Source organism: Pinus tabuliformis, chromosome 3_1, assembly GCF_031772625.1.
Source record: "Pinus tabuliformis cultivar Carrire ecotype Pingquan chromosome 3_1, CPIR1, whole genome shotgun sequence".
Classification (NCBI taxonomy): Eukaryota; Viridiplantae; Streptophyta; class Pinopsida; order Pinales; family Pinaceae; genus Pinus; species Pinus tabuliformis.
Window position 1 is genome coordinate 246,443,240 of NC_142301.1, and position 144,179 is coordinate 246,587,418.

A 144,179-nucleotide genomic window follows, 5' to 3' on the forward strand; every position below is an offset into this window, starting at 1 on the left:
CAGGGGAAGCTCCTAGAGCATTCCAACCATTCCTTTTCCTCACTACAAAACAAAGTTGGATTAATTTTTTAATCACAAGTATGATGCAAGTTAGGTTTTTGTTTTTCAAGCAAGTGTGAACTAGGTAGATGACATATGCAATTAGGTTGGTAGTTTGATGAATTATGCAAGATCAAGTAGCTTCAATTCTGCAAGTATGTTAGTCCTTGTCTTTTCATGACTTGATTAATTAGCATCTGCAAGTTGAGCAAATGGAATTTCCACTTTCATAGCTAGAATTAAATTTCAATTGTACTTTCATCATCAAGCTTTAATTATAGTTTAGTAGGAGGAATGGTCTCTAAGCACTTTTATCTAATGTCATGACTGAGGGTGGCATGATTAGAATCCAATCTATTGTGCATATATCAATGTCACCTCTAAGTTTGTACAATCCTCGAGTTGATAATTTGAGTCGAGGAGCCCTTGGGAGTTGCAAAATTCTTGGTGCAATACTAGGGCTCATGAGTTCAACCCCATTCTCTTGACCCTAAATCATAGGGGGTTCCATCGCTAATACAGGGACCTCCTGTATGATATGTTATGACCAACTGAGTCTAGAGAATGGGATGATTCCTCATTCCCAAGACCTAGGTCATTTCCCCCTGAATTTCTAATTTAGGAGTTGTCTAAATCAGAAACCCTTTGCAACTTTTTAACCCAAATTTTTTGCAAATGACCAAAATTGAAATATTTACCTTGTTTGCCAATAGAATGGCACCTCACACACTTAAACAAGATCCCTTCATAATTTAGATCTTGTTTGTGGATTTTTGTTCCAAGTTGAATGGAAATTTAGTTGGGAAGCCCAATTTCCAAGTACACCGCAAAAAGAATCCTGACCATAGCCATATAAATAATCTACAAGTAAAACTTATTTATTTCATAAAAACACCCTATTATATTTTCAATTTCCTAGAAAACCTCATCAGACTAGAATTGCAGCAAGAGCATCAAAAGACATACCCATACTAGAAACACCAACAACTTTTCGGAACAAGCATTAAATTCAACCAACCATCATTTTAGAAAGAGGGTATGTGAACCCCACTGTTGGCATTGCTTGACATGATTTCATGTGTCCTCCTTTAATCTTGTTAGCCACCCCATCCAACCCTTGGCTGACATCAGGCACTAGGGTCAGTAAACCATAATTGGTGAGTAATTTTTGCAATCCAATTTCTCATCACAATCATGAACATATGCTTGCTTGCGAACCTTCCTACAACAATTGTCTCCTCCATCAATGAAATTCCATTTCTATTTACCCATTCACCTAAAACAAGATTAGGCTCTCATGCCTTCCTCTTTACACACCTTTTGTTTTTTTTTCATTTCCTCCCCTGCCAACTATAGAGGCAATTGATAGGTAGGATATGGGCCCCTGCTAAGCATTTCCCACATCAAAATATCACATAAAAAAACTAGTGGAGGAGCAAGACGAGGAAGTGAGGAACCAACTTGATAACATGGTTAGTGAAGCAGTGAACGTGGTTTATTTAAATAGGCATGTATGATGGAGAAGGGAGTGATAACAACAAGTTTATGGGAGCGATGGGAAGAGATACTGTAAGAGTATGAGGGGAGTAAGAAAACTCTGACAGAATGAAGTCGGGAAGTTTCCTCGAAGGAGAGGACAACTGAAGGGAGAGCCCCGACATGCATGTAGAAGTCGTGTTAGTTCAAGAAGGGGGTAAGTCTAATAACAATAACGTTGAAGTCAAAGAGTCTTGCCAATATAGCGAGGCAGTACTCCAAACAATCTCATGTTGGAAAGTCCAATTTTGATGTCCTTCCAACAAATCTTCATAAAAGTCAATGAACTTGTCTTCTATGACAAAAGCTCTACCTAAACTTGTGAGGGTTTCTACAAGGAAACCCTCCACACACACACACACAAAACTTTTTAAAAAGTATTTATAACAAAAATAAATATATATATAAAGAGGGTCATGTGGATATGTGTTTTCTACTTCCAAATATGATTAGGGCATGTATTAACATTTTAATATGTAGAATGTGAATCACAAATAAAATATATCAATGTCGAATATGTATATATTATATAAAATAAACGGATGAATAAATATCATTTTATTAGTTAAATAAGTTTAATACTAAATTTTTATATATAAAGAGAGAAATAGTTCTTGTCTCATTAATAGTTTTTAGAGTTATAATTCATTATTTTTTTAATATGGAGTTAACATTTAAAATTTGAATATATATATATATATATATATATATATATATAAGAGATAGAGTTCTATAGATATGTGTTTTCTACTTCCAAAGATGATTGACACATGTATTAAAAAATTTATGTGTAGAATGTGAATTATAAATAAAATATTTCAATATCAACTATGTATGTACTATATAAAACAATATATATATATATGTTCTATTAATAGATTTTTTCAGAAGATTTGTAATTCATTAATTTTTTAATATGGAGTTGGCATACATAATATTTTTAGTATTAATAACAAAAATAATATATATAGAGTCCTATGGATACATGTTTTCTGCTTCCAAATATGATTGGGGCATGTATTAACATCTTAATATATAAAATGTGAATCATAAATAAAATATTTCAATGTCAACTATGTATATTTTTTTAATGCAAAAAATAAGGATAGATTTGCACATAAAAATATTTGATTCCTCTTGCCATTTGGTAGATTTGAAGTGAAGATGGATCTATGTGGTTTTGAGCAACACAATAATAAAATATTTTAATATATATAGTTAAAACATTTTATTAGTGGGTTGCTCAAAATAAATATAGGTCCACCTTTACTTCCAATCTACCAAATGCAAGAGTAATCAAATCTTTCAATGTGCAAACAATTCCTTAATTTTTGCATTCAAAAAATGTTTGCATCATATCTTTATTTAGGAAGATTCCTAATTCATTCATTTTTTAATATGCAATTGACATGCAATGTTTTAAATATTAATAATGAAAATAATTTTATATATATATATATAGTCCTATTAATATATGTTTTCTACTTCCAAGTATGATTGGTACATGTATTAGCATCTTAATGTGTAGAATGTGAATCATAAATAAATTTTCAATGTCATATATATATATAGATATATATATATAACATTTTATTTGTGTGTTACTCAAAATCAACATAGATTCATCTTAACTTTGAATCTATCAAAAAGCCAAGAGGAATCAAATATTTCAACTTGCAAATCTTTCCTTAAGTTTTGCATTCAAAAAAATATTTGATCATAGAATTTTTAGAAAAAAATTGTGATTAATTCATTTTTTAATATGAATTTGACATATAACTATATATATATATATATATATATATATATATATATATATAACATTGTTAGACAAGAGAACTAACAACCTCCCTGGATATATGCAACAAACCACAAGCCACAATAACCCACAAGCCACACATATTAGACACTCATTGTTTGGCCTAGGACCGAAATGTTTGGAGACCACAGAAAACTAGAGTTGGGATCCTAAACTTCGACGGGACACCTATCCTTCCAACCTTACTATAAGAGGCTATGTCATTAGAGACTTGAACCTAGGTGGATGGGACGAAAAACCACCATCCCAACCACTCAAGCTAAGACCCATTGACTAACATTTTAAATATTAATAACAAAAGTAATATTTATAGAGAGATAGAGAGTCCCATGGATATATGTTTCTACTTCAAAATATGATTGAAGCACGTATTAACAACTTAATGTGTCAAATTTGAATCATAGATAAAATATTTCAATGTCATATATATATATATATATATATATATATATATATATAACATTTTATTAGTGTGTTGCTCAAAATCAACATATATCCATCTTAACACCAAATCTACCAAAAACCAAGAGGAATCAAATATTTCAGTGTGCAAACATTTCTTTAAGCTTTGCATTCAAAAAAATGTTTGCATCATAGATTTTTTAAGAAGTTTTTGTAAATCATTTTTTAATATGGGGTTGACATGTAAATTTTTAAATATATATATATATATATATATAGAGAGAGAGAGAGAGAGAGAGAGAGAGAGAGAGAGAGAGAGTCCTATGGATATAGGCTCTCTACTTCCAAATATGATTGGGGCATGTATTAACATATTAATGTGTAGAATGTGAACATAAATAAATATCTAATAAACAAAATATTTATAGTGTTGGGAACAGAGAGTCTGCAAGATTTCTAGGGAAGATGGAATGCCTTACCCCAACATCTATAAGTAAGAGAATATCACTCTCTTGAAAGGTTAAGGAATGCCTTGGAAAGAACACCATTGTATAAGAGAATCATGTAGAGGATGAAAATCAGGTGGATAGGACTCAATTTTAGTCCACCGTTGCTATTAGGCTTACAAGAAGGAAGAGATGAAACAAAAGAGTAGAAGGAGTGGACTGAGATAGAAAGAAATGTAGGTTTTTACCCACAAGAGGGCACACCATCTAAGGAGCCTTGGGATGTCAGAGAGGCCACCAAGGCCATGAAAGAGCTTCACATGGATGAATAAGTTGCTTAGAGGATGAGCAACACCTTCAACAGGGGGGTGATGATGAGTCCCATCAATAATTATATTTTGAAGATCATCATGCCATCCTCCAACCTTAAAACTATCCTTCTCTCACATTAATTCACATTTTTTGTTATATTATGCTTAGTAAGAGGAGTAAAAGGTGTTTTTCATAGTATGTGGCCTAATGTGGTTTAATTGCAGGAAAAAGAAGCATTTTTTAGGCAATTACTATGCAGGGGCTTGATGGAGACAACTAGGAGAGAATCTAGGGGGTTTGTCCACCTCCTTAACTCCCTAAATTGGCTTGGGATCATAACATCCTCTCTCACCAGTTCGAATTCATTGACAGTTGAATAACTCCTAGTCCAAGTGAAGCTCAAGAGGGACAAGATCCACCATTTCTAAAATCAAGGAGAGAATCACTCCTATTTTCAAGGAAGATGCTATCAGAAACCCTTTTATATAAATAAACAAGAAGAAAATATCATTAGGATTCAAAGCTTTTATTCAGGTAGGTGTAGCTATTGAGCTTAGAGTTTGACATTGTCATTTTTTAACTTTCATGTGATGTATGAGACCTTTACTTTCTGATAATGAGAAGTTAGCTATAAATTTTCATCTAAGTTATTTTCAGAGGACTGAGACCCTTAGGTTTGGGCCCAACCCAGAGGCTTTGGTCCCTCTTTTTGTACTTGTGTTTTGTTCTTGATTACAATAAGTTCATAGTTTCTTTCATTTCAATAGAGATTAAGCTATAAAACCATTTGGTTGCAAGATTCTACATCACCTCTCTTGTGGGAGAATGAGTGGAAGGATTCACAACCTCAGTCCAAAAATATTGTGTTTATGATTTCTTGGAAATAGATGAATGTTATTTGTTTTGCTTTACATTTTATTTCTGTAGCTTAGAAGTCATTTTAGTGATTAGAGTAGTGTTATGGCATAAAATAGATGTGATTTAAATTCAACTCATATTTTCCATCATAGGTTATATCACTTTTTTAATGATCAATGGATGTATGCATGTGTTTGGTTTCATAGTTGTGTTGATCCGCAGGGAATGACACCTTTTCCACTTCCATCTTGGACTCCTCCATCTTCTCTTTCCACCCCTCAATTATGTCCCAAAACTTTGTTTCCATAAGTCACTTTGCCTAGTAAACTTAGGACACCGTGAGCATTTATCCTAGTGCAAGACAGACCTCTAAGAGGTCCTAGGCTTGGATAGGGGGCTCAAACCAACCTTCCTTCATTCTCTCTAGTCTCCATCCACCTATCCATACCTTGAAGACATCATTTTCACCCTGAGAAGCCTCTTGGAACCCCTCCTGTAGAATTACATGCCCTCCTATAGCAACCACCTGTAGCAAGCCTATAGCACTACTTTTTCTCACCAGTTTTGATCCCCACTTCAAATTTAGCTCAGTTAAGATGAATAATGACCCCCAACTATGATTTGATGATCAGGGGAAGCTCCTAGGCCACTCCAACCATTCCTTTTCCTCACTACAAAAAAAAGTTGGATTAGTTTTTAAATCACAAGTATGATGCAAGTGAGGTTTTTGTTTTTCAAGAAAGTGTGAACTAGGTAGATTATATATGCAATTAGGTTGGTATTTTGATGAATTATGCAAGATAAAGTAGCTTCCATCCTGCAAGTATGTTATCCCTTACCTTTTAATGAATTGATTAATTAGCATCTGCAAGTTGAGCAAATGGCATTTCCACCTTCATAGCTAGAATTTATTTTCAATTGTACTTTCATCAGCAAGCTTTAATTATAGTTTAGTAGGAGGAATGGTCTCTAAGCACTTTGATCTAATGTCATGAGTGAGGGTGGCGTGAGTAGAATCCAATCTATTGTGCATATATCAATGTCACCTCTAAGTTTGTACAAACCTTGAGGAGCCCTTGGGAGTTGCAACATTCTTGTTGCAATACCAGGGCTCAAGAGTTCAACCCCATTCTCTTGACCCTAAATCATAGGGGGTTCCATCGCTAATACAGGGACCTCCTGTGTGATATGTTCCGACCAACTAAGTCTAGAGAATGGGATGATTCCTCATTCCCAAGACCTAGGTCATTTCCCCCTAAGTTTCTAATTTGGGGGTTGTCTAAATCAGAAACCCTTTGCAACTTTTTAACCAAAATTTTTTGCAAATGACCAAAATTGAAATCTTTACCTTGTTTGCCAATAGAATGGCACCTCACACACTTAAACAGGATTCCTTCATAAATTAGATCTTGTTTGTGTATTTTTGTTCCAAGTTGAATGGAAATTGAGTTGGGAAGCCCAATTGCCAAGTACACCACAAAAAGAATCTTGACCATGGCCATATAACTAGTCTACAAGTAAGACTTATTTATTTCATAAAAACACCCTATTATATTTTCAATTTCCTAGAAAACCTCATCATACTAGAATTGCAGCAGGAGCATCAAAAGACATACCCATACTAGAAACACCAACAACTTTTCGGAACAAGCATTAAATTCAGCCAACCATCATTTTAGAAAGAGGGTATGTGAACCCCACTGTTGGCATTGTTTGAGATTACTTCATGTGTCCTCCTTTAATCTTGTAAGCCACCCCATCCAACCCTTTACTAATATCAGGCACTAGGGTCAATAAACCATAATTGGTGAGTAATTTTTTGCAATACAATTTCTCATCACAATCATGAACGTATGCTTTCTTGTGAACCTTCCCACAACGACCGTCTCCTCCATAAATGAAATTCCATTGCTATTTACCCCTTCACCTAAAACAAGATTGGGCTCTCATGCCTTCTTCTTTACACACTTTTTGTTTTTTTTTTCACCTCCTCCCCTGACAACTAGAGGGGCGACCGATAGGTAGGATATGGGCCCCCGCTAAGCATTTCCCACATCAAAATATCACATAAAAAAGCTAGTGGAGGAGCGAGTCGGGGAATTGAGAGGAACCAACTTGATAACATGGTTAGCGAAGCAGTGAACGTGGTTTATTTAAATAGGCATGTGTGATGGAGAAGGGAGTGATAACAACGAGTTTATGGGAGAGATGGGAAGGGAATCTGTAAGAGTATGAGGGGAGTAAGAAAAATCTGACAGAATGAAGTCAGGAAGTTTCCTCGAAGGAGAGGACAACTCGGGGGAGAGCCCAACATGCATGTAGAAGACATGTCAGTTTGAGAAGAGGGTATGTCTAATGACAATGACGTTGAAGTCAAAGAGTCTTTCCAATATAGCGAGGCAGTACTCCAAACCACCTCATGTTGGAAAGTCCAAATTTGATGTCCTTCCAAAAAATCTTCAGAAAAGTCAATGAACTTGTCTTCTATGACAAAAGCTCTGCCTAAACTTGTGAGGGTTTCTACAAGAAAACCCTCCACACACACACACACAAAACTTTTTAAAAAGTATTTATAACAAAAATAATTATATATTTAAAGAGGGTCATGTGGATATGTGTTTTCTACTTCCAAATATGATTAGGGCATGTATTAACATTTTAATATGTAGAATGTGAATCGTAAATAAAATATATCAATGTCGAATATATATATATATATATATATATATAAAATAAACAAATAAATAAATATCATTTTATTAGTTAAATAAGTTTAATACTAAATTTTTATATATAAAGAGAGAAATAGTTCTTGTCTCATTAATAGTTTTTAGAGTTATAATTCATTATTTTTTTAATATGGAGTTACCATTTAACATTTTGCGTATATATATATAAGAGATAAAGTTCTATAGATATGTGTTTTCTACTTCTAAAGATGATTGACACATGTATTAATTTTTTATGTGTAAAATGTGAATTATAAATTAAATATTTCAATATCAACTATGTATGTACTATATAAAACAAGATATATATATATATATATATAATGTATTCTATTAATAGATTTTTCCAGAAGATTTGTAATTCATTAATTTTTTAATATGGAGTTGGCATACATAATATTTTAAATATTATTAACAAAAATAATATATAGAGAGTCCTATGGATACATTTTTTATGTTTCCAAATATGATTGGGGCATGTATTAACATCTTAATGTGTAGAATGTGAATCATAAATAAAATATTTCGATGTCAACTATGTATATTTTTTGAATGCAAAAAATAAGGATAGATTTTCACATACTTCGAATCTACCAAATGCAAGAGGAATCAAATCTTTCAATGTGCAAACATTTCCTTAATTTTTGCATTCAAATTATTTTTTTGCGTCATATCTTTTTTAGGAAGATTCCTAATTCATTCATTTTTTAATATGGAATTGTCATGCAAGGTTTTAAATATTAATTACGAAAATAAAATATATATATATATATATATTCATATTCATATTTGTTTTCTACTTCCAAATATGATTGGTACATGTATTAACATCTTAATGTGTAGAATGTGAATCATAAATAAAATTTCAATGTCATATATATATATATATATAACATTTTATTTGTGTGTTACTCAAAATCAACATAGATTCATCTTAACTTTGAATCTATCAAAAAGCCAAGAGGAATCAAATATTTCAACGTGCAAATCTTTCCTTAAGTTTTGCATTCAAAAAATGTTTGATCATAGAATTTTTAGAAAAAATTGTGATTAATTTATTTTTTAATATGAATTTGACATATAACATTATTATATATATAAGATGAGGGAACTAGCAATGTCACGCCCCAGGCCGCCGATAGTCTTTCAACCGCTCTTGGCGAGGTGCGGCACCACTGAACACTTTCTTTTCACCAATACTTATGTTCGTGGACTACGCCTAACCACTTATCCTACTTAGTTTGTGTTTCGCAACCAAGTGATTATTATGTTTCCTTTATACCAATGAACACCCATACGCATTCATTATCAACAGCAATTATACAAGAGAACACAATTGCGCAGTATAAAGGGAGGGGCAACTCCTTGAACAATGAGTCTGCTCGAATAATATATTATACAGTCTTTCAATATTACAAAGCTTTACAAGTATACTTGGAAACACCAAGTTTCATACTTAGCCAATTTTACAAATTCATCACACCTTCGTGTGATAACCAAGATCCTTTGCCCAAGTCGGGCGGGCGTGCCCTCACACGAGCTGCCTTCTGCACTTCACAACTGAACCTTGTTCTTCTTGCACGACGGGCGAGTGACCTCACCCGAGTCACCATGCATGCCTTCGCACAACCAGTGGGCGACCTCACCCAAGAATGCCTTTGAACGATGGGCAGGTGTGCCCTCACACGAGTCGCCACCCGCGCCCAACAACCGGCACCTTCACCTGAGTTCTATAGAACTGTTTACTCCTGCATGAAGGACAGACACCTTCACCCGCGCCCTCAACCGACAACCGAATGACAAGCACTCCTTGCCCACGCCTTCCACCCGATACAACTTTCTGCAACATCTCACGCGGCCTCGCCCAAGGTTGGGCGCATAGAGTTGCGCCACTCTTTGCTGCGGCTACACTTCCAACTTCACACTTATTCCTTGTATCTCTTGTGAATGCATTTCTTGATCGAAGTTCGATGCCTCAAATTCCATCATCAACGCGCTAATATATACGCTCTTTGTGTGGTCATGCCACCTCTCTGTCGACCCTTGCTTAACATCAACCAACGCCCTTCCTTTGCCTTTCTATTTGGTCGTCCTATCGGCCAATGCCTGAAAAGCAACCTTTCTAATGTTGGCTCGCCAAGGGTGAACGCCCTCATCCATTCTTATAAACATATGACTCACTCCTCACTTTCACGCATGCTCCAATTGTTCGCTCGGTCATCTTTCGTTAGCTTGTGCGCTCAACCTTCGCACTTCGCACCGGCGGATGAGTCAAGAACCGTAGATCCTGACATCCTCCTCCACTTGAAGTCATTGTCGCCCTCGACAACATGCCATCCTGGTAGCCATCCACCAAGATCAAGAATTCCATATCCGAACAGTCTTATCCATGATATCAACTCCTCCACATACTACAAACATCCCTGCAACATATGTAGAACTACCATCTCCATCATGTCTCGTCCCTCCGTAGGCTGCCTATCAAGATACTCCACCTGATACGAACATCAGTCTACACAAACATCAACTCATGTAGATCCAACTCATGCCAACACACCTTTGCACATTGGTACCCCTCATGACTCGAACTAGTTGGGTAGCTAATCCAACCATACGCCCAAACCACAAGAATGCACATCCTTATGCCACCATAAGTCTTTCCCTGACTTCTGCTACATCTCAGACTCACCAAGAATCTGTCCAATTCCCATGCTCAGGTCCATGGAATCTCCATCCCATCTGCAACATGTTCAGCCCATGGCCTTGTTGCACAAGAGTGTACAACCTCTCCACTGGCTCATACATCTCCATGTCACAACAGCATTTGCACAACATCCTTTGCTTTGGCATTCCCCATAAAATGTCTATGAATGACACCTTCTACACATGCTCTTGCATAATGTCCCTGCATCACTGTCATGCTCCATGTTTCCAACCTAATGTCCATGACTCTAGTTGTCCACGATGTCCAACTCAAGCAGACTCCATTCCAACATCTGGTCATCTGCATCCAAGTCTGCAATCTGTCATAAAGAAGCCTCCTCCCAAGCCCCCTTGCTAAGGTGGTGCAGCCCCTTCCAATCAAGGTCCCTGCACCAACCCATCTCCAAGGTTGTCTATAGAGAAAGAAGGGCCATTAAGTTTCCTCCCTAACTCTCATCTACCCATGTATCAGATTGATGTTGTGTCCTCAAGTATCTGTGCACAGCCTCAATCTCCTCACATGTACACCCAAGCTCCCCAAGCTTGTCCTTCGTCAACTGAAAGTCATATATTCCCATAGCATACCTGCAAAAATCCACTATACCAGCTGGATCTCTACCTTCATAATCCTCTCCAACCACTGCTTCTAAAGTAGTACTCGAACTCCCTTCTTTCGCAACTCCATTGTGAAGATCATCAGTAGAAGATGTCTCTGTCAAGTGCTCCAAGGTTCGTGAGATTGATCTCCCACTTACTTCATTCTTTCTCACTCTTGCGACGAAGTCTATCAACTTCCCTTCCTTTGTTCTTTAAGTCATACTCCCAAGTCCTCTTTGCTCCACATCCTCATGCTTCACATTCGGATCTTTGGGATACAAATTCATCGAATTCATCCTCAGTCTATACTCCAAGCAACTCCTTCTATTCATCGGAACCAACATAGTTCTTCCTTCAACTATGATCAAGAGAATGTCCCGGGCCACCATTGGTATGGCTTGTGCAAGCCTCATGAAATCTTGCCCCAACACCATAGAATGATCATCCATGTCCACAATCCTCAAGTCCAACTTTCCAAACCACGATCCCACTCTCACCTGAGTGTTTTCCATCACACTAGTAACAACTTTCATGGTAGAGTTGATTGCTTTGAAAGCACTCCATTCCCTCTCCATATTTGCTTTCTTCCCAAAAGACTTTGTTGCCTTCCTACTTAAGAAGCTATGAGTAGCTCCCGCATCCACCAAATCTGCAAATCTCTTTCCTTTCACGGTCACCTGCACAAAACTCAGCTTCAAGGCAACACCTCCTTCTGTCTGCTTTATCTTGTGTCTCACATCAACAACCTTCTTCAAGAATTTGGCCTCAGAAGTGTCAATTGGCTTGTGCTCCAACTTGACATTCCTCCTAAGGTACTTCACTTCCTTGCTTGGCTCTTCTAAGCAACTCGATCCTGGTCTAGCTTGATTCCCTTCAAGCTTGTCCTCCATCGCATTCTACTCAAGTGCACCAACCAAGTGTCCATTGACTACTTCCATAGAACTAAGCTTCCGAACATCCTCTGGATTGTCTCGGTAGTGAGTTCCCAACCTGTCAATGTAGTCGAGCTCTTCCTGCTCAATTACAATGATCTTCTTACCAAGAAGCTTCTTCTTTATCTCCTCCTCAATTTGCTTGACTTCGACTTCCACCATGGCACTTTTCTTCCTTAACCGGGCTCTTTCATCCAAGAGCTCTTGAAGACCAAGACCACTTTGTCGGATCTCCTCATCAAGTTCCTTGAGTTCACCATCTATCGTACTTCCGCATTGGCTCTTGAGTTCTTCAAGTTCCCTCCTTAGTTTCGAACAGCCTTCTCGAATCTTCATGTTCTCAGCCTTCATCGAAACCCAGTTAGAACTCCATCGACCCATCTGTTCCAACACTTTATACCGGAAGACTTCACCTGCACCATGGCTAGATTCACCTGTCATAGGTTCATCCACCATCTTTGCCTTTCAACCTTCTCCAAGTTCCCTGCAAAACATGAACCAGCCTTTGTTCCACTTGTATCTGAAATCAGCTTCCTTCACCTGCAAGTACCTGTCACCAACTTCCAAGTTTCCGAGTGTGTATACACTTTCAGCTTCCTGCAAGACTTCTCCAAGTCTTCAGACTAGCTTCGTACCACCTATCACGCCCCCAGGACGGCGGTAGTCTTTCAACCGCTCTTGGCGAGGTGCGACACCACCTAACACTTTCTTTTCACCAATACTTATGTTCGTGGACTATGCCTAACCACTTACCCTACTTAGTTTGTGTTTCGCAACCAAGTAATTATTATGTTTCCTTTATACCAATGAACACCCATACACATTCATTATCAACAACAATTATACAAGAGAACACAATTGCACAGTATAAAGGGAGGGGCAACTCCCTGAACAATGAGTCTACCCGAATAATATATTATACAGTGCTTCAATATTAAAAAGCTTTACAAGTATACTTGGAAACACCAAGTTTCATACTTAGCCAATTTTACAACTTCATCACACCTCCGTGTGATAACCAAGATCCTTTGCCCAAGTCGGGCAGGCGCGCCCTCACACGAGCTGCCTTCCGCACTTCACAACCGAACCTTGTTCTTCTTGCATGACGGGCGGGTGACCTCACCCGAGTCACCCGTGCATGCCTTCGCACAACCGGCAGGTGACCTCACCCAAGAATGCCTTTGAACGATGGGCGGGCACACCCTCACACGAGTCGCCACCCGCGCCCAACAACCGACGCCTTCACCCGAGTTCTACCGCACCGTTTACTCCTGCACGAAGGATGGACGCCTTCACCCGCGCCCTCAACTGACAATCAAACGACGAGCGCTCCTCGCCCATGCCTTCCACCCGATACAACTTTCTATGATATCTCGTGTGGCCTCGCCCAAGGTTGGGCGCATAGAGTTGCGCCACTCTTTGTTGCGGCTACACTTCCAACTTCGCACTTATTCCTTGTATCTCTTGTGAATGTGTTTCTTGATCGAAGTTCGATGCCTCAAATGCCATCATCAATGCACTAATATATATGCTCTTCGTGTGGTCGTGCCACCTCTCGGCCAATCCTTACTTAACATCAACCAACGCCCTTCCTTTGCCTTTCTATTTGGTCGGCCTATCGGCCAACGCCCGAACAGCAACCTTTCTAACGTCGGCTCGCCAAGGGTGAACGCCCTCGTCCATCCTTATAAAAATATGACTCGCTCCTCACTTGCACACGTGCTCCAATTGTTCGCTCGGTCATCTTTCGTTAGCTCGTGCGCTCAACCTTTGCACTTCGCACCGGCGGATGAGTCAAGAACCATAGGTCCTTACAGGCAACCTCCCTGGATATATGCAACAACCCACAAGCCACACATATCAACAACCCACAAGCCACACATATCAGGCACTCATTATTTGGCCTAGGACCGAAATGTCTGGAGACCAGCGGAAACTAGAGTTGGGATTCCGAACTTCGACGGGACACCTATCCTTCCAACCTTACTATAAGAGGCTATGTCGTTAGAGACTTGAACCTAGGTGGATGGGACGAAAAACCAACATCCCAACCACTTGAGCTAAGACCCATTGGCTAACATTTTAAATATTAATAACAAAAGTAATATTTATAGAGAGATAGAGAGTCCCATGGATATATGTTTCTACTTCAAAATATGATTGAAGCACATATTAACAACTTAATGTGTCAAATTTGAATCATAGATAAAATATTTCAATGTCAAATATATATATATATATATATATATAACACATTTTATCAGTGGAGGGAATCTATAGAAGGAAGAGGAAAAAAGCTCCGAAGGAACCGGGCGACTCGAACCCAAAACCTGCTAACCCATGGCTCCCGCGGTGGTTTCAATCTCCAGTCTGAGTGAGGGTTGCAGGAAAATTTATGTGACGGATTCGACCTCGGCCCCCTCTTTTTCTTTTTCCGCAGCGGTAGAAAATGTGGCCATTTCTTCTAGGCAGTTCTGGAACAGAAAAACGGCGGTGAAGCAGAGAGAGCACGAATCCATGGTGGAGCTATTCAACGGCTTCCGTCGTATGGTAGATCTCAGACGGGTCTTGGAATTTCTGGGGAGTTTGAAGAGAAATACGGATCTATTAGGGTTAGAACCCATAACGGATTCAGAGCCAAGGGCGACAGGGAGCGAAAGGAATGTAGATGGAGACGAGGCCCGGAATGAACACGTTTTCTGGGTTACAACGAGCATTCTCCGCCCTACATTCACAGCTGAAACAGAGTTTGGGCTCAGAACACAAATTGGGGGCCGATTTTTGTCAGAAATCGGCATGATATACACAGGATCTGTCAGCTTAGTGTTAGGCGAAGGGCTGCAGGGGGCAGAAACGCTTCTGTACTCATTGGCATGGACGGATCCCTGTAGATCCAGACCGGATCTCCCAAAATCGAGCACGATGCAAGTCCACCAGGAGCTCTGGCAGCTGATCGACGGCTATATGCAGCGATCCAACAGAGGTTTGGCCAATCGCGTCAAGCAAAAGGAAGAAGGCATCAATAGAAGCTCAGATCTGGAAGACCGCCGACAGTCAGATCACAAGGCAACCACCAACGCCACCGTTTCTGGCAGAGCAGGAACTCTGCGAAATTGCAGACATCAGGTAACAAAAACTTGTTTTCAGATTTTAAAGAAAACCCCAGAGTTGAAATTTTCTTTAGTACCCCTTCTTGCGCTGGAGAATCAACCAGCAGAAGGAGCCAGGCAAAAAACAAAGGGAGCAATAAAAGAATCCGATCATGAAACGTTTCAAATCTTCATCAGAACCCTGTCTGGGAACACAATCTGCAAGCAAATAAGAACAGGGATGCTGATAAAAAATTTAAAGGATGAAATCCAAGAATTAGCAGGAATACCAGCAAGACTGCTGAGCTTGGTATATGCAGGACACATTTTACAGGAAAAATTATCAGTGCAGCATTATGGAATAAAAAGGGATACAACAATATATCTGAGCATGAGGCTGAGAGGAGGAAGCTCTGGAGCTAGCTCAAAGGGCACAACCTTTCGTGATGCAGTCAAGGGGAAAGGAAAAATGCAGAACAAAACTGAGTCACTACCAGAGCAACCAGGTCCACACATAGTAGAACAAAAACTGGAATACACAGTGCTCAATGTCACTATACCAACGGTAAATGCACTTTACTCTGACTTCTCTAAACATTCTGTCATATGTAGATTTAATGGCTTTTGGCCAAAATCCGATGCTTTACATCAATGGATTTATTCCAGCTGGACACCAGAATGTAACATATACCTATGTTCAAAAGGTTTTTTCATTGTAACTTTCCACACAGAGGAAGAAAGGGATAGCATCATCAAAGAGGGACCTTGGTTCTGGGGTAATGCAGGCCTCTTTGTTACCCCTTGGTTCGCTGATTTCGACGCAAACACGATGAAAATCTCATCAACGCCTGTTTGGGTAAGGCTTCACAACCTCCCATTACACTTCTGGAACAATCCAGTATTATCCGCCATAGGGAAATCCTTGGGGAAATTCCTAAAAATTGACGAAGATAGAGATAGCAGAGGAATTTACACTTTTGCTAGAATTTGCGTCGAAGTGGATTTGAGTCAGGGGTTGCCTGATCGAATCTCCTTAATCTACAACAATTCGGAGTGGATTCAACCACTGGACTATGAAAACACGGCATTCAGATGCCGCAGTTGCAGACAAACAGGACACCTCCAAAATACATGCCCACTGGCCAGAAAGAATTCAAAAGGAAACAAGAAACAGCAAAAAAAGCCAAATGGGTGGCAGCATACAGAACCGTTGGAAGAAGAGGACACTCAGCCAGAAAACACAGTGCACCAAGAGGAACCGGACATAAATATGGAACAGAAGGGCACACAGGAAGACAAAGTACCAGACCCTCAAGGGGAGGACCATTTTCAGCGGCAGCAAACTCCACAGTTGGAAGTTAGCGGCAATAAAAGAACTCATGGATCTGAAGGATCAGAATCTGACAAAGAACCTCCACAGAACACCCAAGAGAATCAGCAGGCCATCATTGTTCCTCCACCTAACTCACAGGGTTGGAGAAGGGTGGAGAAGAAGAAGGGCAGAAAAGTATAGGCTTGATGTTTTTAATTTATTCTTTATTTTTATAGTGTACTTTGTCCAATACATGGACAGCTATCTGCATATGCTCTAAGCATCTACAAAATGTAATTTATCTCACATATGAATATAAATTACGACTTTTTTCTACGTGAAAAAAAAACACATTTTATCAGTGTGTTGCCCAAAATCAACATATATCCATCTTAACACGAAATCTACCAAAAACCAAGAGGAATCAAATATTTCAGTGTGCAAACATTTCCTTAAGCTTTGCATTCAAAAAAATGTTTGCCTTATAGATTTTTTAAGAAGATTTTGTAAATCATTCATTTTTTAATATGGGGTTGACATGTAACTTTTTAAATATTAATATCCAGAGAGAGAGAGTCCTATGGACACAAGTTCTCTACTCCCAAATATGATTGGGGCTTGTATTAACATATTAATGTGTAGAATGTGAACATAAATAAATATTTAATAAATAAAATATATATATATATATATATATATATATATATATATAATTTTATTAGTGTGTTGCTCAAAGTCAACATAGCTCCATCTCAACTTCAAAGTTATTAAAAGCCTAGAGGAATCAAATCTTTTAGGGTTCAATTTTTTTTTTCAGTTTTGTATTCAAAAAATGTTGCATCTTGAGAAATTTGATCCATCTTGATACTTGGTAGATTTAGAGTTAAAATAGATCTATGTTGATTTTTATCAACACACTAATAAAATATTATATATACATATTTCAAGAAAATTTTTATATATTATTGATATTAAAATATTTTATTTATAATTCACATTCTAAATATTAATAAATATTTCAATATAGAAACCAATCATATTTAAAAATAAAAAATATATATCTATAAAATTATTTATATATATAATCTCCGGTTTGCGTTACTGGAAAATGCCACAAAATCATACCGTTTCCACACAAATGAAGCAAATCCGTCAGCCAAACGAAAGGGAACCTGAAGGAAGAGCACGTAGGTACCGCAATGAGAAGTCAATGTGTACACATTGGATTGCATATTACATATCACACTTTCAGTGCACCCAAGTCCATTGACACACCAATTAGCCAGCAAATTGGTGGAATTCCACAGCGTTCACTGGTTTTATGTGAGGGAATTAGAATCAAATCAAGCTGAAGGTAACCATTCCCTCTACATGTAGTTCATGTACTTCTATTGTTCAGAAAATGTTAATTGTTTATACTATTAGCTTGCATTTTTTTTTTACAGACCGATGTATGATTTTTCTTTTCATGCACTGCAAATGATTTTAGGTGTCCAGCTGTCCTTTGTTTCTTTATTACCAGTCCTCTGTACTGCGTACTTCCATCCTTCTCTTTCCACGGCTGAGTAGTCTACGGTTTCTGTGAAATTTGTTTTGGGTGTCAAATTCGGCGCTTGTGGGTTATGGAATTACAGATTTCCAGTTTAAATTTGATTAAGTTAAACCTTATAGTGTATTGATTTATATGGTCTCTGGTTCCTCCGAGTTTTTGCAATGGGGAAGAAATTCAAGTATTAAAATTGATAATAGGTATTGACAATCGGGCTCGGATTTATGACATCAATAGGAATTTTCAGTTTTTATTGTTGGGTAGTTGACCCATTCTAGTCTCTGACACTGTTCCATATTTTTGTCCATCTGTACTTTTGAAAGTTTGTCCATACTACGCATAACCATTTGAAAGTTCAAAATTACTATTAGCAGTGGGGTAGTACTCGTGTATTATAAATCAGTTTCATTTTGCCTATCTTCCTGAAATATATACACGCTTTCTTGTCATCAGGTCTATTTCAACTGAAATTTATGCATTGAGATGGCCTGAACCATTACTGAAATTAAAAACTTCGTGTTTGCATTTTTTCACCTCTATTCCAAACTCTCAAAACCTCATGAATTTCACAATCTGTTTAATCAGCGCTTTGGTCAGGCCTGCTTTTTCTGCTCTTTCTACATTGAACAAGCATTGTTTTACCCACATCTATAAAGGGAAACCATTTTCAATTTTTTGTATGAATCTCAGAGCCATTACCAATTCTGTTGTTTGGGCATTTTCAGTAGTACTGGATACCGGATTTGGCCTTCCTTGCCGTTCGGATTTTTCTTATGGCTTTGGGAAATAAATTGGGTTTTATTAACATATTATTAATTATTAACTGCATATCTCTGTACACAATGCAGGTTCGTTTGGAAGAAGGGCACCAGTCTCATTTATTAACCGTTCGGTTAGGTTGTGCCAAGTTGCTGAATTTGATATGGGTTCGTTGCGCTTGGATTATCCAGAAGTGAGGAGAGATGAGACTGTAGTAGACAACTATCACGGGGTGCTTGTGCACGATCCTTACAGATGGTAAGCTTCTTTTGAGTTTAATTTTGGAAAATTCTTAGCTGTTTACTGTTTGACAGAAACCAAAGTCACCCAATATTTGCACCAGTCTCATCACTCGAACTCACACCATTCTGAAGGGGCAGACCATGGTGAGAATGGAACCTGGGGAAAGGCTTATCACTTCATTTTAGATATTGTGTCGTTTTGTTTTAACGGTGGCCCGTGAATCTATGCTTCTTTTTGCTTTATAGAATCTTCTGGTTAGTTTGTTGGGTGGTAAACTACTTTGATGGGAGAGGGGACAGAGCTCCTTTCAATGAGAGCTTTACAACTAAAAGAACTTTGTCCCAATCATCCGGGACTTGCTAGACCGCATTAGGATGGGACCAATATTAACAGCACCTCTATATTTGAAATTTTGAATGATAGAGGTGACCCTGGAGTTTGACCCTGACTCATCATCATGATAAGTGTTTCAACAGTTTAACTCACCACTAGAACGCAGCCTAACAGACTGTAAACCAATGCCCTGTTGGTAAACCGCTGCAGTTTTTCCAAATGACAGATTAGAAATTGCCAGGAATTCATGTTTTCCCATTTGAAGAAAGGAATATGATTCGAAATCGTGTTGTCTTATTTTAGGTGTTAATACATATCGATTATTCTTCTGCAGGTTGGAAAACCCTGATGCAGAGGAGGTCAAGGATTTTGTTAAGAAACAAGTTTCCTTAACTGAATCCCTACTACAAACTTGTGAGACAAGAGGGAAACTGAGAGAGCGTATCACAACTCTTTTTGACCATCCTAGATATGGCTGTCCACGCAAACGTGGTGATAAGTACTTCTATGTCTTCAACACTGGGCTCCAAGCTCAGAGTATCCTGTATGTCCAGGTATACTTCACAATTCTGAGAAGATATTGATAGGGATATTTTGTAAAGCTATAGTTTAAAGGAACATAGACAACTTCTTTCTGAATATGAATAAGTTGTTAATGAAATTTTTAATTGTTAGCTGAGCATATTTTCATTCGTTTGTTAATACTTTGGTAAGGGTCGTTTTTTCCTTTGTTTCTTTCTTCTTCTTCTTCTGCGTGTTGGGGAGGAGGTTAAATCGGATTTACTTTCCGTTTTCTTCAATTATTATATTCAGGAAAATCTGGAAGCTGAAGCAGAGATCTTGCTTGACCCCAACAATCTGAGTGAAGATGGAACAGTGGCATTAAAATTTTGGGTCGTTAGTGAAAATGCAGAATTCTTGGCAGTAGGCTTAAGTACCAGTGGTAGTGACTGGGTGAACATCAAGGTTATCCAGGTGGCAGATAAAAGTACAGAACCTGATTCTCTTTCATGGGTAAGTTTTCTGACCTCTTGTTAAACATCATATCAACAAAGTAGGCATTGGTAAAGACTCAACCAACAAAGTATTTTTGAATAAGATATCCAAAGGTATACAAATGAAAGTTCTAGTAGACACAGAACATCTGATAGGTTACAATACGAGTCTCAGGCACACATTTCTCTACTTCAATATTGTACTTAACAACCGACACATTTATCTTCTAGTAGAGAGAAATTGGGATGTAAGGACTACCTTTTGATTATGTGTTTCTTTTACCCAGCTTCTGTATATCATGTGGTTATAATTTTCTTGAACCATTAATTATTGAGTATATAGAATTGTTTTCAAATTATATTCCTCAGATTAGGATTTTTCAATTGTCAACAGGTGAAATCATTTTCCGTTACTTGGACTCATGACAACAAAGGTTTCTTTTACAGCCGTTATCCAGCTCCCAAGTCTGTACTATTCTTCAGATGATAGTGTTACCTATGTACACTATCTCTGTTTCTTCTTTACTTTATTCTATTTACTTGTACTTATCACAGCTGCTTAGTTACTTATGTACTCTATTACAGTCGGTTATTTATTTTCCAAACATTCACTTGTTTTTCCATGACAGAGAAGGAGAAGGGATAGATGCAGGGACGGAAACGAGTATCAATCTTGATCAGCAACTGTTTTACCATTTCTTGGGCGCTGATCAATCTGAAGATATTCTCTGCTGGAAAGATTCGGAACATCCCAGGTGGAAAATTAGCTCTGAAATAACTAAAGATGGAAAGGTTGGTAGCATATTATGTGCAGTCTTTCAGCTAAAATATGACATCTTAGATACTTTTTTAGATGACTATTTCAATTTTATAGATGTACAATATCGTGTCTTGTTTTTTGCTTACATTCTTGCACACTTTTTTTATAATTTGTATTCTTGCATGCTTTTGTGGACCGGTCACAACCTATAATATTGTCTTCAGATCCGACTAGTTACTAAAAAGGTTTGTTTATCGATGAGATTTTGCAAATTGGGTTATGTTTGTTGGTAAGATTTCATTTTGGCTTTGATGTTTTTTAAGGATAAAAATAAAAAATAAAAGGTCGCTTATTAATTTTTTTTAATTCCCAAAATATTCTATTTTCTACCATCAATGATCATATGTTTATGAAATTTCAACTAATGCAAATTTCTTACAATCCCTCAATCTACGTTGTCTTTTTGTTGTTGTTGGTCCATCCACATTTTTGCTCTTTTGTATTTGATATCTTTCCTTTGGATTGCAAATTTTTAGCATCTTATTTGCTTGAAATTTTTGAACAATCTCTTTAATTTTCCTTTGTTCTCCAACACCTATACATGTTTTGTAACACTCCCTCTCACCCCCTTGTACTATCTCAAGCTGCGAGGGGTGTTACTTATTGAATTAACTCGACCTCCAAAGTCTATTAGGAAGATGGGGTTACAAAAGTATTCTTACCTCGAGGTTTTCAAATCTCAAAACTGATGCCACATTGTGATAAGCTCATCGAGAGCATTCCAGTGATAAATTTTATCTCAATTTGAATCCCGGATTGAGAGTTATGCCCTTCTAAAGTTTGACCAATCAGATAAAGCCCATCAACAATGAATTGCCATTTGACATCCACGTAGCACCTATGTGCGGCTCTTATTGCACTACCACGCCAACTTGACATGGGTCCATGTTATTATGTGTTAAGTTTTGGTATGTTCTATGCTAGAGCAATTTATTTAAATTTTCACAGTTAGCAATCACATCAGCATTACGATAAACTGCAGATAGAACATAAATATAATATGCAGAAGACAAGCCAAGACAAGAGGACACAAGATATGGCGCAAGCCAGGGACAAACCCAACAATGTGTGGGGAAACCCTTTGATCAATTCTTCTTTTATCTTCAAAGTTCAGCAGAGAAAGAGAGAGAGAGTACAATTACAATAGAAGTCAACACTTTGACTTTTGATATCTATAGAGATCAGTTGAAGACATATTGCTTCAACTGATTCTCCAAGGTGACTGCTTCACCTATTGTAGAGTTGCATTTCGTCCATTTGCTGCAACTTGCTGTGTAGCACCATGCTGTACCATCACAGTACTGGACCTAGATGACGGAGCTGCTCCCATCACTATGCTGCTCCTTACTAACATGCCCATCATGCTGTACCATACATCATCATGCAGTCTCATTACTGATCATGCTGCCTTTCATCTCAGTGCTGTACCAAAATGTCACTGAGCTGTTCTCATTGATCCAAGAGAGGTTCCAGCACTGTTAGTGTAACCCTCTTGCTCCTTGAACAGCTTATCCTTGAAGCTGCACCACTTGTCAACTCCATGCTGTCTAAGGTTCTTCTATGACAGCACTTAGTCACCATGAATCTATACTCAAGTCAGTAATATGTAACAACGTTTATACTCACGTTGTCACCTACAACAAAACAGGTCTCCTTGCTGCTCTTAGATGTCTTCATTTACTGCGTATTAGGTGTCTCTATTGACCGCGTTTAGGGCTGCTTGGACAGCGTATAAGTGCCTCCATTAATGACTGCGTTTAGGGCTGTTTGGACAGCGTATAAGTGCCTTCCTTAACTGTGTTCAGGGCTGCTCTATTAACTGCGTATTAGGGCTTCTGGGACAGCGTATAAGTGCCTTCCTTAACTGTGTTCAGGGTTGTTCCATTAACTGCGTATTAGGGCTTCTGGGACAGCGTATAAGTGCCTTCCTTAACTCCAGCCAGATCTCTGCAGCTAGGGTAACGTACAGCAGCTAGGGCATCACATGAAGACCAGCGTATCACTCATGGTGTCTCTCTCCTTCACCAAAAACCCAGACGTGGAGAGGAGGAGACTACTCATGAAGGTGTGTGTAAATGACATAAAATCCTCATCTATTTATACTAAAACGTGGATGATGAATAGACACGACTATTGGGCTTCTAGAGCCTACATAAGTGCTGGTCGGCTTGATAATAATTACATAAACAAAATAAATTCATATCTCCATAAATACTTATCGGAATTGGATGATCTTTGGATCAATCCTACACCTCTCGACGAGAGGGATCCAATAAAAATATCAGCTGTCAGAAATAAGCTAACCCACATGGAGTTTGGCCCTAGTTGCCAATTTAACACTCCCTCTCAACTAGGGAGAACTCCATCCGCTGATCCATATGTACGACTGTACTATCTCTGCCATTAGTGCCTTGCACTACTCTGCCTAGCTCTGCTGTCTCTACTCAGCTCTGCTGGCTTTGCTCTGCTCTGCTCAGCTCTGCTGGCTCGGCTCTGCTCGGCTCTGCTCTGCTCAGCACTACTAGCTCTGCTAGCTCTGCTCTGCTCAGCGCTGCTGGCTCTGCTCTGCTCAGCGCTGCTGGCTCTGCTCTGCTCAGCTCAGCTCTGCTAGCTTTGCTCTGTTGGCTCTGCTCTACTCTGCTCATCTCCGCTGAACTATGAAGAAGAAGAATTGATCGAGAATGAGTCATATCATTCTCCACTGACCTGAAGTCAGTCTTAGAGTGCATACCACTAGTCCCAGACTAGTCTCAACTGACCCGAAGTCAGCTTCATAGTAAGTACCACTCCTACCACTAGTCCCAGACTAGTATCGCAGTCTCAGAGAGTGTACCACTGGTCCCAGACCAGTATCGCAGTCTCAGAGAGTGTACCACTGGTCCCAGACCAGTCTCAACCGACCCGAAGTCAGCGTCATAGTATGTACCACTCTCACTGGTCCCAGACCAGTACTGCACTGACACGAAGTCAGTCTCGGAGTATGTACCACTGGTCCCAGACTAGTCTCAGCCAACCCGAAGTCAGCGTCATAGCATGTACAACTCCTACCACTGGTCCCAAACCAGTATCATTGATCCCAGATCAATGGAGGACATCCTAGCATAGGGAGTACGGTAGATACAACGATGCGTCCATCGGTATTACTATGGTCCCTAACTTCATTTCCCTGCTCATTGATCAGATGAGAGGTACTTCCCATGAGTCCCAGACTGCATGGGTAGGAAGCCTCGACAGGAGAACTTAATCAATCCTGTCCTCACAGGAGAACACATCAATCCTGCTACAATCGCCATGGAGAACACATCAATCCAGGCTGCCATGGAGAACACATCAATCCAGGCCTCACAGGAGAACACATCAATCCTGCTACAATCGCCATGGAGAACAAATCAATCCAGGCCTCACAGGAGAACTAATCATCCTGCTACACAAGAGAGCGAATCATCTTGTCCCACAAGAGAGCGAATCATCTTGTCTCAGTGCGCACCACCAGGGGAGGGTGAGTCACCCTGTGGTCGTATGTTGCTCCAATAGAACTGCAAGCCCCCCAAAGCTCCTAGAGCTCAATGTATGCAGCATGCAGGACCCTTTTACAAAGGTCTCTCGACGACTCCAAGTTGTTCGGGAAAATCACAAATTTGATCTTTCCTCAGGGCTCTGTCCTGTACATCATCTCAGTGTGATGGAGCCTCCTTGATCATCAACTTACCATATCCCAGATAAGGCAGTAATTGATGTCTATCTGTTGGAGCAATTATCAAATACGAGATTCCTCAATAATTGAATCCCATCTCTGGTTGTCACAGAGATTCACAGTGGTATTCATCATGTGTACAAACAGCTCATTGAAGAGCTTCAGCAACCAGACTGCCTCACAGAAGGCCATACTATCATCAATGTATTCTTCCTTGGTGGTGCTCAGAGTCACCAACTTCTGCTTCCTGCTCATCCAGGATATCGAGGCAGATTCCAAAGAGAACCAACACTGAAAAGTGCTCTAGTGATCCTCCACACTGCCTGCCCATTCAGCGTTCGAATAATAATGCAATTTCATCTTTCCGGCAGTGTATCTCAATCCATGAGAGATTGTGCCCTGAAGATATCTCAGAAGATTCTTGGCACCAATCTAGTGAGGCTCAACCAAATATGAGCTCACCATGCTAACTGCAACATAGATGTCCGGACGGAGGTTCTCCAAGAACATCAACGCGAATGAGTTTATGAAACTCAGAGGCATTTCCCAAATCTGGTCCGACATCATTACCATATAACTTCTGAAAGTTAAGATCCTCGAGGCAGTCACAAGCTTGCATCTTATCTTCCCACATTTAGAATCCAACTCCCTCTGTCTCCTATAAATGAGAGGGTCTGCACCTGTCAGACATAGGTGCCGGTACGAGAGGTTTATCATCCACAACCTTCGAGTAATGGTATGGATCGGTTTCACTCCTAGTGAATCTCAGCTACATTAGACAGCTATCAATCCTCTCATATTATGCCTGAGGTGTTTTTCTTCAAGCCATAGAGGGCTTTCTTCCACCTGTATACATGAGATTCCTTGATCATGATTCTCAAACTCCTCGGGTTGTTCCAAACCTGTGAACCGGCTGCATGAGGGGAATGGTACCCTTATAATATTTTCCTTTGGTACATTTCAAACATGTACCTTCATGCTTCCTTTTGAATTCAGGCATCCTAGACACCATTTGACTCACAGACCTCTAGATCTGAGTCAATGGACATGGTCCCCAGTGGACTTCCTGCAACTTGATACAACCCTGAACTCAAAAACATCTTTAAAAAGATCCATTTTCAAACATGTACCTTTCCATCGATAAGTGCCACCCTGCAACCTTTGACTTCCATTTCTGAGATGGGCATCAGGTTCGATCAGGTACATAAAAGAGATTTTGGGGTTCCTTGCTTTCGTGGAAGAGTCGACCATTTCCTTGATGACCTGCATTACCAGTCATTCTTTTGATCATGGAAGATGTCCCAGGAATGATTGTTATCTTCATCAAAAGATGTGTCTCTGCCATTCGGAGACTCCTTCGCATAACGGCCGAACTTATTTCAACAAGGCATCCGCCTTTCCTTCCACCCTTAGATCCGAACTTCCCAATGAAGTGATCTTAAGATGGACCATCAAAATCTTCCACTGCGCCATTCAGATAACATTCTTTGCTTTGAATTCACCCTCGGTGAATTATGAGGAACCCATTGATCCTTCTGTCTTGTCCCAACTGTCTTTGGTGATTTCTATTTCACTCTTGCTTGGACATTGTCTTCACCTCAGCTCTGATACCATGTTGAGTTTTGGTATGTTCTATGCTAGAGCAATTTATTTAAATTTTCACAGTTAGCAATCACATCAGCATTACGATAAACTGCAGATAGAACATAAATATAATATGCAGAAGACAAGCCAAGACAAGAGGACACAAGATATGGCGCAAGCCAGGGACAAACCCCACAATGTGTGGGGAAACCCTTTGATCAAATCTTCTTTTATCTTCAAAGTTCAGCAGAGAGAGAGAGAGAGTACAATTACAATAGAAGTCAACACTTTGACTTTTGATATCTATAGAGATCAGTTGAAGACATATTGCTTCAACTGATTCTCCAAGGTGACTGCTTCACCTATTGTAGAGTTGCATTTCGTCCATTTGCTGCAACTTGCTGTGTAGCACCATGCTGTACCATCACAGTACTGGACCTAGATGACTATGCTGCTCCCATCACTATGCTGCTCCTTACTAACATGCCCATCATGCTGTACCATACATCATCATGCAGTCTCATTACTGATCATGCTGCCTTTCATCTCAGTGCTGTACCAAAATGTCACTGAGCTGTTCTCATTGATCCAAGAGAGGTTCCAGCACTGTTAGTGTAACCCTCTTGCTCCTTGAACAGCTTATCCTTGAAGCTGCACCACTTGTCAACTCCATGCTGTCTAAGGTTCTTCTATGACAGCACTTAGTCACCATGAATCTATACTCAAGTCAGTAATATGTAACAACGTTTATACTCACGCTGTCACCTACAACAAAACAGGTCTCCTTGCTGCTCTTAGATGTCTTCATTTACTGCGTATTAGGTGTCTCTATTGACTGCGTTTAGGGCTGCTTGGACAGCGTATAAGTGCCTCCATTAATGACTGCGTTTAGGGCTGTTTGGACAGCGTATAAGTGCCTTCCTTAACTGTGTTCAGGGCTGCTCTATTAACTGCGTATTAGGGCTTCTGGGACAGCGTATAAGTGCCTTCCTTAACTGTGTTCAGGGCTGTTCCATTAACTGCGTATTAGGGCTTCTGGGACAGCGTATAAGTGCCTTCCTTAACTCCAGCCAGATCTCTGCAGCTAGGGTAACGTACAGCAGCTAGGGCATCACATGAAGACCAGCGTATCACTCATGGTGTCTCTCTCCTTCACCAAAAACCCAGACGTGGAGAGGAGGAGACTACTCATGAAGGTGTGTGTAAATGACATAAAATCCTCATCTATTTATACTAAAACGTGGATGATGAATAGACACGACTATTGGGCTTCTAGAGCCTACATAGGTGCTGGTCGGCTTGATAATAATTACATAAACAAAATAAATTCATATCTCCATAAATACTTATCGGAATTGGATGATCTTTGGATCAATCCTACACCTCTCGACGAGAGGGATCCAATAAAAATATCAGCTATCAGAAATAAGCTAACCCACATGGAGTTTGGCCCTAGTTGCCAATTTAACATTATGCTACTACCACATCACATTAGAGAAATTTTGAGGTCTAAAACAGGACTCCTAATGAATATTATAAAATAATAAAATGAGTACATCATCAAATTTTAGAGGGAAAAAAGAATAAACTAATTTTTCAACTCGTATTTTCAACTTATCCCCCTACGGTTTTACTCAAATTTCAAGTAGGAGCACTCGTTGGATGCAAAATTTAATTCCTCATCCATAAAGTATCCATGTTGCAAACTTTCGATGGACCCTGCTACATGAAAAATGTGATTGATCACATTTTTTCATGTATTTCTCATTTTTTGTGTAGCGGGGTTCATCAAAAGTATGCAACATGGATAATCCTTGGATGAGGGATTAAATTCTGCGTCCGAGTGCTCCCGCTCAAAATTTGAGTGAAACCGTAGGGAGATAAGTTGAAAATACAAGTTGAAAAAGTAGTTTTTTAATCTTTTACTTTTTTATTCCAAAAATGGTGAATCATCCCCCATGGTTGGCGTCATCATCTTGAATCTTATTAGTTCTTATAATGTTGATTTTGGTTGTACTTTTTTGTTTGGAGTCCCATTTTAGATCTCAAAATTTCTCTAATGTCTCGAGGGCGAGGCCCACAAGATCTTTCTCCTTATGTTTTGCGGGGTATTCATTGTTATATGCACTTTGGGCCAATTCCCAATTTTGGTGGGGTCCACATACCCATGTCATACCTATCCGACATGACGCTCCATTGATGCTAAGTCTTCACAACCGAGCTTGGGTTCCATGCTAGAATCAGGTCCACGTCACAACACCTAAGTACACACTACCGCCCTGAGCATTAAATGTGAAACAAGAGAGGAGAGCAGTGACGACAAACGATGGTAGGGATTCCGTGCTGGAATTGTTGCCAAATCAGTCGCTCTTCATTGACACACTCGTATAACATGCCCGAACTTTCCAACAAAAGGTGGTAATAAGATCACATGGTGCCCTTAAGTCCTCCACGTCACCCCGACAAGTCATCATAAAGGGGTTTGTCGAGTCATGCCCACATCATGCTACCTAGGGTTGTCATCACCGCTCGTGGCATTCGTGTACAACAAAAAGTGAGGGCGATAGGTGATGGGCAGTGTAGCCTAGTTTCATTGGGGCTTAGTTCCACTAACACCCACTCATTGTCAATTCTTCCCCTATACAAAGAGGTCTTAACCTCACCTCCTATTAGTCATGTCCACATATATGCATATGAAGCAAGAGACCAAGGTTGGGTCATGATACATGGAGGTGGCTGCCTCGCCTGCCCCTGGCCATTTTACGTTTTAAAATTATTTATCGCCCAAGAGCCTAAGCCCGAGCCCTCCACTCTATGTTAATGTTGTAACAAGGAGGTGACCACAGATCACCGACTTGTGGGAGTTGTGGCCTCAAGGGTCTGATACCCAAATCTTCAGTTTAAGTATGAAACTCAGTACAAAGAACCAACTAAGTTATATGTATATTTATCCACAAACTTTTGAAGTCAATCTGAGTGAATGTAAACACATGAACATAGTAATGAACAACATATTCCATGCATACATTAAAATTCACGAGCATATAGGATATCATTCCAGCGATGCACATAACATTGAGCCTCGCAACTTAGGCATTCATTTCATTTATAAACACACAAGATATTGCACCATTCATGACATAATAAGAATCAGTACAATCCATAAAGCAATATACATAAGCAAGTTGCACTTATTTGTGTATGCTTAAATGAATGGAACTAAAGGAGGGACTTCAACTCTCCTCCCAACTATAGGCCAACCACATTGCAATCTTTATTGTAGTTGACCACCCTCGAGCTGGATCCAAAGTTTGAGGGGTTGTTTGTTCAAGGAAATCACACCAAAAGTTGTGTCACACACTCAGGAGGTATATTCCATTGTCCAAGTGTCTTATCTATTTCCCTTTGGTGGTAAGCACCACAATGAATCCGTCACTCCTTTGTGCTCAATCACAGGGACTCAACCTAAGGTCCAATCCGGTTCAGTTTCTTAGTTTGGCTCCAGGAGCCCTTGCTCTTTCTCTATGCAACTTTTGTTTTTTACCAGCTCCCTCTACTCTTCGGTGATCACTCTGATTCTCCACATACTACTCGAGAGAGTGGCTACGAACCCCTTCGACAGAAAGCTCGTCTTCTCCTTTTCTTTTTCTTTTTTTTCCAATGGCTCGACACACATTTTCTTCTTATGCTCACGCATTTCAACTTTCATGTTGTCTATTTTTGTGTGTTGCATATTATCTTTCGTCCAATCACCTCCTTTCATTTGTCAGGAGGTGGTTTGGTCTATTACGCCACCTCCTCCCTCTTTGGGTGAGGGCATCGTCTACACTTCTCCACTCTGTCTTCTCGGGCTTTTGTTCCCTTTGTCTAGATTCACAAGCAGGAGACAGGGATGGCTTCTTCTTCCACCCATGTTTCCCACTCCAAAACCTTTAATGCTTATCAGCATAAGTTGGTGATTGGTTAGGGAAATGCTAAATAGGTTAAATGTTGTTGGTATCGGTCTACCCAACAACCATGCAACATGCACATCACAGGAAACCAACATGCATTCCACAAGCAGCAAATAGAAAAACAGTAGGCAACCCCTTTAGAACATTGGATCAGTGTGTCCCTCTGTTCAGGCCAGCCAATTAAAAATCACATTTAATTTATTTGATGTTTACACATTATGTCACATCCAACCATGGCCTCCTAGCTAGCAGTACATAGTCACAATTTTAACATTACAAAAACAGGGGTAACGCAAGGGATGTTACATACTTTTTCTTTTTGTCATGGAAAAAAATGAAGTTTTATTGTCGAGCTCGAAAGAAAAGTGCATTCTTCATGTGCAACAACACTAGAGTAAACATATTTTTCCTTTTTTCAGCCAAATGTACCCCAATCCTCATACTAATTTTCAACTTACCATACTTGCAAAAATATTTTAACTATTCCACCCCATATAAGGAAAATTGACTCAAATAATAATAATTGATTGTTCATATTTATACATCTTCTCTACAAACTAATTGACCTATACATATGAAAATATAATAACAAATAAATCATATGGATGACCAAGTTTCAGTTGTAGTGTCCTAATCTTTCTCCAAGGAATGCAGATTGCTAGGCACTAAGAGGAGAACCTCCTTAGAGAATTTATTGGCCTTCTCATTCAACTTTCAAAAAATATGAATTATAGTGAACCTAGTGAAAACAAATGCTATTTGCTGCAAGTGATTTGTAGTTGCCAATAAGTCAATATTGCACATGTTCTGATAACCTTGCATCCATTTCACTACCAAGGAAGAATCTCCAAAGACCTTAAATTCTCGTATTCCTCTATCAAATGCATTTATCATTAGAGCTTTTAATTCCAACAACTCTACAAAGAAATTATATGCATGACAAAGTTTTAGTTGAAGTGTCCTAATCTATCTCCAAGGAATGTAGCTTACCAAGCACTAAGAGGAGACCCTCCTTAAGAGAGCTTATTGGCCTTCTCATTCAACTCTCAGAAAATATGAGTTATAGTGAACCTAGTGAAAACAAAGGTTGTCTCCTTCAAGTGATTTAAGTTGTCATTAAGTTGATATTGTACATGTCTTGATAACCTTGCATCCATTTCACTACCAAGGAAGGATTTCCAAAGACCTAAATTTCTCTTATTCCTCTATCAAATGCTTTTCCCATTAAAGCTTTTAATGCCAACAACTCTACAAAGAAATCATATGGATGACCAAGTTTCAGTTGAAGTGTCCTAATTTGTCTCCAAGGAATGCAACTTACCATGCACTAAGAGGAGACCCTCTTTAGAGAGTTTATTGGCCTTCTCATTCAACTCTCAAAAAACATGGGTTATAGTGAACCTAGTTAAAAGAAAGGTTATCTCCTTCAAGTGATTTGTAGTTTCCAATAAGTTGATATTGTACATGTCCTGATAACCTTGCATCCATTTCACACCCAAGGAAGAATCTCCAAAGACTTGAAGTTCTCTCATTCCTCTATCAATTACTTTTCTCATTAGATTTTTTAATGCCAACTGTTAGTTTCAGTCTTTCCAGCCTTCCTCCAGTGATCAAATATGCTCTTACAAAGTGGTCTCAGAGTGTCAAGGTCAAATTTTGTCATTTCAAAGAGTTTTCAAGCAAAATTTGGTCACTAGGCATTAGGTCTAGGGTTTGCTTTCACTCCTTCTAAAGTTGTCCAAATGTCGGTCCATGTCACCATTCAGCTGAGTCTATCATCATTCATAGGGTTTTCATTATCATCTCAGTGTCTAATGAGTCATTTTACACCTTGTCCATGCTTCAGTTGCGCCTAGGCAGGGTCATTTCCCTCTCCTAGGGTTTTGAAAGCTAATTTCTCTTGGGTGGTCAAATCACTAGCAAAACTTGTATCCAGATGTTCATACACCTTCCCCTATCTTTCATGTACCTTATCCAACACTTCCCATCACTGAGATCCCCCAAATTCCTCATTTTTGCACAAACCCTAGTTTCTAGCTACAACCTGGCAATTTTCTAGGTTTGGCCTGTGTTTTGCCCTTTTGGACCCCTTCCCCTCGCTCAATCTCTGAGATTCCACTTTTCCCTGCTTTCTAACATCCCTCCCCACTCCCAAAAATTTCCCCAAGAATTTAGAAGCCCCCTATCCCCTTCATTTCGCTCCATTTCGACAAAATTCCTTGTTTCACACATCGGGACAAGTCGCACTCAAATGATGTTCCAGAGCAATAAAAGATGAATTTTGGAAAACTGAGAGAGGTTTTTGTCCATAACATGCCAAATAAGAAAAACCTCCTTCACTTTTTGCACAGGTGTCATGGTTTTAGAGAAATGTCAAAATTGCAATCGCCAGATCCAAGGAGGTTGGCCAAGGCACTAAAACGACGGAAAAGGCCCGATCCACTCCAAATTTTGGCCAAAGCCTCTTTGACTGAGCATGGCACTAAATAACCTAGCCACAGCACAAATCCCAAGAAATTTTGAGCATTTTTGGTAAATTTTGGATTTTTCAGGCAATTTACAGGTTTTTGTCCATTAACGGGTCTCACCCCCCGCGCGACCCTTCATCCTGGCAACTCCATTTTGCAAAAACTCAGCATTTCCAGATTTTTCATGAGAATTTACATATTCTCATTAATGGACTTGAGATTTTATGAAGTTTTGGGCCTCCAGAAAGTCAAAAAAGGAGCAAAAAATGACTTTCTGCCACATTTTTGAGACATAGAAAGCAGTCTTGCGAGATTGCACTTTTGGAGGGGCAAATGACCACCAAATTCAGAAATTCCAGTTGGGTTGGAAAGTAGACTCACAGACCTTTCCAAAAAGCCTACTCTTGCTCAATTTGGACACCTGGAAGTGCCCCAAAAGTGGTCCCAAAGGCGCGCGACCCGTCAGGCAGAGGCGCGCGACCCGTCAACCAAACTTTTCCAAATTTCACTGTACAGCTCAGAAAAACGCAGTTTGACCCTGTTTGAATTTTTGGGGTGGATTATTATGTTCTTTGATGTAATTAATGTACTTTTATGACACTTTTACACTTATGTACCTCTTCTAGAATATTCATTCATGAAAAAGGTGAAAATTAAATGAATGAATTGGTTTCCTAGCTTATAGAGGCAAGTTGTTTTGACTGCCTAGTTTTCAGTGCTTAGTTTAGAAGTGGTTGAAACAGCTCCTAGGATAGTGAGCTCGACCCATGGAGGCAGGGAAAGAGGTTAGATGATCTATATTATGTACTTTTTTGCTCATTTTCATGGTTGGACTCTTGAGGGATAAGCTATCATTGTATTATTCACTGTATCTCTGCAATTTTTGGCTAAGGAAGACCAGGGTTTTGCAGTCCTCTTTGGGATTCTTGTGGACTCATGTGTTGATGGTGTGTTTCTCAATGTACTTGTAAGTTTGTTATGTGATTCATTTCCTTTCTTTTATTTCTGCACATTAAACAAATGAAGTGTTAAAGTAAGAATTCATGCCTGCCATGCTCTGCTTTTAAGTTTGTTTAATTTCAATGTTTTCTTCTGTCTAAAGAGAATTCAAAGTTATTGTTTGCTCTCTTTAGCTCTTCATCTTTCATTCCTGATCATCCACCTCAGTTAAAGGCATCAACGCTGTCTCCTACCTCGCCCCAAGGAACCCCCTGCAGAAACTGTGTCCAATCCCCGCACCCAAAATTGCCCTCTCCTCAATTTGCCACCAAAAACCCAAAAAACCCCAAATCAAACTCTTTGATCAGTTTACTAGCCTAATATCAGTGTTACCTTATTGGTCATCTCATCTATTGAAGATTTTACGAGATAGACCGGAGAGAGCCTTCTCCTGCCCCGTAGGGCTAGCTACGAGGCTAAATGGTTTGATGTTGCCTTGAGGTTTACCTTTCTCAGCCTGAGGTGAAATTTCAAGCGCTAACATACTGGCGACCATACTGGGGAGAGCAAATTAATCGTTTGCTCATTGACGTGTTATTTCATAAGTCTTAGACGGAGCCTGAAGTTACGCCAGGTAGCCTTCGAAAACGCTCCTATTTTACATCAGCGTTAGTAGATAAACGCTGCTTCAGTCAGTCTCCGTGAGCTTGTGAATACAGCACTTCGATTGCATTTTACCCCAGTACATGTATCAAGTTCAGATCTGATTGTTGATAGTGGACAACGATCAGACACTGACAAGGCTGAAATCATTCACTGGCGACTCCTTCACTGAAAACTCCAGAGATCAATGCTTCATGGTGACTTCACTGCAGGAAGATCAGTGGCTTTGAGATTTTCAAGATGGATCAGATTGCAAGAAGATATGCTCCCTTGAGCCGAGATCACATTCCAGGTTTTCTGAATAAAATTCCGAAGGTAGATTGGTCAAGGAATTTGCCTACATTTAATGATGATGGTAAGAAGGATGCTGCTTTACATCTAGTTAGATTTCATATGCATATTCGCAAGTTGAAGGTGGATTTTCCTGAAGATTGCTTGATGAAGATATTCTTGGCTACCCTGGAAGGTAAAGCCCAATCATGGTATGAAAGTTTGCCGCCTGCTTGTATTTACTGTTTAAAGGATTTTCATGCTATGTTCATTGAACGATATAAGGACTCTTATCCATCATTAAATTTAGTTCAAGACTGTTGCAAGCATGCTTATAGTTTTATTGAAAGCCTTGAGAAGTTTTATGAAGATGATAATTTTATGGACGTTGAGATTATGGAGGCACTGTATGAGAATCCATTTCAGCAGCACACAGAAATCTTAGAGGATATTTGTCAAGATCAGCAGGCTGAAGATTTCCATATGGTTGAAAATGAGGAAAGAGCAAATGTTGTTTCAGATCTGCCCACAGAAGAAGACAGCGTGCAGGGTAGTCAAGATTCAATTTCAGAATGTGATGCAGTCAAGTCAACTATTTCAGATCAACATTCAGATCATGATGACCAAGCATATCTTGTGCTGAAGCCCATCAAAGAGAGCTCTGCTGTTGAGATCATAGACAGAGTTTTGGATTCAGATGTTCATGAACAGCAAGGTGAGATCTTTGTGCAAGTAAGTGATGAATCTCCTTTCAATAGCTCAGTAATAAATGATAGTTTGAATGCCTTGTCATATGAAGATAATTATTGTTTAAGCAGAAGAAAACAAAAGACATTGTCTCCTTTGTCTGAAGAGGAGATAGATCAGCTTTTGAAAGGTCTTGTTACAGCCCAAGCTACAGCAGATTTGCAATGCACACATAGTCAGGAAAGTGTTGGGGAAACTTCTTCCTCTGTTGAAGAAGATGATTGTCTTGTAGATCAGCAAACAGATAATGTTTTCCTTCACAAAGATGATAATCTGGCTGTGATATCATATGAAGATGACCTACCATATTGTCAGACTACAGAAGATCATAGCAAACAGGATTACATTTCAGATTCTTCCTCATATGTTTCATGTGCTGAAATGTTTTTCCAGGAAGAGATCTGCTCATCCATTTGTTCGGAGTTTTTTGAAGCTCATGAGCATACTTTCACCGAAGCACATGATGAAGGCAGATCAGAATTGGAAACAAAGGACACCTTGATCTTTCAGCAGGAGGTGGCAATGGTAAATCTTCATGTTTTTCACGATCCTCTAGCAAGTTTGTTGCAGCCAGCAGTGAAAGTGTTTATTGTTGTGTTCAGTGATGAAGGAGATCATGGTCAGCTATGTTTTTGGATGCCCAGTTGCCAGTATCTATTGTTGATCATGAGATCTGATTGGGAGAATCAGTCAAGAAGGCATCTGCTTGATTGGTTACATTGGCATTATGATATAGTTTGATGTATATTGTCTTGTAAGAAACACAGGTGGTTGTCATCATGATTTCAAATCTTGATGGACTGTTGCCCTTCAATAAGATTTGAAAAGTCTTGTTTTAAGTCAGCCATGAGTCATTTGTGTTTGGTCTGTTGAGTGAGTTTTTCAAGTTATTTCAGTTTGCCATCGAGTCGGTTTGAGTCAAGTTTCAATTAAGTTTCAGTCAGTTTTCAGTCAAGTTTTCATTCAATAAATGAGTCAAAGTCTTGTGTCGTTTGCCTAAATAATGACTCCATTGCCCAATGATTGAAAGGCACTGGTCTGCTCTCCCAGAGGTCTAAGGTTCTTGGCACCTCCAAGGAGCTACCATCCCCATTGGAGCCAATGTTAGTGTCAGTCTTTCCAGCCTTCCTCCAATGATCAAATATGCTCTTACAAAGTGGTCTCAGAGTGTCAAGGTCAAATTTTGTCATTTCAAAGAGTTTTCAAGCAAAATTTGGTCACTAGGCATTAGGTCTAGGGTTTGCTTTCACTCCTTCTAAAGTTGTCCAAATGTCGGTCCATGTCACCATTTAGCTGAGTCTATCATCATTCATAGGGTTGTCATTATCATCTCAGTGTCTATTGAGTCATTTTACACCTTGTCCATGCTTCAGTTGCGCCTAGGCAGGGTCATTTCCCTCTCCTAGGGTTTTGAAAGCTAATTTCTCTTGGGTGGTCAAATCACTAGCAAAACTTGTATCCAGATGTTCATACACCTTCCCCTATCTTTCATGTACCTTATCCAACACTTCCCATCACTGAGATCCCCCAAATTCCTCATTTTTGCACAAACCCTAGTTTCTAGCTACAACCTGGCAATTTTCTAGGTTTGGCCTGTGTTTTGCCCTTTTGGACCCCTTCCCCTCACTCAATCTCTGAGATTCCACTTTCCCCTGCTTCCTAACATCCCTCCCCACTCCCAAAAATTTCCCCAAGAATTTAGAAGCTCCCTATCCCTTTCATTTCGCTCCATTTCGACAAAATTCCTTGTTTCACACATCGGGACAAGTCGCACTCAAATGATGTTCCAGAGCAATAAAAGATGAATTTTGGAAAACTGAGAGAGGTTTTTGTCCATAACATGCCAAAGAAGAAAAACCTCCTTCACTTTTTGCACAAGTGTCATGGTTTTAGAGAAATGTCAAAATTTCAATCGCCAGATCCAAGGAGGTTGGCCAAGGCACTAAAACGACGGAAAAGGCCCGATCCACTCCAAATTTTGTCCAAAGCCTCTTTGACTGAGCATGGCACTAAATAGCCTAGCCACAGCACAAATCCCAAGAAATTTTGAGCATTTTTGGTAAATTTTGGATTTTTCAGGCAATTTACAGGTTTTTGTCCATTAACGGGTCTCACCCCCCGCGCGACCCTTCATCCTGGCAACTCCATTTTGCAAAAACTCAGCATTTCCAGATTTTTCATGAGAATTTACATATGCTCATTAATGGACTTGAGATTTTATGAAGTTTTGGGCCTCCAGAAAGTCAAAAAAGGAGCAAAAAATGACTTTCTGCCACATTTTTGAGACACGGAAAGCAGTCTTGGGAGATTGCACTTTTGGAGGGGCAAATGACCACCAAATTCAGAAATTCTAGTTGGGTTGGAAAGTAGACTCACAGACCTTTCCAACAAGCCTACTCTTGTGCAATTTGGACACCTGGAAGTGCCCCAAAAGTGGTCCCAAAGGCGCGCAACCCGTCAGGCAGAGGCGCGCGACCCGTCAGGCAAACTTTTCCAAATTTCACTGTACAGCTCAGAAAAACGCAGTTTGACCCTGTTTGACTTTTTGGGGTGGATTATTATGTTCTTTGATGTAATTAATGTACTTTTATGACACTTTTACACTTATGTACCTCTTCTAGAAGATTCATTCATGAAAAAGGTGAAAATTAAATGAATGAATTGGTTTCCTAGCTTATAGAGGCAAGTTGTTTTGACTGCCTAGTTTTCAGTGCTTAGTTTAGAAGTGGTTGAAACAGCTCCTAGGATAGTGAGCTCGACCCATGGATGCAGGGAAAGAGGTTAGATGATCTATATTATGTACTTTTTTGCTCATTTTCATGGTTGGACTCTTGAGGGATAAGCTATCATTGTATTATTCACTGTATCTCTGCAATTTTTGGCTAAGGAAGACCAGGGTTTTGCAGTCCTCTTTGGGATTCTTGTGGACTCATGTGTTGATGGTGTGTTTCTCAATGTACTTGTAAGTTTTTTATGTGATTCATTTCCTTTCTTTTATTTCTGCACATTAAACAAATGAAGTGTTAAAGTAAGAATTCATGCCTGCCATGCTCTGCTTTTAAGTTTGTTTAATTTCAATGTTTTCTTCTGTCTAAAGAGAATTCAAAGTTATTGTTTGCTCTCTTTAGCTCTTCATCTTTCATTCCTGACCATCCACCTCAGTTAAAGGCATCAACGTTGTCTCCTACCTCGCCCCAAGGAACCCCCTGCAGAAACTGTGTCCAATCCCCGCACCCAAAATTGCCCTCTCCTCAATTTGCCACCAAAAACCCAAAAAACCCCAAATCAAACTCTTTGATCAGTTTACTAGCCTAATATCAGTGTTACCTTATTGGTCATCTCATCTATTGAAGATTTTACGAGATAGACCGGAGAGAGCCTTCTCCTGCCCCGTAGGGCTAGCTACGAGGCTAAATGGTTTGATGTTGCCTTGAGGTTTACCTTTCTCAGCCTGAGGTGAAATTTCAAGCGCTAACACCAACAACTATGCAAGATTGTGAGTCCCCCTTTCTAAGTTCCCTTTGAAAGAAATATAGTGAGTTTCAAAACTCGCACATGATTTTTATGTCATTATTCATCTTATTCTTGTAAGTTTAAAACATTTACAGTAAAACAATGCACATAGATTCTATATAAAATTAGAAAGCAAAACAACAACATACACACAATATTTAGAGATTTACCCTGGAAACCTTTAATCGGGAAACCAACAAGCCTTCTCATTGCACCTCTATTTCTCATTTTATTAACTTCAACATTTACAATACAATATATAGGATTCTGCAACATCCAAAATTCTAATATGTTTAATTGAATTAGACTACAACCCTCATTTATTTATTGGAGTTAGATTACAATACAAATACATGCATGGCATGGATGTAACCATGCACCATGCAAAGAATATAACCATGCATCATCCTAAGACCCACAACCCATTCCCAAAATTTTCCCACTTGATTTCTTTACAAACAATAGGCCTGAGATTGATAAGATCAAAAATTCAGGGAGGCAATGCACATTGCTTCTCTACACCAAGAGAACTTCTCCATAAAGTTCATCATGGAATGTGAAATCAATGGGAGCTTGCCTTTCCTCAACGTCCTTATTTCAAAGAAATATGATGGTTCTTTCTCTAACCAAGTCTTTCATAAGAAAACCCACACGGAGCAATCTCTTCATGCTAAATCCCATCATTTCCCTACTTAAATTTTGGGTGTTCTCAACACCTTAGTTACTCGAGCATTAAGAGTTTCTGATGAAAACCACCTAAATGATGAGAAAAACCACTTCCTCATTGTTTTTAATAATAATGGGTATAGTAGGCACCAATGTCTGAAAGATTTCCTTAATGCTGAAAATGGTCCAAAGATTATAAAAGAACCCAAAGACCGGTTGTCTTGTGTGCATCTTCCATTTATCCAAGGGGTTGCTAACAAGATTGCGAGGATCCTTAAGAAGCATAAGGTCCCCTCAACCTTTAGGCCCCTAAACACCATTCAGAGCACCCTGAGATCAGTAAAAGACCCGACGGATCCGAAGGATATGAAATTTGTTTATGTCATCCCATGTTCTTGTGTGACTCCCTACATTGGCGAGACTGGTCACTCACTAAATCAAATGAAACTTGAGCACGTAGCTGACATCAAACATGGGAGAACCCGATCCTCAACTCTAGCAGAGCATGCGGGAAAAACTAAACATCACATCTACATTGAAGAGGCCCATGTCATTGCTAATATTAGTCATTTCCATCGCCGCAAGTTCTGGGAAGCCATATATATTGAAAGAAGGTCTAATAATTTTAATAGAGATGATAACTGGAAAATTAGAAATTGTTGGGTCCCAGCCCTGTCTTCTTAGTTTTATTTTATTTTTATTTATTTGATGTTTTTATGTGTTTTTAAAAATCATTTTAATTTTCCCAATGGTGAATGGCAGACCAACTGAATTTTTTCAAGCCACCAGGGGATTGAGGCAGGGCTGCCCTCTTTCGCCCTTTCTCTACATTTTGATGGCTGATGTTCTAAGCCGGAAGCTAACTCATGAGAAACAACTTGGAACCATTCCTGGGATAAGGATCGTTCAAGGCATAGCTCTGGTGAATCATGCGCTATTCGCTGATGATTCAATTCTTTTGCGGGGCGCATCCATGAGAATCGCAAATGCTTTCAAAACCATCCTTAATCAGTACTGTAGCATCACCGGTGCGCTAGTCAGCGAAAGGAAAAGCGCAGTTTATAGTTGGAACATTGACCAGCACGCTACAGACAGAATCGCCAACGTATTGGGATTCAAAGGATATGCTCTGTGGGGAAAAATTAAATATCTCGGCTTACCATTGACGAGGGGCTCCAATCGAAATCAATTGTGGGAAGAGGTGATATCCAAATATAAAAAAAAGATAACAGCGTGGGGCGGAGTTTGGCTCACTACAGGTGGCAAACTCACCCTCATCCGCTCCGTGCTCTCCGCCCTGCCAACATACCAAGCTTCATTGCTGTTGGCACCAAAACAAATCACCGATCAAATATCCAGCATTATTCGAAACTTTCTTTGGAACGGAGGGAAAGGAAACAGAGATCGTTTCCATCTCATCAAATGGGAAACAGTGAAGCGGCCCATAGCAGAAGGCGGTCTTCAAATCCGCGACCCCCAGCATGCAAATTTGGCTTTGGGCTGTAAACTCCTGTGGCAAATAATCAAAGAGCCAACGCACCCAACCAGTCAGCTACTAAATCTTAAATATTTGCAAAAGCAACCAATTTCAACATTCAATCCTGCGCATTCCCCCAGAGGAACGCAGGCCTGGAGGCTTTGTTGTAGAGGGGTCAAATTCTTCAGAAATCATTTATACAAAATCCCAGGAAACGGTAAAAATACGCTGCTATGGAAAGATCGAATTATGGATCATCCCCCTCTCTCAGCCATCAACGAAATCGCAGAGTTAAGAGCCTGGCTAATTTCTAAAGGAATAAGGAAAATTGAGGATATAGCAGAGTGGGACTACAAAGGCAACTGGCAGCGCTGGACATTGCCAAACATCCCAACCTACTTAAAAGAACAGACAAAAATTCTCATAGAGGCAATAACAGATTTTACAGCAGTGCATAAGGAAGAGGAAGATTTATGGGGATGGGAAAAACAGGAGAGTACACGGTCAAACAAGGCTATCTTCAAATGCAAGGTAAAAACGAGTCACAGCATCCGGAATCAGTTTGGAAACAGATTTGGGAAAACTTCAGCATCCCCAAGATCAATTTCTTCAGCTGGACTTTATTCCACAATAAAATCTTGACCGGAGACAACCTGTGTAAAGGAAACATTGCAGGTCCGCATCGTTGTGCCCTCTGCAAGAACGCTCCAGAAACCTCAGTCCATTTGTTTATTGACTGTGAGTATGCACAGAAAGTTTGGAACAGCTTCTTGACAGGGTTGAATGTGAGACCCCCAACACACTGCTCGATCACAGAAATGTTTCTGTCTTGGAAAACTCGGTACCCCCACAGCATCAACGAAAAATCTCTTTGGCACAAGCTGTGGAATGCTGCTCCGAAATATGTATGTTGGAAGTTGTGGCTATCTAGGAATGAATCTGTCTTCAATCAAAAAGAAATCACTGCAGAAGCTGTAGCAAAGCAGGCCAAGGATCTTCTTTTAGAAACTCTGAGACAAACCAACGTCAAAGAAAGCACTCTCAGAAATGAAGAAAAGGTTTGGCTGGAAGGCTTTTCACCTATGCCAATTCCACCAGCCATCAGTCGCCCAATCCACAAGGAAAACTGGCAGTTCAGAGACAACTTGGACAACTTTCAAAAGTGGTGGAAGTCACAAGGTAAATGCACAATATTCTTCGATGGAGCCTCGAAAGGAAATCCAGGCAGGTCAGGAGCAGGGGGAGTCATCTATTTTCAGAATGGGAGGAAAGAGGAATTCAGTTGGGGACTTGGGCTAAAAACCAACAATCAAGCAGAAGCACTCAGTCTATTAAAAGCTTGTCAACTGGCCAGAAAAGGAAACGCAAATGAAATTATAGTTTTTGGAGATTCAGAACTGCTGATAAGATCTCTAACAAACAAGAAAGGCCTCAAAGACCCAGTCCTAAACAAGCAGCTAACAAGAGTAAATAGAATTATGAAGGAATTTCCATCAGCACAGCTCTTCCATATTCTCAGAGATTTAAACACTGAAGCAGACAGGTTAGCAAATGCAGGATGCACTCTTGAAAAAAGTATGATCAGCATAAATGCAGGGGCACTGAAAATGGAAATCATTCCCTAAAAGGGCTAGGAGGACTAGAAAAAGCTGAGGAAGGCAATGAGAGAAACAATGAACTGTAATTCTTGCTCTGGCTTTGGCCATCCATAAATAAAAATACTCGTTTTAGTTAAAAAAAAAAAAAATCATTTTAATTTTAAAATATTGTTTTACTTTTACTTTTATTTATTATTAAAAATCATTTTTACATGTAAAAGAACAACCATTTTACTTATTTTTTAAAATCATTATTTATTTTTTAAATCATTTTATTTTACCTTTATTTGTTTACTTTTATCTCATTTAATTTAATAATCATTTTTACTTTTGAAAATCAATTTATATGAAAATAAAATTTTGTTATTATTATTCTTTTTAAATCATTATGTTTGAAATTAAAAATCTTTTTAATTTTACTTTTATTTGATTTTAATTATCATCTTGACTGTTAAATTTATTTAATTGTTATGATTTCTAATTTATTTGACATTTATTATAATTTAGTAATTAATTTTACTTTTGAAAATGAGTTTATATGAAAATAAAATTTATTATTATTATTATTATAATTTTTAAATCATCTTACTTGATTTTATTTTTTTACTTTATTTGATTTTAATTATCATTTTGACTTTTAGCCATTATGATTTTTATTTTATTAAATTTAATTTAACTTAATTTAATTTACTTTCAAGTTTGACCCATATATACAAAAATCCCCTTTTATTTTATTTTTATTTTTATTGTTAGTTGTTGACTTAATATCATAGTAAAATATTTTAGAAATTAATCTAACAGTCATATTTTTAATATTTTTAAAATCTAGCTATTAGATTCTAACTATTATAATTATTGGTCTCTACATTCCGCTCTCTCTATTTAAATGTATGCCAGAATTGCTTCTCCATCTTTATCTTGATGATGAACCACACTGGATGGTTCGAAACACGTCAACTAAAAAAGTCTCATGTGTTTTTCTTAAGTTTCCAATATACACAATATGGATCATAGAGATCTCAATTCAAAACTTATAGACTTTGTCAATGAGTTTGCAACATTCTTCAAAGTGTCAACCTTCACTAGCAAACCTTCTTGTCTTCAACCATGTCTCTCATAAAATGAGACTGAACATTGATATGCTTCGTTTTAGAATTATAAGCAAGGTTGTTTGCTAGAAAGATTGCACTCTATCACAATGTGACTTTATAATTTTTTGTACAAGCCCAATACCTTAACACAATCTTTGTAACCATATTGCTTCCTTACTTGCATGGGTGGTTGCCATGTATTCAACTTTTGTAGTTGAGAGTGCAACTACAACCTATCCCTTGTTCATCCAATTGATCCTTAAATAAGTTAAACACAATCACTTGTAGATCGTGATCCATATCTCTATTCCAATTTGTGTCAACGAAGACATATACATTTAACACTTTGTTTGGTCTAGGTCATTTTTGGTAGCAAATTGCATAATTTGTCGTATCATGCAAATAATTGAAAACCCACTTTACAACTACCCAATTCTTCTTTCCTAGTTTTGACATATACTTGCTCAAAACTCCCATTGCATGGGAAATGTTTAGTTTAGTATAAATCATTGCATACATGAAACTACCAACAACACTAACATAGGGGACACAAGACATGTCTTCTTCCTATTCTTCTTCCCGTGTCGGGACAATGATCTGAAAATATCTTTGCGCCTATTGAAATAGGAACCTTGAGCAATTTACATTCCTACATATTAAGCTTTAATAATATTGTCTCAACATATTTCCTTTGATTCAACCATAGTTTCTTGTTTACTCGATCTCTTTTTATTTCCATGCCCAAAATAAAATTTGTAGTGCCAGAATATTTCATCTCAAATTCAAAAGATAATTGAGTTTTAACATCCTTGATGATTTTCTTGTTGTTTCTAATTTGCAACATATCATCAACATACAAGATCACATAACAAAATGATTATCAATTAGCTTAAAATACACACAATGACCATCTTTGCTTTTTAATAAATAATACAAAGAACCTTTTTGGTTGTTTCATGTATATTTCTTCTTCAATATTCCTAGTAGAAATGTCATCTTCACATCCATCTTCTCTATTTCAAGATTAAAAAACTAACAACAATAAACAAAAGAAATATAATATTAGTTAATTTAGCAATAGGAGATAACTTTTACCAAAATCAATTCCCTCTATATACGAATATCCCTTTGCTACTCAACCAACTTTGTGCTTATCCGCTTTACCTTCTACATTCAACTTCTTCTTGATCACCCATTTATTTCCTATGGATTTTTATCTAGTTGGCAACTCAACTAAATCCCAAGCCTCATTTTTATTCAAAGCAACAATTTCTTCAACTATAGCCTTCTTCCAAAGTTTACCATCCTCTACATACACTACCTCCTTAGAAATATTGAGATCATAATCAATAATAAATCAAGAAAATCTAGAATGAAAATCAAGTGGAGAGTACCTTCTTTCATGAACCAATCTCCTCAATACAAGGATCTAAGGTTCTTCTTTTTATTCATGTCCTCATGTCAAGTTAGCTTCTTCATTCTTCAATTCAAACTCTATTATTTCTAGTTTTGTTCCCTTGGGTAGGAATTCTTGTTTGGGAACATCGTTAACTTATCTAAAGATGACATATGACTGCAAACAATCTTCCTAGTTATTGGGTTCTAAAGCTTACAACCTTTTATACCATCTTCATAACCAATAAAGATACATTTTTTAGTTTTATTATCTACTTTTATTTTCCTTTAGAATGTGTGTATAAGCATCACAACTAAAACCTTGGAAATGTTTAAGATATGGTTTCTTACCAGTCAATGCCTCATTTGGAGATTTGTCAACCAAATTTGACCTCATTTGGAGATTTGTCAACCAAATTTGATGAGGGTGGCCGATTTACCAAATAACATATAGTATCCAATACCTCTATCTAGAATTCTTGTTCTAATTTTTTAAATAATTTTATTTTACCTTTATTTCTTTACTTTTATCTGATTTAATTTAATAATCATTTTTACTTTTGAAAATTAATTTATATGAAAATAAAATTTATTATTATTATTATAATTTTTAAATCATCTTATTGAAATTAAAAATCTTTTTTAATTTTATTTTTATTTGATTTTAATTATGATCTTGACTTTTAAATTTATTTAACCATTATGATTTCTAATTTATTTTACACTTATTATAATTTAATAATCAATTTTACATTGTTTGCTTGGGGTAACTCAATTGGCAATGGCCATGGAAATGAAGTCTCACCGAACTAGAAGTTTTGGGTTCAAATCTTGTGCTATCCCCCCGATTAGGGTGAGAAGTTGGACATAATGAAGATGAAGCTTACAAAAAAATATCAAATTTTATTTTGAAAATCAATTTATATGAAAATAAAATTTATTATTATTATTATTAAATCATCTTATTTGAAATTATTATTTTTTTTAATTTTACTTTTATTTGATTTTAATTATCATTTTGACTTTTGACCGTTATGATCTTTATTTTATTTAATTTAATTTAACTTATTTTTATTTATTTTTAAGTTTGACCCATAGATTAAAAAAATAATAATAATAATAAATAAAATAAAAATAAAAATAAAAATCCCTTTTATTTTATTTTTATTATTATTGTTAGTTGATGACTTAATATCATATTAAAATATTTTAGAAATTAATCTAACAATCATATTTTTAATATTCTTAAAATCTAGTTGTTAGATTATAACCGTTATAATTATTGGTCTTTACATTGTGCTCTCTCTATTTAAACATATACCAGATCTGCTTCTCCATCTTATCATCGCGATGAACCACACTGGATGGTTCGAAACAGGTCGACTAAAATAGTCTCGTGATTTTTTCTGAAAAGTTTCCAATATACATAATATGGATCATAGAAGCCTCAGTTTAGAACTTATAGACTTTGTCAATGAGTTTGCAACATTCTTCAAAGTGTCAACCTTCACTAGAAAACCTTCTTGTCTTCAACCATGTCTCTCATAAAATGGGATTGAACATTGATATGCTTCGTTTTAGAATTATAAGTAGGGTTGTTTGCGAGAAATATTTCACTCTATCACATGTAACTTTACAATTTTCTGTACAAACCCAATATCTTAACACAATCTTTGTAACCATATTGCATCCTTACTTGCATGAGTGATTGCCATGTATTCAACTTTTGTAGTTGAGAGTGCAACTACAACCTATCTCTTGTTCATCCAATTGATCCTTAAATAGGTTAAACACAATCACTTGTAGATCCTTTGTGATCCATATCTCTATTCCAATTTGTGCCAACAAAGCCATATACATTTAACACTTTGTTTGGTCCGGGTCATCCTTGGTAGCAGATTTCATAATTTGTAGTATCATGAAAATAATTGAAAACCCACTTTACAATTACCCAATTCTTCTTTCTTAGTTTTGACATATACTTGCTCAAAACTCTCATTGCATGGGAAATGTTTAGTTTAGTATAAACTATTGCATACATCAAACTACCAACAACATTGTTGTAACTAATTTTTACCTGAGTTTGTTTTTTACTTTTTCCTTTATGTTGAAAATAAAAAATTAGAAAAGAGAAAAAAAAGGAAATAAAGAAATGAAAAGAAAAATGAGAAAAAAGAAATAAATAAAAAATATCAAAAGAAAAGAAAGAAAAGGGATAAAAAAATATATATATGCAAAAACAAAATAAATGAAAAAATTCCAAAGTTGGCGTGCTAGTTAAAATGCCGCTTTCATTTATTTTTATTGCTATTTTAATCCTTTGTATTTTTCGAGGGTTCTTTTATTTTTAAATAAAGTTGATATGATAGTTTGTCACATTGCAATAAAACGTGATTAGAAATCAAAGGATGAGATCATCCCCGCCCAGATCAACGACGAAGGATGAATTCGGGACCCCCCACACTTTCGAAAGTTAACAAGGGGTAGGGGTGGGGGCGGAGGGTGGGGGTCTCAAAAGTCGATTTACCGAAACCAAGAACCATATGTGGTGGCTCCACAATGAATTTGAGACCCCCGTTCTAAAACCATAAACCACCTACACAACACCCTCCCCCCCCGTGAAAACCACTTTGTGTTTCCACCTCGCTCCCACTTCCACTTATACTTCACCACTTGTCCTTCTGCTATTTGCTCCCGCCAAACGACTAAATAGCCACTATATAATTAAATTTCTCCAGTTAAACAACTATATGACCGTTAATCATTAATCCTTCCTCCCAATGTTTAGTTTATTAATTAGACGCGCCCAAAACGGTTATAATATTTTAATTCATTCAAACCTCCTCTTTTAAAAACGCATTACCCTGCATTCTTCTGTTTCACCATTTCTTGTTTCAGTAACATAAGTGCGGCCCCAAATTCACAAGTACTCAACTATCTTCCTATGCTAGTGGTCGTCATAGCCTAGAAATTCGCCACCCTAGCTAGTAATTTGTTGTTTACAATGTCTTCTCACAAAGGCAAGTATAAATTAGTTATAGAAATCCCTACATTGCCCTCTATCATTAACCTATACGAGCTCCCTCTGGTCGATCCCCAATATAAAATCTCAGAAACGCAATGCTTGTTTGATTTGCATGAACTTCACAATTGGGCAAACCATAAATTCCAAGATGTTAGTGATGAATTGAGTATCTGGGAGTCTTTCTTACCTTAGTTTGTCTTTCCCCAAACTCGTACCTTCCCAGAATTTGTCACCTAGTGCCATCTCAAGTATCTTCCCAGTTAGAGGGTTGTAATTGCCCAAAACAATGAAGTGTTATTCGCCATTACACCTGAATCCATATGCCAAACACTCCAAATCGATTTCCAAGATCCTATACACCCTTTTTATACTGATTCCCTCATGGAGATCTATCAGGTACTTACATTTCCCCAGTGAGCTCGTATCTTTGAGTCATTCCTACCTGAAAATTTTGAGTTGCCTAGAACTAATCCACCCTATTCCACTACAATTTTTCCAAAAATGTCAAGGTAGGTTATTTCCATGGTCACATGTTTGTTAGGTTATCCTACTGATCAGTGGGTAGATGAAGTGATACTGGGATTTCTAACAATTTTCTTTGTGGGTAATAATACTTCATTGATTTTAATTACAGTTAGTTTCTGTCAGATAATATCCGTGATCAATTTCTTGTATATTTGCTTTTATTTCATCAAGCAGAAAGGTTTAAATTCCCATTGTAGAAGTTAGATGCACAAGGAAAACCTCAATCTATTATTCATTGGACTTCCTTAGTAAGGAAGAATACAAAAGAGTACTCCTTCAGTGACTTTGTAAACCAGTTTTTGCATATGTCCTTATGTCTTCTCAACAGTGATGTAATACCAAGGATTTCACCTGAAATCAGAATTTTGCACCTTACTGAGAAAGCTAAAGTTGGAGACTGGTACCTTTACCAGAATTATATAGAGATCAGAATATATGGTTGTGAACTCCCTCCCTATAGGTTACCAGTGTTTGTGCCAATAAGGATCTTTGCCTTAGAATACATCAGGCAAATGATGAATATGGATGATTTTCATTTTGTATCCAGGAAGCAGAAAGCACAATTCAATCTGAAGGCATAGATTGGCCCTTTCATTGTTAATACCAAAGCAACAGGGAAGGAGGCAGATAATGTTATGAAACCAGCTCACAAAAAGATAGAAAAGAGAGATCAACGTCTTAGAATTCAGCCTCTTCGAGGGGGCAACCTCCTTTACATCACACAAATGAACAATTCTTGGATGATACAAATGAAAAGACCTCCTTTCTATATATAGGAGTCTAAGGGGTCATAACATAATCAGAGCCGACATAACAATAATAATGTAAGGGCACAATAATAACAATAGTGGGCTTCTATGTGGCACAATAGTAACAATATGGGCACTACATGGGTACATCAATATAATAAGTGGGTTGTACTAATAACAATAAGGAGTTACACTAGTCGTATAGGGGCCTAACATGCCCCTCTCCTTCAAAAAGTGTTGTCCTCAACACTTGAGTAGTTCTTGATGCTTCTGTATAAAATTCTTGTCCTCCCATGTGGAATCTTCAGCAGGTAAGTTCTTCCACTTGATGAGATACTCTAAAATTGATCGATTTCGTAGCTGTCGGGTTCTTGTTTCTGTGACTGCTCCAGGTTCCAATATGATTTTTCCTTCCTCTTCAATTTCTGGCAATATTCTTTGAATTGGGATCTTTTGTAACTTTTGAATAAGTGGCCATACTTCTTCGTCCTTCTTCCATTCATCCCTTCCTTCGTTTATCCAATCTGGTTGGATAATAGAAATAGCACAAAACAATGCTTCCACATCCTCATCCTTGAAGAGTTTTCCCATTCGGTAAGGTCGCCATTTTTAAGTGCATATAGTATTGTCAACATTTCCTTCTCATAAATAGCTTGCTTGAGATGTAGCAGTAAAAATACCCAATCACCTACATCAAAAAAAATTTCACTACGATGTTGATCTACCTGTTGTTTCGTTTGATTTTGCACCAAAGTGGCGTTATCCTTTAAAAGTTGGAGAACTTGTTGTTGATGCTCGATGTGATCTTTCTCTGCTTGAACCTTTTTCTTCTTGACATGTCCTTCTATCTCTAGAGTTTGAGGAGTGGTAATTTTTTCCAATCCTTTACAAGATATGGTCGGATTCATTTTTTGATGCTCGATGTGATCTTTCACTTCTTGAACATTTTTCTTCTTGATATGTCCTTCTATCTTGATAGTTTGAGGAGTGGTAATTTCGACCAATGAATTACAAGATATGGTTGGATTCATTCCTTCTTTCTCGATGTGATCTTTCACTTCTTGCACCTTTTTCTTCTTGATATGTCCTTCTATCTTGAGAGTTTAAGGAGTGGAAATTCTTGCCAATGCTTTACAAGATATGGTCTGATTCATTTCTTCTTTCTCTGGGGTGGGGTCCTGGCATATATCCTCTTCTTTTGATGTTTCTTGATCCTTTTCTTCCTCCTCTTCATATTCTATGTAAAATAATTTCTTCTCAGCACACTTATGACCTTTAGTGCATTTGCTATCACAATTGTAACAAAGCCCTTTGTCTCTTTTTTCTTCCAATTGTTGTGGTGTAACCCTTGTAGGTTGTGGAAGGCTGGGAGAAACAACACTTCCATCTTTATAGTTGTGATAGGTATGCTTCCTGGTTTCCATAATTTTTCTTTCCACTATGTCACAAAGCCCTTTTACACTTTCCAATTGTTGTGGTGTTGCTTTAAAGAAGGTGTTGCTCTTTGTATCCTCATAATGTGCTATCATTTCCTCCGTGAAAATTGACCACGTAACAAGTTGTTTACGAGAACAAAGCCCTTCATACCATAAAAATTGATCTGGTTCTAAATATGAAGATGCAATACATACCTTTTGTAACAATGGTACACCATGTAGATCAAAATATTGCTCCATCTGAAGTATCCAATTTACCGGATCCTTGCGATCAAACTTCCTCATCTTGCTTTTTCTTGATTTTAGGAGCTCGATCTTGAAACGACTGTAACTCTGTACTTTCGGCTCTTTAAGTTCGGAAATTACGACCTATAGTATCCCTCTGCGTCCTCTTTCCAATGCCACCAGTCTGATCCAAATTGGATTCTCCAAGGAAGAGTTGTGCGAAATCTCCCACAGTGACCTGATTATAGACTAGTTCAGTAGAGTGAACTTGTACGACGTGCCACGAGTCACTGTTTCGACCTTTGGATCTGAAAAAGATATACAAGAAACTACAGTCTGTCCTCTTTCTATACCTTCTTACGAAATTTCAATCCGATGCTCAGAGAGAAAGTTATGACGATTTTCCCCAGGTCACCTGTTTGGAATGTAATTCAGGAGTCTGCAAAAATACCAACTTCCTTAGATCATATCTCCGCAAATATAGTGCGAAAAGCTCTGAAATTTGGACCCAAGATTCAGCGCAATGTCTTCTCAAATGGGTTTTTTTTTTAGCTTCTTAAACATCGCAAAAAAAAAAGTTATAGCGAACATGCCACGATGACCTATTTGGAGCAGCGAAACCTTAGAATCCAAAGCTCTGATACCAAATGTTATGAAACCAACTCACAAAAAGATAGAAAAGAGAGATCAACGCCTTAGAATTCAGCCTCTTCGAGGGGGCAACCTCCTTTACATTACACAAATGAACAATTCTTGGATGATACAAATGAAAAGACCTCCTTTCTATATATAGGAGTCTAAGGGGTCATAACATAATCAGAGCCGACATAACAATAATAATGTAAGGGCACAATAATAACAATAGTGGGCTTCTATGTGGCACAATAGTAACAATATGGGCACTACATGGGTACATCAATATAATAAGTGGGTTGTACTAATAACAATAAGGGGTTACACTAGTAGTATAGGGGCCTAACATGCCCCTCTCCTTCAAAAAGTGTTGTCCTCAACACTTGAGTAGTTCTTGATGCTTCTGTACAAAATTCTTGTCCTCCCATGTGGAATCTTCAGCAGGTAAGTTCTTCCACTTGATGAGATACTCTGAAATTGATCGATTTCGTAGCTGTCGGGTTCTTGTTTCTGTGACTGCTCCAGGTTCCAATATGATTTTTCCTTCCTCTTCAATTTCTGGCAATATTGTTTGAATTGGGATCTTTTGTAACTTTTGAATAAGTGGCCATACTTCTTCATCCTTCTTCCATTCATCCCTTCCTTCGTTTATCCAATCTGGTTGGATAATAGAAATAGCACAAAACAATGCTTCCACATCCTCATCCTTGAAGAGTCTTCCCATTCGGTAAGGTCGCCATTTTTTAAGTGCATGTAGTATTGCCAACATTTCCTTCTCATAAATAGCTTGCTTGAGATGTAGCAGTAAAAATACCCAATCACCTACATCAAAAAAAATTTCACTACGATGTTGATCTACCTGTTGTTTCGTTTGATTTTGCACCAAAGTGGCGTTATCCTTTAAAAGTTGGAGAACTTGTTGTTGATGCTCGATGTGATGTTTCTCTGCTTGAACCTTTTTCTTCTTGATATGTCCTTCTATCTCTAGAGTTTGAGGAGTGGTAATTTCTTCCAATCCTTTACAAGATATGGTCGGATTCATTTTTTGATGCTCAATGTGATCTTTCACTTCTTGAACATTTTTCTTCTTGATATGTCCTTCTATCTTGACAGTTTGAGGAGTGGTAATTTCGACCAATGAATTACAAGATATGGTTGGATTCATTCCTTCGTTCTCGATGTGATCTTTCACTTCTTGCACCTTTTTCTTCTTGATATGTCCTTCTATCTTGAGAGTTTGAGGAGTGGTAATTCTTGCCAATGCTTTACAAGATATGGTCTGATTCATTTCTTCTTTCTCTGGGGTGGGGTCCTAGCGTATATCCTCTTCTTTTGATGTTTCTTGATCCTTTTCTTCCTCCTCTTCATATTCTATGTAAAATAATTTCTTCTCGGCACACTTATGACCTTTAGTGCATTTGCTATCACAATTGTAACAAAGCCCTTTTTCTCTTTTTTCTTCCAATTGTTGTGGTGTAACCCTTGTAGGTTGTGGAAGGCTGGGAGAAACAACACTTCCATCTTTATAGTTGTGATGGGTATGCTTCCTGGTTTCCATAATTTTTCTTTCCACTATGTCACAAAGCCCTTTTACTCTTTCCAATTGTTGTGGTGTTGCTCTAAAGAAGGTGTTGCTCTTTGTATCCTCATAATGTGCTATCATTTCCTCCGTGAAAATTGACCACGTAACAAGTTGTTTACGAGAACAAAGCCCTTCATACCATAAAAATTGATCTGGTTCTAAATATGAAGATGCAATACATACCTTTTGTAACAGTGGTACACCATGTAGATCAAAATATTGCTCCATCTGAAGTATCCAATTTACCAGATCCTTACCATCAAAATTCCTCATCTTGCTTTTTCTTGATTTTAGGAGCTCGATCTTGAAATGACTGTAACTCTGTACTTTCGGATCTTTAAGTTCTGAAATTGTGACCTGTAGTAGCCCTCTGCGTCCTCTTTCCAATGCCACCAGTCTGATCCAAATTGGATTCTCCAAGGAAGAGTTATGCGAAATCTCCCACAATGACTTGATTATATACTAGTTCAGTAGAGTGAACTTGTACAGCATGCCACGAGTCATTGTTTTGACCTTTGGATCTGAAAAAGATATACAAGAAACTAGAGTCTACCCTCTTTCTATACCTTCTTATGAAATTTCAATCTGATGCTCAGAGAGAAAGTTATGACGATTTTCCCTAGGTCACCTATTTGGAATGTAATTCAGGAGTCTGCAAAAATACCAACTTCCTTAGATCATATCTCCTCAAATATAGTTCGAAAATCTCTGAAAGTTGGACCCAATATTCAGCGCGATGTCTTCTCAAATGGGTTTTTTTTAAAGCTTCTGAAACGTTGCAGAAAAAAAGTTATAGCGAAAATTCCACGTTGACCTGTTTGGAGCAGCGAAACCCTAGAATCCAAAGCTCTGATACCAAATGTTATGAAACCATCTCACAAAAAGATAGAAAAGAGAGATCAACGCCTTAGAATTCAGCCTCTTCGAAGGGGCAACCTCCTTTACATTACTCAAATGAACAATTCTTGGATGATACAAATGAAAAGACCTCATTTCTATATATAGGACTCTAAGGGGTCATAACATAATCAAAGCCGACATAACAATAATAATGTAAGGGCACAATAATAACAATAGTGGGCTTCTATGTGGCACAATAGTAAAAATATGGGCACTACATGGGTACATCAATATAATAAGTGGGTTGTACTAATAACAATAAGGGGTTACACTAGTAGTATAGGGGCCTAACAGATAATTTGTTAAAGAAGATGAAATTCAAGTTGAGTTTTACTTGGTCCTATGATCCCTTGGGAATTATTTCAAGGTTGAGAGTTGAGCAGAAAACAACACCTTATGCACATACAACCAGGCTAGAGATAGAACAATATGAAAATCAAGAAGAATGGCAGGAAAATACATTACAGGAAGTCGAGGAACAAATTGTTAGTCAAACATCTTCACAAACTCCAGTTCCCCAAGAAAAAGAAACCAAAAGATCAAGAGAAATTCTATCTCCTACAAACTCAGAAACTCAAGCTACAGGTTTCACAATTTTCAAAAGGAGAAAGAAAACAAACACTCATGAAGAGTCCTCAGAAGGAAAGAATTCACAGGAGCAAGCTACAGTAGTGTTGTCAGGATTTCCTACTACTTCCTTTCCACAAATTGAAGAGATCACAACATATTCTCATGTCATCTGTCTCTCAAGATATAGTGTAGAAAAATATTTTTGCTAGATACAGAGAAATAAAAAGGAAGAATGAAGCATTAAAGTATTGAAGAATCTAGGGCATCAAGGTATGATGAGATTCTTTTGACGATGATAACTATTTGTGAGGTACTTTTTACTTTTTATTATTAGCACAATCTTCTCTTATTATTATTAGAGTGTGTTTTCTTACTTCATAAAACAGTTACCAAAACAATAGGGACAAGAACACAAGATGTTGGCTCTCATCTAGGGAAAAACCTCTCTCTCCTAGAGAGGAAAACCCTTCTACAAATTTCTCTTATTGAAGCTTCGATTGACAAATTCCAAACCCTAGACCCTTTACTTCAGTATGCCTCCAAGACCTTGTCACTGCTCTTCTAGGCTCCTTATGTTGATCTTCCTTTCTGCACTGCTTTGCACTAGAACTAAGGAAACTCGGTCCCTAGTCTAATAGCCCTTTACAATAAGTTTCTTTCCAACCTTCCTTAGATTTAGACTCGGCCTTCTAGAGATTCCTTTTCGGTCCTTCTTTGTACACACTTGATACACAGTATCAAGGTCTCTTTCTTGCTGTGGAAACCCTCCTTCACACTATGTATACTTTCGGTCTCTTCCTGAAATATCTAAGATCAAGACAAAGACTAATATCGTCTCTCTTTTGCACACCTTGCAGTCCCTTACTCCCTGCTGTATGGTCCTTCTTCTTCATACTTATTTTGGCACTAGATAGCAGATCCTTTATATCATTGTTCTCTCCTGAAGTGACCTTCGGCCTACCTCAGAGATGCGAGGTAGGTACAGACCCAAAACAGAGAGCCCTTATTACTGTGCTAAACTCCCTTTGTTCTTCGCTAAATAGCCTCTTCCTTACACACCAAAACATGGAATTTTTCTCGCACTTCAATCTCAGAACTTGACCGAATTGATCCTCTAAATGAGGCCACAGTTCCTCCTTTATATAGGGACTGTCTCCCTCTTCTAGGCCGACTTGACTTCTATGGGTAGGCCGACTTCATCAAGGGGTATATTCAATCATACTTGAGCCGACTTCTATGGAGCTTCTTGACAAGGTCTTGGAGCATACAATTACTTCAATAAATTATTCTTTTCAAGTGTAACAACACTTCATATACATGACTCTAAATTATATATTTATGACAAGATGACAAATCCCTAAAGACATCAAGAAGAAGTCTTTGACCTATAAAAACTCCTTGCTCATGAAACCCATGAGGCAAGCATTACAAAATACATTTTATTATCTTTGTCTCTTCATTACATGGATTTATAATTACTTAGTCAATATGAAGACCGAACCTAGTTACACTTTCTTCAACATAAAGGCCACTACATATTCTGAATTTTGGAAATAGTCTTTGACTACCCAACATAGAATTTTGTCTGCACTTGATACTGAAAAGGGACAATTTCAATTAGCCTTCTTAGAACCTAAAGTTCCAGTCCCTAAAAGTGCAAAAGATTATAAAACATCCATTTTTTCTTTTGATACTAAGAAAATTCATGCAATTGATCAAATTGACCTTCATAAGTAAGCAGGTGAAATGATATATTCTACATTGACAAGTTCAGCCATGGCAGCCTCTAAACTACAAGCTTCCTTGAATAATATTCACACACAGTTAAAAATGGAGAGAATGTCATCTTTAGCTAAAGATACCAGAATCAAAGCACTTGAGGATTTGGTGATCAAACTAGGATATGATCCTAGTGATATCAAAGCAACAAAAGAGATGATAAAGAATAAAAATTGATGACATTCAAGCATTGAGGAAGCAAATTAAACTTCCTACTACAGAACATCCACAAGCTAAGGAAGTAGGTCAACTAGAAAAGGAAAAGGAAAATATGTTTAAGTTGATAGTCAAACAAAATGTTCAAATTCAGAAGATGGAAGCTGACATGGAAACACTCTTGAAAGAAAAAGAGCAGCAACTCAGTATTTCAGCTTCCATTCCTATAGGGACACCTTCTACAATAGGTACTTCAACAACAAGGACATCTACAACAACAAAAATCATAGTAGAAACACAGTCTATTGATTCAGCGAAATAATTGTCAAAGGTCGTGGGAGACTTATCTTTAAAGGATCAAGAAATTGAAAAACTCAAGATGCAGCTCCAAAAGATTCAAGAACATTAAATTAAGTCTATTAATGCATATTTGGCTGAGATTCAAAAGAATTATAAGTTAACTCACCAATTAGAAGCTTATGAGAATGAATCTTTAATTGCACAAACTATTGCTCAGGCCAAAGAAAATATATGGATTGACATTAATGCATCAGTGACTAAGTTATGGCCTTCTATTGAAATTATTTTTGAACAAGAAGATTTATTGCAGAGATCAAAAGCAACAGTAGCAGAAATAAAAGAAGACTTGGACCACAAACCAAGAGATGTCACAAGGATAATTAAAGTCCTAAATTCCAAAACAAAAGAAGAGCTTGAAGAATTCGGAATTGAAGACAGAACTGAAGCTGTCTTGAAAGTAAGAAAGGTTTTAACTAAGAGGAATTTGATGTTACAACTTGAGAATAAGTGTTGGAATTTATAGGTTCAGATCAAAAAATTTCACAGGAAATTCAATGCTCTACATCATAAAGGACTTTCAAGTTTGTAAGATATTGGTGGAAAATTGATTCCACTTGAAGATTATCAACACAGGTTACATGAGATAGCAGTGGACAAGACCAAGTTTTCCAAAATCAGAGGAATTATAATTGGCAAAGATTTCATTGAAGGTTTAAGTTATGATTTTCTAATTCAGCATGAAATTAAGCATTTGTTTCTAACTAGGCCTACTTTTGAAAAATATACTGAAGTTGATGAGTCATATAGAAAATTGTTAAATTTTTCTATCTCTGATGAAAAGAGATGGGGTCAATTATATGAGTTCATCTAATAGATTAGAATGCTAAATTTTAGGAGAAGACAACAAAATTTCAGGAGCAAACAATAGAATTTCTAGAACATACAACAGATTAATAGGGACGGTGAACAGAAAAGAAGATTTCTAGCTACAGTCATCAACAACAACCCTCAAAATTTGTGCAGTGTTCAAATTAGTTCATATTTACTATTTTTCAGTTCTATTTTTGTAATATCCCAACTATTTTGGATGATATTATATTTTTTAATAAATTTTAATTCAAGTTTAGATATGTTTGAGTCGAACTCTATAAGTATTTTGTAATTCAAAGAAGAAAAGGTTGAACCCTTGTGATGAACCAGTGGACATGCTTGTAACTTTCTAAGTTATTTATGAAGTTAATAGAAGGATTCTGGATTCATTCTGAGCAACTTGTGTATCTCTGTGAGTTCTTCTGGTTATTCAATTATGTTTTCATTTTTATTTTCTCTACACATGTTCAAGGTAACATAGAAGTCTCGGTAAGATTAGATTGAATGTCAATCACTCTGAAATCTCTAGCAAAGTTATCATTATTAAAAGAGATTAATTAACTAAAATTGTCTATCTTAGTTAATTCCTCTAAATTTTTAAATTGTTGCCTTCTGTCATCTACTGCACATGTATTGTTTGGCTATAGAAAAATTATATATGCATCTGTTGTATTTAGCAAATTAGATATTCAATATGAATGTTTAAGGAATTATATATCTTCTTAAATTCTGCTTTCCAAATCAATTTAAAGCTTAATTTTGTTAAGAATGAAGAATCAACCCTTTTGTTTTCTCATAAATACTTAGGATTTGCATATGTTTAAAATTTTTAAGCATTGGTCATCCACTCAAAATCAAAAACCTTATTTTAGATGCTTTGGCACAGTTCCTTAGCCTAGAACTGTCTACAAAGGACAACATCATATTGGCGTCGTTGTCGGGGAACGAAGATTGAAGCTTGTTTCCTTGGGACAACGATTATACTTGCCTCTTAACGGTGAATAAGAGGTCAGTAGGCTAAAATCCTTCACCTGGCGACTCTACATATTAAATCTGGCTTCACGCAAGCATACCAGATCATAGTCAGATCTAGAGTTTTTCTCTCCTTTATCAGATCTAGAGATATTAGTTATAATTGCATCTATTAGACGTAGGTTAGAAGCTTCTCTTGTTGCTTCTACCTCTGTTCTATCTGAAGTACCTTCACAATCTAACCCTTCACAGTCAACTCCAATACCTGCTGAATTATCAGATTTTTCTCTAAAAGTTTTAGAAATCCTTTCTAGAGGAGTAGATCTTCAAACTGCACTTTTAGTCCATCATCTTGAGGCTTTTGAACTTCCTTATTCCCATTTGGAACCTTCTGACAGTGAAGAAGATCCTAAACTTTCTCTTTCTGAGTTTAAACCACTTGATTTTAAATCTTCTTTTGTACATACTTATCCATCCACTTCTACTAAATCTGAAGAGGAACTTAGTATTTATACTAATCCTCTAGCTTTTGAGGATCCTGAAAAGGTTTTACCTGAAGTTCAGAAGTTAGTTATTAATCCTCAATTCTTCCAGAAACCCAAACCTTCATTACCTCCTTCTTCTAGTAAAGTTGTTTCTCCTAAAAAGACAACTCCATCACAACATCAAATGGCTAGTATTCAACCAATTGTGGCATCACACTATGCAACCTTAGACCTTCCACCAGTAGCCCAACTTCATGCTTTTACCTAGATTAAATGGAGAGACAAAGCCATATGATGAAGAGCACTTACCTGCATTCCTAGATTTTGCTGATAACATGAATATTGAGCATGAAGATGTCTACATAAGACTTTTTGTTCAATCACTTGAAGGAAATGTTAGAATATGGTTCAGACAACTTCAAGCTAATTCTATTAATTCATGGGCTGAACTAGTCAACATTTTCAAAAATCAATGGGGAATCAAAAGGATGTTGTTTACTATTTAACAGAATTTGAAGACTTAAAAAGAAACCCTGGTGAACCTGTAGCTGATTTCATTAAGAGATTCAATAAACTTTATAACAAAATGCCTCCAGATTGCAAACCTCCAGTAACTGCTGCTAAGGTTAGGTTTTCCAAAGCATTTGAAGATGACTTTGTTGTAATGCTTAGGGAGAGAAAATTCAAAACTTTAGCAGACATGCAAACTAATGCAATTGAAGTTGAAGCTAATAGATCAACATCTACTAAACTGAAAGCTAAAGAAGAAAAAGATGAAAAGAGGATGAAAGCTAGAGAAGAAGGTACCTCATCATCAAAAACTAAAGATGAAGAACATAAAATTGATGAAATAACCTCTCTACTTAGAAATCTTTCTAACAGAATCTCAAGAATGGAAACTCAACCTAGAGTAACCCAACAAGTTGCAAACAGACCACAAGTTCAATACAAAAGACCTTTTCAACCTCAAATTTTGCAAAGACCAAATATTGATCAGCAAATTCAACCTCCCCTAATGATTGATGATCAAGATCCTGAAGAAATTGTTCCTATCAATACAAATGATATCAATTATTTTGAAGATCCATCATCACATAATGCTATTGTTCCAATCAGTCAAGATCAGTCTCTGATTCAAAATCAAGAAAATTCTCAAATTTCCAAGTATCAAGCTTTTTCTGAATTCCTCATTGCTGAATTAAATAGAAGGTATGACCTTAGACCAAGACCAGGACTTGGTAGACCAATCAAAAAAGCATGGGGTATTCACTCAGTGAACCTTTGACATATCACGTGCATTCGTGACATATTAAATAATACCCATAATTTGACTACATATTGGAAATCCCTCTAAAAATCACATTATTTAACCACGTGCCAATATGAACCCAATAAGGCTTCCCAATTTAAAAAACCCCTACTTTCACTAGATATTGTTTTCATTAACATTTTTTATACCCCTTTATATTTTTCATTAAATTTAAGGTCCATTTTTTATATTTTCCAATATAAAAACCTTTTACCCCACTATATATCCCCCAATATATTATGTCATTTCTTCCTCAATATATATCCCCCAATATTAACTCGATTGGTATGATATTTCTCCCCCAACGAAGCCCTCGTGAAAAAAGGTTACCTTTGATGAACCTCAATTAGAATCAGTTGAAACACAATCATCATCAATTCAACTGCAAAATCAGCTGAAAGATCTATTCCAATTGTTTTTAATGTTGAAAAAGAGTTAGAGAGAGTTAAAATTCCAATCCCATTATCTGAACTCTCCAAAAATCCAGGTTATAAACATCAAGTCTCTAAATGGATTCAATCTTCAAGTGTTGATGCAGAGGGGGATGTCATTAGTTTATAGGATGAAAAACCTCAAGTTGTTTTTGGTCCTAGTTCAGATATGATTGATGAAAGTGTACCTCCTTTTTATGTCACCTTGAAAATTCATGATTACCTTTTATATAATTGCATGTTAGATTTTGGTGCTTCCCATAATCTAATGCCTAAAGTAATCATGGATCAACTTCAATTACAAATCACTAGACCATGTCATGGTCTGTATACTTTCGATTCCAATAACGTTCCTTGACTTGGATTAATCAAGGATTTAGTTGTAACACTTGCTCATATTCTTGTCAAGAGTGTAGTCTTAGACATTGTTGTTACAGATATTCCCCCAAAATTTAGAATGTTATTGTCAAGATCTTCTTGGGTTGGGTCCCTATAATACTAGTGATTACCCCATTACTATTGTAGTTATACCCCTTATTTATATTGTTGTGCCCCTATTACCCCCATATTGTTATTTATGTGCCCCATAGAATCCCTTTTATGGCTTTATATTATTATTGTTAGGTCGGCTGGATTATATTGTGACTCCTTAGACTCCTATATATAGAAAGGAGGTTTTGTCATTTGTATCATCCAAGAATTGTTCATTTATGTAATGTAAAGGAGGTTGCCCCCTCGAAGAGGCTGAATTCTAAGGCGTTGATCTATCTTTTCTATCTTTTCTTGAGCTGGTTTCATAACATTTGGTATCAGAGCTTTGGATTCTAGGGTTTCGCTGCTCCAAACAGGTCATCGTGGCATTTTCGCTATAACATTTTTCTGTGACGTTTCAGAAGTCGCAAAAAAAACCCATTTGAGAAGAAATCGCGTTGAACCTTGGGTCCGAATTTCAGAGCTTTTCGCGTGATATTTGCGGAGATATGATCTGAGGAAGTTGGTCTTTTTGCAGACTCCTGAATTACATTCAAAACAGGTGACCTGGGGAAAATCGTCATAACTTTCTCTCTGGGGATCGGATTGAAATTTCATAAGGTACAGAAAGAGGACGGACTGTAGTTTCTTGTGTGTGTGTTTCAGATTCAAAGGTTGAAACAGTGACTCGTGGCACGTCGTACAAGTTCGCTCTACTGAACCAGTCTAAAAGCAAGTCACTGTGGGAGATTTCACATAACTCTTCCTTGGAGAATCCAATTTGGCTCAGACTTGTGGCATTGGAAAGAGGACGCAGAAGGCTACTACAGGTAGCAATTTTAGAATTGGATGATCCGAAATTACAGAGATACATCAGATTCAATATCAGGCTTCTATAAAGTGAAAAAAGGTGTGTAGTTTTTTTTTAAATTTTTGTGTAAGCTTGGTTTAACGGAATTCAAAGGGCATAGTAAAGCATTATTATCGGTAACTGATGCCCCGAGGAAAGAAAATGCAAACACCTAGTAAGGAACCTGAAAGCTCTAGCATGACTCATGAAGAAGAGGAAGAAATGCTACATGATATATCAAAATTACAAGAACAAGTGCAACAAATGTCACGCTCACAAAAGCTAACAGAAGCTAAGATAAGTGGCGTGGAATCTAAGATAAAGGGCATGGAAGCTAAGATGGATGATTTGAAGACAGATTCAAAGAGAGACATGGCAGATTTGAAGATAGACATGGAAGAATTGAAGAAGTTGCTACAAGAAAGGGTCACTAATGGTGAAAAGGTAGTAAAGGAAACTCATGATGAGAACAAAAGAAATGTTAATCATGATTCCATAGATGCTAATGTTGGATCGAAGAATCACCATATTCCAAAAATCGATATGAGGAAGTTTGATGGCAAGGATCCCGCCACATGGATATTACAGATGGAGCAATTCTTCGATCTCAATAATGTGCAAAACACACAAAAGGTACGTATGGCAACTGTATATTTGGAACCAAATCAGTTTGTATGGTATCAATGGCTTTGCTCTCGTAAACAATTTATCACTTGGGCAATTTTTACGGAAGAATTGATAGCACATTATGAAGATACAAAAAGCAACACTTTTTTTAGCCAATTGATAAGTCTCAAACAAAAGGGTTCAATAATGGAGCACATTGAGGAGTTCCAAAAATTGAACATAAGGGTAAAAGATATTCCAGAGGAGCATAGGATTGATGTGTTCATAGGGTCTTTAAAGGATAATATCCAACATGATGTTCGCCTTTGGGAACCTGATTCATTAGAGAAGGCATTCAGGTTAGCAAGAAAAATGGAAAGCAAAATTATGGCAACCAGGAAGCATACCACTCACAACTATAAAGACGGAAGTGTTGTTGCCCCTAGTCTTCCACAACCTATAAGGTTGACACCACAACAATTGGAAGAAAAAAGAGCAAAAGGGCTTTGTTACAGTTGTGATAGCAAATACACTAAAGGTCATAAGTGTGCTGAGAAGAAATTATTCTACATAGATTGTGAAGAGGAAGAAGAAAGAGGAAGAAGAAACGGAGCAAGAAAGGTCAAAAGAAGAAGATATACTCCAGGAACAAAGCCTAGATGAAGAACAAATAAATCCGACCATATCTTGTAATGCATTGGTGGGAATTACCACTCCTCAAACCATCAAGATAGAAGGACAAATCAAGAAGAAAAAGGTAATAGTGTTGATTGATTCAGGAAGCACCCACAATTTTATACATTGTAGGGTAGCAAAAGAATTGAATTGCTTCCTATATCCAGCACCAGAGTGTCAAGTGATGATTGCAAATGGAGGAACAATAAATTGCTCTGGAAAGTGCCATAATATCAAGCTATCCATGGGAGAATATGTATTGACTAGCCCAATGCTTTCCATTCCAATGGGAGGTGCTGATGTTGTACTAGGAGTCCAATGGCTACAATCCTTGGGTACAATAGCTTTTAATTTTCAAGAACTTTTCATCAAATTTTCTACGGAAGGAAAGGAAGTTGAATTAAGGGGTATTGCAGGGAAACCAGGAAAGATAATCAGCTCTAATGGCATGACAAAGCTTCTAAAAAAGGAGCAAAGAGGTGTAATTGCACAATTATGTTCGCTAGATGTTTCCACATTGGAATCATCTATTTCTCCAGATCTCCAAAAAGTCCTGGACAATCATTCCAAGGTATTTGAGACTCCCAAAGGTCTCCCACCTATGCGTGATCATGATCATGCTATTCATCTGATTCCAGGAAGTGTTCCTCCAAACATCAGGCCGTACAGATATCCCTATGTCCAAAAAAGTGAAATTGAACGTATGGTTGCAGAAATGCTAGAGGCTGGTATAATTCAACCGAGTCAAAGTTCTTTCTCAGCTCCAGTAGTATTGGTGCACAAGAAGGATGGATCATGGCGCATGTGTCCGGATTATAGGGAGCTCAACAAGCTCACTATTAAAGATAAGTTCCCCATTCCTGTTATTGATGAATTACTGGATGAATTGCATGGATCAATTTACTTCACCAAGTTGGATCTTCGTTCGGGATATCATCAAATCAGAATGAAGATTGAAGACATTCCGAAAACGGCATTTAGAACTCATGAGGGTCATTATGAATTTTTGGTCATGCCTTTTGGCCTTACCAATGCACCTTCAACATTTCAAGGTTTGATGAATTCAATTTTCAAACCATTCCTTAGAAAATTTGTGTTAGTATTTTTTGATGATATACTAATCTACAGCAAGTCTTGGAAGGATCATGTTGAACATGTTGACAGGGTGCTACAACTATTGGAGGAGAAACAATTATATGCAAAAAGATCCAAATGTTTCTTTGGAGTCCAGGAGGTGGAATATTTGGGTCATATTGTATCTCATGAAGGAGTTAAGGTAGACCCTAGCAAAATTAAAGCCATTAAGGAATGGAAAATCCCCACATCCATAAAGCATCTGCGAGGATTTCTTGGGTTGACAGGGTATTATCGCAAGTTTGTTAAGAATTATGGGAGAATAGCAGCACCTCTAACAACATTATTGAAGAAAGATTCATTTTCATGGACTCCGGAAGCAACAAAGGCCTTTGAACATCTTAAAGAGGCAATGTGCCAAGCACCGGTCTTAGCTACACCGGACTTCACAAAAACCTTTATTGTGGAATGTGATGCTTCAGGAAATGGAATTGGTGTTGTTCTAATGCAAGATGAAAGACCCATTGCTTTTGAAAGTCGTCCAATCAAGGGAAAGTTTTTAAGCAAAGCTATTTATGAGAAGGAAATGTTGGCAATACTCCATGCACTTAAGAAATGGCGACCCTACCTAATGGGAAGACACTTCAAGGTAAAAACGGATCATGATAGCCTTAAATACTTTTTAGAACAAAGATTATCCTCTGAAGAGCAACAAAAGTGGGTCACAAAGATGTTGGGTTATGACTTTGAAATCATCTACAAAAAAGGGAAGCAAAATGTGGTGGCAGATGCACTCTCAAGAAAGGATGAGGATGTGGAAGCATTGTTGTGTGCCATTTCTATTATCCAACCAGATTGGATAAACGAAGCAAGGGAGGAATGGAAGAATGACGAAGAAGTGTGGGCACTTATTCGAAAGCTACAACAAGATTCCAGTACTTCTGATACATTTAGCTGGCAAAATGATTCGTTATGGTACAAAGATCGCTTATACCTCTGTAAGAATTCCCAGCTAAAACAAAAGATTCTTATGGAATTGCACACTTCTCCCTTAGGAGGGCACTCAGGATTTTTAAAAACTTACCACAGGGTTAAGAAGGAATTTTTTTGGGATGGCCTTAAATCAGATATTCAAAAGTTTGTGGCGGAATGTTTGGTTTGCCAACAAAATAAAGTTGAAACAATTAAGACACCGGGTCTATTACAACCTTTATCCATTCCAAGCCAACGTTGGGAGGAGGTTTCAATGGATTTTATCACAGGTTTACCCAAGTCTGAGGGAAAGAGTGTCATCATGGTGGTAGTTGACAGACTTACCAAGTATGCACACTTTTGTGCATTATCACATCCATTTAAAGCCAGTACAGTTTCTACTGCATTTATGGAAACAGTTCAAAAGCTACATGGAAACCCAAAGATTATTGTAAGTGACAGAGATCCCATTTTCACTGGAAATTTTTGGACAGAATTATTTTCTTGTCTTGGTACTCAGTTAGCTCATAGCTCATCTTATCATCCTCAATCTGATGGGCAAACTGAGATAGTAAACAAATGTTTGGAAGGATATCTTCGTTGCTTTGTATCTGATAAACAGACACAATGGGTCAAATGGTTGCCTCTGGCTGAATGGTGGTATAACACTTCCTTCCATACAACAACAAAAATGACCCCATTTATGGCACTTTATGGGTATCAACCACCATCCATCACATCATATTTAAGAGAAAATTCTAAGGTTCAGGCAGTGGAACATCACATCGAACATCAACAACAAGTCCTCCAACTCTTAAAGGATAACCTCGTGTTGGCACAAAATAGAATGAAACAACAGGCAGATCAACATCGCAGTGAAAGAAGTTTTGATGTAGGTGATTGGGTATTCCTACGGCTACAACCATATAAGCAAATGTCCCTCAAGCAAGCTAAGAAGGATAATAAATTATCACCAAAGTATTATGGTCCGTACAAGGTGTTGCAAAAGATTGGTACTATGGCATACAAATTGGAGCTTCCTGCAGCTTCTCGATTGCACCCAGTTTTCCATGTTTCATGTTTAAAGAAGGTTATAGGTGACAAGCTCCCAATTCAAACAATATTGCCAGAACTTGACGAGGAAGGAAAAATTATATTGGAACCGGAAGCAGTCACAGAAACAAGAACTCGACAGCTACGAAATCGATCAATTTCAGAGTATCTTATCAAGTGGAAGAACTTATCCGCTGAAGATTCCACATGGGAGGATGAGAATTTTATGCAGAAGTATCCAGAACTACTCAAGCGTTGAGGACAACACTTTTTTGAAGGAGAGGGGCATGTTGGGTCCCTATAATACTAGTGATTACCCCATTACTATTGTAGTTATACCCCTTATTTATATTGTTGTGCCCCTATTACCCCCATATTGTTATTTCTGTGCCCCATAGAATCCCTCTATTGTTATTTTTATGGCTTTATATTATTATTGTTAGGTCGGCTGGATTATATTGTGACTCCTTAGACTCCTATATATAGAAAGGAGGTTTTGTCATTTGTATCATCCAAGAATTGTTCATTTATGTAATGTAAAGGAGGTTGCCCCCTCGAAGAGGCTGAATTCTAAGGCGTTGATCTATCTTTTCTATCTTTTCTTGAGCTGGTTTCATAACATCTTGTGTCAAGTTAGGAGGAAGCCTACAAATGGACATGTCTTATGCTACAATCCCCATTTATGGAGGTGAACATTTAAGACTATACAGAGAAGTAAGATTCATCAATAGATACTGTAAAACAAATCAAACAATTAATTATCCCATTTATGCAATTGATCAATATTTTGGATGCTTTACTTTAGCTGCTAGTGATCTTCCAAATCCTCAAATCAGCATTCAAGAAACTATTAATACCCCTCAAATTTTAAACACTGACATTTGGAAAATGTATTTTGATGGGGAATTTTCCAAAGATGGGGTTGGGGCTGGAATTGTACTCATCTCTCCTAATAAGAAAAATATAACCCAATCTTTTAAATTAGATTTTGAAGTCACAAACAATGTGGCAAAATATGAAGCCCTAATTTTAGGATTGGAGTTAGCTAAGAGTCTGAAAGTTGAAAACTTGGCAGTATATGGTGATTCAGAGTTGATTGTAAAACAAATCAGAAACCTTTGTCAAACTAAGCATCTTAAGATTAGAGATTATAGGATGGAAGTTTGGGACTGTGTAGATAATTAGTTTCAAGCCTTCAATATCACATCAATCCCAAGAGAAGAAAACATCCATGCTAATGCTTTGGCAATTTCTACTAGTTCTTTTAAAATACCTGATCCTTTGCAATTGCATTATCAAATTGAAGTAAAATATAGACCTTCCATTCCTGACAATCTCAAACATTGGCAGGTTTTTGAAGATGATGAATAGTTAAAAAACTTTTTACAAGCAATAGATGAATTTTTTGCTTTACATGTTGAAGAATAACACATTGATGAAATCAAATCAAATGAAGATGATCAAAATTCACATTTAGAACATAAAATTGTTGATCACGATATCATTCAGTTATCAAATAATTACATTCCAAAAGGATTAGTTCCCCTTGAAAAACTTTTTATCATAATGATGTCTCAAAAACTTCATTGTTAAATTCACAACAAGAAGATGTTTAAGACTATAATATTGGTACTTCTGAAGAAATCAGAAATGTTAAAATCCCAGCATCACTGCCTCAAGCAATCAAAGACAAATACATCAATCTTTTCAAATATTATAGAGATGTCTTTGCATGATCATATGAAGAATTGAAAAACCTATGACACAACCATTATGAAGCATAAAATTCCTCTCAAACTAGAAGCTAAACCATTTCAACAGAAATTAAGAAGAATAAATCTAGTCTTGCTTCCAATCATTGAGAAAGAAATTAAAAAGATATTGGATGAAAAAATAATTGTTCCCTTAAGATATTCTGAATGGATAGCCAACCTAGTACTTGTTAGGAAGAAAAATGGATAAATAACACTGTGTTGACTTTAGGAATCTAAACAAATTGTCTTTAAAAGATAATTATCCTTTAGCAAAAATGAACCAATTACTTCAGAGGGTTTCAGGTTCAAATAAGATTTCAATGTTAGATGGGTTTTATGGATATAACCAAATCCTGGTTAGTACAAAAGACAGAGAAAAGACAATGTTTACAACTCCTTAGGGTGCATTTATGTATGCCAAGATGCCATTTGGTTTAATCAATGTTGGAGCAACATTTCAAAGAGCAATGGATCTCGCATTTGTTGGTAAGATAAATAAATTTATTGTCATTTATCTTGATGATTTAATTGTATTTTCTGATTCTGATGATAAACACTTGAAACACTTGAGAAAAGTTTTTGAAAGATGCAGAAAATATGGGATTTCTCTTAATCCCAAATGTCACTTTTTGCAATGAAAGAAGGAAATCTATTGGGACATATAATTTCAAAGGAACGAGTTGTAACTGATCCAAATAGAGTCTCAACAATTCAGGAAACAAAAAGGGAATTCAATCATTTTTAGGAAAAATAAATTTCTTAAGAAGATTTATACCTAATTATGCTGAGATTGTGAAAGATATTACTAATATTCTTAAAAAGGATCATGAAGTCAAATGGATAGTACAGGCTAGATATTTTTTTTCACAGATCAAGAAGTTCATTTCTGAAGCCTACAAACAAAAAGGAAATTCAATCATTTTTAGGAAAAAAAATTCTTAAGAAGATTTATACCTAATTATGTTGATATTTTGAAAGATTACTGATATGCTTAAAAAGGATCATGAAGACAAATGGATAATACAAGCTAGATATTATTTTTCACATATCAAGAAGGTTGTTTCAAAAGCCCCAGTACTAGCTAGTCTAGACTACTCAAAAAAATTTAATATCTTCTCCTTTGCCTCTGACACTACCATAGCAATTGTTTTACTACAAAGAAATGATGATGGATATGAGCAACCAATTTCCTTTTTCAGTAAGGTGATGAGAGATGTTGAACTGAGATATGACATCATAGAGAAACAAGCATATGCCCTTGTACAAGCTTTAAAAGCATTCAGGATTTATGTCTTACATTCTCCTGTTATTGCTTATGTCCCCAACAATGCAGTAAAAAAAAAAAATTAACACAACTTGATACATATGGAAAGAGGGGAAGATGGATTGCTAAAATACTTGAGTTTGATCTAGATATCAGACCTACCAAACTGGTGAAAGGACAAGGTTTAGCTAAACTTTTGGTTGAATCAAATTGTAAGATTCTTGGTATCAACACCATTTTGCAGATTTCAGGAGAGAAGAATCCACAAGAACCTTCTTAGATTTCAAGTGAGAAGAATCCACAAGAACCTTCTCAAATTTTAGGTGAGAAGAATCCACAAGAACCTTCTCAAATTTCAAGTGAGAAGAATCCACAAGAACCTTCTTCCAATTCAGATCTTGTTCCTCTTCCTTTACATATTGATGACAAATTTTTACTTTCATATTGGTATAAAGACAGTGCAAATTTTCTTCGAGATTTAAAGTATCCTCCTGAATTCACAAAGAATCAATCTAGATCTCTTAGACTCAAGGCTATGAAATATTGTATCATAAATGCCAATTTATATTGGAAGGATCCTTTGAATATCCTTTTATTATGTTTGACTGAAAGTGAAACTGAAGGAGTCATTAAACAGTTTCATGAAGGAATTTGTGGAGGACATTATGCTTGGAAGGCAACTGCATACAAAATTTTGAAAGGGGGTTCTATTTGTCCAAATCGTTTGCACAGTTTGGAGCAAAAGTAAGAATTTGTATCCCATGTCAGATATTTGCTGGAAAACAGAGGCTAGCAACACTTCCCCTTGTTCCAGTTTTAATTGAAGCTCCTTTTTTACAATGGGGATTAGATTTCATAGGTGAAATAGTTCCAGCTTCCAGAAACCAACATAGATGGATATTAACTACCATTGATTACTTCACCAAGTGGGTAGAAGCAATCCATGTTAAGAATGCAACTGATACAGTAGTCATGAGATTCATTGAAGAAAATATATTGTCTAGATTTGGGTGTCCACAACAAATAGTTACAGATAATGCACATGCTTTCAACAACATTAAAATGATATATTTTTGTCAAAAATATTAGATTTCATTACATCATTCTACACCATATTACCCACAAGGTAATGGGTTAGCAGAATCATCAAATAAAAGTCTGGTTAAGGTTATCAAGAAAGTATTGGCAAATCACAAAAGAAGTTGGGATAGTCATCTCAAATATGTAGTTTGGGCAAACAGAGTATCACCCAAAAGATCTACTGGCAAGTCCCCTTTCCAACTTGTATATGGAACTGAAGCAATTTTCCCTACACAGCTAACATTTCCAGTCATGAAATTTTTACAAGAATCATATGAAGAAGCTGATGATTTTTCAAGGAGAATCAATCAGATTATTGAGCTAAACCAAGACAGAGATGAAGTTCAGCACAAAATTCGTCAATATCAAAACAAAATGAAGTTTTTTTTTTACAGGAAGGCTAGAGAAAGAGATTTTAGACAAGGTGATCTAGTTTTAAGATGGAATGCCAGAAGAGAAGAAAGAGGCAAGCATGGAAAGTTTGATAATTTATGGTTGGGACCATTCAACATTGCAGAAGTAAAAAGTAATAATACTTTCATTCTAGTTAAGGTTATCAAGAAAGTATTGGCAGATCGCAAAAGAAGTTGGGATAGTCATCTCAAATCTGGGGAAGCAGTCCCCAGATGGAGCCGATGTTGTAACTTATTTTTACTTTTTTTTTACTTTTTTCTTTATGTTGAAAAAATAAAAATAATAGAAAACAGAATTAAATAAAATAAAATAAGAAAGAAAAATAAGAAAAAGGAAATAAATAAAACATATCGAAAGAAAAGAAATAAAAGGGATAAATATATATATATATATGGAAAAAATAAAATAAATGGAAAAATCCCAAAGTTGGGGCACTGCTTAAAATGTCGCTTTCATTTGTTTTTACTGTTATTTTAATCCTTTGTATTTTTCAAAGGTTGTGTTATTTTTAAATAAATTTGATATGACAGTTTGTCACATAGCAATAAAACACGATTGGAAATCAAAGGATGGGATCATCGCCGCCCAGTTCAACGACGAAGAATGAATTTGGGACCCCATCACAGTTTCGAAAGTTAACGAGGGGGGCGGAGGCGTTTGAAAATTCAATTTACCGAAACCACCGAACCATACGTGGCGGCTCCACAATGAATTTGGGATCCCCGCTCTAAAAACATAAACCACCTACCCCCCCTCTGAAAACCACTTTGCCTTTCCGCCTCACTCCCACTTCTACTCATACTTCGCCACTTGTCCTTCTGTTATGCTCTCCTTCCAAACGACTAAATAACCATTATATAATTAAATTCCTCCCGCTAAACAATTATATGATCATTAATCATTAATCCTCCCCACCAACGTCTACTTTATTAATTAAACGCACCCAAAACGGTTATAATCTGCTAATTCGCTCAAACCTCCTCTTTTAAAAAACACATTACCCTGCATTATCCTGTTTCACCATTTCTTGTTTCAACAACACAAGTGCGACCCCAAATTTCACAAGTACACATCTATCTTCTTATGTCAGTGATCACCATAACTTGGTAATTCACCACCCTAGCTAGTAATGTGTTGTTTACAATGTCTTCTCACAAAGGAAAGTCTAAATTAGTTGTAGAAATTCATACATTGTCCTCTATCATTAACCTAGATGAGCTCCCTCTAGTCGATACCCAATATAAAATCTCTGAAACCCAGTGCGAGTTTGATTTGTATGAACTTCACACCTGGGAAAACCAAAAATTCCAAGATGTTAGTGACGAATTGAGTATTTGGGAGTCTTTCTTACCCCAATTTGTATTTCCCCAAACTCATACCTTCCCAGAATATGTCACCTGGTGCCATCTCAGGTATCTTCCGAGTCAAAGGATTGTAATTTCCCAAAACAATGAAGTGTTATTCGCCATTACACCTAAACTGTTATGAAACCAACTCACAAAAAGAGAGAAAAGATAGATGAATGCCTTAGAATTCAGCCTCTTCGAGGGGGCAACCTCATTTACATTACATAAATGAACAATTCTTTGATGATACAAATGACAAAACCTCCTTTCTATATATAGGAGTCTAAGGGGTCACAATATAACCAAGCCGACCTAACAATAATAATATAAAGGCACAAAAATAACAATAGAGGGATTCTATGGGGCACAATAATAATAATATGGGGATAATAGGGGCACAACAATATTAATAAGGGGTACAACTACAATAGTAATGGGGTAATCACTAGTATTATAGGGACCTAACATGCCCCTCTCCTTCAAAAAAAGTGTTGTCCTCAACTCTTGAGTAGTTATGGACGCTTCTGTATAAAATTCTCATCCTCCCATGTGGAATCTTCAACGGATAAGTTCTTCCACTTGATGAGATACTCCGAAATTGATTGATTTCGTAGCTATCGAGTTCTTGTTTCTGTGACTGCTTCCGGTTCCAATATAATTTTTCCTTCCTCATCAAGTTCTGGCAATATTGTTTGAACTGAGATCTTGTCACCTATAACCTTCTTTAAACATGAAACATGGAAAACTGGGTGCACTCGAGAAGCTGCAGGAAGCTCCAATTTGTATGCCATAGTACCAATCTTTTGCAACACCTTGTAAGGACCATAATACTTTGGTGATAATTTATTATCCTTCTTAGCTTGCTTGAGGGACATTTGTTTATATGGTTGTAGCCGTAGGAATACCCAATCACCTACATCAAAACTTCTTTCGCTGTGATGTTGATCTGCCTGTTGTTTCATTCTATATTGCGCCAACATGAGGTTATACTTTAAGAGTTGGAGAACTTGTTGTTGATGCTCGATGTGATGTTCCACTGCTTGAACCTTAGAATTTTCTCTTAAATATGATGTGATAGATGGTGGCTGATATCCATAAAGTGCCATAAATGGGATCATTTTTGTTGCAGTATGGAAGGAAGTGTTATACCACCATTCAGCCATAGGTAACCATTTGACCCATTGTGTCTGTTTATCAGATACAAAGCAACGAAGATATCCTTCCAAACATTTGTTTACTATCTCAGTTTGCCCATCAAATTGAGGATGATAAGATGAGCTATGAGCTAACTTAGTACCAAGACAAGAAAATAATTTTGTCCAAAAATTTCCAATGAAAATGGGATCTCTGTCACTTACAATAATCGTTGGGTTTCCATGTAGTTTTTGAATTGTTTCCATAAATGCAGTAGAAACTGTACTGGCTTTAAATGGATGTGATAATGCATAAAAGTGTGCATACTTGGTAAGTCTTTCAACTACCACCATGATGACACTCTTTCCCTTAGACTTGGGTAAACCTATGATAAAATCCATTGAAACCTCCTCCCAACATTGGCTTGGAATGGATAAAGGTTGTAATAGACCTGGGGTCTTAATTGTTTCAACTTTATTTTGTTGGAAAACCAAACATTCCGCCACAAACTTTTGAATATCTGATTTAAGGCCATCCCAAAAAAATTCCTTCTTAACCCTGTGGTAAGTTTTTAAAAATCCTGAGTGCCCTCCTAAGGGATAAGTGTGCAATTCCATAAGAATCTTTTGTTTGAGTTGGGAATTCTTACAGAGGTATAAGCGATCTTTGTACCATAACGAATCATTTTTCCAGCTAAATGTATCAGATGTACTGGAATCTTGTTGTAACTTTCAAATAAGTGCCCACACTTCTTTGTCATTCTTCCATTCCCCCCTTGCTTCGTTTATCCAATCTGGTTGGATAATAGAAATGGCGCACAACAATGCTTCCACATCCTCATCCTTTCTTGAGAGTGCATCTGCCACCACATTTTGCTTCCCTTTTTTGTAGATGATTTCAAAGTCATAACCCAACATCTTTGTGACCCATTTTTGTTGCTCTTCAGAGGATAATCTTTGTTCTAAAAAGTATTTAAGGCTATCATGATCCGTTTTTACCTTGAAGTGTCTTCCCATTAGGTAGGGTCGCCATTTCTTAAGTGCATGTAGTATTGCCAACATTTCCTTCTCATAAATAGCTTTGTGTAAAAACTTTCCCTTGATTGGACGACTTTCGAAAGCAATGCACCAATTCCATTTCCTGAAGCATCACATTCCACAATAAAGGTTTTTGTGAAGTCTAGTGTAGCTAAGACCGGTGCTTGGCACATTGCCTCTTTAAGATGTTCGAAGGCCTTTGTTTCTTCTGGAGTCCATGAAAATGCATCTTTCTTCAATAATGTTGTTAGAGGTGCTGCTATTCTCCCATAATTCTTAAAAAACTTGCGATAATACCCTGTCAACCCAAGAAATCTTTGCAGATGCTTTATGGATGTGGGGATTTTCCATTCCTTAATGGCTTTAATTTTGCTAGGGTCTACCTTAACTCCTTCATGAGATACAATATGACCCAGATATTCCACCTCTTGTACTCCAAAGAAACATTTGGATCTTTTTTCATATAATTGTTTCTCCTCCAATAGTTGTAGCACCCTGTCAACATGTTCAACACGATCCTTCCAAGACTTGCTGTAGATTAGTATATCATCAAAAAATACTAACACAAATTTTCTAAGGAAGGGTTTGAAAATGGAATTCATCAAACCTTGAAATGTAGAAGGTGCATTGGTAAGGCCAAAAGGCATGACCAAAAATTCATAATGACCCTCATGAGTTCTAAACGCTGTTTTCGGAATGTCTTCAGTCTTCATTCTAATTTAATGATATCTTGAACGAAGATCCAACTTGGTGAAGTAAATTGATCCATGCAATTAATCCAATAATTCATCAATGACAGGAATGGGAAACTTATCTTTAATAGTGAGCTTGTTGAGCTCCCTTAGATAATCCGAACACATGTGCCATGATCCATCCTTCTTGTGCACCAATACTACTGGAGCAGAGAAAGAACTTTGACTAGATTGAATTATACCAGCCTCTAGCATTTATGCAACCATATGTTCAATTTCACTCTTTTGGGCATAGGGATATATGTACAGCCTGATGTTTGGAGGAACACTTTCTGGAATCAAATGAATAGTATGATCATGATCACGAATAGGTGGGAGACCTTTGGGAGTCTCAAATACCTTGGAATGATTGTCCAAGACTTTTTGGAGATCTGGAGAAATAGATGATTTCGATGTGGAAACATCTAGCAAACATAATTTTGCAATTACACCTCGTTGTTCCTTTTTTAGAATCTTTGTCATACTGTCAGAGCTGATTATCTTTCCCAATTTCCTTGCAATACCCCTTAATTCAACTTCCTTTCCTTCCATAGAAAATTTCATGAAAATTTCTTGAAAATTAAAAGCTATTGTACCCAAGGATTGTAGCCATTAGACTCCTAGTACAACATCAGCACCTCCCATTGGAATGGAAAGCATTGGGCTATTCAATACATATTCCCCCATGGATAGCTTTATATTATGGCACTTTCCAGAGCAATTTATGGTTCCTCCACTTGCAACCATCACTTGACACTCTGATGCTGGATATAGGAAGCAATTCAATTCTTTTGCTATCTTACAATGAATAAAATTGTGGGTACTTCCTAAATCAATCAACACTATTACCTTTTTCTTCTTGATATGTCCTTCTATCTTGATAGTTTGAGGAGTGGTAATTACAGTCAATGCATTACAAGATATGGTCAGATTCATTACTTCTTTATCCAGGGTTTGTTCCTCGAGTATATCCTCTTCATTTGACATTTCTTGTTCCTTTTCTTCCTCCTCTTTACAATCTATGTAGAATAATTTCATTTCAACACACTTATGACCTTTAGTGCATTTGCTATCACAACTGTAACAAATCCCTTTTGCTCTTTTTTCTTCCAATTTTTGTGGCGTCAACCTTATAGGTTGTGGAAGGCTAGCGGCAACAACACTTCCATCTTTATAGTTGTGAGTGGTAGGCTTCCTGGTTGCCATAATTTTGTTTTCCATTTTTCTTGCTAACTTGAATGCCTTCTCCAATGAATCAGGTTCCCAAAGGCGAACCTCATGTTGGATATTATCCTTTAAAGTCCCTATGAACACATCAATCTTGTGCTCCTATGGAATATCTTTTACCCTTATGTTCAATTTTTGGAAGTCCTGAATGTGATCCATCATTGAACCCTTTTGTTTGAGACTTATCAATTGGATAGAAAAAGTGTTGCTTTTTGTATCCTCATAATGTGCTGTCATTTCTTCCGTAAAAATTGCCCAAGTGACAATTTGTTTACGAGAGCAAACCCATCGATACCATACAAACTGATTTGGTTCCAAATATAAAGTTGCAATACGTACCTTTTGTGTGTTTTGCACATTATGGAGATCAAAAAATTGCTCCATCTGTAGTATCCATGTTGTGGGATCCTTGCCATCAAACTTCCTCATATCAATTTTTGGAATATGGTGGTTCTTCGATCCAACGTTAGAGTCTATGAAATCATGATTAACCTTTATTTTGTTCTCATCATGAGTTTCCTTCACTACCCTTTCACCATTAGTAAGCATTTCTTGTAGAAACTTTGTCAAATCTATCTTCAAATCTTCCATGCCTGTCTTCAAATCTATCTTCAAATCATCCATCTTAGCTTCCACATCATTCATCTTAGCTTCTACATCTTTCTTTAAACCATCCATCTTAGATTTTGTTACTTTTTGTGCGAGTGACATTTGTTGCACTTGGTCTCGTAATTTTGATATATCATGTTGCATTTCTTCCTCTTCTTCATAAGTCATGCTAGAGCTTTTAGGTTGCTTACTAGATATTTGCATTTTATTTCCTTGGGGCATCAGTTACCGATAATAATGCTTCACTATGCCCTTTGAATTTCTTCAAACTAATTTTTCAAACTAAGCTTATGCAAAAAGTTAAAAAATCTACACACCTTTTTTCACTTTGTAGGAGCTCTATATTGCATCTGATGTATCTCTATAATTTCAGATCTTCCAGTTCTAAAATTGTGACTTGTAGTAGCCCTCTGTGTCCTCTTTCCAATGCCACCAGTCTAATCGAATTTAAATTCTCCAAGAAAAAGTTATGCACAATCTCCCAAGATGACCTAATTATATACCTTTTCAGAAGAGTGAACTTGTATGAAGTGCCACGTGTCACTTTTTTGACATTAGGATATGCTAAATATACACAAGAAACTACAGTCCATCTTCTTTCTATAACTTCTTACGAAATTTCAGTCTGATGCCCAAAACAAAAGTTATGACTATTTTCCCCAGGTCACCTGTTTGGAATTTAATTCAGGAGTTCGAAAAAAGGCCAACTTCCTCAGATCATATCTCCACAAATATAGCGCGAAAAGCTCTGAATTTCAGACCCAAGGTTTAGAACGATTTCAACCCAAATGGGTTTTTTTTTAGCATATGAAACGTCGCAGAAAAAAAGTTATAGCGCAAATGCCACGATGACCTGTTTGGAGCAGCGAAACCCTAGAATCCAAAGCTCTGATACTAAATGTTATGAAACCAGCTCACAAAAAGATAGAAAAGATAGATGAACGCCTTAGAATTCAGCCTCTTCGAGGGGGAAACCTCATTTACATTACATAAATGAACAATTCTTTGATGATACAAATGACAAAACCTCCTTTCTATATATAGGAGTCTAAGGGGTCACAATATAACCAAGCCGACCTAGCAATAATAATATAAAGGCACAAAAATAACAATAGAGGGATTCTATGGGGCACAATAATAACAATATGGGGACAATAGGGGCAAAATAATATTAATAAGGGGTACAACTACAATAGTAATGGGGTAATCACTAGTATTATAAGGACCTAGTCGATACCCAATATAAAATCTCAGAAACCCAGTGCGAGTTTGATTTGTATGAACTTCACACCTGGGAAAACCAGAAATTCCAAGATGTTAGTGACGAATTGAGTTTTTGGGAGTCTTTCTTACCCCAATTTGTATTTCCCCAAACTCATACCTTCCCAGAATATGTCACCTTGTGCCATCTGAGGTATTTTCCGAGTCAGAGGATTGTAATTTCCCAAAACAATGAAGTGTTATTCGCCATTACACCTGAACCCATATGTCAGGCACTCCAAATCAATTTCAAAGCTCCCCTGCACCCTTTTTTACAAATTCCCTCATGGAGATCTATCAAAAACATACATTTCCCCAACGAGCTCGTATCTTTGAGTCATTCCTACTTGAAAATTTTGATTTGCCTAGAACTAATCTGCCCTATTCCACTGCAATTTTTCTAGAAATGTCAAGGCAGGTTATTTCCAAGGTCATCTGTTTGTTAAGTTATCCTACCAATCAGTAGGTAGATGAAGTGATACTGATATTTCTGTCAGTTTTCTTTGTGGGTAATAAGCCTTCTTTGATTTTTAATTACAGTCAGTTTCTGTCAAATATTATTCATGATCAATTTCTAAAGCTTTTCGCTGAAGGTTCATTTAAGCATCAATCAGTTCTTGTATATTTGCTTTTATTTCAACAAATGGAAAGGTTTAAATTCCCATTGCAGAAGTTAGATGCACAAGGAAAACCTCAATCTTTTATTCACTGGACTTCCTTGGTAAGGAAGAATACAAAAGAGTACTCCTTCAGTGACTATGTAAACTAGTTTTTGCATATGTCCTTATGTCTCATTAGCAGTGATTTAATACCAAGGATTTCACCTGAAATCAGAAGAATTCTGAACCTTACTGAACAAGCTAAAGTTAGAGACTAATACCTTTACCAAAATTATACAAAGATCAAAATATATGGTTGTGAACTCCCTCCATACAGGTTACTAGTGTTTGTGCCAATAAGGATCTTTGCCTTAGAATACATCAGGAAAATGATGAATATGGATGATTTACATTTTGTATCTAGGAAGCAGAAAGCACAATTCAAGCTAAAGGCACAGATTGGCCCTTTCATTGCTAATACCATAATAACAATGAAGGAGGAAAATAATTTGTTAAAGCAGATGAAATTCAAGTTGAGTTTTACTTGGTTGTATGATCCCTTGGGAATTATTTCAAGGTTAAGACTTGAGTAGAAAACAACACTTTGTGCACATACAACCAAGCCATAGATAGAACAATATGCAAATCAAGAAGAATGGCAGGAAAGTAGATTACATGAAGTCAAGGAACAAATTGTTAGTCAAACATCTTCACAGACTCTAGTTCCTTAAGGAAAAGAAACCAAAAGATCAAGAGAAAGTATATCTCCTACAGACTCAAAAACTCAAGCTACATGTTTCATAGTTTTCAAAAGGAGAAATAAAACAAACACTCATAAAGAGTCCTCAGAAGGAAAAATTCACAGGAGCAGGATAGAGTAATGCTGTCAGAATTTCCTACTACTTCCTTTCCACAAATTGAAGAGATCACAACGGATTATCTTGTGTCATCTATCTCTCAAGATACAGTGCAAAAAAAAATAATTCTAGATACAGAGAAATAGAATGGAAGAATAAGACATTAAAGTCCACTACATATTTTGAATTTTGGAAATAGTCTTCAACTAACCAGTATAGACTTATGTCTTCACTTGATACTGAAAAGGGACAATTTCAATTATCCTTTTTAGAACCTAATGTTTGAGTCCCTAAAAGTGCAGAAGATTATAAAACATCCATATTTGCTTTTGATACTAAGCCAATTCATGCAATTGATCAAATTGACCTTCATAAGGAGGTAGTGAAATTATATATTATACATTGACAAGTTTAGCCATGGAAGCCTCTAAACTACAAACTTCCTTTGAACAATATTCACACACAGTTAAAAATGGAGAGAATGGCATGCTTAACTAAAGATACCATAATCAAAGCACTTGAGGATTTGGTGATCAAACTAGAATATGGTCCTAGTGATATCAAAGCAACAAAAGAGATGATAAAGAATAAAAATGTTGACATTCAAGCATTGAGGAAGCAGCTTAAACTTCCTACTATAGAACATCCACAAGCTAAGGAAGTAGGTCAACTAGAAAAGGAAAAGGAAAATATGTTCAAGTTGATAGTCGAACAAAATGTTCAAATTCAGAAGATGGAAGCTGACATGGAAACACTCTTAAAAGAAAAAGAGCAGCAACTCAATATTTTAGTTGCCATTCCTATAGGGACACCTTCTACAACATGGACATCTATAGCAACAACAATCACAATAGAAACACAGTCTACTGATTCAGCAGAACAATTGTCAAAGGTCATGGGAGACTTATCTTTAAAGGATCAAGAAATTGAAAAACTCAAGATGCAACTCCAAAAGATTCAAGAACAAAAAATTTCTGATAATGCATATTTGGCTGAGATTCAAAAGAATTATAAGTTAACTCAGTAATTAGAAGTTTATGAGAATGAATATTTAATTGCACAAACTATTGCTCGAGCCAAAGAAAATATCTAGATTGGCATTAATGCATCAGTGACTGAGTTATGGCCTTCTAATGAAATATTTTTTAATAAGAAGATTTATTGCGGAGATCAAAAGCAACAGTAGCAGAAATAAACGAAGACATGGACCACAAACCAGGAGATGCCACAAGGATAATTAAAGTCCTAAATTCCAAAACAAAAGATGAGCTTGAATAATTTGTGATTGAAGACACAACTGAAGTTTTCTTAGAGGTAAGAAAGGTTTTAACTAAGAGGAATTTGATGTTACAGCTTGAGAATAAGTGCCAGAAAATTAGAGGACTTCCAGGTTTGTAGCATATTGGTGGCAAATTGATTCCACTTGAAGATTATCAACACAAGTTACATGAGATAGTAGTGGACAAGACCAAGTTTTCCAAAATTAGAGGAATTATAACTGACAAAGATTTCATTGAAGGTTTAAGTTATGATTTGTTAATTCAGCATGAAATTAAGCATTTGTTTCTAACTAGGCCTACTTTTGAAAAATATACTGAAGTTGATGAGTCATACAGAAAATTGTTAAAGTTTTCTATCCCTGATGAAAAGAGATGGGATAAACTATGTGAGCTCATCGAATAGAACAAAATGCTAAATTTCAGGAGTAGACAACAGATTAATAGGGGAAATGAACAGAAAAGCATATTTCTAGCTACAGTCATCAACAACAACCCTCGAAATCTATGCAGAGTGTTCAAATCAATTCAAATTTACTATTTTTCAGTTCTATTTTTGTAATATCCCAACTATTTTGGATGATATTATATTTTGTAATAAATTTTGATTCAAGTTTAGATATTTTTGAGTCAAACTCTATAAATATTTTGTAATTCAAAGAAGAAAGGGTTGAACCCTTGTGATGAACCAGTGGACATGCTTGTAACTTTCTAAGCTATTTCTGAAGTTAATAGAAGGATTCTGGATTCATTCTAAGTAGCTTGTGTATCTCTGTGAGTTCTTCTAGTTATTCAATTATGTTTTCATTTTTATTTTCTCTCAACATGTTCAAGGTAATAGAAGTCTAGGTAAGATTAGATTGAATGTCAATCTCTCTGAAAGCTCCTACAAAGTTATTAGTATTGAAATATATTAATTAATTAAAATTGTTTGTCTTAGTTAATTCCTCTAAATTTTTAAATTGTTTCTTTCTGTCATCTCTTGCACGTGTATTGTTTGGCTATAACAAACTTCTATATGCATATGTTGTATATAACAAATTATATATGTTAGAAAATTATATATTACATAGCAATGGAACACATAAAATATTGCAGAAATATAAACACAGAAAATACATAAAACAAGAGAGACATAGATATACGTGGTTCACCCAATTTGGGCTACATCCACAGAGAAATAGCCAGTCCTTCCTTTTATATTATCCAGCAAAATGAAGAGATACAACCTACAGCAGATCCGTTGTAATTCCCTCTTCTCTCTCACACAATCTCCTCTCTCTTTCTCGCTCAGAATACAGATCTACATAGCTGAAATACAATTCCCTCATATATAGCAAGGGGTTGCCTTCTAGGGAAAAAAAACCCTAAATTAAACATAACTTTTACGGTCAAATTTCCATTGCCCCCCTTGGACCTCCCTTGCGGCGTTGCCGCCACATTACGAACTGGGGTTCAATGCGGCAATACCTCTTAATAAAGGAGATAATCAAGCTCCACACCCAACAAGATATTCAATATGAATGTTTAAGGATTATATATCTTCTTAAATTATGCTTTCCAAATCAATTTAAATCTTAATTCTGTTAAGAATGAAGAATCAACCCTTATGTTTTCTCATAAATACCTAGGATTTGTATCTGTTTAAAAGTTTTAAGCATTGGTCATCCACTCAAAATCAAAAATTTTGTTTTAGATTCTTTGGCACAATTCCTTAGCCTAGATTTGTCTACAAAGGACAACAAACACTAACATAGGGGACACAAGACATGTCCTCTTCCTCTTCCTCTTCCTCTTCCTGTGTCTTGGGACAATGATTTGAAAATATCTTTGCACCTACTGAAATAGGAACCTTGACCAATTTACATTCCTACATATTAAGCTTTAGTAATGTTGTCTCAACATATTTCCTTTGATTCAACCATAGTTTCTTGTTTGTTCGATCTTTTTTTATTTCCATGCCCAAAATATAATTTGCAGCACCAAAATATCTCATCTCAAATTCAAAAGACAATTGAGTTTTAACATCCTTGATGATTTTCTTGTTGTTTCCCATTTGCAACATATCATCAACATACAAGATCACATAAACAAAATGATTATCAATTAGCTTAAAATACACACAATGACCAGCGTTGCTTTTTAAAAACAAAGCCCAACTGATACAGAGAACCTTTCTGGTTATTTCATGTATATTTCTTCTTCAATATTCCTATGTAGAAATGCCATCTTCACATCCATATTCTCTATTTCAAGATGATAAAAATAACAATAATAAACAAAAGAAATCTAATTTAAGTTAATTTAGCAATAGGAGATAACTTTTACCAAAATCAATTCCCTCTATCTATGAATATCCCTTTGTTACTCAACCAACTTTGTTCTTATCCGCTTTACCTTCTACATTCAACTTCTTCTTGAACAACCATTTCTTTCCTATGGATTTTTTTCTAGTTGGAAACTCAACTAAATCCCAAGCCTCATTTTTATTCAAGGCAACAATTTCTTCAACCATAGCCTTCTTCCAGAGCTTACCATCCTCTACATACACTACCTCTTGATTTTTTGAGATCATAATGAATAATAGATTAAGAAAATCTAGAATGAAAATCAAGTGGAGAATACCTTCTTTCCTGAACCAATCTCCTCAATACAAGGATATGAGGTTCTTCTTCTTTTTATTCATGTCCTTCTGTTGAGTTAGTTTCTTCATTCTTCAATTCAAACTCTATTATTTCTAGTTTTGTTCCCCTTGGTAGGAAATCTTGTTTGGGAACATCTTTAACTTCTCTAAAGATGGCATTATGACTGCAAACAATCTTCCTAGTTATTGGGTTCCAAAGCTTATAACCTTTTATACCACCTTCATAACCAATAAATATACATTTTTTTAGTTTTATTATCTAACTTCTATTTTCCTTCAAAATGTGTATATAAGCATCACAACCAAAAACTTGGAGATGTTTAAGATAGGGTTTCTTACCAGTCAATGCCTCATTTGGAGATTTGTCAACCAATTTTGATGAGGGTGGTCAATTTATCAAATAACATGTAGTATCCACTACCTCTATCTAGAATTCTTGTCCTAATTTGACCCTAATGAACATGCTCCTTGCCTTTTCCATCAATGTCCTACTCATTCTTTCCATAAATCCATTATGTTTAGGTGTGTTTGGAGTAGTCTTTTGCATTGTTATTTCACACTTCTTATAGAAATCCTTGAGTTCATTTGCACATAACGCTCCACCATTATTTGTGCTTAACACCTTTGTTTTCTTACTCCCCTTCTTGTCATCTATTCTTATACCAAGATATCCATGAGGCCATTTGGATGATGAATACTAGTAAAGTAGCGAATGAGGAAGGGACCCAAGCAAAGCTCTTCAAGTAGGGTCATCATGCTATAGATAACCACCTTGCTAACCTATTCAACAATGTGGTTTGCACAGAATTTCCATTGTCTTTGTCACCACATCATTCACCTAATTAATAAATCAAGACTTAGCATAGATTCCAATAATTATAGGAAAATCATGGTTGGTCAAAAGTTTTCCAAACTCTATTCTGCGACTCTCCATTTGCAGCTTTCTTGGGGGCTTGAGACGTTGCAACTTAGAGCCATTATTGACAAGGCATAACATATCTTTTCAAAAATTTATTGTTGTTTTGTGGACTTTCGAAAATATTTTGATTCCATCCCCTGTGGGATTCATTCCAGAGACCCAAATATAGTGGTATCTCCAATACATTATTGATTACCACCATGCACCTCTATGAGTCAGTTCTTGGTCATTTATGCATAGAACATGGGATTTCAGATTTTATCAAGAGTGCCATTGGGGTCAATACTCAAATAACATTGCCTCTTGTCCCCCACATTGTTCACGATTTACATTGACGAGTTAGAATCCTTTTTGCACAAGAAGTGAACACATCCAAGAGGGAGATGAGTGCCTCCTACACCATGTTTTGATTTCTATCTTTCTTCTCACTAATGACATGGTCCTTCAGTCTTATCCTTCGATGGGTTTCCGAGATAGTTAGTTGCTTTGGCTCTCTTTTGTGAGCTTCTATAGTTAACAATCAACTTGGGTAAAACCAAGGTAATGATCTTCAACAAGTCGAAGAAGGCCCTCTTTGATCACCATTTCTCTTTTAGAGGTGAGGATATTGAGATCGCTTGCTCATATAAGTATTAGGGAGTTTTATTCATGGGACCTTGATTCAGTTTGTTCCTGCACTCCAGCCATGAGTCACCATGGTTCCCTGGATGCCTTGGAGAGACAATGTTTCTAGAACCATTTTTAGGACATATCTTCCAAGATGTTACTCATGGACACTTGTGCGACTCACAATTTTATATGGCTCTAAGGTTTGGGGACCTTGTTTATTAGAGTATGATTGGTCTTCAGTAGAGAGAGTATAGTTTGTCCTCCTCTAGGTGCAAGAAGACAATTTCTCATCCCATCATCCTTACAAAGTTTAGGGCTCACCCCTTTTGGCTTGAGACAGTGTTTGGCCTTATCGCACTTCTAAACCATCTTTGGAGCTTTGCAAATACAAAAAGGGGCATGATCAATATCCATACGTAGTCTATTGTTTATCATATTATATTGGAGCAACTAATCCTTTAGCTCAATCTTCATGTAGGTACATTGGAGTCTCTAATATCCTTGCTTCGGTTGATGTTATGGTGGACTGGCTTCCTTTGTTTCAATATTCCTTGTGTGCACCCGATCACCTTTTGATGATGATGATGATGGTGGTGGTTAACGTCCACTGAGACCAAATTGGTCTATCGGACCTATAATTTTCTTTCTTAGTGTCTAATTGTCTGGATCCTCGTCTTTCTTGGCGAGATTGGTGCTGTAGCTTTCTTTTTTTTCTCTACGGTCTTCCAACTTTCTTTATCTTGTGTCTCCTTCATCTCTTCTGATTCTTGGGACATTGGTGTCTTAGCTGCGCGATCTATTGTGTTCGTCCTTTTGAAGATAGTCGGAGAAGAAGTTTGGTATAGGAGATCTGCTTTGCTGTTAAATGAAGATTTATTTTGTGCGGTATTCGGACCCTTATAGCTGTTGATGCTTGAGGGGTTGTCGAGTTCACTCTTTTGTTGTTGGACGGGGCTTTCCTCCTACTTGTCTTGAGAGTTGTTTCTTTCTTGCCCGATTTCTTGTGATTTAGAGTCTTCTCGAGAGTTTCTTCTTTGATGACAATGTAGTGTTCCTTTTGTGGTCCTTTCCACCATGTATATCTGTGGTGATTTTTCCTAGAAGAATTTTTCTAGGAGGCTTTTGGGCAATTTTTTGCTAGGTGGCCTGTCTCAAAGCAGGATCGACATCTGAAGAGGACACTTTCATAATCGAGTTTCTAGTTCCACACCTAGTCTTTACTTGTTAGGTGTATTTCTGCTGGGAATCTGGTGTTGAAGTCCATTTCCACACAGATGCATGCATAGGTGGTTCTGGCATATTCCTCTGTTTCTGGGCACCTGCAGTAAAATTTCCCAATTGTATTTCCAATGGCTTTTAGCGAAGATAAATTCCAGAGATGCAAGGGTAGATTTGGCAATCTCACCCAAACTGGTGCTGAGGTTATGACTGTTGTTGAGGGATCGAATGATGGGTTCCATGGCCTCATGAATAGGCCTGATTTTTCCCAAAACCAAGGGCCAGAATCTAGAATACATTGTCTACCTTCAGGGTTTTCAAAATCTACTATAAAGAAACCCCTAGCACAGGGGTAGATATTAATTGCATCAGGAATTAGAGGCTTCCATACCTCAAAGATCCAACTGTGGAGAGCTGTGAGCCGCGGCCAAAAACCATTGAATCAGCAGATTAGGGCACTCTCAGAGAACTTCAAAGCCTCATCGAGTGAGGCCTGGACCACCTGGACAGTGGGAGTTGGGGCTTCACTGACGATATGGGCAGGAGCTAGCCCCCCAGAGACGGACGGAACTGAGCCAACAGCTATTTTCGCGAAGCTGGGAGCCATCTGGAGAACGCTCCCCTGCTGAGTATAAAAGATAGAGCCGCAGAAGGATCAGCAGATCTAAGAGCCGCAGAGGAATTGGCAGATCTAATATGGTGTATCAATGAAGAGCTGCAGATCTCTGCAGATCTAATATGGTGTATCGATGAAGAGCTACAGATCTCCGCAGTAAAGAGCCGTAGATGAAGAGCCACAGTAATATAATAGATCTCTGAGGGATCGAATGATGAAGAGCCGCAGATGGAATCGACAGATATAAGAGCCGCAGAGGAATCGACAGATCTCTGTGAATGGGATCGGCAGATCTAGGAGCCGCAGATGAAATCGACAGATCTCTGAGTTGTTTGAATCAGCAAATCTTAGAGGGATCGAATGATGAAGAGCCGCAGATGGAGGAATCGACAGATCTTCCAAGGCACCCAAAACAAGACTAATCATAAAAGTAAAAAGTTCGAAATGCTTCCAAGATACAGATCTAAGGTCTTGCAAGATGGATCCCAGGGTTATGTCGCGCTAGTATCAGAAAATCACTTGTTGCAAACTCGCAAACAGAGATGGGCGGTGGCCACAACACATCGATATCCCTTATGAATATCTTTATGTTGAGAACAGTTACGGTTCGCTGCTTCTAATTCTTCCAACTCGGTCGGTTAGAATGACTATCTTCTCACTGACACTCGCGGAGAATGAAAACCCACTAAGAGCCGCGGGCCATGATGTAACAGAGGAGGCGATCTGATCTGATCGATACGGGATCTGTAATAAGCACGTGAGAGACCCACGCAGATTTGACAACGAGCGAATATATACCTGCAACGAGATCCAGGATCCAGGATCCCGGTCAAACTGCAACGAGATCGCAACGGGAGAAGCTGCAGATCGCACCGAGATCAGTATTGAGCGAATATAGATCTGCAACGAGACCACAGCGGGATAAGCCGCAGATCGCAATGAGAAGATGAATACAATCATTTGAGGAGATATCTAAAAGAAATATATAGAGGTCACTTGGATAAAATCTCAGGGTAGGTTATGTCCAAAGATGACCTTCTATGTTGAGCACTTCATGGTTATGAGTGATGGACTTATTTTTTTATCCCATTAAATTCTTTTCAATTAGATGCATGCCCTTTAGATCCACTTGGGACAATTTAGAATTGGGTCCCATAGACTGTGGATTGAGACTAACCACCAGATTGATTGATATGACAAGATTTGTTGATTGTGCCATCTTCAAGAGATTGAGACCCGGGAGGATTTCATATTTTTTTGCTCTATTTATTATGAGATCCAAGGGTGATTTTGTTGCTTGTTCAGGGGGATCAAGACTCTATCCATTTCTTCTAATACCCAAACTAGAGATGTATTTTCCTTTACATGCAGGAGGCCCTTATACATCGTAACCAAAATCTATAGCCTCCTTCTAGACTTCATCGTCTTTAGCAGATTACTTCCTTTTTGTAGTGCTCCCATTAGATAGAGGCACCAAGAGAAAAAATTGATAGCAATATTTCTATTGACTACTGATTGGTGTGGGCTCAAGGGACCATTTCCTTTCCCTAGAGACATTGCCATACCAGATCCCTTACCAACAGGTAGATGAGATCACCTAGACATCAGCAATGGAATACTTTTCCAAGTGGTAGCATAGTAGCAAGTTCATATCTTCTCCCAACTCTTCCTCAAGGCACACTTCAGAGAAAGAGATCTAGTGGTCCATCACCTTGTCCACATATCCATTCCCTCTGTACATCTCCCTTCCATTGAGGTTGCCTACATATGGAATCAAGGGTTTCTCCAAGTTTTAGTATATAGGCATCATGTCTTATTTTCCTTCTTGTTCTTTATATAGGAGACATTTTATCTTATCTTATCTTATCTACAAAAGCAACACTTTAAATTTATCAAATACCTCAGATTTCTTTTGGAGAAACTAAATCCACGTGAACCTTGAGAAATAATATATGAAAGAAACATAATTCATATATTTACCTAATGATGGAACAAGAAAAGGTTCAAACACATTACTATGTATCAATTCTAATACCCTTTCGCTCTTGTAGCATCAGACGAGAATCTTACCTAATTCTATTTACCATATATGCAATATTAACTGAAATTTTAATCTAGAGCATAATCAAAGATACCTTCAACCATTCCTTTATCATGTAACACTCGAAGGTCCTTTTCTCCAATATTGTCTTTACTCTAGGTAGTAGGGGCTTTGTCTTTTTCATGTCCACCCTCAGGAACAACAAAATTATTACACTGCCATTGATAATGGTTCCTAACAACTTGTATATTTTGAACTCCCCTCATCAACACATTTGCTCCTCAAACAATTTTGCAGGTTTCCATTTCAAACATAATATGTAAACCTACATCACTCATCTTACTCATAGATATCAAGTTTCTAGTCAATTCTGGAATGTATAAAATCTAGAGAGTGTCCTAATCCATCCATCCTTGAGTAGCAATTTGACTTTTCCATGTCCTATGATTTTTGCTATCAAGTGATCTCCTAGGAAAATGCCACCTTCATCATACTCCTCATATTCAGAAAACCACTCCTTGTGGGGATTCATATGAAAAGTAGTACCCACGCTTATCAACCATACATCATAATCTGCATGTGTGCTTGATTCTTGAAGAATCCAAATACAGATCATTTTCTTCTTAGAAGGTCTTCCCTTCTGTGGAAGGAACACAATTAGACCCCTTTCCTTTGTCAACACTTTTAGATCTACAGTCCTTCTTGTAATGCCTACTTTACCACATTTCCAACATTTAAGATACCCGGGGAGATTTAGATCTACCCGTTGTTTTAGATTTCCCCTTAAGCACTTATTTTTATTTCATTCTTGGGAATGACCTTTTACAAACAATGCATCCTGACTATCCATAGTTTCCTGCCTGATTTCTTTTGATAGTAAGGATGCAACCACATTATCAAATGTCAATGTGGTTCTATTACTCCCAGTGTCCCATGAATGTAGCGAAGAACATAGTAAACTAATGCTCTTATCTTCGTAAAAAAATTTAATATCAACAAACAACTAACTTATCATAGTGGTAAAGCCATTTAGATGCTTTGTAACAAAGTATCCACCATTCATCCTTGGGAGATACATCTTCCTTTGAAGGAAAAATTTGTTTATCATAGACTTATACTGATACAAAGTCCGTAACTTATCCCATCACACCTTGGTTGTGACATTCAATAACATTGAATTTGAAAGACACAACTAGATTATACTCATTGCCTTCTTTTCCAACCTCATTTAGACTTTTGTTGACATACCAATAGGGGTAATACCAAGATCCACAACAACCCACTCGTCTTTGTCTATAAGAAGGTCCTTCATTTTGAGCTTCCATAGCTTAAATTTTTTCCTAATAAAATTTCTCCAATGTTAATTTTAGAACTCCTCACCATTCTCCTTCAACACAAGAATCACCACCATGAGCTTCCATTGAAACTAGGTTTATCACAAGCCCAAGATAAATTTGCTCTATAAAAAATTGAGCCAAACCCCTAGTAATGAAGGCATCCCTTTGAAGTCAATAATACAATCAAATGTAAGTTTTAAACTTTTATAGTAAAGCAATGCATGCAGATTATTTATTAAACAAAAGGGAAAATAACAACATTCGCACACAATGATTAGATATTTACTTTAGAAACCTTTAACCGGGAAACCAACAAATGTTAGAGCCACACCTCTATCTCTCATTGTATTAATCTCAAACACAATATATAGGATTCTACAACATCCAAAATTTAATTCGTTTACCCAAATTAGATTACAACTCTAATTCCTTTATTGGATTAGATTACAATGCAAAGACATGCATGGTGTGGAGATAGCCATGTGATGTGCCACACATTCCCAATAATTCCATCCTCCATCTTGACCTTATTTTTCTTGCATCTTGCCTTTTGTTGCTACCTTTGCTACCCTACCTATATTCTAACAAGAATAGATTTCTATTGTTGTATACCATTTTCTTTCTCATGAGTTTTCTGCTTTTGCATGTTAACTATTTTATCTTTTGCAAATAATTTTTTTCCCTTGAATTTCTCTTTTTTTCTTCCTCTTTTTTCTTCCTTGTTTAATCTTATTTGCAAATTATTTTTAGATGGTATAGTCTCTTCTTCTCTTTTTCTTCTTTTGGTGATTGATTGATGATCAAATTTCTTATACTTTTATCATTTTCCTTGAACTGAATATCATAACATGCAATTCATGCATTTGATTCTCCCATTCCTACATTAATTCTTCGGAATCTAATGAATAATCAATATCTCCAAAACCTTAGATGCCATTTTCATGAATACCTGATCTCTTTTTGTCTTTGAATTGGTAGAATATCACTTGTTTATTTAATTTGTAGCTTATTTCCCGTGAAATCTTACCATTGATATTTCTAACAGTTTGAAGCTTATTTAAACAATATGTTATTAAATTGAGATAGAAGCTCCATTTCTCTTCTTACTCAATAAGCCAATAAAATTCTTCTTCCTTATTTTAAAACCATAAGTGGTAGATGAATGAACGAATGAAGACCGTATCACCTTCAAATTAGGGCTTCTATGTTGATTTTCTGAGTGCTCTGCATTTTGTTGGAGTGACTCAATCGTTACATTTACCTTTGATTGACTTTTACAATCTAATCTCTAAGAGGAGGTTCACATTTGCAGAGGACATTGCAATTTCTTGGAGTGATTCAATCGTTACATTTATTTTGGATTGACTTTTACAATCTAATCTCTAAGAGGAGGCTTAGATTGACTTTGAAACACTATTCAGTCTTACATTTCTGAGTAGCTCAATTGTTACAGGGGCATTTGATTGATTTAGAGTTTGCTTTTCACATATTTATATAGTGTTTTGAAAGGAGACATTTTCATAGACCAGTATAGATTCATCTTAAGTATGGATCTAACATGAGCCTGGAGGGATCAAATTTATTCACGTGCAAACTTTTTTAGAATACAAAATACAATATGTAAATTTTATTGTTTAATTTTTGAATGCTATATAGAGTATATATAGGACCAAATAAACATTTTAACCATAAAACTGTTTTTTCATGATATAAATATATTTTTTTTAAATGATATATATATATATATATATATATATATAATTGACATTAAAATATTTTACATAACATAATATAGATCTTAAATAGTTTATTTATATGTCCTATTGAAATATTTTTGAAATGTATAAGGTTTAAACATCTTGGAAGCAAATTTTTTTTATTGCTAATTATTTTACAACATATTTAATTTTTGTATTATAGCCGACATTATTTTTCTATTTAAAACATGTGTCAAGATGGACGAACAAACTTACACATCCCCTCATACTGGGCTGTAGAATAAGCCTCTAAGCTCAATGATCGGTAACTAATATTATAAAATTTAATTTAAATACAACCATTCTACTCTTTTATTTTGTATCCTCTTATATATCTTTAATAATCGATCGCGGTTATTCTAGTCAATTTAAAGAATTATTCCCCAAAAATCACTTTGGGTCATTATAGCCAATTTAAAGAGTTATTCCCCAAAAATAACTTTGGGTTCTTGGATATCTATCACAAATTCGCTCAGGAATTTATATTAAAAAAAAATAAAATTAATAAACAATTTTTCAACTTGAGAGGCAGAATACTTAGGTGACACTCGGACAAAGTCAACAATATTCCTACATCAAAATCCACTTCGATCAACTGCACATTCCATATGCTTTGCATTCCATCCAATTCATGTACAACACATGAATTCTCAGCGTAATTTATTTGGCTTTGGTTGGAATGGTTTATCTTATTTGGAAAATATGGCATGTCAAACATATGTGTTGGATTTTTGTTTTATGCAATCCTAATGTTTTAGAACACTGAAACAAAATGGTGATTTTCTTCTATGAAACATCTATAATTATATTTTCTAAAACAGAATGATAATTTTCTTGTAGGAAACATCAATAATTCCATGGCAGGTTTTTTATCCAGTCTTATACAGTTACCTGTTTTCTTTGTGACAGTATGTTCTTTTCTATATTAGAGAAAGCACTGACCGGGTGAACAGGCTCTTTTATTGCGATCTTGACGCTCTTCCTCAAGGTCTTGAAGGTTTCAAAGGCAGGGAAGAGATGCTTCCTTTCCAAAAACTTATTGACAACTTTGAAGCAGCGTATGATCTTGTTGCAAATGATGGTGCTTTGTTCACTTTTCAAACCAATAAAAATGCCCTTATGCAGCCGGAAGCTTGGAGTGACGTTATTGGAGAATCTGAGAAGGACGTGCTTGAATCAGCTTTCTGTGTCAATGGAAATCAACTTCTATTAAGCTATTTAAGCGATGTCAAGCATGTTTTGCAAATACGAGACTTGCAATCTGGAAATTTGCTTCATAATTTGCCAATAGATATTGGGTCAGTTTTTGGAATATCAGGAAGGCGTAAAGACAAGGAGATATTTATTGGTTTTACAAGCTTTCTTACCCCTCGCATTATCTATCGATGCAACCTTGATGTCGAAAAACCGGAGTTGGTAGTTTTCAGAGAGACTGTTGTTCCAGGGTTTGATCGGACAGAGTTTGAGGCTAAACAGGTAACGATTATTTTTGCTATTTTTTTCTCCTACAAATTTTTTCTTGGCTATATTTAGGGAGAAAATCTTCTCTATTGAATGTTTTAAACCAGTAATGCTCCCTATTGAATGTTTGATTTTAAAAGCATTTAAAGCAATGGGGTTTCACATTAGAATTCATTTAACGAAAAGTGCATTCCAATAAATAAAAGTTTTCTAGTTATTCATTTATCCCTGCTACAAGAAAAAATCTTTCTATTCTCCTCGCTCAGTTGAAACGATAATAATGACATTATTCAATTGAACAATATTATGCAGTCCTTCTGGATTGACTACTGATGTGACTGATTCTAATATAATATTGTCACTGATCCATCTTCGATTGTTGTCAGGTTTTCATAAACAGCAAGGATGGAACTCAGATACCAATGTTCATTGTATCCAAGAAAGACATTACTCTTGATGGTTCTCATCCAGCTCTACTATATGGTTATGGGGGCTTTAACATTAGCATCACTCCAAACTTCAGTGTTGATCGTATTGTCATTTCAAGACATCTAGGGGCAGTTTTTGCAATTGCAAATATTCGTGGTGGTGGTGAATATGGACAAGAATGGCATAAAGCAGGCTCTCTTGCCAAAAAACAAAATTGCTTTGATGATTTCATATCTGCCGCCGAGTTCCTTGTCTCAGAGGGATATACACAACCTAAAAAGTTATGTATTGAAGGAGGCAGTAATGGTGGACTTCTTGTTGCAGCTTGCACAAATCAGGTATGCCCATGTATTTGATGATAAGATGCATGGTTAATCAATCAGGTATGCCCATGTATAAACCAGTTTGTTGATTCAATCCTTTCCCTTCTTTCGTTTCAATGTAGCATCCGATCGAAAAAGTCGTTTATATTATCCCAAAGAAAATGCTTTTGTCTCTGTGTTGTTTTTTCTAAAACTTATTCAAAAAGAAATGTAGAGAGGATTTAGCAAAATATTTTTTGGTGAAATAAGAGGTTTTGATTGTTAATTCTGCGTTTAAACAGAGACCTGACCTATTTGGTTGCACACTGGCTCATGTGGGTGTTATGGACATGTTGCGTTTTCATAAATTTACTATTGGTAATAATATTCAACTACTTCTCCCCCTCTGGTTAGGGTAATCTCTAGACGTAGACGTAGGCATCTGCAGGCAACTGATGATGGAACTTGTGCTGAAATCTGCAGGCCATGCGTGGACTACTGATTATGGCTCTTCAGATAAGGAAGAAGAATTTCATTGGCTGATTAAGTAAGAAGACAAATGGAGCCGGTCTCTCGAACTAATAAGTAGTAGTGTCTAAAATTTAAATAATATTCAAACTGTTAGTAATCTGTAATGAAGATACATTGCTGGTTCCTTTTTTAGTCACTTTATCAAAAAGTGTTACGTTAGGTTTTGTTTTTCTTTTTTCTACTTGGAATGAAAGCACCGAAAACTTCAAACTTCAAGTACTTCTTCACATTTATGGATGGTAAACCAGGTAAATTATAGGGTTTGATCACGAGGTCTTGCACCAAGGGAATTGAAGAGCTTGTCATTAACAGCAATTAACAACAATATCAAAAAACTTTATATCTGGCTCTACACCACTTGAACTAACTCTTAAAATTATATCCTCCATTATATTATATCACTTATATAAACTTCTTGCTTTTTCAAAAAGACATGATCAACTGTTTGTATAAAACATTCTTCATTGCTGCAGATACTCACCATTGAATAATGTAAAGACACCATGGGACAAACCCGGACAGAATTTACAGTATCCTGCTACAATGTTATTGACAGCAGATCACGACGACCGTGTTGTGCCACTCCACTCTTTGAAACTCCTAGCAGTGAGTACTTGATATGGCTCTGGCCCTGCATTAGATGTCAACTAATATTTGACATTTGAATGTTGACGCTTATAGGCAACTATTGATGCGTAGAAGCTTATAGGCAACTATTGATGCATAAACCTTTGGTGGCTCTTTTGCGTCCCTATTTTGACAAACAGACATTATGTGTGTTTTATTATAATTTATTTTAAATCCATAGCTAATTTGTTTATATCGATTTTGAACTTCTTGTGTATATAGACGATGCAATATGTTCTGTGTAAAAGCGTGGAGAATAGCCCACAGACCAACCCCATTATTGGCCGAATTGATACCAAATCTGGCCATGGTGAAGGAAAGCCAACCCAGAAAGTGGTGAGTTATTATTATTTTTCCCTAATATGCTTTTTGTATATGCAATTTTTCAGTGATTTCACTGATTTTCTTGTCAGAAATAAAATATGTAGACAGCTAGCTGAGTGTGTAATTGTGTCCACACCTGTGAATGACATTGTGTTCCAGACACAAATGCATGTGTCTGTGTGTTTCACTTTGCAGAAATGTCCGCTTCATGCTGAATATAACACTTTTTCCAACTGCAGATTGACGAAGCAGCAGACAGATATGCATTCATGGCCAAAGCGGTCGGTGCATCATGGATTGACTAGCCTGAAGTTGCTGCTGGAACTGATATTGCAACAGATGCACAAGAAATTACTCTTTGTGACTTCGACAGTGTCACACAATTGTCATCCCAATTATTATGCAATTTATATCCAATATATATACATGGCTTTCCATATTTTTAGATTGTTCAAAAGATTTTAGTTTGCAATGAATGCCCTAAAGATTTAAAAGGGCTTCTTAAGGTGCCAGACTCGAAACTAGCACTTATGAATGATATATGTGTTTTTCAGGAAATCAAATCACCATGTTGTGGAGTATATTGGAGATGACTGATACACTGGCAATATGTCAAAGTGTACAGTCTTCAATATAGGCATACTAGTGTAAAAAAAAAATCAAAGGTTTTTTTAATATGCCGGTTGTTGTTATGTGACCACTGAAAGCTAGCTTGCCAGGAATACTCCTTGCAAGACTCCAATGACGCTAATGGAAGTATGTAAGTATGTATGTGGTGAAATGTATGAGTAATTAGCATGGCTACATGAGCAATGGATGACTGAAGATCGGAATATGGAGAGATCAATAGTCGTTATTGTACACTTTATGTTTATTATATTGAAATGTATTTGAGTTGTGTAGAAGTTTTTCTCTCCCTAGAAGTATGTGATAAAATGTGTAATTAATTTGCTTTATGAATATATGTAGAGATTAATGGAAATATGTATGTGGTGAAATATGCCATTAGTGTGTTATATGAACAATGAATGACTGCAGATAAATATATATCGAGACTAATAAAGTCATTATTGTATATACATTGGTTTTTTTTTAAGAGGTGGTTAACGGGTGGCAGCTACATCTCTCTAGAAGTGTGTGATAAAATGCTACATCTCCCTAGAAGTATGTGATAAAATGTGTAATTAATTTGCTTTATGAATATATGTAGAGATTAATGGAAATATGTATGTGGTGAAATATGCAATTAGTGTGTTATATGAACAATGAATGACTACAAATAAATATATATAGAGACTAATAGAGTCATTATTGTATACACGTTTGTTTTTTAAAAGTCCGAAGGGAATCTTTTAAAGCCCTTCGGCCAGTTGAGCTAACCTTTGGGGCTTATTGTATACACAGTGTTGTTTAGTATATTGAGATGTATTTGAATTGCATGGAAGTTTTTTCTCTTAGATACAAGTAGTTATGCTTTAATTTATCATAGGACAATACTCCCTTGTGCATTTTTGGTGTGTAAAGTAAACGTTTAAGTCTCAACCATGGAATTAGAATTTTGGATCCTACATAGAACATGAAATGTTTTTTGGGACCTACATGGGAATCTATTATTACCCAATTTTGTATTGGACTCATAAAAAATTACATATTGACTATAGAATTTTGGATCCTACATTATATGGAATATGGAATGGAAAGTTTTTTTGTTTTTTTGTTTTTTAAATGGAATATGGGATGGAAAGTTTTAAGTTGGTTATTTTTTTCGGTTATGTGCGTGGAAATCTTATTACTTTATTGCGGGTTCATAAAAATTTACATCTTGATCATTGAATTTTGAAGAATTTTGAATCTTATAAAGAACATGGAAAGGTTTTTTAGTCTACATAGAAATCTTATTACTTGATTGTGTATTGGGTTAATATAAATTTACATCTCAATCATAGAAAGTTTGAATCCTACTAGAAACATGTAAAACTATTTTGGATCTATAGTGAAATCTTATTACTTGTTGGGTTCTCAAAAAGTATGCCTATTTTTCTTATTCTAGTAATGAAATTGTTGAAAGTCTTAAAACATAAACAACATAATTAAAAAAATTAAGATATTTTTTCCCATGTCTTTAATACTTCTATAAAATTCTCAAGATTAAGAGATTTTTTTCCCCATATCTCCAACTGACCTTATTTTACCAATGGAATTGTTAAAATAATGATTATTATTTTCTACACCAAGAGAACTTCCCAATGCTCACAAATTTTGTTAAAATATCTGTGAAAATTCAAAGTGTTCACCTTCACCATCAACACCTTTTTTTCTTCAATCATATATTTCACAATGTGATAATGAACATCAATATGTTATTTTAGAATGATACTCTAGGCTTTTTGCCAAGAAGATTGCACTTTGTCTGTCACAATATATCCTCACATTTTTGAACCCACTCAATACGTGTACAAAAACTTTGTAACAATATTGATTCTTTGCTCGTATGAGTGGATGTCATGTATTCAACTTATGTAGTTGAGAGTGCCATTATAGATTGTCTCTTGCTTAGCCAACTGATAGCTTTTCTGAATAGGTTAAACACATCGACTTGTAGATATTTTGTGACCCAGATCTCCAGCTCCGTTCTGCATCAACGAAGCCATGTATGTCCAAAACTCTATCTAATCATGGTCTTCTTTGGTAGCACAATCCATAGCTAATAGTGTCACGTAAATACTTGAAAACCCTTTCTACCATTTTCCAATGCCCATTCCCCGATTTTGATATAATACCTACTCAATACTCCCACCAATGTTTGGTCCAGTACAAATCATTCCACACATCAAACTCCCAACTTCATTGGCATTTGGAACACGAGATATGTCCTATTCCTTTTCCTGTGTCTTGGGACATTGATCTAGAGGTAACTTTACACCTACAAGAATAGGCACCTTTATCGGTTTACATTCTTGCATATTAAACTGTTACAATCTTGTCTCAAGATACTTCCTTTGATTTAACCAAAGTTACTTATTTGCCCGATTTCTTCTAATTTTCATGCCCAAAATGAAATTTGCAGCACAAAGCTCCTTAATATCAAATATATAGGACAATTGAGTTTTCACTTCGCGTATGGTTTCTCTCTCATTTCCAATCAACAACATATCATCCACATACAAGACCAACTAATTTTAAATATATAAAATGATCCACTTTGCTCCTTGTGAAGCCGAGTCCCAATAAATAAGTATCAATTTTTTCATACCATATCCTTGGTTATTGTTTTAACACATATAGGGATTATTTTAGCTTGCACACCAACTCTTTCTTTCTCTTCTTTGTAAGCCTTCTGGTTGCTTCATAAAATTTCTTCTTCCAAATCCCCATGTAGTAATGTTGTTTTGACATCCATGAAAATCAAAAACAGTTGCAACAAATAAATGAAAACTAATAGAAGTTAATTTGGAAATAGGAGAAAAGATCTTGCCAAAGTCAATTCCTTTAACTCAGGAATAATCTTTTGCTTCTAGCCAAGCTTTGTATTTCTCCAATCTTCCTTCTGCATTCAACTTCTTCTTAAACACCCATTTGTTTCCAATGGGATCTCTTCCAATGTGCAATTCTAATAGTTCTCAATCCTCATTTTTATCCAAGGATCTCATTTCTTCAATTATGGCCTTTTTCTAGAGTTTTTCATCCTCTGAATCCACAACCTCTCTAACAGTTTTAGGATAATCATCAATTATAAACAAAGCAAAAGCTTTGTATTTCTCCAGTCTTCGTTCTGCATTCAACTTCTTCTTAAACACCCATTTGTTGCCAATGGGATCTCTTCCAATGTGTAATTTTAATAGATATCAAGCCTCATTTTTATCCAAGCATCTCATTTCTTCAATTATGGCCTTTTTCTAGAGTTTTTCATCCTCTGAACCCACAACCTCTCTAACAGTTTTAGGATAATAATCAATTATAAACAAAGAAAAATTTGAACAAAAATCAAGTGGAGTATACCTTTATGGTTTTCTTCTTTCCCAAATCGAACAACTCAACACCTAAGTATGTGGTTCTTCATTTCTGATTCCTCTTCCTCTAAGTTTGATTCATCATCCTTCAATTGAAACTCTATATTTTCTAGTTCTTTTTTCCTTGCTAGGACTTTTTGTTTGACAACATTTTTAACTTCTCTAATACTACATCTTGACTATACACTACCTTTTAGTTTCTAGGTTATAAAGGTTATAACTTTTCAGGCCTTTTTTATATCCAATAAAGATATGCTTTTCAACTTTCTTATTTAGCTTACTCTTATTCTCCTTTGAAAGATGTGCATAAAAATCACAACCAAATACCCTAAGATGTTTAAGAGAAGGTTTCTTACCAGTTCATACCTCATAAGCAGTCTTATCATCATGTTGACGGTACTAGATACCGCCAACATACAGGGGGTCTTCCCGATGTGAATTCCTAATTAGACCTCACACCATTTGGAGTAGGAGCTCCATCTGGAATATCGGCCCGATCACCATAACTTAAGGTTTGCCTTGGTTTCAATGGATAACATAAGGGATTATATACATAACCTTTGAATAAACAAGTAAGCTGACATTGCGAAACACCAATTGCAATGTGTAAAAGGAGGCCTTCACAAGAGGGGAGACAAGAGTGAGTCTCTAGAAGGAAAGTAATAGTACTATCCTAAGAGAGGCACACAAGAGCAAGGAAAGATTCATTAGTTATCTAGTGAAGTAGTTGACATAGACATAATGATCACTAAATAAAACTACAACACACATTCAACTAGATGAACACCAAAGCCAATGAAGTAGTTTAAATTCTTTAGTACATATGAACATAACATACACCACAAACAGCTAAAGAATAGTCATAAAACATTCACGATACATGCCTGAAGTGTGTTGGTTCAATGAGCTTATGATTATTAGGTGAAAGATCCAAGTACATGGTTACAATGGTGAGGCACTAGTTCCAATAGTGTAACATTAAGTCATTTCTTGATTCTCCAAAAAAATGATCTTCTCTCCTATGCCAAGCCAAAGAAGCCAAGGATAACTCTTCAAATCCTAAGCCTCCAAAAGCTATTTTCTTGAGTTATTAGGTTCTTTTTATAACAAAGGGAATGACGTTTCATATCCCCTATGACTCTTGAGATACCATCATGAATCTTGGACTCTTAAATTACCTTTTAACTTCTATAAAACTCTTTTTTCCACATGTGACTTTACATATTCCACATATGACTCTTGGACTTCCACACATTTGCATTTTGTCATTTTCTTGAAAATAAATCATTACATTCCACATGATGATGTGGCAAAACATATGGACACATATGACATTGCGATGACACTTGTTTAAGCCACAACTTGAGAATGATGACATGGAACTTCATGACGATGTGGCAATGCCAAGCTGCTTCCTTTGTTGCTTTGTCTTCAATCTTCATGAAAGATCTGATTTGTTCTTCATCTTCACCCTCCAAAAGGCCATGGATCTACATTGAGACCTTCTGAGTCATCATGAAATGTCTTCAATCTGTCTTGGTCCAGTATCTCTTCATGTCTTCATGATAACTCTTCTTTGTGCTTCTTCTTTGCAAGTTTTTCTTGGTCCGTCCTCTTTGACATCTTCCTTGAGCATCACCTTGCCATGTTGAGTTGGTATACCTGCCAATGAAGATCACTCATGAAAAGGAAAAATCAGTCTTGAAATCATCTATCCTATCTCTACCATGCTCATGGAAGAAAATTCTTGTGATAGGCCTATGAAAGGACTGAGAAGGAAGGGCTTGATGGGGAGGGAGCAATTTAGCTCAATATTGACTTAAGAAAGCACCATTGTTCATTAGAATTGTGGAATGTGCTACGAGGATGGGATCTTCAAGGTCTAGCACAGTGGGAAAGTGTAAGAGACAGTGTGATGATCTTACTGACTAATAATATGACGTGGACTAGGCTCATGGAATTAGGAGACAATAAGAGTGCATTTTAAATTGATAGTGACTAAGAGGAGGCCTCACTATGCTCTAAGATTGTGCCATGTGCTGAGGAATAAAGATAAGACAAGATTCAACGTAGAGGGGAAGTTTAGTGGACAAGAGTTGAAGGCTTATTGACTAGAACTGTGCTATGCACTGGGAAGGAAGGGGAGGCCTAAAGGGTAGCACATTTTTCCTCAACAGTGGCCCACTATCTACTGAAACTGTGCCCCGTGCTAGGAGGGAGAGGTTTGAGCCAATTTTCAATGCACTAGGCAAGATCTAGTGGCTAAAGGTCTAGTCACAGTTGGTTGGAACTATGTTGTGCGCCAAGAGGGTAGGGGAGGCTTGAGGCTAGCACATTTTTCCTCAGCAATGACACATTGTTTATTAGAAATGTGCTCTGCACCCTATGCTAGCACAATTTTATTTTGCAGGGGTTGTCTGTAAGAGGAGATTGCGCAGTTCATTGAAGTAGGTAGCAGAAGGTAAGCCACTTTTCCCAAGAGATGCTTAATGCACTGTGAAAGGGAAGAGACATTGTATGGCACTATTTTCTTTTGCAGAGGATCACTAAAAATGATATATACACTATACAAGGAAGAATTGCGCAAAGCTCAGTGTAGTGAGTCAGTACAAGCAAGAAGGGTTAGGTGACTATGTTGTGAAGGTATTGAATGTGCAACCATGGAAGATGACCTTGAAGAGGGCTTAATGCACAACTGATGAGCCCCAAAAATGGACAATTATTTGGGCTCATTCAACCTCCTAAGTTGACTTAATCCACCATTCTCATTAGTTTATTGCATGTTTTTTATTATATTTATGTTAATAGAGTGAATTTGGTTAGTCATTATGCCAACAAGTCTAATGGGTGCTTTGTGTAGCCTTTTTGGTCAACTTGGAGACAAAAATGAAGGTCTTAATGAGCACTTGGCAGCCAAATTCGTGGGAGAACAAGCTAGAGGATTTGTAGGAAGGTGTCCCCCTCATTTATGGGCCCTTACCTCGAATTCTCCACCATCAGCTCGGAGTTCAAAGGCCACCAAATCAATGAGCACAAGGGCAGCCAAGCAAGTCAAGTAGGACTGCTGTTAACTACAAGTCTTGGGCAGCCAAGTCCCTAAATTTTAGGAGGACTATTGGGTCCTCAAATTGTATAAATAAGAAGGCTTAGGGCCTCATTTTGGTTAGCTAGTTGGTAGTCATTTTTGTAGCTAGTAGTTAGTCAATTTGGGTTTTTGCTCTTTGTAAGCCAGTTTTGGCATGACATTAGACTCTTGATTATGAATAAAGGCAAGCAGATTTGGATCTAATTCTGAGCTTTTAAGGGAGCTATAGCTCTCAGGTTAGGACCCAACCTGAGAGCAATAGACCTCCTCTTCCTTGTATTGTTACTTGTTTCCTTGCAGCACTTTATTTCCTTTGTTTTGACATGCATTTAGAATTTACAGTCTGCTGATTTGATTTCTTTTATGTGATTGAGTAGGATTAGTTTACAGTTCAAGTGCTTTCAGTTGCTTAGATTAGAGTAGGAGGATTGTAATTCATTAGAGCTCCAAAAAAGGGTTGATAGTGCACTCGCTGCCATCTCTGTTTAGAGATTGGGGGTGTGGGCTGTACCAACCACCAAAAATGCAGTCTTATGCTTTCATGCAAGCTGCCACACAGTCATTGCAATTGTAGATCCATCCATGCATTTTGCTCTTGAGCACTACTGCTTCGTTCCAACACCATGCACGATTTTTCTCCACACTTTACATTGTTGTTCATTGGTTTAATAACACAGTTAGAATAGGTTGATGGAATTCTCGGTTTTGTGCAAGATATAGAGGATTTGTTTCTTTTACACTGCATAGCATCACGTTATCGTGTTCTTCTTCTTCTCAACCACGCCTAAAGCCACCTGCTCGACCTCTGTTCAGCTCGTTTACCTTCCAACTCTTCCATTGCCCACGTAGCTCCATTTTCTTGACCTTTCGTTGTTTCCATCCTTCTATCCACCAACCAACTTCGTGCACTCTTTCTCCATCTTATTTCTCTGCCCCTGAGCCATCACAAGCTCCATATCCATCTTACCTATCCACCCATACCGCTCCATCACTTCACCATCACCCAAAACTCCCACGGTAGAACATCCTGTAGAAGTTAGCAGACTTCCTGTAGAATTCCTGAGTTTCCTGTAGGATCCCCTGCAGACATCCTGTAGAAGCCTGCAAACTTGGTTGCCGAGCACCTGAACGTTGTGGACTTATGTGGACTGATGCTAGGGATCCCCTAGGACCTCTCCTAGCCCTCCTGACCTTTCCCAAGCTTTCTCTCCCTTCGCACCACCTCTGCACAGCCAAACCCTAATAAGAAACAAAATCATAATCACTCCAACCACTTAAGCAAAAATACAAAAACAATGTTCTTTTCAATGGAAGTAGTTTAAGTTCATGCATTTCATGTCACTAGCAGTAATGGCATCATTCTTAGACATTTGCACTCCCGCCATTGCATCATAGAGATTAAGGTAGTCAGATTAGGGTTTACTAGGGTTTCCATGTTTTGGTTGGCTTTCAGTTCATTTTTGCAAAATAGATTAATTTCCTTTGAGATAGCCTTCGTCCATCATTTAGAAAGCTTCTTCTGAGAGCATATAGAAGTTGGCTTGAGCCCTAGCGGACTTGTGCCAGCTGACCAAGTGACAGCTGCGACAAGAGCTAGTACTTGTGCATACAGCACCGTCGCTTCCAAGTTTGTACGAACTACCGGGTTGATAAAATTAGAGATAGGAAGCCCCAGGAGTTGTAGCATTATTGCTACAATACTGGAGCCCACCATCTTTTTGGCGCCGTTGCCGGGGAAGCGTCAGAGTATTAGTAATTGTTGCTTTTCTTCTATTTTCCTACTCTTGCCTTCTGCTAAGTAGTTTATTTCATTTCCATTCTGCAAAAGTAGCATAGACATTTCCTGCTTTCATAGATTAGCATTTCCTGCTTTCATAGACTAGTGTTTCCTGCTTTCATAGATTAGCATTTCATTTCTGCAAGCGTAGATTAGTGTTTCAATTCTGCAAGCGTAGACTAGCATTTCCATTCCTGCAATTTCATTTGAGCAAAATAGATTAGTCCTTTCCTGCTTTCATTTCAATTCCGCATTTTCATTTCAGTAAGATAGTTAGTTGCAGTTCAATCTATTTCAGTTTTTCAAGTAGAAGTAGAAAAAAACAAAAATCAATCAAAAAGATTTCATTTCATGTCTTGTAGGAGTAGAGATAAGTAAAAAAAAAAATGATTGCACAACACCCCCACTGCTTCACACAGCCAACGTTCTCTCTTCTTCGATGGCTGTGATTAAAGAACCCCTGGGTGGACATCAAGGCATATTTAAAGAACCTCTAGGGGAGAAGAAGAAGAAAACATTCCTCTGGAGCAAATGGCTACAAGTAGAGATGTTGGGAGCAACATCTTGTCCAAAGATGAATTTGAAAATCAGATCAAAGATTTCAAGAGTGATATGAGGCAGTTTCTTGCCATGCAACTGGATACCTTGCGGATCCAACAGAAGCAAGAGGAAGCCAAGAGGGCTTTGGTCATTTTTTGTCCTAGGTGCACTAGAAAGCATCCTAGGAACGAATGTCCATTGTACTCCATAGAAGTGTGTTTTGTTTGTGAAGAATACCATCCTACAGATCAGTGTCTTTCCTTACCCAGATTCAAAGCTGCATATCAGAGAGTCAAAGGAGCCACTGAACCACTCCATTATATGAACCAAAGGAGGCCGCATGGACCTAGATCTTACCAGCAGGAACTGCAAGGGACATCCGAGACCTATTATGACCCCTATCAAGCCACTTTCATGCCTTCTTGGGGTCCCCCTGCTCACCCTTCCTGGTCTACACCTCCTCCTTGGTCATATCCTCCTTGTTCCTTCACAGATCCATATTATGCCCAACCAGTTGCTCATTCATTTCACTCTTATGCTCAGCCACAGCCTCAGTGGAATGCACCTTGTCAGGAGTGGAGGCCCCAGTACAACTCTCATCCCACTCATTGTCCTCCACCACCTGCTCATCCACAACCATCGCCTCCTCCTCCACCAAGGCAACCCCAAATGCCTACCCAACCACAATGCCATCCATCTCCATCTCAATTTCACACCTCCACTCACTTACCCGTACCACCATTTCCAAAACCACACAATGGAGCAGCTCAACCCCATTGCAAATCTGAGGCACAACATATCCAAACAACTCCTCTTGAGCCCAATGATCTTCACCGAAGCTCAGGAAGAGTGTTGCAAAAAAGAGATCATCTTGAAAGCATTGAAGGACCAAAGGCAAAAGAAGATCCAAAAGAAAAGATCAAAGAACCATGGGCTGCACTTGATGAAGAGAAGAGATCAGAATCAGAGATGGAGAAAGTTCCCTCATGGTTACCATCAAATCTTCCATGTATTCAAGAGAAAGATCAACAAAAAGAGGAAGATCAGAAGGTCATGATAGAAGGTGACATGAAGAATGATCCAGATCAGCAAAAGAACCAAGGATATCAAAGCTATATTGAGATATGGTTTCAGAAGGTCACTAAGTTGCAGCAGTACTTTCTTCCTCAACTTCGTTTGATCCCTTCAAAGCCAGATCATTTGGTCTCTGAGATCTGGGTACCTGTCAAAGCATGCATTTCGAGCCTTCACATCATTTTGTCTCTAATCTCGATGTGCACATGGCTCCATTGGAAGTATTCTTATACTTGAAAATGATTTTGTTTTTCAAGTAGGGTAGGGTAGAAAAAAATAAAATAAAAAAATAAATGAAAATAAGAGAAAAATAAAAATCTAAGGTGAAAACCTCCTTGGAGGCGCCTTAGATTGGCTCATTGATTGAAAACCTCCATGAGGCGGTCAATGGGTTGGGAAAAAAGAGAAAAGAGAATAAGATCTCTGGGTGAAAACCTCCCTTGGAGGCGCCCAGGGTAGGCAATTAGGGTGAAAACCTCCCTGAGGCGCCCTAGTTGTTTTTCAAAAAAAAAAAAGAGAAAAAAGAAAAAGAAAAAATAAAGCTAATCTCCATTGAATAATTTCATGTTGCAGCAATGACATTGCAGGTTGCAAGAAGGACGTTTCATGACAGGAGGGGCACTCAAATCAAGGTCAAAGTAATTTTTCTTGTGCCTTCTACAGGAAGCTCTGTATTTCTACAGGAAACATCCTGTAGAACCTTTGGACGAGCCAAATCCAATTTCAAAAGTGAATCTGATGGTGGGAATCTGTTGATTAGGCCTACAAGCACTTGTGTGTCCATCCCTTGCCTTTCTCCATCATTTTTTCCACCTCCTTGTGCTTCTCATTGTGCTTCTACAGGAACTTCCTGTAGAAATTGTGGAAAACTAGGCATGCATTTCAAAAAGTGGTTTGGCGAACATGGTAGCTTCCTCAAGGGTTCAGAAGTCCTCATGCAGTCTTCCAACTCCTCCTCCATCATCTCCATACCTGCATCACAGCCCAAGCTCAGTTTTTCCTTCCATGCAAACATTTGCAAAAAGCCTTGAGGCAAAAATCCATAGAATAAAATTTGTTTTTACCATAACTTGAAAACCATGCATCCATTTGACAAACCGTTTTATGGGGAATTGTACAAGGTTGATGACAACATGCCTGAGCAGTTTCATGCAATTCCGGTGCACGGTTTCCAAGAAATCAGCCTCCATCACCATCAGCCATTTTTGCATTTTCTCCATATCCGTGCATCCGTTTCAAAACCTGTTTCATGGGGATATGCATGTGAGTGATGGTAACCTACCCAAGCAGTTTCAGCCGATTCTGATGCACGGTTTCCGAGAAATCGAGCTCTGAAATCTTCAGCCATTTTCCATTTTTCTCGATATCCGTGCATCCATTGATCACGATTTTAAAATGGGAGATGCATAATGATGATAGGAACATGCTCACCAAGTTTCAGATCAATCCGGTTTACCGTTTGAGAGCAATGGCGAGAACAAGTTCTGGTTTTGTGACCATGCAGCAGCAGCAGCTTGAAGGTGCAGATCTGAACGTGGAAACAATTGCATACAGCTCAGATCCGGCCAGAGGACACCTGCACAAGGAAAAACAATCAACTATTAGCAGCCAAGCCACATGCAATCAGAAAAACCAATGCATGCAGCAATGACAGGCCACAGCAGCTCACGGCAGCCATTCAACTTCGAGGTATGTGACAAACTCATTCTTCTATTGCATAAATTTAATTTGAAAACTGCATGAATTGATGGAATGGTGGAATTGAGCCACGAATATAGCAAGGTTAAGCCGATTTCCTTCTCTAGCACTCAGCTGGAAGTCACGCAGTACATGTGGACAGCTGACTTACGTGAAACTTAAAGCAACCAGGAGTGTTGGCCGGTTAAACTTCAGCTCAATTCACGGCAGTGATTACAGGGGGAAACACATAGTTCATGAACAACACTTCCAGTTGCATGTGGCCACGTACACTTGGCCACTTCACTCTCTCACGCAAATCACGCAGCAATTAAAGACGGCTTAGCTAAAACTTATGAACTGTTGTTTATCTGCACTTTCCACATCCTCAACTGAAGTGTGCACAACTGGTTAACCTATCGTCCTCCACTAAGTTTTTCTACCTGTTTTCAAAATTATCCCGTGTATCAGATCGTTCAGAGGCGCAGAGACATCCTACAGGCGTTTCTACAGGAAGTCTTCTACAGGAAACACAGAAAACAACCATGCAAAAAGAAAAACCTGGGATTTTCGGCGAATTCCAAGCTCCAAACGAGGTAGGATTGGGGAAACTTCGTTGTGCATGATTTGTTGGTGCAAAATGGTGAATTGAACATGGAATTAAATTTTAAAAATGAGAGGAAAAGTCTGCCTGCACATTGAAAAAATGTGAAAAGTCTGCATGCATATTTTCTGAGTTCTACACAGTACTTTTTTCCTCTGCATTCGAAGTCTGGCTTCCTCTTTCTCACCTTCTTCTGAAAAGAGAGATGCAACCATAGGAACTAGGCTTGTGTGAAGGAATGAATTTGCAAGACTGTCCACTTTCTAGCAGAAAAAAAAAAAAAAAAAAAACTATGTTATTTGGTCTCTGTTTTAAAAAAAAAAAATTGATTTCTTTTCAAAAACTAAGGAGCAAATTCAGGTTGGAAAAGTTTGAAGAGAGAAAAAATTGGAAGTTGTTGTTGTGAAAAACATGAAAATTCCAGGAGCAATAACAAGTTTACAAGAGGGGCAATGAGCTATCTTTTTAGAAGAAAACACAGGTTTTTACAAAATTTTTGGCTTCAAGAGAAGAAGAAAACAAATAGTTTTATTTGTTGCCTGTTTATGCAAAAGAAGCGATGCAATTCTAGGGAAGAATCAGGCCTGAAGAATGTGGAAAAACCAATGATGAGGGAGCACAAATCATTCAAGCAGAGGGAAAAACAAAGGAAGAACAGGAAAGAAAAAGACTAAAGCAGAGAGGGCAGAGACTAAACAAGACGAGAAGAAAGCCAAAACAAAGCATGAGGGAGCAAGCTAACAGAGGCAGAAAAGACCAAAGAAGAGGAAAAAAGGAGGAAAAGACACACCATGAGATATCAGTGACAGTAGACCGAAACAGTTTCTACAGGAAACCAGAAAACGGCCACTACAGGAAGACAGAGGACTGTTTCTACAGGAAGACAGAGGACTGTTTCTACAGGAAGCCAGCGAACTGTTTCTACAGGAAGTTTGAAAAGAGGGAAGCCAAAGGAGAAATCAACCGAGATGTTATCCAAAGAAGCCACCAAGGCCATCAAAGACGAGGAGAGAGATTGGTTGCTCAGAGGATGAGCAACACTTTCAGTAGGGGGGTGATGATGAGCCCCAAAAATGGACAATTATTTGGGCTCATTCAACCTCCTAAGTTGACTTAATCCACCATTCTCATTAGTTTATTGCATGTTTTTTATTATATTTATGTTAATAGAGTGAATTTGGTTAGTCATTATGCCAACAAGTCTAATGGGTGCTTTGTGTAGCCTTTTTGGTCAACTTGGAGACAAAAATGAAGGTCTTAATGAGCACTTGGCAGCCAAATTCATGGGAGAACAAGCTAGAGGATTTGTAGGAAGGTGTCCCCCTCATTTATGGGCCCTTACCTCGAATTCTCCACCATCAGCTCGGAGTTCAAAGGCCACCAAATCAATGAGCACAAGGGCAGCCAAGCAAGTCAAGTAGGACTGCTGTTAACTACAAGTCTTGGGCAGCCAAGTCCATAAATTTTAGGAGGACTGTTGGGTCCTCAAATTGTGTAAATAAGAAGGCCTAGGGCCTCATTTTGGTTAGCTAGTTGGTAGTCATTTTTGTAGCTAGTAGTTAGTCAATTTGGGTTTTTGCTCTTTGTAAGCCAGTTTTGGCATGACATTAGACTCTTGATTATGAATAAAGGCAAGCAGATTTGGATCTAATTCTGAGCTTTTAAGGGAGCTATAGCTCTCAGGTTAGGGCCCAACCTGAGAGCAATAGACCTCCTCTTCCTTGTATTGTTACTTGTTTCCTTGCAGCACTTTATTTCCTCTGTTTTGACATGCATTTAGAATTTACAGTCTGCTGATTTGATTTCTTTTATGTGATTGAGTAGGATTAGTTTACAGTTCAAGTGCTTTCAGTTGCTTAGATTAGAGTAGGAGGATTGTAATTCATTAGAGCTCCAAAAAAGGGTTGATAGTGCACTCGCTGCCATCTCTGTTTAGAGATTGGGGGTGTGGGCTGTACCAACCACCAAAGATGCAGTCTTATGCTTTCATGCAAGCTGCCACACAGTCATTGCAATTGTAGATCCATCCATGCATTTTGCTCTTGAGCACTACTGCTTCGTTCCAACACCATGCACGATTTTTCTCCACACTTTACATTGTTGTTCATTGGTTTAATAACACAGTTAGAATAGGTTGATGGAATTCTCGGTTTTGTGCAAGATATAGAGGATTTGTTTCTTTTACACTGCATAGCATCACGTTATCGTGTTCTTCTTCTTCTCAACCACGCCTAAAGCCACCTGCTCGACCTTTGTTCAGCTTGTTTACCTTCCAACTCTTCCATTGCCCACATAGCTCCATTTTCTTGACCTTTCGTTGTTTCCATCCTTCTATCCACCAACCAACTTCGTGCACTCTTTCTCCATCTTATTTCTCTGCCCCTGAGCCATCACAAGCTCCATCTCCATCTTACCTATCCACCCATACCGCTCCATCACTTCACCATCACCCAAAACTCCCACAGTAGAACATCCTGTAGAAGTTAGCAGACTTCCTGTAGAATTCCTGAGTTTCCTGTAGGATCCCCTGCAGACATCCTGTAGAAGCCTGCAAACTTGGTTGCCGAGCACCTGAACATTGTGGACTTATGTGGACTGATGCTAGGGATCCCCTAGGACCTCTCCTAGCCCTCCTGACCTTTCCCAAGCTTTCTCTCCCTTCGCACCACCTCTGCACAGCCAAACCCTAATAAGAAACAAAATCATAATCACTCCAACCACTTAAGAAAAAATACAAAAACAATGTTCTTTTCAATGGAAGTAGTTTAAGTTCATGCATTTCATGTCACTAGCAGTAATGGCATCATTCTTAGACATTTGCACTCCCACCATTGCATCATAGAGATTAAGGTAGTCAGATTAGGGTTTACTAGGGTTTCCATGTTTTGGTTGGCTTTCAGTTCATTTTTGCAAAATAGATTAATTTCCTTTGAGATAGCCTTCGTCCATCATTTAGAAAGCTTCTTCTGAGAGCATATAGAAGTTGGCTTGAGCCCTAGCGGACTTGTGCCAGCTGACCAAGTGACAGCTGCGACAAGAGCTAGTACTTGTGCATACAGCACCGTCGCTTCCAAGTTTGTACGAACTACCGAGTTGATAAAATTAGAGATAGGAAGCCCCAGGAGTTGTAGCATTATTGCTACAATACTGGAGCCCACCAACAACCATGGGAGGAAAAGGTATAATAAATGGGGCTCATGAATAGGCAATTATCATCACCTAAAATAGGGTTCATGCATTCACAACTTGCACTAGGCAGGAGGACCAAGAAGAGCTCCAAAATGGCTAAGTGTGGGATCAATGGAGTAAGAGAAAAAAGACATTCGAACAAGTCAAAAACACCAATAACACGCATAAAATTGATAAATACAATCTAGGAAGTGCACATGACTCATGAATAACATTCAAACCTTGGAATGATAACAAAGCGACACTTATTTCTAATTGTGACAGTTAAGACGACACATTACAACCCTTAGAATACAAGTTATGACACAAATGTCGACTGTGATCAAGAAGTGCACTAAGGTGTAGGAATGTGTTTAAAATGTATTCTAATGATATATAAGACCATCTAATGCATACGAGTGCGCTAGAGCGACCTCTAGTGATGTGAAAAGGTTTGACACATACATGAGTGAACATAGTTAAGAGTGACACTTGCAACAATAAGAAAACGTGAAAGTGACACTTGCAAAAACTAAAGAACTTGAAGGCGAAACATGCTAGAATGAAGATAACATTTCCACTTATTAAAGTGGAAGCCAGCAAAAATGATAGTCGTGAACGGGAAGGTGACACTTGTGAAAGAAAAGGTGCGTAAAGTGACAATTAAGAAAACTCACCAAAATAGAAGTATAATTGCAAAAAAAGTGAGAGGGACTATCAATGGAAAGTGTGCACCAACTGTTGACATAGGTTGAACATTGCGCAAACATTATCTTGTTGGACTGCGTTATTCCTGTTCAAGCCTGCATAAAGGAAGTGTGCTTATGAATTCATCAAGGACTGAACATGTGTGAGTAAGTGACTTTGACACTTAGAACCCAGTAAGAAGAGTTAAACATTTAGAAAAATATTGACCGAGCATGAAGTAACCATGGGGCAATAGATCGTAAGATCCTTAGTAAGCTCCAAAATTCAAGCGTAAGAAAAATTTTGGAGCATTTTGATTGCAACATCAACACTTGGTGACACACTGGTAGATCTCTAGCTTCTTTGTTTAAGTCTTATCTTTAAGTGAAAGGTATAACTCTTTCAGGAAGTATTGACTCGCCATGTAGATTACCTCGGCTTTGCCACTTATCCCTGTTAAAGATATAACCTCTTCTTTTCCTTTCTCAACTTCAGACACATTTACAAGACTAGTCATACCTCAATTATTCGATGGGGAGAAGGATAATTAGTATACTGAGATTTTGATAAACACATGCCTCGATGTTGCTCCGCTGCCAGTGAACTTGGCCAGTACCCCAGTCGAGTCACCTCAAGGAATCACAAGCATCGCTTTGCTACCAATAAGTATGTTCAGTACCCTGGAGAAGTTAGTTGCTTCACCTCTCTACACAAGAATCCTTTCTCTTCTTTCACCCTTTTATTTATTTATCTAATAGAATGTGCAAAGGCACTTATTTATTTTGATGGTGGAAGAGGGATCCCAACTTATTTAATTTGCAAGAGAGGTTATTTCCTTGTTTAAGGGATTTGAAAGATAACTGAAGTTAATATTCTCATTTAAAGTTTTTCTCCTTTCCCTTCTCTACTTGGTTGAGTTGACATATCAAAACACCATTCAATACAAGGTTGAGTCAGGAGTGAATATCATAATAGAGATATGGGCTTCGTAGTTCGACCAAAGGCTTTTTCTCTAGAACAAATCATATTTTCCACTTAGACATCATTGAATTTAAAGATATATAAACCTAAATAGAGAAGAGGATAATAGATTAGCCAAGCATTGTCCGTCGTCACAATTTCCATTTTCAAGTTTACCATATTGTCTTTTGAGCCAAACGGAGCATCTTTCATGCAAATCATTATTAAGCAAAACACGAAAGAAAATTTATGACAAAACAATGAAACCAAACCAAAAAATAAAGCAAATGGAGGACTGAAATAAAAGTAACATGCAAAACAAAGTAAGAAAACAAAGGAAAGAAAAGAGAGCAAGTGTAGGGTGAGTGTACAAAGGAAACTAAAATGCAACTAGACCTACTCCTAACCTAACCAGCTAAACATCAGGGTCAAGTGTAATGGAATTTCCATTGTAACCACCGCAGTTGTTCCTGACCTACAATCACAAAGATACAAGCGATTAAAACCAATATAACATAATGTGCAAAAGAGAAGATAAGAACTTGAATAGCTAATTGCACAAAAGAGTGAAGGTCCTACCTACAAGAAGAAAGATGTGTCATAACGATTACCTCTGACCAACCTACAACCTTACCTTTTTTATTAGAAGAAGAATGAAGAAAACCTCATAGGATTCTTGTGAATGGACCTTCATCTGTATTGTATTTCTTAGCAAACATCAAGATAGATCTAAGCTTGTTATTTTCAAAATGGATTGCTAAGTAAGATGCTTCCAATCAATCATATATTCAATCATGAAATCAAAAGCTATCCTCTTGAAAACCTTGAAATCCTTGAGAAAAATAATTTTCAATTAATAGCACGGAATCGGGATGAGAATCTTGTAAGGGAAAATGAATCTGATCATATTCAAAAGGTTTGTCAAGATATTGAGAACCTGACATAACCATCAGTGAAGGATGAAGTGCCTCAACTGCTTGACAAGTATCTCAATAGTGAGACGATGAACCATAAAGATCAATTGATGGAAAACAACTATCATCTGATATACTTGTGAGAAAATCATTAGTTGAATGGCAGTTACTAGAACCACATTATGATCAGATAGGTTGATTAAAGCATAATACTCCCATTTAGTAGACAAAAAAGATAAATTGGTTTGAATAAATTTACAAATGCTTTGAACAATAGAATCATCTTCCTCACATGTTGAATGTGAGAAACCATTTCCTTGTAACTAGTTACAAATTGAAACAACACCACAATCATTGAAAGAATTGAAAAGGAATGCTAGTATAGCAAACACATGAAACCAGTAAGGGTATAATGAATGAAAAAGAGGAACTTGGTTCAACAAAAAACTCAAGCATTTACTATTACTGAAGATGTATGTCTTGTTCCATAAAGAAAATTATTAGCATCACAACATTCACAAGAAAAACTAGGAGTTGATTATTTTCAAAAGAATCTGATAGGTATGAATCCTTCAGCCAATGATCAACTTCACAGCTCTATGCATCCATGAAAGGTATACACTCCTAACCCAAGTTTGATACAAGAGATTTTCATGAAGAATTAACTACAACATAATGCTTGATCCGATCATAAACCTGATCTTGAGGATTAGAAAAGCTAAATATGAAATACCAAAAATATCTCAAGAAAAATTGTACAGTCAATGAAACCATGCAAAGAGAAGAGTTTTCAAGGAAAATCCAGATCTAACATGGTTTGGGGATCTCATCAAGATTGCGAGAACTTGACATAACCATCAATGAAAGTTGAAGTGCCTCGACTTCCTAACATGTCCTAGAACTTTCAAGGAGTGTAGAATTGCATTTTGAAGATTGAATCAGATCGTGCATGGTGTGTAGATAACTTCTACCAATAATTTCAATAAGATCACTATTGTCAAGGTGGCATAAATCTACATCATTGATTTGATCAGATTTTCCAATTTTAACAAAAAAATTACTTGAGTCATAAAAGTATTCTAATTGCACATCTAAAGATGGAGAAATCATATGAGCACCCTGATTGAAGAATTGTCCTCATAAAAAACTGGAAATAATAAGGAATGAAATGGGTGGTGGGTGGTTTGATTACTTTCTCCCCCATCATGGATTACCTCACTACCTTGTGTCAATTCATAAATATCCTCATCAGAAGATGAACTTGAAGAGGATGGAGTATCTTCTTCACAATTTAACACATTACAAATATTAGAGCACAAGGGATAGTGAGTTGAAGAGGAAGTTTCCTTAAGAACACCTTCTTTAACCGAATTAGATTTTATATCTAAATCTTTCAAATCAAAATATTATTTAGAAACTAAAAGCCCTGTTGATGCACTTGGGCATTCATCATCATATATATTAATACAGTCAACAATATCAGAATGATGGTTGCTGAAGAATTCAGATTGTTTAGGCAAATTGACATCATTTGATTGGAATTAGAGATTTTTTGAGGTCTAAAATGGGCCCCCTAAGGAATATTAAAAAATAATAGTGGACATAACAAAATAATATTAAATTACATCATCAAATTTTAGAGGGAAAAAAGAAAAAACTACTTTTTCAACTCGTGTTTTCAAATTATCTCCCTACGATTTTACTCAAATTTCGAGTGGGATCACTTATTGGATGCAGAATTTAATTCATCATGCAAAGAGTACCCATGTTGCATACTTTTGATGGACCCTACTACATGCAAAATGAGAAATACATGAATGTGTTTGCAATCATTTTTTCACGTATTTCTCATTTTTCATGTAGTAGGGCCCTTCGCAAGTATGCAACATGGGTACTCCTTGGATGTGGAATTAAATTCCACATCCAACAAGTGATCTCGCTCAAAATTTGAGTAAAAAAGTAGGGAGATCAGTTGAAAATACAAGTTGAAATTTTTATTTTTATTTTTTTTAATCCTTTTACTTTTTTACTCCAAAAATGGTGAATCATCCCCCATGGTTGACATCATCATCTTGAATCCTATTGGTTCTTATAAAGTTGATTTTGGTTGCACATTTTTGTTTTGAGACCCATTTTAGACCTCAAAATTTCTCTTATGCTACCAAGATTACTAGATTTAATATCAACCAAGAATGGAGAAACACCACTTAACACATAGGACTTTGAAAAAGAGAAGAAAGATCGAAGGAATCCTCACCTGTATGCTCCTCTACCAATGAAATGTGACTACCTGGCACCTATTCACCACTTGGATTTGAATGGACCTATTCACAGGTTGGATTGAAAAACTGAAAATCATAAGAGTTTGAAAGAGGTTGGTCAAGAAGATCAAGAAACAAGGGGTTATGAGAATGGGAGGATAGATGAGGAGAAGCATCCCTTAAAGAGGTCATACTTCCAATAAAATAGATTCAATATTGAAGTTATCAATGTTAATATCATTTTGAAAAGTCAAGGGATTGGTTTTCACCCTACATTCAAAGTTTTCTTGGATGAGATCTCAGTTGAATGGATCAACAATCTAATTAGGAGAAGGAATAAAAGGAGTGGTATATTCCTCCTTTGAAATTAGAGACATGCCATGATTAACGAAAGTTGGGAGAGCACTATTAACCAAGGATTCATTTTCATATTTCTTCAAGGAGATTTGAACCAAGTGATGAAACTTTTCTTTAAAAAAATCCCAATCTGTATCTTCTTCAGGAAATTCATAACACGCAAAGAAATCTATTTGAAAAATCCTCCATCGATTCATCAGGCTTCATTTTAAGTTGAATAATCATTTTAAGATCATCCCAGTAATAATACGTATCAAATACTTGGTGAAGCTCCCTAAGTAATTGATCAAATGAATGAATGGAAGCAAGTGGTAGAGTATGAAACCATCAATTAACTCAACCTTCAAGGGTGAGGAAGAAAACACACAAGAAACATCTTCACAATCAATTTCATAAGATTCAAAAAACTTGAAAAACTGAAATATATGCTTGGGTATGGATGTATCACCCTCATCAACAAACTTCAATTGAGACAAGTTATAAAGAGGTTCACTAGGGATTAAAATTTTACCATTGGATAATTGGAAAAAAACACCAGGAGTATAATTTCAGGGTGAGCCATCTAAGATAAGAGATTCAAAAAAAACTCAATGGGCACAACTTGTCACTTGGACTTCCTTTTAGCACCAAAATGTTGACAATGCTGGATACCGCCAACATACAGGGGGTCTCCCCGATGTGAAGTCCTAATTAGACCTCACATTGTTTGGAGTAGGATCCCCAATTGGAGTATTGGCCCAACCACCATAACTTAAGGTTTTTCTTGGTTTGAATGGATAACATAAGAGATCATACACATAACCTTTAAATAAAAAAGTAATTTGACATTGTGAAACACCAATTGCAATGTGTAAAAGGAGGCCTTCATGAGAGGGGAGACAACAGTGAATCTCTAGAAGGAAAGTAATATTACGATCCTAAGAAAGGGACAAGAGAGTGTTGATTTTTGAGTATCTTGGGAGGTACTCCAAGCCCTAGGGTTTGGGTTTTGGGGGGAAAATCACCACAAGAGTCACTTGTGGGCTTGGAACCCAAGGTTGGGGTTTTGCACCCATCAAGATTTGGGCCAAACCCATGAAGAATTTGAGCATGAGAAAATTTGAGGTGATAGAGCTTGGCGTGGCAATTCCAATGCTTTGAAGATCGCCCAAATCAGAGCTCTAGAAATGAAGTTATGAATTTTTGAAGGTTATGTGTAGGTTTGCACAAGAAGTGTCAAGGTTAGCTTAATGTTATTTAGCCTTGTGATAATTTGTCAAGCCCTAGAATGGCGTTCTGAGGAGCTCTTCTTACGTGTATATATAGGAGGTGAGTGGAGGAAAGTATTACTCATCCAAAAGTGAAACACAACACAAGAGAGAAGCTTGTAGAGGAGAGGGAATACTTCTATTGAGGGCCACAGTAAGGAGGACAGACCAGCGAGGGTTTGAAGGGACATTTGGAGGCCAAATTCAGGTAGCCAAGTACTGGCAAGAGGGACAAGGTACTTTGTTGGAGGGCCGCAATAATAAGGGACTATTATGGGAAAGAAAATGCAAGGGAATCCTCCTAAAACAGGCCGAGTAAGGGACCTTTATGTGGTGATTAGGCCGCAAGCCTATAGGTATTGTTTTGAAGGTCAAATAGCCCTATACATGGAGTTGTAGGTGTGTCCTCAAACAACGAGGTAACTTAACTTGGAGAGGAGAGGAGGCTGTATAATTTAAGGTGTGTTTTGGGCATGATTGTTGGGTTGTTGTAGGTTAGAGTGGGAGTCCTAACTAGTGACCAGAACACTGCCCATGAACAACAGTGCAGAAGTATGTATTATTCTCCATTAATGACTTATGTTGGATCATTTCTTTGACCAATTTTAGATTAGTTTGAATAGCAGCTTGTGGGATCCAATTTGGAGGCTTGAGTTGGTGATCGAGAGCCTTCATAGGAGAATATATTACAATGGTTGGATTGGGTGTCATTGATTTGGTGGAGGGAAGTGTGTTGGCTACCCAAAGTAGCCCTAGACTAGCAGTCTTGAAGTGATGAAGATATATGAAGATTGGGTGAATTTTGGAGCCTTATGAGTAGCTCTTTAATGGATGAAAGAGGCTACTAGAAGGTAGATTGGAACTAAGGTATTGGCCAGCCTAGAGAGAAGATTGGATCAGCCCTTTTTTACACAACAAAAGTGACTTGTAGCAGTGTTAGGTGGCAGCCCTCCTGGAGTCTCAATGTGTTGTCCTTTGAAGGACTAAGGGACAGCTAGTGAGAAGTACTGAAGCGAAGGACCGACAGGACAAGATACGACATAGAATATGCAACGAAGTTTGTCATTGCATCTTGTATACCATAGACTATCGTATTATTCAAATTTGTTTTAATATAACGAAGATTGGGTTGTACATTATTGTACAATTTTTTTAATTATTGTGTATACTTGTGCATATTTGATTTACTGCTTTATATTTTCCATTGTGCAAATTAGTTCTTGTTGTGATTCTTGGTTTGGTAGCTTCAGAGATTCTAAGATCCTATCCTAGACCCAAGATCGTGGAAATTCAACCTGGTATTAGAGCATGTTTGAGCTACTTTGGAAGTAAGTGAATCAGAGTTGTGCACAACAAAGTACATGTTAAGAGGGATTTGGTCACATTGTAGGTGACAATGTCACATTTGTAGGTTGGTATCTTATATGAGGATAGGTTGGAGGGGTTGTCCAACTTAGTCCATGGAAGGAAAGGATCAAGTTGGTCTTTCAGGTCAAAAGGATCTAGGAGTTCATCGAGAAAGCCATCAAGAAACTGACCCAAAGGAGATGGAAGTGTACAAGGATTTCGACACAAGGGCGAGATTGATCATCCTAGATGGTGTGAAGGATACCCTAATACCTCATTTGTCGATGAAGAATACTGCACATGAGATGTGGATGGCTCTTTAGAACTTGTTCCAGAATAAGAACGAGCACCGGGTATTGGTATTGGAGGATAAGTTGAAGTACACCAAGATGATAAAGGGTGAAGGAGTGACTTCATATCTAACAAGATTGTCTCAGGTCAGAGATGAGCTTGCTATAGTCGGTGTGACTATTTGATGTACCTGAAAGTTTTTACGCTCAATCTACAAGCAAACAGGACTCAGCAAACATACATATCGATCTGCTTCAGATTAAAAGGCCGATCTATCAACATAGGAAACTCTGTTTCATTTTCACATCAAACTGGATTTTTATAGGTATCATGTGGGCGCGGTCATTACACTCGTTCCTCAACACATAAACAAACAAAGTAATACCTATTCATTCAAATAGAAGAACAGAAATCGTTTTGTTTCCCACTGTGTGAATGTTATTACCATTACCAAATAAATACAGCGCATTTGTCCATTGCATCCACCGATACAATGCATTACATTACACAGTACCTCACAGCGTTAACCCACGCATCAAAGGTCACAAAAAAACAACGAAAAACACTCACAATACCTCTGTTCATATCTTATGTGACCACGCAGGTCTTTCGTTTTCATACTATCTGAATAAACAACAGCAAAACAAAAACGCAGGTCTAACCCCGCCTCCGGCATCCCATGTAATCATAACACCTATCACACACAGTTACGTAATCCCTCAATCTATCGAATCCCCTGTTTTTTATCACCGAATTCGATTATGAATGATTGGATATTGCGCGTTTGGGAAGAGCATCCACGCGTTCCCCTTCGACCGCAATTTCTTCCAATGAATGCGCCCTTCCACCATATCTCCGTTGGATGTTTAGTGCAGGTTCGATGATCGCCGAGAATTCGATCCACACAGCTGTAATTTGCCACAATCGGTGGTTAGCACAGGTATATGACACATGGTTAACAGTTTACCAGATTTCAAGCGCTCGAAACGAATACTGCCCACGAGAAATCGGCGTTGATCCGCTCCAAGAGATCTCCAGTTTGACATTTATCCCCACCAGAATCGGCCTTCTTTAACTGCTGTTATAACACTAATTACTCTAACAAAAGATAAGGTGATCTTCATAAATTTATTCCAACAGACATATCAAGATGCGCCTAACAAATCAATTGCTAAATACAGAGATTAAATCTATTACAACAACAAACTAACTATGAACTCGACTCTCATAGTAATACTACCATCAACAGCAAATGAAATACGATTTTTTTTTCAAGCCACAACATGTGGGCAATTTCCCACATTGCTGGCCCGTCCCGATGCTCCTGCATCAGACTCCCGAAGAAGAAAAGATTGGTTCTTTAAACTTTCAAGAGTTATGCCATATTTCTGCAATTCAGTTGTTGTCAACCAACTGGAATCTTCCACTGGCTGCTCCTTCCACTTGACAAGATACTGAAAATATGTCTGGCCTCGAGTTTTCTTGAATATCCGCTGATCTAAAATAGCTTCAACTTCTTTCTGGAAGGTTTTTGGTACCTGTTCTGCCCAATCCACAGTTTGAACTTCATCACCTGTAGCTTCAGTCTGCAATTCTGTTTCTGCCTCCCTGAATGGATACAAGTCTGCAATATTAAAAATGGGAGATATTCCGATCCCTTCTGGTAACTCAATCTCATATGCATTGGCTGAAAATTTCCTTTTGATTTTACATGGCCCTATCTTCTTCAGTTTCAGCTTGTTGTAAGTTTTTGTAGGAAATCTGTCTTTCCTCAAATATGCCATGACTAAATCTCCCACTTGAAATTCTTTTTCTCTTCTTTTCAGATCTGCCTTTTGCTTGTATTTCTTGCTGCTTTCCTGTAGTTTACCTTTAACTTCTTCCTGTTTCCCCAAGTCTCTTAGCTCATATACTCCTCTCGGATGCATTCCAAACACAATCTGAAATGGACTCATTCCAGTGCTTCGGTTTGGTGTGTCATTGTAAGCAAATTCAGCTTGAGCTAATGCCAGATCCCACTGTTTGGGATTTTGATGTACCAAACTTCTTAATATATTCCCCAAACTTCTGTTTACAACTTCAGTTTGACCATCCGTTTGAGGATGGTAAGCTGAACTAAAACTGAGCTTAGTTCCCAGTTTCTTCCAAAGTGTCCTCCAGAAATGCCCTACAAATTTAGTATCTCGATCTGATACAATACTTACAGGCAACCCATGCAATCTTACAATCTTTGAAAAGAACAAATTTGCTATGTGTGTGGCATCATTAGTTTTCTTACAAGCAATAAAATGAGCCATTTTAGAAAATCTGTCTACAACAACATAAATAGAATCATTTCCTCTCTGAGTTTTTGGTAAACCCAAAACGAAGTCCATACTCACTGCATCCCATGGTCGATCTGGTATGGGCAATGGCTGATATAGTCCGGTATTTTGACTCCTTCCTTTGGCATACTGGCATACCCTGCATTTCTCAACAAACTTTTTGACATCAGTTTGCATTTTAGGCCAATAATAAAAAGCATTCACCTGAGCAAAAGTTTTGTCTTGTCCAAAATGACCAGACAATCCTCCACTGTGCTTCTCTTTAATGATGTTCTCTCTCATGGAACATTTTGGGATGCACAATTTGTTGCTTTTAAATAACAACCCTCCTTGAACAAGGTAATCCATCCATTGACTTCGGTTATGGCTCACTGGATTCTGCACTGCTGTGTAGATGTCTTTAAAATCCTCATCATCCTTGTACATTTCTATCATTTCGTCAAAACCTACAACACCCACTTTAAATTCTTGCAAAAGAAAACTTACTCTGCTCAATGCATCCGCTACTTTGTTAGACTTACCACTTTTATGCTTTATTACAAAAGTGAAACTTTGCAGAAATTCCACCCACTTGGCGTGCTTCTGATTTAGCTTTGGCTGGTTATTAATAAACTGCAAAGCATGGTTGTCTGAATATAAGATGAACTCTTTCGGTAGCAAGTAATGTCTCCACTTTTTTAATGCCTGCACAATAGCGTAAAATTCTTTATCATAAGATGAATATTTTTTCTTTGCATCATTTAACTTCTCGCTGAAATATGCTATTGGCCTTTGCTCTTGGCTTAGCACCGCACCAACTGCTTCTCCACTTGCATCAGTTTCCACTTGAAAGACTTTCTCGAAATTTGGTAAGGCTAGAATAGGCTTTTCTGTTATCTTTCCTTTCAACAGATTGAAACTCCTATCAGCTACTTCTGTCCATCGAAATGGCTGATTGACCTCCTTGATTGTCTCAAGGATTGGTGCACAAACTTGACTAAATCCCTTTATAAATTTTCAGTAGAAACTAGCAAGTCCATGGAAACTTCTTACCTCAAAGACACTCCTGGGAATAGGCCAGTTTCTGATTGCTTGTACCTTTTCCGGATCCATTTTCAAACCGTCTCTGGAAATCACAAACCCCAAGTATACCAGCTCCTCTTTCATAAAACTACATTTCTTCAGATTGATTAGTAGTTTCTCTTTACTTTTGCTGAAAACTAGAATATCATCAAGGTAAACAACAACAAATTTACCTGTATACTCTTTCAGAACCTCATTCATTAGTCTCATGAATGTGCTGGGCGCATTAGTGAGCCCAAAAGGCATCACTAACCATTCATACAATCCACTGTTGGTTTTGAAAGCGGTTTTCCACTCATCGCCTTCCCGAATTCTGATCTGATGATACCCGCTTTTCAGATCTATCTTAGTGAAGTACCTGGACCCACTTAAACAATCCATTAAATCATCCATCCTGGGCAAAGGAAATCTATACCTGACTGTTATCTTGTTGATAGCTCTGGAATCGGTGCACATGCGCCATTCTCCTCCCTTTTTCGGACTAAGCACCGTTGGCACAGCACACGGACTCAGACTTTCTCGAATCAGCCCCTTGTCCATCAGTTCTTGAACCTGCCTTGCAACTTCTGCATTTTCCTGAGGAGTTAATCTATATGCAGCTTTATTAGGTAGACTTGCTCCTGGTATTAAGTCGATATGGTGACTTATACTTCTAACCGGTGGTAATTCATTTGGCAATTCATCCACAATGATATCCATGTAACTATTTAACACAGATTGAATTTCTTCAGGCAAATCATTTAAATTTGTGGAGGTTAAAATTACCTTTGGCCTTCCCACGATAGCGAAATGCACCTCTTCGCTTTTATCAACCTCCTGTAGCAGTTCCTTACCACTCACCAACATGATACTATTTTCAGGCAGCTCTTTATCAGCATCATTCTTCACGGGCAGCAACGTATGCTTAACTCCATCCTTTTCTATGGTGTAGGTATTTCTTCTTCCATCATGAATCGCCTTTCGGTCAAATTGCCATGGTCTCCCCAATAACAGGTGACATACGTCCATGGGCATTATGTCACATAAAATCACATCTCTGTATGTGCCAATCTGCATTTCCACATTACATTGTTCTGTCACGGTGACTTGATGACCCTTCTGAAGCCAAGATACTTTGTAAGGTGCAGGATGCGCTTTCTTTGTTAACCCAAGCTTTTCCACCATCTCTGTAGACACAAGATTGTCAGTACTCCCGCTATCAATTATAACCTTACAGCACTTACCCTTTGATTTGCATGTAGTTCTGAACAAGTTCTTCCTTTGCGCAGGTTCTCCAATCTCTTTTTCTGATCTCAACAAAGTTCTTCTGAGCAGCAATGATTCACCTTCCTCCGGTGGTTCTTCCTTCTCTACAAGTCGAGGTGGTTCCGGCTTTGCCTCAGTCACATTTGCACCCCTCTGGCTTGCTGATTTGTTATGAGGACAGTCCCACGACATATGTCCCCACTCTCCACAGGTATAACACCTAACATCTCTTCCTCGCCCTCTTCCTCTGGGCACGAATCTCCCCCTACTAGATTCACCCATCTGTGGTGATCTGCTGCTTGAACTTCCTGCTTCAAACTGATGCTGTGTTCCTCTGGATCTGGCTGATCCTCTACCTCTTGCTGAGCTCTTTCCTCTGTTTCTTTGACTCTGTTTCCGCAATAATTTCTCCTCTGCTTTCAAACTTGCTTGATAGGCATCTTCAACAGTTTTCAAACTTAACAGGCTAATCTCATCTTGGATCTCGTACCTTAGCCCATTTACATATCTGGCTACTTTCTCCAGATCATCTTCTACATGCCCTGTTCTGATGCTTAACCTGTAAAATTCTTCAGTATATTCTTTAACAGACATTCCCTTCTGCTTCAAATTTTGCATCTGCTTAAAAAGATTCAAATGATAGTCTTTAGGCAAAAACTTGGCTTTGAGTTTGCTTACCATTTTATCCCACTGCTTGATCTTAGATTTCCCCTTTCGCATTCTTGATGTCTGTAACTCGTCCCACCAGATGGCTGCATGGCCCTTCAGTCTAGTGACTGCAAACTTCACCCTCTTATTCTCCTCAACCTCTTCATAATCGAAATACTGATCTATGGATCTGATCCAATCCATGAGCTCCTCGGCATTTAAACTCCCATCATACATAGGAATTTCTATCTTGGGTTTGCTTCCAACCTTCGCCAGCATTTTCACGAGTTTAACGTTTTCATTCTCTTCTTCTGCTTCCACATCTTCCTCAGATTCTTCTGAAGAGCTTTCAGCCCCCTCATCCGGTGCTCTTCTCTGGGTTGTTTCCATTGTCTCCATTCGTTCACGCAGTCTTCGCACTTCGTCTATCAGGACTGCATTAGGTTCTGGTCTTCCTCGACCAATTCCTCTTCTTGGCGGCATCTTTTGCTGCAAACACCCGTTAGTATGGCTCTGATACCAAAATTGATGTACCTGAAAGTTTTACGCTCAATCTACAAGCAAACAGGACTCAGCAAACATACATATCGATCTACTTCAGATTAAAAGGCCAATCTATCAACATAGGAAACTCTGTTTCATTTTCACATCAAACTGGATTTTTATAGGTATCATGTGGGCGCGGTCATTACACTCATTCCTCAACGCATAAACAAACAAAGTAATACCCATTCATTCAAACAGAAGAACAGAAATCGTTTTGTTTCCCACTGTGTGAATGTTATTACCATTACCAAATAAATACAGCGCATTTGTCCATTGTATCCACCGATACAATGCATTACATTACACAGTACCTCACAGCGTTAACCCACGCATAAAAGGTCACAAAAAAACAACGAAAAACACTCACAATACCTCTGTTCATATCTTATGTGACCACGCAGGTCTTTCATTTTCATACTATCTGAATAAACAACAACAAAACAAAAACGCAGGTCTAACCCCGCCTCCGGCATCCCATGTAATCATAACACCTATCACACACAGTTACGTAATCCCTCAATCTATCGAATCCCCTGTTTTTTATCACCGAATTCGATTATGAATGATTGGATATTGCGCGTTTGGGAAGAGCATCCACGCGTTCCCCTTCGACCGCAATTTCTTCCAATGAATGCGCCCTTCCGCCATATCTCCGTTGGATGTTTAGTGCAGGTTCGATGATCGCCGAGAATTCAATCCACACAGCTGTAATTTGCCACAGTCGGTGGTTAGCACAGGTATATGACACATGGTTAACAGTCTACCAGATTTCAAGCGCTCGAAACGAAGACTGCCCACGAGAAATCGGCGTTGATCCGCTCCAAGAGATCTCCAGTTTGACATTTATCCCCACCAGAATCGGCCTTCTTTAACTTCTGTTATAACACTAATTACGCTAACAAAAGATAAGGTGATCTTCATAAATTTATTCCAACAGACATATCAAGATGCGCCTAACAAATCAATTGCTAGATACAGAGATTAAATCTATTACAACAACAAACTAACTATGAACTCGACTCTCATAGTAATACTACCATCAACAGCAAATGAAATACGATTTTTTTTTTTCAAGCCACAACATGTGGGCAATTTCCCACATTGCTGGCCCGTCCCGATGCTCCTGCATCACTATTTCAGATTTTGATATGGTTAGGATTGCTTTGAAAGGGTTCACCAAGGAATGGAAGCCCTTCATCAAAGGGATTATTGCCAGAGAGAAGTTTCTAGATTGGAATAGGTTGTGAGACGACTTCATTTAGGAAGAGTTGCGAGATGAGGATCTTCATCCAAAGAAGAAGATTTTCGATAACGATGTGGCAATTACAGTGCGAATGAAGGGTAAGTAGAAGAAGGACTTGAGTAAGGTAAAGATTTTCAACTATGTCAAGATGGGTCATTTTTCGCCGAGATGTCTGATGAAGAAGAAGAGAGATGACGAGAAGAGGAAAGGAAAGAAGGTCACCAGTGTTGTCACTTCTGCTGAGATAGATGATCTCACCAGGAGATTGGAGGTGGAGCAATTTTCCATGATCTCTCATTTCTCGCAGGGTACTGTCGATGAGGATGGATGGTATGTGGACAGTGGTGCGACAAAACATATGACAAGGTCACAAGAGTTTTTCGAGACTCTAGCTGAATGGGACTCGAAGTTGCACATGGTGTTGGGTGACCAGAGTCAGACAGAGATCTGATGATCGGGTGTTGTGCCATTCAAGATGGAGATAGGACGAGTGATGCCGGTCCAGGATGTACTATTTGTACCAAGACTTAGATATAGCGTGATATCTATCTCGATGATCGAGAAGAAGGGGTTTGAGCTCTTTTTTCAGGATGGGAAGGCAAGACTTAAGCCTAGAGGCTCTAACTTTGCTGGTATCGTGCTTGGAGTTAGAGAGCATTGTCTATATAGGCTAACAAGAAAGCCTATGGATCATGAGAAGCAGGTGGAGCAAGTGTAGATTCTAGAGAAGCAGGTGCAGGTGCAGGCTTCATAGGAGTAGCAACAGGTTCCCAAGAAGAAGGTCTAGGTTCCAGAGACTTAGAGGGAGTCAAGTTTGAGAGGAAGCTTACAGTTTCAAAGGGAGACTTTGCAACCCAAGAAGAGCGCATGGTCAGTGGGGAACACGAGTGCTCCTACAATTGCCAGGAAGTAATCATGGAAGGATTAGAAAGTGACACAAGAAAAGAAGAAGAAGCACGTTGCTTCCAACAATGATAGTGACACTTTCGAGAGAGGCGTAGTTCACATGATAGGGATTTCTACAATTGTGAGTGCCAAGCATTGGGAAAGTGTTGTGAGTAGTGATGATGATGATGAGTTACCTCCTAGTCTTGTAAGTACCTCCCTCGCTAAGAGGGAGTGTTTATTTTTGAGTAGCTTGGGAGGTACTCCAAGCCCTAGGGTTCAATGTTTGGAGGGAAAAGCACCACAAGAGTCACTTGTGGGATTGGAACCCAAGTTTGGGGTTTTTCACCCATCAGGATTTGAGCCAAAACCATGAAGAATATGAGCATGAGAAAATTCGAGGTGATAAATCTTGGCATAGCGATTCCAATGCTTTGAAGAACACTAAAATCGAAGCTCTAGAAATAAAGTTATGAATTTTTTAAGGTTGTGTGGGTTTGCACAAGAAGTGTCAAGGTCGAATTAATATTATTTAGCCTTGTGACATCTTGTCAAGCCCTAGAATGGCATTTTGAGGAGCCCCCTTATGTGTATATATAGGAGGTGAGTGGAGGACATTATGCCTCATCCAAAAGTGAAACAAAACACAAGAGAGAAGCTCATAGAGGAGAGGGAATACTTATTTTGAGGGCCGCAGTAAGGAGGACAGGCCAGCGAGAGTTTAAAGGTAGATTTAGAGGCCAAATTCAAGTGACTGAGTGTTGGAAGGAGGGCCGAGGTACCTTGCTGGAGGGACACAATAATAAGGGACTATTATGGGCAAGAAAATGTAGGGGAATCCCCCTGAAACACGCCAAGTAAGGGACCTTTCTGTGGTGATTAGGTCGCAGGCCTGTAGGTACTATTTTGAGGGTCAAGCAACCCTAGACATGGAGCTGTAGGTGCCTCCTCAAACAACGAGGTCACTTAACTTGGAGAAGAGAGGAGGCCGCATAATTTAAGGTGTGTTTTGTGCATGATTTTTCGGATGTTGTAGGTTATAGTGGGAGCCCTAACCAGTGACCAGAACACTGCCCATGAACAACAGTGCAGAAATATGTATTCTTCTCCATTAGTGACTTGTGTTGGGTTATTGCTTTGACCAGTTTTGGATCAGTTTGACTAGCAACATTTGGGAGCCAATTTGGAGGCTTGATTTGGTGATCAAGAGCCTTCATAGGAGTAGATCTTGTAGTGATTGGATTGGGTGTCATTGATATGGTGGAGGGTAGTGTGTTGGCTACTCAAAGTAGCCCTAGACTATCAGTCTTGAAGTGATGAAGATAACTAAAGATTGGGTGAATTTTGGAGCCTTATGAGTAGTTCCTTGATGGACGAAAGAGGCTACCAGAAGGAAAATTGGAGCTCAGGTATTGGCCAGCCTAGAGAGCATATTGGATCATTTAGTGTTGGGAACGAGATCCCCCAAGGACAGTTTTGGGGTTAAAATCCCATGTTTTGAGTCAAATTTTGTAATAAAATAGGAAAGTCTCCGCATTTTGTGGTCGCGGAGCGCGAAGGTGTCATGAGTCATAAATGGTTATCTGCCCTTAGTTTTGTAAAGTAAAGCCGGCTATAAAATATCTACCCATGGTCTGCGAACCATGGGATTGTATAAAAAGAGCTAAGTAAGTAAGCTCTAAGTAGTCTTGAATAGCAAAGATAAGTCTAAGATAGTCATAGCTCTGAAGTAAGAAGTCTAAGTTTTAGGTTGTAGCGTAGGTAGAGGCTCTGCAGCTGAGTGCGCAGAGGCCTAGGGTGGAAGTCTACAGCTGAGTGCACAAAGGCCTAGGGTGGAAGTCCGCAGCTGAGTGCGCAGACCCCTGCAGATGTGTGCGCAGGATGGATAGAGTCTGTACTCACTTGAAGTAATCAATAAAGAGAAGTATTCTGCAATTTCCATGTCTTTGTTTCGGTTAAAGCATCTTGTTTTATTGTGTATGAAATTCATTTATAATGATTATATGATGCGCGAATGTATGTAATTACGTTGGCTAAGTGAATGCAATTAAGAACATCTCTTTACGTGGTTCTAACTCAGATTGTTTAATAAGATAAGTAAAACACTTAGACTAGTTTAGGAATTTGCATGGTACGCTACCCTAGCAGCACGAAAGTACCAGAGCCACAGGTTAGGGTTGCACCAAGTTCAATCATACCTTTTCGTGGAGGTACTGAAGGGTAGAATAGATGGCTAGTCTGGCAAGCCTTAGAGCTAAGTGACCTACATGAAGGCAGGAATAGAGGAATAATCCAACATCACAACCATCTCAAGGTGCGGAAACTTGGTTCCAGCATCCCCCCATACTGCTTCGGGTAAGACTTCGGTCCGCACTCCGCGAGCTGATGCCCAAAGGGCCAGTAGTCTAGGGATTTGTTTGGCTAACTAACGTTGAACCTGGTTCAGGCCCCCTCAAGCCAACAAATGGTTCCGTTGTCAGGACCAGAATCTGCATAAGAGATGTGTGATGTCGTATCACTAGAATCCAACTAAGAAAGAGATCAGAGACTCGTTGGATAGGAAGATCCACGAATTTGCAGCACAGGAGAACAGAAGTTCACGATTGATAAAGGAATAGTGGTTGGATAGGTACCTATATATAGAATACACGAGATCTTTTTCTGCTCCTTTCCGGTTGAGCTATACGAGTGGATCGCGAAGCTAGTAGATATCCAAGGAAGGTGGAAACCTAACGGTCCTATTGTTTGGACCCCGGAGTTAGTACAGAAATTGGAAGCATCTGAGGATAAGATCACCTGCGCTGTCGATCATTGGCTCGATCGCGTCATAGGAGGATTTGTAACTGAATTCGCGGTCGATACCTCAGTCAACTACAGCAAGGCGGAGTGACGTTTTTTCAAAGGACTGTGAGGTAAGTACTTGAAATCTTTGAATACCTAGATTAAAATGTTATTGTACGAAAAGTGGGTTATGCAACTACCTTGATGTTCAAGGCTACGTGAAGCAGAAAAACTTACAGGAGTGAAGGAAGAAAGGGTCCTAAATATAGTCCATTGATTTCACCTTCGCGAAGTGACGAAGAGGGAATAGCGCAGGTTTCTCCGTGAAGTGCTATTCAGTTAATAAGACAAGGCTTCCCGTGACTTCCACCTTCACCCACACCACCTCTACCTTCACCACCATCACTTACGACTTCACCCATACCACCTCCACCTCCACTGCAGTTTAGTATGGAAAATTCAGTGAAGCTGACTTTGTTCAAAGGCTGGGGAAATGAGGACCCGTAACAGTTCTAGTTCGTCGTGAAAGCCGTATGGGAAGCTCAGGGTGATATAGATGATCACATGAAGAAGGTGACTTTGGTTAGTACCCTGCAGGATCGTGCGCTAACCTGGTATATCAAGTACTCTAATGATAACCCGAATGCTGGAGTAGCAGACATCCATACAACACTGAATAGAGAATTCAGTAGGCCTAAATCTGAAGCATAGTCTATTGTGGGGTTCAAAGAAATCGCGATGCAACTAGGTGAGACACCTTGGGAACTCGATCAAAGGTTGAAGTGTACAATCCGCGAAGCTAACATGAACCTAACATACGGACAACATCACGAGTGGTTTGTGGCTTCGCTCCTGCCACACCTAAGGGTTGCGTTGTCACAACAGAAGATAACGACTCAAGTAGAGGCCTTGGAGATCACAATGAGGCTGCATGAAACATTGATGCAAGATCCAAATCTGGGGGTCCAGTAGATCCATGTGCAGTTGAAAAATCTTTGCCTTGAGATGCAAAGTTTGAAGCAAGACAGAACAGTTCGACCAGAGGTGCGCGAAGAGGTATGGTGCCTGAAATGCAAGGGTCAGGGGCATGAAAAAGACCATTGTCCGGTCTTTGCGAACTACCTGGCAGGAGGAGGACCGATGCCTTTGAGGCCGGAATCTCAGGCAGGACCAAGCACGGGGCCTGCATTGTGGTGCGCTATATGTCAAGTAGCAAGAAAACATGTCACGGATAATTGTCATTTGTTGTAAACGTTTGTATAAACACCGCAACAACTGTTCTACAACTTCTGTAGATCGATAGGGCATGAGTTTGTGCAACTGAAGAAGCTATGAGTTGATGATGGATAAAACACCCGCCTATAAGGTACAGGCAGAAACGCGACCCCCTGACCAGAGCACGGGGATGGCGCGGACAGACTTTTAAGGGTGCGGATGAGGCCGAGGCGGAGGAGGACCTGGTAGGGGTCGCAGGCAGCTGATTTTCTACAATTGTGAAGGACTAGGGCATTATGCCCGCGATTGCACTAACCCAACACATCTGTCGTGCAAATATTACACTCTATTTGATCATGAAACGAAAGACTGTCCTACATTGATAGCAAGGATACGTGATAAAGGGGTGCTACCACCTCAAGCGACTCAGAATCTGCAGATGATGAGGTCTGAGCCGCGCGAAGAGGATCCGCACATGAATATAGTGCTCCGAAGTGGAATCACAACAAGGGATGACAAGGGGAACAACCCAAAGATAGCACATGGGTTCACAAAGCTCTAACGAAGGAGGCTGAGTTTGATTTGGAGCGCACACGCGAAAGAGTCATGGAAGCAAAGAAGAGCTTCATTGAGGCCTCCACCTCAGGAAGCAAGGATAAACCTGATCAAGAGATGGACCCTTCTATGCTTACAACCTTCCTGGAAACCTATATGAAGTTACTGCACGATAGCAAGGATGTGAAGGGGCTACAGGAGCTTATAAACAGATGCGTCAGAAACACCTCGAGTGAGCCACGCGCAGTATGAAAGATAGGTAAGCATAAAATAAGGACGGGATGGTAGATGAGGTTGCATCCACAGATAGGTGAGTATCAGATGGATCAGGTTATTTTGGACCTAGGGTCAGATGTGAACTTCCTACCAAAGCAGACTTGGGAGCAGATGGGGAGACCCGTGCTACAGTGGTCTCTGATTCAGCTAAGAATGGTGAATTAGCAAAAGATCATCCCCATGGGGTGGCTGCAGGGGGTGACTGTAAATATTGAAGGTGCAAGCGCGCTGGCTGACTTCGAGGTAATAGAAACTGTGGATGACAACAACCCCTATCCTGCACTCCTGGGAATTGATTGGGCTACTAATATGAACGAGGTAATCAATCTAAAGAAGCGAAAGATGATATTTGAGAAGAGATCGCTCAACGTCATAGTACCCCTAGATCTTGCTGAAGGATCGTGCTATACTGAACCAGTCCGCGATTATGAGAGTGATGACGATCTCGATTATATCTATAAGATAACAGCATGAGACCAAGATTGGGTGAATCCAACAGCGGATGGATGAATTACATGGGATCGCGAGAGTTCCTGAACCTCGAACTTTGATAAAGAACTAGATCAATGGAAGAATCTGTTACATGAGGTAACTACACTGAGTTGTAACATGATGACCCGGTCGTTGCATTGTGTGTCGTTAGAGGTAAGAAATCTACCCACTTATGATGGCCTAAATGATGTAGATATCTTTTTGGATGCATTTGAGAGGGAGGTACTAGAAAAGCAGCGCTTCCAGGCATTGGGCTGGGCACTACACGCTACACCCGCAAGGTGGTGGGGTACGCATAAGGGAAGCTTTGATGATTGGCGCAAGTATAGGAGGATGAGAACATGCTTTGGGAAGCCGAAGGCACGAGTAGCAGAAAAATAGGATGGGCAGGATCATCCAATAGAGTTTGCAAGAAGAAGGTTATCCAAGGCGGAGAAGAACTATTCCACCACAAAGCGTAAAGGGTTAGCTATGGTATATGCGCTCCAGAAGTTTAGACACTACTTGCTGGGAGGACATTTTAAAATGTATACGGACCAATCCGCTCTAAAGTACCTGGTCAATAAGCCTGTGTTGGGGGGGAGAATCTGCAGATAGCTATTATTGTTCCAGGAATATGATTTTGAAATTATTTTCAATCCTGGACAACTAAATGCGGGACCAGACCATATGTCACGCATCGAAACAGGGGAAGAGCCCACTAATCGGGAGGAAGGATTGCCTGTGCGTCACGGATGGTCATTTTGAGGATATAATACACTTCCTGACAAAAAGAACTGCCCCAGAGAGATACACAGTCCAGCAGAAGAAGGAGTTAGTGGTGCGCGCGGCAAATTTTTCTATCGTTGTTGGGCATCTATATAAAATGGGATCTGATGAGATATTGTGATGGTATATACCCGAGTTTGAACAAAGCAGCATCCTCACAGACGCTCATGGGGGCATTGCGGGAGGAAATTATGCAGGAAGAGCAACCACATAGAAGATTCTACGCGCAGGGTTGTGGTCGCCAACCCTCCATCAGGACTCAAAAGTGTATTGCAAGGCGTGTGATGTGTGTCAAAGAACTGGAAGGCCATCGCAGAGGGATGAGATGCCTTTGAATCCACAGATGACGTTGCAACCCTTTGAGAAATGGGCAATAGATTTTGTGGGACCCATTCAGCCCCAAGGAAAGACAGGAGCAAGATACATTATCACCGCGATGGAGTATTTGACTCGTTGGGCGGAGGCACAGCCTGTGAAGGATTGCATAGGCGTGACTACTGCGAAGTTCCTCTTTGAACATGTACTAACGTGATTTGGTCGTCCAAAGATTTTTTTGATTGATCGCGATACACACTTTATGAATGAGACGGTTAGTGCACTAACAGAGGAATTTCAGGTATATCACCAAAAGAGCACACCTTATCACCCACAAGCTAATGGGATGGTGGAAGCATTCAATAAATTGCTAGAGAATGCGCTGACCAAGGTTCGAAATGCTCAGCAAAGTGATTGGGACCTACACATACGTGTAGTACTATGGGCTTATTGGATGACATGCAAGAAGCTGACTGGACAAACTTTCTTTAGGCCTGTCTATGGTGTTGAAGCGGTAATGCCTATGGAGTATATTGTGCCTAGTCTGTGCATAGCGGCGCTCACAGGTATGACGGATCGCGGAGCCCTGGAGGAAAGGCTCACACAGCTAGATGAGCTTGAGGAAGAAAGATTTCTGGCTGGATTTCACCAACAGGTCCAAAAGCAGCGTGAAAAAGCATGGCATGATCGGCACATTAAGTTGCGCACCTTTAAGGTAAACGACCTAGTTTTGTTATATGACAGCAAGTTTGATAAATTTCCAAGGAAATTCCGGATGCACTGGTTAGGGCCCTATGTCATTAAGGAGATTACCGATAGAGGAGTGGTACAGTTGGTCAAGTTGAATGGAGATCCCTTCCCAGGAAAGGTGAATGGCAGTCGATTGAAGCCATACACCGGTGGTCCGACCATGTGACTAGATGAAGGCAGCACAGTCTTAATGCTCCAGGCAGCTGAAAAGGAGGCACGGGACTATAAACTACACTGCCCAGGTTGGGGAGCTGCACGATTGGAGGATTGTGCGAAGCAAGGAAGTGTCATAGGGTTCGCGACAGCGTGAAGGGGGCTGCGCTACCTAGGGAGAAATCGCGCAGGTTGGCCAGAAAGTGACCGTTAAAGTCATTGTTCATGATTTGACAGTAGAAATGTGGCCAAATGGAGTGGGCGGCTAGCATTTAAGACGGAATTTATGGGTCATATCCTTGAAAATCTACCGCCAGTCTGGCATTAATGAACCAAATTTGGAGGGAACGGTCGGATTTGAATTCAAAATGCCCTATAAATTACAAGTGGCTGCCCAATGAAAAACACTTGGCATTTTGAGAATTGAGTTGTTGAGCTCTCAGGCATTCATGAACCAAGAATTCTTCAAGGCTTTGAAAGAGACTCCAGCATTTACAAAATTACCAGAGACGTTGCAAGCACTGTTGGAAAGCGTTATGTCGGCGCCCACAGAAGCCATAGATACCGAAGTAGAGGAGTCGGTGCCATAAGTTGAGATGAAGGCAGAAGTAGTTGTTCTAGAGGTTGTCGAATTCCCTAAATCACCGAGGACATCGAGACCAAAGCTAACCCCAACCAAGGGGACCGCCAAGGATAAAAAGGGCAATTAGCCTGCCATACCGGTGCGCACATCACCAAGGACAAACCCACCAAAGCCCACCGCACACGAGAAGGGAAAAGCTATAAATTTGGAGCCGGAGGAGGAGGAAGTCGAAGACATCCCGATGGATGATGAGGATGTGGGAGTTGAAGTAGAGGAGGTTAAAGCCCAGGGTGCGGACCCTATTACTCGGTCGCCTAAGTATGTCCCTCCGCGCAAGCCCAAGACCAAGGTGTTGAAGAACATAGATGAAAGCAAGACCCAACTGCAAACCCCTCTACTGCTAGATGTTATTGCTTTCGACGGACCGCGCTTGGCGCGAGTGCCATTGCTAAAACTTGAGGACTAGTACTTGCATGATCACGAGAAGTTCTCACACCTAGAAACCGACCAGCTGATGTGTCGTATGTTTGATACGAATACCAGAATGATCGCATTGGAGCCGTAGAGGTGGCTCAGAGGAGTAGACAAGGCAAGGTTGCTCAACCTACTTTGGGTGTCGCACTACAACCGCACCCTAGTGACAGTATTGGTCATCAAGAAGCTGTTGTGCTTGGTGTATGATGGGTGTATGTGGCTGGAGGAGCCAATACCCATCACAAATAGATTGATTCACAGGATAACGTGATTTTCGTACACAAGAGAGAATCCAGCCATGATCTTTGGCAGAAAAGGTGGAGAGCAGGGCCTCATAGAGTCTATGAAGGAAAAGTTTAAACAGGTGAAGAAGTCACGTGGATATGCTATATCCAGCATCTGCGACCCTGCTGTGAAGGTCACCACACATATCTTATCTGAGAAATTGATGAGGAAGTGTCATGCCGATGAGGTGTCGGCCCCTATCGTCGCACTAGCAGCCCAGTGCACTGAAGGAGTCCAGTTCAACTAGTCGAAGTACCTTCGTGGTGAGTTTATGGTGAACTGCCGCAAAGCGCAGGAGCTCAGCAAGACGTTCCACTACGCGTGGCTCTTGCTGTCAATTATGTTGGTAGCATGGGAGTTGCAAGAGGACAGCCAGTTCCCTTCAGTCGTGCCAAACCTCCCAGAAGCAGCAAAGTACGCTTCGCTATGGGCGACCAAGGACGCACAGCGAGTTAAGGACAACAAGATCTTCTAGATCTTGATGGAGATGAACATCCACATGGCTATCAATCACAAACCATGATTTTCACCTACGGTGTACGCCAACCTACAGGGCTACGCAAAATTTAAATCAGACTTCCATCATGTATCCATCAGGGTGCGAAAGGACCCTGTGAAAAAATGGTACGAATTGCCTTATCTGGGAACGGATGATGCCATTGATGCGGTACTTGATCAATGGTCAGAAGATGGCACTCTACAACAGACTTTTGTGGTGGGAGGAAGAAAGTTCACAATGCAGAAAAAGAAGGAGGAGGCCAAGCTTAATATGACACAACTGGCCAAGAAGAGGAAAAAAGAGGCTACTAATAAGGCCCAAGCGGAGCACAAGGCCGCACAGCAGACCGCAAAGCAAATAGGTGGGACAGAGCGAGGCTCTGACAAAGGCATGAGGTCGCCTTCACTTGACACAAAGGAGGAGACAAACAAGTAGCACAGCACGAACCCACAGGAGACGTCCGCCCGCATCAAGCGTTCAAGAGAGCCGGAGAAAGGAGGGTCCAGGAAGAAATCAAAGGCTACCAAGACATCATTGGACCCTATCACGCTAACAGAGGGTGATCTACATGATATCGATGACACAGTGAGGGATGTCACCGCGGAGGCCCTACAACAATTTGAGCAGCAGCAGTAGACAATATGGGGGGCTATCCAGATAGGTTTGCAGGAGCTACAAACCCGTGCACTGCAGACTGGCACAGTGTCTACCATCCTTGCCATCGGCACTTCAGAGGCTGCCGAGATGCTACACACGAAGGCCTCCAACGCGATCATGCTACCTGATGGAGCGCTGACCACAGAGAATGAAGCTAATAGGGCCGCTGTCAGTGCCCTAAAGGGTGTAGGGTTGAATCTCACAGCGCTCCTGCGTGAAGCGCTCCACCTCTTACAAGATGGAGTGATTGCAAAGTTAAGGGCTCGTGAGCACCACACCCTCTAGGTAATCAGTGAACAATAGATCAAAAATGAGTAGATGGCACTACAATGAGACTCTACCATCGTTGTTGAGAACGAGGTAACCAATCAGAGCAAGCGCATTATGCAGGTCGTCGAGGAGGCATGTCGAATGGTCCCAGAGTTGGCCATTCTGGAGGAGGAGCTAGTTGAGGTATGCATCCGCAAGCTGGCCACAAGAGTGCGCGACACTCATACTGAGATGGCGAGGGTTCAGTTGGAGTTGAACCTGCAAATCATGAAATTATAATTAAAGGCCCAGTCTTCAACTCCGCCAGAAGTTAAGGAGCATCGGGCAACCGTTGTAACAGAAACAGTAGCGGCGGTGAATAGTGCAGTAGCAGACTGCACCTAACCTTTTGAGCAGTCCTTTGAGGTCCTGACAAGCTTGCAGGAGGACCCCAATGTCCAGCGATTAGAGACGGAAGCGCGCAAGCTACAGCAGTGCTATGATGAGGTTAAGGGCACAACGCGAACCATCGTGCTGACACAAAGACTAGCAAAGCACTATGAGGCCAAGCAGCTGAAGGAACAGGTGGATGTAACACTACACAAGGAGGTAGTGCTGAAGGAAAGACTGAAGCCCTGGCTGGATGAGGCTTACATGGTGACAGGATCTTTTGAAGGCAAGCTTGCGACTCTACAAGCGACACAGCAAAAGCTTCAGACCGACAATTCAGGAGCAGTGATCAAGCAGATGGTTGAATACGCAAAGCAGACAGCCGCCCAGTGCACAGCTGAGGTTGCGGTCATACGAGTCGAACTGGAAGGTCTTCGCGCAAAGATCTTTGCCCCTGTCTAGTGACTCGAGGGCGAGTCACGATGTTTGTGTTGGGGGCCTGTTAGGAATGAATCCCCCAAGGACATTTTTGGGGCTAAAAGCCCATTTTTTGAGTCGAATTTTTCAATAAAATAGTAAAGTCTCCGCATTTTGTGGTCGCGGAGCCTGAAGGTGTCATGATTCATAAAGGGTTGTCTGCCCTTAGTTTTGTAAAGTAAAGTCGGTTGTAAAATATCTACCCATGGTCCGTAAACCATTGGATTGTATAAAAAGAGCTAAGTAAGTAAGCTCTAAGTAGTCTTGAATAGCAAAGATAAGTCTAAGATAGTCATAGCTCTGAAGTAAGAAGTCTAAGTTTCGAGTCGTAGCGTAGGTAGAGGCTTTGCAGCTGAGTGCGCAGAGGCCTAGGGTGGAAGTCCACAGCTGAGTGCACAGACCCCTGCAGCTGTGTGCGCAGGGTGAATAGAGTCTGTAATCACTTGAAGATATCAATAAAGAGAAGTATTCTGCAATTTCTGTGTCTTTGTTTCAGTTAAATCATCTTGTTGTATTGTGTATGAATTTCATTTAAAATGCTTATATGATGCGTGAATGTATGTAATTATGTTGGTTAAGTGAACGCAATTAAGAACATCTGTTTACGCGGTGCTAACTCAAATTGTTTAATAAGATAAATAAAACACTTAGACTAGTTTGGGAATCTGCATGGTACGCTACCCTGGCAGCACAAAAGTACCGGAGCCACGAGTTAGGGCTGCACGAAGGTCAATCATACCTTTTTGTCGAGGTACTGAAGGGCAGAATAGAGGGATAGTCTGGCAAGCCTTAGAGCTAAGTGACCTATGCAAAGGCAGGAATATGAGGAATAATATGACATCACAACCATTCACGATGTGGAAACTTGGTTCCAGCATCCCCCCATACTGCTTCAGGTGATACTTTGGTCTGCGCTCCGCGGGCTGATGCCGAAAGGGCCAGTACTGTAGGGTTTTGTTTGGCTAACTAATGTTGAACTTGGGTCAGGCCCCCTCAAGCCAACATCCCGTGTACACACAACAGAAGTGACTTGCAGTAGTGTTAGGTAGCATCCCTCTTGGTGTCTCGATCTGTTGTCCTTTGAAGGAATAAGGGGAAGCTATTGAGTAGTACAGGAGCGAACAACCAACAAGACAAGATACACCATGGAAGATGCAGATAAGTTTGTCATTGTATTTTATATATCATAGACTGTTGTATTATTTAGCTTTAGTTGAATATACTGAAGATTGGGTTGTACAATTTTGTTAAAAAGTATGTTTACTTGTTCATATGTGATTTATTGCATTATATTTTCCTCTATGCAAAGTAGTTCTTGTTGAGATTCTTGGTTTGGTAGCATAAGAGACTCTAAGATTCTATCCTAGACCCAAGTTCATGGAAATTTAAAAGAGAGAAAGGAAAGATTCGTTAGTTATCTAGCGAAGTAGTTCACATAGATAGTTACAACGATCATTATAGCATATTGCAACGCACATTCAACTATATGAGAACCAAAGTGAATGAAGTAGTTCAATTTCTTTAGTACATATTAACATAACATATACTACAAACATCTAAAGAATAGTCTTAAAAAATTCTAGATATATGCATGAAGTGTGTTGGCTCAATGAGCTTATGATTATTAGGTGAAAGATGTAAGTACACAGTTACAATGGTGATACATTATTTCCAATAGTGGAACATTAAGTCACTTCTTGCTTCTCCAAAAGAATGATCCTCTCTCTTTTGCAAAACTGGAGAAGCCAAGGCTAACTCTTCAAATTCTAAGCCTCCAAAATCCATTTTCTTTATTTATGAAGTTCTTTTTATAATAAAGGGAATGACCTTTCATATCCCTTATGACTCTTGAGCTACCCTCATGACTCTTGGACTCCTAAATGACCTTTGAACTTCTATAAGACTATTTTGTCCACATGTGACTTTACATATTCCACATATGACTCTTGGACTTCCACATATTTACATTTTGTCATTTTATTTAAAATAGATATTTACATTCCCCATGATGATGTGGCAAGACACATGAACACATATGAAATTAAGATGACACTTTTTCAAGTCACAACTTGATAACAATGACATGGAACTTCATGATGATGTGGCAATGCCAAGTTGCTCCCTTTACTTCTTTGTCTTCAATCTTCATGAAAGATCTGATTTTTTCTTCATCTTCACCCTCCAAAGGGTCATGGATCATCATCGATACCTTTTGAGTCATCATGAAATGTCTTCAATATGTCTTGGTCTAGGACATTTTCATGTCTCCATGAGAGTTCTTCATTGTGCTTCTTCTCTGCAAGTGTGTCTTGGTCCCTCCTCTTTGAAATTTTCCTTGAGCATCACCTTGCCATGTTGAGCTAGTACATATACCAATGAAGATCACTCATGATAAGGAAAAATCATTCTTTAGATCATCTATCCTATCTCTTCCTTACTTATCAAAGAAACTACTTGTGATAGGCCTATGAAAGGACTCAGAAGGAAGGGCTTGATGGGGAGGGTGCATTTGAGCTCAACATTGACTTAAGAAAGCACCATTGTTCATTAAAATGTTGCCACTTGCTATGAGGAGGGGCTCTTCAAGGTCTAACACAGTGGGAAAGTGCAAGAGATAGTGTGATATGCTTGCTGACTATTACTGCACCATGCATTAGGCTCAAGGGAGTAGGAGTTAGAGAGAGCACAGTTTGACTTGATAGTGACTAAGAGGAGGCTTCATTATGCTCTAGGACTGCGGCATGCACTGAGGAGCAAAGATAAGACAAGATTCAACGTAGAGGGGACGTTTAGTGGGCAAGAGTTGAAGGATTTTTTACTAGAAATGCGCTATGCATTGGGAAGGAAGGGGAGGCCTAAAGGGTAGAACTCATTTCCTCAATAGTGGCGCACTATGTTCTAAAACTATGCCTTGTGCTGAGAGGGAGAGGTTTGAGCCATTCTTTAGAGCACTAGGCAATTCTAGTGGCTAAGGTTGGAGTCATTTTTGGTTGGAACTGCATTGTGCACTGAGAGGAAAGGGGAGGCTTGAGGCTAGCACATTTTACCTCAAAAATGGCCCATTGTTTTCTAGAAATGCACTCTGTGTCCTATGCCAGGATGATTTTCTTCTACAGGGGTTGTATGTAAGAGGAGAATTGGTAGTTCACTGAAGTAGGTAGCAAAGGTAAGTCACTTTTCCCAGGAGATTATTAATGCACTATGAGAGGGAAGAGACCTTGTATGGCACAATTTTCTTTTGTAGAGGATCACTAGAAATACTCCATATACTATACAAGGTAGAATTGCCCAAAGCTCAGTGCAATGAGTTAGTACATGCAAGAAGGATTAGGTCACTATGCTTTGAAGGTACTAAATGTGAAGCCATGGAAGATGACCTTGAAGAGTGCTTAGTGGAGAACTCTGGGAGGGAAAGGTGCCATCAATGGGGCTCATGAATAGGAAGTTATCATCATCTGAAAGAGGGTTCATGCATTCATGTAACAACACTGGGTTAAGTTTCCATGTAAATAAAAATAAGACCAAGGTCATGGGACATGTATTCCAATCTCAATGGTGGGGAAAACGTCCCATTGGGGATGAATTGTGGTTTATTTATGGATATGGAAATTGGAAAATGCATTGGAGAAGGAAAAGAGGAAATAATTGGCATTTAATTATGAGAAATAAAGGTAAATAGGAGAAAATAAGGTGAAGAGACACAAATTTGCATGCAAGGGAAATTAGAGGAAAATTGAAGGGAAGTGAAGAAAAAGGAGACATCAATGATAAAAGGCACCTCAGAATTAGTTGATAGCTTTTTCCCATCTTTGGAGCAGGTGTAGCAAAGGAAAGAGAACAAGCACTTGGACAAGCAAGCAAAGGAAGGAAAAGGACAAGCAAGGAGAAGGTTGGATCAATAGCTTCAACAAGAATACTTTGCAGGTAATAGGTTGCATGTGTGATTTCCTAGCTAAGGTGTGAATGCATAGTACATGCACTTGTGTATTTGGTTCAATTTTTGTCATTGGCTTGGGTTTTTTCCTGGTTTAATAGTGGTTTCAACCTTGCCTTGCCATTTCTCGGAAAGCCATGATGTGATGGGATTCATTTCATGGTTGAGCTTTGGATTGCTGGAAGGTTTTGGAACCATGCAAGGTGGCCTCAGGAAAATTCCCAAGGGTTAGGGGTGGATATGGTTTTCTCTAGGAAGCCCTCGACAGGTGATTGGAGACATGCAAATTCCTTAAGGTATGGTGAAGAAATTATGAGGCATCCAAGCTTGTTTTGGTTTTGTGATCTCTTGACCAATTTTGGTGAGATCACGGTAGTTTGAGGGTGGAGGTGGTTTAACCTATGGATTCCCTTGGTTTTTTATGTCTTGGTTTATCCCATGAGATCCCACATTCATGCTTGGAATATGGCACAAGGGTGATTGGATGAAAGAAATATTTGGTTCAACTCAATCTATGGTTGAGTGGTACATGGAAGTCCCTGACTTGGTTGGCTTTTGCATATGTTAATAAGAGCTATTTTCCTATTGTAATTTATGAGAATTTGTACCTATTGTTATGTTGCTTTGATGGTTGTTCTATCATGGTTCATATTCTAGTTATATGATGTTTATAAGCTTGATTTAAGATATGATCTAGCTATGGATCTTCATTATAAGTGAATACATGGGCTAACGAGTGTTGTTGCAACTACTTGAGAGGGAATTAGACCTTCTCAATTATTTTCAGCTAA

General features: G+C 38.3%; 1 protein-coding gene across 1 annotated transcript; it reads left to right on the forward strand.

Moving 5' to 3' along the window:
* Positions 1-17,896: 17,896 nt before the first annotated feature.
* Positions 17,897-97,444, forward strand: LOC149186723 (uncharacterized). The gene is made up of 13 exons (XM_089411101.1): positions 17,897-18,128; positions 19,172-19,340; positions 19,993-20,212; positions 20,472-20,672; positions 21,048-21,118; positions 21,283-21,445; positions 93,819-94,385; positions 94,757-95,137; positions 95,404-95,479; positions 95,585-95,648; positions 96,106-96,238; positions 96,482-96,595; positions 96,823-97,444. Exons 2-13 carry the CDS (start codon positions 19,246-19,248, stop codon positions 96,886-96,888), a joined length of 2,151 nt encoding a protein of 716 aa, XP_089267227.1. The 5' UTR covers positions 17,897-18,128; positions 19,172-19,245; the 3' UTR covers positions 96,889-97,444.
* Positions 97,445-144,179: the final 46,735 nt, after the last annotated feature.

Bases quoted from the DNA above. Each gene is read 5' to 3' on its own strand.
- LOC149186723 (XM_089411101.1), top strand. From the start codon at position 19,246: ATGGGTTCGTTGCGCTTGGATTATCCAGAAGTGAGGAGAGATGAGACT. The intron at 19,341-19,992 runs GTAAGCTTCTTT...ATTCTTCTGCAG, and splicing joins GTGCACGATCCTTACAGATG to GTTGGAAAACCCTGATGCAG. The intron at 95,649-96,105 runs GTAAGAAGACAA...TCATTGCTGCAG, and splicing joins GAATTTCATTGGCTGATTAA to ATACTCACCATTGAATAATG.